This window comes from Gadus macrocephalus, chromosome 13, assembly GCF_031168955.1.
Source record: "Gadus macrocephalus chromosome 13, ASM3116895v1".
NCBI classification, from domain to species: Eukaryota; Metazoa; Chordata; class Actinopteri; order Gadiformes; family Gadidae; genus Gadus; species Gadus macrocephalus.
The window spans coordinates 10,805,325-10,947,515 of NC_082394.1; the positions used below are offsets into that span (position 1 = coordinate 10,805,325).

The 142,191-nt window shown below is 42.8% G+C and overlaps 12 protein-coding genes across 19 annotated transcripts in view; 5 read left to right on the forward strand and 7 right to left on the reverse strand.

The window, feature by feature from the left end:
- The window catches only part of slc2a9l2 (solute carrier family 2 member 9, like 2), a 71,657-nt gene extending 63,081 nt beyond the window's left edge, over window positions 1-8,576 (forward strand). For 2 of the 3 annotated variants that reach the window (XM_060070481.1, XM_060070482.1), the window contains one exon: window positions 7,573-8,576. In XM_060070481.1, the coding sequence (XP_059926464.1) occupies window positions 7,573-7,833 (261 nt within the window). In that variant the 3' untranslated portion in view covers window positions 7,834-8,576. The remainder of the gene's footprint in view (window positions 1-7,572) is intronic. The other variant, XR_009528825.1, reaches the window with a different exon arrangement.
- A 30,518-nt stretch (window positions 8,577-39,094) lies between these two features.
- On the reverse strand, window positions 39,095-42,046 carry drd5a (dopamine receptor D5a). Its single transcript, XM_060068179.1, has one exon. It carries the CDS (start codon window positions 41,448-41,450, stop codon window positions 40,017-40,019), a length of 1,434 nt encoding a protein of 477 aa, XP_059924162.1. The 5' UTR covers window positions 41,451-42,046; the 3' UTR covers window positions 39,095-40,016.
- Window positions 42,047-43,229: 1,183 nt separating this feature from the next.
- otop1 (otopetrin 1) lies at window positions 43,230-50,179 on the reverse strand. The gene is made up of 6 exons (XM_060068178.1): window positions 48,029-50,179; window positions 47,726-47,862; window positions 47,435-47,493; window positions 47,154-47,284; window positions 45,175-46,073; window positions 43,230-44,979 (listed from the first exon to the last, which is right to left on the reverse strand). The coding sequence occupies exons 1-6, from the start codon at window positions 48,399-48,401 to the stop codon at window positions 44,809-44,811; spliced, it is 1,770 nt and encodes a 589-aa protein (XP_059924161.1). The 5' UTR covers window positions 48,402-50,179; the 3' UTR covers window positions 43,230-44,808.
- Window positions 50,180-50,296: 117 nt separating this feature from the next.
- tmem128 (transmembrane protein 128) lies at window positions 50,297-54,615 on the reverse strand. Its single transcript, XM_060068184.1, has 4 exons — window positions 54,411-54,615; window positions 51,934-52,066; window positions 51,629-51,790; window positions 50,297-51,400 (listed from the first exon to the last, which is right to left on the reverse strand). The coding sequence occupies exons 1-4, from the start codon at window positions 54,508-54,510 to the stop codon at window positions 51,301-51,303; spliced, it is 495 nt and encodes a 164-aa protein (XP_059924167.1). The 5' UTR covers window positions 54,511-54,615; the 3' UTR covers window positions 50,297-51,300.
- A 1,423-nt stretch (window positions 54,616-56,038) lies between these two features.
- lyar (Ly1 antibody reactive homolog (mouse)) lies at window positions 56,039-58,917 on the reverse strand. Its single transcript, XM_060068180.1, has 8 exons — window positions 58,467-58,917; window positions 58,226-58,340; window positions 57,946-58,053; window positions 57,767-57,850; window positions 57,268-57,556; window positions 56,725-56,781; window positions 56,420-56,505; window positions 56,039-56,295 (listed from the first exon to the last, which is right to left on the reverse strand). The coding sequence occupies exons 1-8, from the start codon at window positions 58,586-58,588 to the stop codon at window positions 56,158-56,160; spliced, it is 999 nt and encodes a 332-aa protein (XP_059924163.1). The 5' UTR covers window positions 58,589-58,917; the 3' UTR covers window positions 56,039-56,157.
- Window positions 58,918-59,130: 213 nt separating this feature from the next.
- zbtb49 (zinc finger and BTB domain containing 49) lies at window positions 59,131-64,139 on the forward strand. Of its 2 annotated transcripts, none has more exons than XM_060068177.1 (8): window positions 59,131-59,177; window positions 59,532-59,725; window positions 59,806-60,938; window positions 61,179-61,225; window positions 61,333-61,406; window positions 61,510-61,592; window positions 61,820-61,981; window positions 63,068-64,139. In XM_060068177.1, exons 2-8 carry the CDS (start codon window positions 59,574-59,576, stop codon window positions 63,781-63,783), a joined length of 2,367 nt encoding a protein of 788 aa, XP_059924160.1. In that variant the 5' UTR covers window positions 59,131-59,177; window positions 59,532-59,573; the 3' UTR covers window positions 63,784-64,139. The 2 variants fall into 2 exon arrangements, with proteins under 2 accessions (XP_059924160.1, XP_059924159.1); XM_060068176.1 differs by having other exon boundaries at window positions 59,133-59,177; window positions 59,560-59,725.
- A 3,515-nt stretch (window positions 64,140-67,654) lies between these two features.
- Window positions 67,655-78,317, forward strand: synpra (synaptoporin a). 3 transcript variants are annotated; one of them, XM_060068181.1, is made up of 6 exons: window positions 67,655-67,867; window positions 67,966-68,031; window positions 75,635-75,759; window positions 76,091-76,289; window positions 76,702-76,893; window positions 77,168-78,317. In XM_060068181.1, the coding sequence occupies exons 1-6, from the start codon at window positions 67,850-67,852 to the stop codon at window positions 77,417-77,419; spliced, it is 852 nt and encodes a 283-aa protein (XP_059924164.1). In that variant the 5' UTR covers window positions 67,655-67,849; the 3' UTR covers window positions 77,420-78,317. The 3 variants fall into 3 exon arrangements, with proteins under 3 accessions (XP_059924164.1, XP_059924165.1, XP_059924166.1); XM_060068182.1 differs by lacking the exons at window positions 67,655-67,867; window positions 67,966-68,031 and adding an exon at window positions 73,684-73,835; XM_060068183.1 differs by lacking the exons at window positions 67,655-67,867; window positions 67,966-68,031 and adding an exon at window positions 75,266-75,538.
- A 794-nt stretch (window positions 78,318-79,111) lies between these two features.
- Window positions 79,112-82,673, reverse strand: thoc7 (THO complex 7). Its single transcript, XM_060070357.1, has 8 exons — window positions 82,575-82,673; window positions 82,216-82,336; window positions 81,977-82,104; window positions 81,770-81,856; window positions 80,016-80,073; window positions 79,868-79,934; window positions 79,711-79,780; window positions 79,112-79,255 (listed from the first exon to the last, which is right to left on the reverse strand). Exons 1-8 carry the CDS (start codon window positions 82,603-82,605, stop codon window positions 79,194-79,196), a joined length of 624 nt encoding a protein of 207 aa, XP_059926340.1. The 5' UTR covers window positions 82,606-82,673; the 3' UTR covers window positions 79,112-79,193.
- Window positions 82,674-82,698: 25 nt separating this feature from the next.
- On the forward strand, window positions 82,699-109,013 carry LOC132471226 (ataxin-7). 3 transcript variants are annotated; one of them, XM_060070353.1, is made up of 15 exons: window positions 82,699-83,040; window positions 83,358-83,386; window positions 83,902-83,931; window positions 84,478-84,559; window positions 88,352-88,564; window positions 88,744-88,812; window positions 94,837-94,941; window positions 101,051-101,210; window positions 101,750-102,087; window positions 103,020-103,102; window positions 103,546-103,826; window positions 104,467-104,659; window positions 104,850-104,971; window positions 106,548-107,787; window positions 108,217-109,013. In XM_060070353.1, exons 5-15 carry the CDS (start codon window positions 88,360-88,362, stop codon window positions 108,232-108,234), a joined length of 2,814 nt encoding a protein of 937 aa, XP_059926336.1. In that variant the 5' UTR covers window positions 82,699-83,040; window positions 83,358-83,386; window positions 83,902-83,931; window positions 84,478-84,559; window positions 88,352-88,359; the 3' UTR covers window positions 108,235-109,013. The 3 variants fall into 3 exon arrangements, with proteins under 3 accessions (XP_059926336.1, XP_059926335.1, XP_059926334.1); XM_060070352.1 differs by having other exon boundaries at window positions 82,699-83,386; XM_060070351.1 differs by lacking the exon at window positions 83,358-83,386.
- Window positions 109,014-113,059: 4,046 nt separating this feature from the next.
- Window positions 113,060-115,961, reverse strand: psmd6 (proteasome 26S subunit, non-ATPase 6). Its single transcript, XM_060070356.1, has 8 exons — window positions 115,684-115,961; window positions 115,078-115,283; window positions 114,710-114,855; window positions 114,338-114,557; window positions 114,075-114,183; window positions 113,630-113,798; window positions 113,384-113,461; window positions 113,060-113,285 (listed from the first exon to the last, which is right to left on the reverse strand). Exons 1-8 carry the CDS (start codon window positions 115,826-115,828, stop codon window positions 113,189-113,191), a joined length of 1,170 nt encoding a protein of 389 aa, XP_059926339.1. The 5' UTR covers window positions 115,829-115,961; the 3' UTR covers window positions 113,060-113,188.
- Window positions 115,962-116,118: 157 nt separating this feature from the next.
- slc2a9l1 (solute carrier family 2 member 9, like 1) lies at window positions 116,119-120,578 on the forward strand. The gene is made up of 12 exons (XM_060070354.1): window positions 116,119-116,273; window positions 116,583-116,678; window positions 116,998-117,158; window positions 117,239-117,363; window positions 117,501-117,630; window positions 117,965-118,113; window positions 118,528-118,715; window positions 118,909-119,019; window positions 119,196-119,297; window positions 119,562-119,637; window positions 119,724-119,851; window positions 120,267-120,578. The coding sequence occupies exons 1-12, from the start codon at window positions 116,250-116,252 to the stop codon at window positions 120,450-120,452; spliced, it is 1,476 nt and encodes a 491-aa protein (XP_059926337.1). The 5' UTR covers window positions 116,119-116,249; the 3' UTR covers window positions 120,453-120,578.
- A 16,986-nt stretch (window positions 120,579-137,564) lies between these two features.
- The window catches only part of prickle2b (prickle homolog 2b), a 69,187-nt gene continuing 64,560 nt past the window's right edge, over window positions 137,565-142,191 (reverse strand). Inside the window, exons 7-9 of the mRNA XM_060069270.1 lie at window positions 141,309-141,495; window positions 139,286-140,197; window positions 137,565-139,185 (exon numbers count right to left, since the gene is read on the reverse strand). Of these exons, the coding sequence (XP_059925253.1) occupies window positions 138,221-139,185; window positions 139,286-140,197; window positions 141,309-141,495 (2,064 nt within the window). The 3' untranslated portion in view covers window positions 137,565-138,220. The remainder of the gene's footprint in view (window positions 139,186-139,285; window positions 140,198-141,308; window positions 141,496-142,191) is intronic.

Consider the following 142,191-nt stretch of genomic DNA (forward strand, 5'->3'; position numbering starts at 1 on the left):
CTGGGGCACCAAGCACGCTTGGGTTTGGGAGAGCCATGGAAGATGTGTTTTTGTGTGTCCCGGGGGGGGGGGGGGGGGGTATATAATATAATGAGGCACCTATTTGAGGAGATGCTGGAATTTTAAGTCCATCTCCAAAATAATACCTCCCATTGTTTATTTATACATATATTTCATCCCCCCGGGGATCACCAGAGCATCATGAATTGCAGTTACAAGCGTTGTATAAGCGCCCCCCACCTCAGTAGTAATTACTATAGCACATCAGGTAGTGCGTTTTTTGATGCTCTGTAATGCACTTTCAAGGGCAGAGTGATTGCTTTTTCTTTTGGTGATGTTATTCACATGAAAATCACATGGCGTCACAATATGGTCACACCACCACTCGATCTCAGCAAAGGAAGTTGGACTGGGGAAAAATGAACTTCGGACTTAAACGATTGTCCTTATTGTGCCTGAAGTTCAAGGTCATTGGCTATGGGAGACTAAGGTCAAACAAAAGATAAGGTGTCATCAAACCTTTGTACATTGTTTTCTCCACGTGTGTGTGTATGTGTATGCAACCCAGTCTCACGGAAATACGTGACACTGTCACGTCACGTAATTTAATCTATTCATTCGTGATCTGGGACAAGTAATTTCAATTTTTTTCGTGCCAAAAAGCACAAATTTCTAACTCATTCTAAAAAGAAGAGATGAAGCAGCCACCTTTTTTTCCGTAGCGGATTGCCTACAGAGCAGCGCACCTGCATTAAATATATCCGTCAATTGTCACAATTTCTCAGAATCAAAGGTGAAAGTAGAAACGGGTGGCCAAAAGCTGTCATATTGTTAGAAATTTGTGCTTTTTGACACGAAAAAAATTAAATTACGTGTCCCAGATGAACGAATGAATAGATTAAATGACGTGACAGTGTCACGTATTTCCGTGAGACTGGGTTGGTGTACGTGCGTGTGCGTGAACATGTGCGTGTGTGTGTGTGTGCGCTCACTCGTGTATGCATTTATTTGTGTGGTATCTGAGCATGTGTTTTGTTTGGGTTCCCCTCTGAAATCATTAGCATATTCATGGTGTATTTGAAGACTGCCGGATTCCTGTATTCATACTTCTTAAATTACTAATACTCCCTATGGAGTGAGATGCATTCTTCATGAATATTCGTATAAGCCCTGTCACCATGGTGTCTTCTGTGTGTCCTCCTTCATACTGCAGGAATATTCCCTCTTTAGAAGAGCAGTTCATTTTACCATTGATGTATGAAGCCCGTGTTCAAAACGCTTATATCCCTCCCGTTAGAGCGTCTATTGCATTGCAACGTAAGGAGTTTCCCTCCAATCCACCATTGACTCTGAATCCTCAGAGTCAATGGCCTCAGAGTTCCCAGTCTTTTTTAAATCGTCTGAACAGAAGCGAACAGAGCATGCTCGGATCGGTTGCTGTGTAATGAATGGCTGGCTATAATAATGAGGATTAGAGGCAGTTTGGTGGCATTGGGTTAATACACCATAGGGGAATTATAAACACTGCGAGCAGACTGTGTGTGGGCGGTGAGGGGTATTTATTTGAGCTCTATTGTGAGAAATCGGAAAAAAACACGAGAGATATACAAATATATATATAGTTCCTCCCATGATGTTTTCCTTACATTTTCCTCAACCATTCTTACCTCGATTATCTGCCAACGTCTGTGTGTCTATGTTTGTGTGTCTATGTTTGTGTGTGTGTTTGTGTGTCTATGTATGTGTGTGTGGGCATGGTCTTCAATCTCTTTGCTATTGATGGGGATTTAGTGGAACCTCGATCTTGCTCAGGTCCGGTCTTTCTCAGGTCTGAAAAGCAGGAGGAAGATAGATGTGCGTGTCGTTCAGCGTACACGCGTACAGCCATGGAAAGAGATAACCTTGTCCAAAACTCTACCTGATAAACGCACACAATTGTTATCCTCACCTAGCCTTTTTCACGCTGATGCCGATACATACACAGATATATATAATATATATATATATATATATATATATATATACACACATCAACAATCCACAACAAAGATGCAACGGCTTCAACAGAGGAGGGAAACATGTGTCTTTACTGTCCAGTGTGTCTTTATCGAACTGGGCTGCATTCATCATCATTACCCCTCACTCTCTCCAAAACGTTTCCTTGCCTCGTTTCTCTCTTCTGCGAGATGTGTCAATGCGTCATCCCCCCCCCCCCCCCCCCCCCACCCCTGACCACTCCAGAACGTGTGGCACAAAGTATCTTTCCAAGGACTTTCACTAATTAAATTGCCACGTTCCGTCGTTCCTGCACCTTGAAGCTCCCCTCCAATTCCGCGACTATATCTGAAACTTTGTGTAATTGCACACCCACATACATGCTCAGGTAAAGCTCTCGCTTTCGCTGTCTCTCTCTGGGTTTCTCAGATGTTCCTCTGTCTGCCAAGAATATGTATGAACCACTTATACCATATAAACATGGACGCTCTATAGAATAAGTGAATGAATTGACTGAAATGTCAAGTTAATATTTCATGCACTGAGTAATCTGAATCAAACTCTGAGCCATATCGTTCACCTCTGCGTGGTATTTATAAAGCATCATAAGGTAGTAAGCTTATAGATAATACAATTTGGAAACGCCTTTCAGGACACCCAAGGTCGCTTCAAGATAAAACAAATAGTAGAGAAAATATCAATAAAGGAGAACAATTATTAATTTATTTATCTTTATATTTATATCCATGCTAGTTGACTGAACAATTATCCCTCTTCTTGAATTTATATTGCTATATTTATATTTATTTATATTTATATTTACTGCACTTATTGTACCTCTATGCTGCTCTGATACTGTATAATTCATGTAAAAACTGCACTTTACTGCTCCTTTGCACTTCCGGTTGGTCACAAAACCTCATTTCGTTGTGTCATTTCGTTGCACAATGACAATAAAGTGAATCCAATCCAATCCAATCCAATTATCAATAATATATAAAGTCCTTATAGCCATATCATAGTCCATAGGCAAGTCTGAAGAGATAGGTTTTCATTTCCTTTTTAAACTGGGCAGTGGATTCACACTGCCTGATGTCATGTGAGTTCCACAGCTTTGGGGCTGTGTAGGAGAACGCTCTCTCTCCCATGGTGCTGAGGTTCATCGAGGGCACCTTGAGCACACCAGCTGAAGAGGATCGCAGCGAGCGGGAAGGCGTGTAGCTCTCCAGGAGGTCGCTGATCTAGTTGGGAGCAAGGTTATGCAGGGCCTCATATGTCTTATATTCTTCTAAGGATACCATAAAAAAGATAATGCTAGCCGTGTTACCTTGAATAATGCCCTACCCCCGTCCTGACATGCCTCACATCCAACATAGCGTTCCCAGTTTACATTTGATATCCAGGAAGTTAAAAGAAAACCTTCAATCCATCCAGCGTTCACGTCCGCGATAAACAAAATCATATTTGTCTGCAGTGAATACTTATTAGTAATTGTTTGTCCTCCTTAGAATTGTATGAGTATAGTTTTATAGAAGTCAAGGTCATGGTCCCTGCTATTTTCTATTGTTCTTCTGCCTTGACACTACCCTGTAACGTATGGATGCTTATCAAGTGATCCACAATATGGCTTTTGGAGATTGTATGCTTTCTTCGACACATTGACACATGCTATAGAAACTCTCATGAATGATCGTTGTTAGGCATATAATTATTCTTCCTCCATAACAACTCTGTCACTCAAGCTGTGACCTGACGTGGTAAAACAGAAAGAAGAAAGGAACCAATTGTTGAAGCAATCGGGCGCATCAATGGTGTGTGGTGCTCGGTTGTCATGAGACACGCTAGCTGAAAGCATACTTCCTTAAGCTGTGAGGCCTTATCGGTGTTCAGCTGCTATAATCATGCCAGGACTGTTAGCTGGCTGTCAGAAGGGTCCCTGCGCCACTAGGGTATGCGTAACCCGTATTTAAAAAATGTCAAGAAAACCGCACGAAACTAATGAGATATTTTCTATCACTCTCTCGTTTCCTGAAGACACCCGGTGTAATTGACTACAACCACGTCCCAAACCGGTGACGTTGCAAGGTGTGTGTGTGTGTGTGTGTGTGCGCATGTGTGTGTGTGTGTGCGCATGTGTGTGTGTGCGCATGTGTGTGTGTGTGTGTGTGTGTGTGTGTGTGTGTGTGTGTGTGTGTGTGTGCGTGTGCCAGCGAGCATGTGTGGAGGCGCACACTTTTGCACACACGTGCTCGGAACAAGTGCATACAACGACATAATGATGAGATGGATGGGTCCTTCCATTGGACGGCTGCACGCCGCTGTAGGTGGCACTTGATGTCCCTCTAGGACAAGTGGACAGAGACACGGGGTCTGCAATTCAACCAAATTGGCAATTAGAGGGCACACTTGAATCCATGTAAAAGGAGCAGTGGGAGTGGATTAACCTTAGAATGTGTAACCGCCACTTCCAGAGGCTTCCGTTCAAGGCATACTGTAGAAGGAATTGATTACGTAATTTGAAGATTGGTTAATGGCGTTCACCCACATTGAGTTGTGGGCTTTGAGGCCGACAACGCCACCACTGCTTTTGAGAGGACATCACCATGAAAGTAAGAAGTGGTTTTATTTTTCGCCTTTTCAATTCATCTCCCGAAACACACTAAGCATCCGGAAATAATGAAATACAGGTGAAATTGTTTGCCACCTTGTCACATCAAGAGAACATGGAGTATTGTTAGAATTACAAGCCCCAGTTTTCTTAGAGACAAGCCGTTCGGCTGAACATTGCAGACGTTCTAGTTTCTAGCTGCTTCCCCAGCCTAACCAAACTCATTACTGGAACAAAGGTCGTTCAGTGACAGTGGAAATCAGTCCACTTCAGAACTCAATCACATTTCTAAAATGTCGCTTTGCCTGCTTAATCGGCAGAACACAAATCCTTAGAGGGGTAATTTCCTGAAAGTTAGGGTTTGTCGTTGTAACGTGTGATGCTGCTTCTACTTTGCCAGACTGACTGAGGACCAATTATGGGTTAATTTTATTTGATATGGGGAATGAAAGCGGGTACAGTGTAATAATAAAGAAGGCACTTCCAGGTGTTGTGCCCACTTTCTGAATGCCTGTCTGTTTGTGCATCTCTGAAATTGAGAGATGTATTATGTTTGGAAACCATTATTCACATATGTAAATGTATGTGTTTGAATCCCCATCATGGCTTCCGTGTTTACCCGTCCTCGATTAATCCATCCGCTAAAGCCTGCAAACATATATTCTATATGGCATCCACACTGGAATCAGCCCGGTCCCGCATTGATTATATTACAGTCCTCACTCATCTCCTGTTAAGCAGCCCTCTGGCCACACAGTTTGTGCTCCAAAACACAGACACACACAGACGCACACACACACACACACGCACAAACGCACCCACTCACACACACACACACACACACACACATACACACGCACACCCACACACGCACATGCACATTTACACCCTACAAATCCCCCACATGCACACACACACACACATATATATATATATATATATATATATATATCGATATATATGTATGTATATATATAATCTAAGTACACGCACACACACACACACACACACACACACACACACACACACACACACACACACACACACACACACAGTTGTCCCATTGATGGTGAGTAAGAGTGACCCCAGAGTCCAGTGACCGTGACAAAGTGTTCCCTGGTGATGGCTTGTTCCTATTTGCACTTGGCCATCCTCTCTGTGCTCTTCACGGAGCTGCCAGAGCTGTTCTGCATTACGAACCGTTTCATTATCCCGCTTTTCCTCTGATCCCCTCTCCCTCTGTGTTGTTTCCCTCCTCGCTGTGTGGCTGCCATCAACACATTACCTCACATTTCCTCCATCACCTTTAAAGTGTAATGTGAACTAGTTACATGGGAGAAAAAAAACGAAAGAGGAGGAGAAACACAGTGTGTGTGTGTGTGTGTGTGTGTGTGTGTGTGTGTGTGTGTGTGTGTGTGTGTGTGTGTGTGTGTGTGTGTGTGTGTGCCAACAGATCAAAAGCTTAACCCTGCCTAAAAGCAGTGACTTTCTCATTTTCCTCAATCCAACATGATTGCATAATGTAGTAGATTAGTGGAGAAGGAGGCGTGCTTCCAAAGGCCCTGTCAACCCTGATTCATTATCAAGCAGGATTCCAACTGGCAAAGAAAGGCCAGGGAAGTTTTGTATTTTGTTGTAATTAAAGGCATTCTTCGCTACCTCTATGTACAGTGGAGCGTTGCATAACAAAGACAGCTTGCCACACACACACACACAGAAACACACGCACACACACACAAACACACACACACACACACACACACACACACACACACACACACACACACACTAGTTTCCATTATTGGACTGTGACACAATACATGGGGTCACCCTCCCATCCTCCCTCCCTCTGTGGCACCACCCCGACCATCTCTCTCTCTCTCTCTCTCTCTCTCTCTCTCTCTCTCTCTCTCTCTCTCTCTCTCTCTCTCTCTCTCTCTCTCTCTCTCTCTCTCTCTCTCTCTCTCTCTCTCTCTCTCTCTCTCTCTAAATCTCCATCTGGAGGTCATCTATCTGGGCATTTTTAAACATGGTCACTAATCTCTATGATTGGCATGGCAGGCTCCAATATTTGTCCTCCCACAAAAGAGGAACTCGTACGGGTATTTGTTGTCTTATTTAGGGGGAAAAGCTCATAACATGGATCTATTGCTACACTAGAAATGAGGCCACCTAACTCCTATATCTTTCTTTGATCGTGGTTCAAAGTGATTTCACAGAGAATTTGGAAGTGGCTGGTCCATCTTTTAGACAAATGCGTGTTTTTAAAGTGCACAGATTAGTAATTGACTGTGTTACTATAGTCATTTGAGGCTAACATTTGTTTGCTATTGATCCCCGGTTTAGCAACAAAATAATCATCCAGGCATTAGCTTTATAACAACTCTTTTGGATCTTCCAAAAAGTTGTTGGTTTTTGTTTACAAAAGAGTCCAACAAATCTTAAGGATCTTAAGGATTCAGTTGGAGATGCTTTACTTCTCTGAACTTGCCCCGGGAAGGGGATGAGAAGGAAGGGTTTCTGTGTGTGGAGAGGGAAGACCCAGTTATCATCAAAAGGACTCGGGGATGAAGGAAGGCGACGGATCAACAGAATAGACGCAAGCAGATTCCCCTTCCCTTGATGGCGGCTGCCGTTGTCATCCTGTATTTAAATGTCATCATTGAAGTCCTTACGGGATGTTACCTTAAGGATCACGATCACAATCTCCCTGCATGCTTACAGCAGTTCACCTTTATGGGTTTTGGGCTACGTCTTTATCACAGAGAAAATCTGTGTTTAGTTTAATGATAGCACAGGAATGGATCTATCTTGAGTCTGACTGTACCCCTGTGTGTGTGTGTGTGTGTGTGTGTGTGTGTGTGTGTGTGTGTGTGTGTGTGTGTGTGTGTGTGTGTGTGTGTGTGTGTGTGTGTGTGTGTGTGTGTGTGTGTGTGTGTGTGTGTGTGTTTCTTCTCCTTGTCTTCCAGGCTGCGCTGCAGACGTACGCCTTCCTGGTGTTTGCGGGTGTCTGCATCCTGGGCGCCGCGTACCTTTACACTGTGCTCCCCGAGACCAAGAACAAGACCTTTGTGGAAATCAGCCGAAGCTTCGCCAAGATCAACAAGGTGCCGGTCCAGAGTCCTGGAGACGCGCGGGAGCTGGAGCTGCAAGGGGAGCTGTCCCTCGCCATTCAGCCTGGACAGGGGTCCCCCAAAGGCAAAGTCACGGAGATGGAGAGCTCCTTCTAGCCTCAAGGAGCGATACGGCCTAACAGACTTTGACATGGTTCTAAAACATCTATTGTGGATGTGCAATGCACCGTAGGTCCTAATTTAACATTTTGTGTCAGTATTTTACTGTGGGCCGGCTGAACCTGATTCCTGTAGATGCTGCTTCGTCACGCGGAGACGTGGCTGCGGTACTCGCAGTGGGGTTCAGTCGGAGAGTATGTCGGCCAATCGCTCTATCCTCAGCCATAAGTATCAGATATTAGTTTGGTTCCCTAGATCAACAACCCAGGTGTTCTGTGCCAGAATAACTGCATTTTTGCAATTTTCCTATGCCAAGAAATCAGTATTTTAGTAAGACGACACACCAATTTCTTTGCCGGTCATCAGCCTCATAATTCCAGAATGCCGTGCGGTTTTGCAGGCTGAGGGCGGGACCATGATATGGTCCCGCCAGCTGCCCAGGAAAGGCTGCAGTCTAATAGTCTTATTTGCCTAGGAAGCTTCCTAAGTGGTAGCCATGATAGGAGCTGTTCAAATTCTCTAAACGCTAAGGAAATGTGCCTCCGTGCTTCTTTTCTTATCTCCTTCAGCTTAGGGTTCAATGGACCTACCCTTATGAAGGGAAAGGAGATAATGCTGTCCCACAATTCCTGCTGCAGCAATATTTAAAGCGATGACAAAGACAATTATTTTCATAAATCGTCTTTTATAAATGTACTATTGACAGAAGGTTGCCTCTTGATGGTGTGGGGGGGGGGGGGGGGGGGTTGCAAATTGCATTTCATTAATTAATGACTTTTTAGAAGCGTTGGGATATACAGCATGTTTGTATACAATTGATGTAATACATCATAAAAAAATAGACATAATAAACTAGTGCTTATATGATCCACCTTTGTAGAAATACTTTCATACCAAGTGCAAATTCAATGAAGTCAATGAAGTTACTGTTTCTATTTTCTAGGAACAGTGCTGACTCCAGTTGTGAGTTTGAGTGTTCTTTCCATCACAGTACAGGAATCCCCCTGATGAACTCTATCACTGTACAACCGCTTCTCTTCCCCCTGAAAAGGAAATGTCTTTCCATTCACACTGACCCGGCAGTGCGTACAAAAAAACGAACAAAACCTCGGCGGATAACCACTACTCACCCTGGCTCAGGAAGAGAGTCATTTTCTGGGGGATTATGATGCTAATACCTCTCTGTGTCGTCCCGGGGGGAGCGCAGCGGAACAAGCGACGCGGCGGCCTGAGGACAGCCAGTGCTGACGGCTGATGAGCTTTTCTGGAGATCCTCCAGAACGACAGGGGCGGCCAGACCCACCGGCCACCCAGATGGAAGGAGCCAGGGGAGGTTGGCTCAGAACAGAGGCTGACAAGAGTGGCATTGGATAGGGGTCACACAAACACAACCGCACACACCCACACACCCTACTGGAGGACAAGGGGGGGTCAATGTATTTAGGGATGAAAACACAAACAAACCAACGTCACAGCCGGGCGGACTGTACCGTTCTGTCGCCGCACAGCCACGGGTCGCTGCGGACAGTTCTGCCAGGCGGTCGTATGAAGTCAAAGTTACAAGTCGTGTAACCGTATCTGACTCGTCTGCTCCGTCGCTGCGGAGGCGATGGTAAGAGGATACGGGGATACGGCTGGAGGCCGTCGTGCGAGACAATAGTGATAATCCATACTCCCTAAGTGTTGTACCTGCAATGTGCTTTGAGAAGATAGACACCGTTTCCTTTGGTGCGAAACGTTTGATGTTTTATTCCACACACAGACCTAAAGTGTACCCCTGGGGTCTGTGAACGAGTTCTGGCGTTTACGGGTGCTGCACGTGTACCGCGCCGTGTGCAGGGTTCAACCTCAAAGCCTTTGAAAATCACGTCTCTTAATAATTCATATCGAATAGTGAGGAAAGGCTATTGCTTTTTTTACTTCGTTACAAAGCCTCTGTTGTTTAATTGGACCAAAAAGCAGCGAGGCAGAACAGCACATTCAATAATGATGCAAAGAAAAAGGCCTAATTGATTTTTTTCTTAAGACGCTAATCGAGTAAATGAATGAATAGTTGTTTGCAGGGCTTTACTCTCCCTCTGGGCTGCGTCTACAACATGTGTGCTCACCCGTGTGCCTCGGCCCTGCAGTAGCGGCTGCAGTGCCTGCTAAGAGGATGCAATATTGAAGAGCTTCCTTTTGGATATGTGCCTGAAGGGCATTTCTTTGTTGCTGTTATTCTTTCATTCCAAAAAATATACTCATACTGCGTCTGATCCGTCCTAGACTCTAAGTCCCTCCTCTAGATGACCTGTCCTCACTCTGTCTCTCTCTGTGCCAACAGAGAGAGACAGAGGAGGCTGAGCCAGTTGCCGGGACGTCCGTCCGTCCGTCCGTCCCTCCCTCCCTCCCTCCCTCCCTCCCTCCCTCCCTCCCTCCCTCCGTCCGTCCGTCCGTCCGTCCCTCCCTCCCTCCCTCCCTCCCTCCCTCCCTCCCTCCCTCCCTCCCTCCCTCTCCATGGGATAAGCATAGAGGTACAAGATATTTGTTTTTTTTCACACTTCTATGAGTGTGTGTGTGTGTGTGTGTGTGTGTGTGTGTGCTGGAGTAGACTAAAGTAATTTCACTCCCTTTTAAAAGTGAGTCACAAATAGGACACCATAATCCATGATGACTTCATCAGTGACACTGAAGAAGACTAACTGAATATTGCGAAGGGATATTTTTAATCCAAATTGAAATACCTCATTGGATTGACAGCATACTTTATTTTTTGCTTAAGTAAGACCTGAAGCACATTCATATTTTCCAATCCCATTTGAGTGATAAATAAAAGATGATGATTTAGCCTAAAGCGGAGAAGCAGAGGAGAACATTGTGGGCAGACAGGGACCACTAAATGATTAGTGGAACAATTAATCTGATAATAAGACAGCCGATTCGAGACACACTTCTTACGTGCACGGACTGAATGAGCACGGACTGAATGAGCGACCAATCACACATATATTGTTCAGAAACAAACAAAAAGAGATGATATAACGACTGCTTACGTGAATGGATCATCTTATGTTCCAACTGAGCTGAGAGCTCCTTGGGTTTACCTTGTTATGGGTAATTATTTGCCAGATATTCACACAACATCCCCCAGTCCTGGATTCTAAACCGGAGGGGGATAGGGGGGCTTGTCTCTGGTTTGCAGAGAAAAAAACACTCTATCACTCGGGGCATTGGGGCACATAAGGAAAGTATTTCTATATTTCTATAGTTGCATTATTTACATAATCTTGGGATAAATTCTACAATTGTATGACCATCACACGCCTCAGTCAAATGCACCTTTTCAGGTGGCGGTTAATCCAAGCACGTATATATGCTAAAGATATGGCCGACCTCAGTTTAAAAGACTGATGTGGAAACCAAGAGACTTTCAACGTCTCTGAATAGCTCTCAAGATAGTATGTGCTGTCATCCTACTTGGAAGTAGATTTTGAAGTACGATAGAAAAAAAAAAGGAAATGCTAGGCTTGGGCGATACCAAAATATTGCCTGCAATTAACTACTTTGCTTCTATAAGGGAAGAACATACGATTCATCAAGTTTCATTCTCTTCCATTCTGGCTTGTGCCTTTGGCCAAAGACATCCCTAGTCGTGTCTGATTGAACTAAATAATTAATTTAGCTCCCATTAACATTAGCACATCAGGGAAACCTTTTTCGTTAAGGAAGGAATTCGGATAGCCGAAAGATTTGATAGTTTCACTGAGAGCTTTTGCCAGTCACAAATGGCATAGTTAAACTTGTTTCATTAAATTGGTTGCATGCGCTAAGATAAAAGGAGCGTGCAAGTTGCTATAATAATTTAGTAGACGTGAGAACTCATTAGCGCGGCATAGCAGAATTCAGAAGCAATCGTTAGCTTCAGTGTTCTTGAGTGTGGAGCAAGAGAGACAGTGAGGTCGGGGGATGGATGAAGGAATAAATAAATGAGTCATGAACGTGGAGGGGAAGGGATCTGACCTTTCCACTCCGATTCCCCCTCCTGCTCTGCCAGTCGCATCTTCCCGACACCCACTAAGCTTCCATCAAAACAATCTTCATGAAACTTTCACCGTCTCAGGCATGGCTCACTCCGATGTCAGGGTCAAAAGCCTTCAAATGCTTAAACTGCAGTATTATACCATCTAACCATTAAACAATCTTTCAACCATCCCGCCTTTTATAACGATTATGAGTGCTGAGGCTGAGTTGGGGTTTAAATGTAAAGGCAGTGACAACATTTTCTTCAGATGAAAAAGTGCATTTCTGTGTTGCACTTTAGAGAAAGTTCTGTAGTTCCTGGATGGTTGTGTAGTTGTGGGAAGGGAATCATGTTAGCGCTGTGTTAAGAGCTGTCTGGAGGGATTTGTGTGCAGCTATTTTTGCTTAGTGAGTGGGGTTTGGATCTGTCTATGATACAGAACACCACAAATGTACTAGAATATCAATCCTGGTGCAAAGAAAATACATTCTACATTTCATTAGATTGCTAACAAACCAACTTCAGTGTCTAACACCTTGCATGCCGAAGATATTATTAAAAAAAATTATACACCGATCGCCTCAGGCCAAAACACATTTACAATCCTTGCTAAAAATACTGTGTAATTAATATTTTTAGTTTATTGTTTTTTACGAACAGGATTGACCGTTTGAAACAAAAGTTTTACACTCATAACAAACTACGTAGAAAGCTGTAATCGCTGTGTGCCAAACTCTTGGCTTTCTTCTGTTAAAACAGTTGTCTCTGAGATCCATCTCAATAAAATACAATAAGTTCCAATAAGTAAAAAATGACATCGTTCTCACTCACCGCCAGCTCCCTGTCAAACCGTATTTTCTGTGTGTGGGAGCAAGAAGTAAGTCTGATTGCAATGGAGGGACTGTCTCAATCAATCATTGTGGACTCAGAGCAAGAGAATCGACCAAACCAGTTGCCAGTTGGGTGTACTAAGAAAAGACTGGATGTTGATTAACTGGGTGAGAACTGATGGTATGATGAAACTCGCTGTTTGCGTGAGTGTGAGTGTGCGTGCGTGTTCTTATGAGTGACTATCTGTGCAATACACCACCCACCCCCCACCCATGACCTAACTGTCAACCCTCACAACAAATGGTCCCACATGTTCCTGCTGTAGAGGACAGAAACATGGCTGGACTTGACCTTCCCCTTCAGGGCCAGGGATGAACATGAACACCTGTACACAGCCACTCAGAACTGGGCTTTGAGCGGGGACCTCGGTCCCACGGGGGGGATGGGTCTCGTTTCTCAGCAGACTTTTAATGAACAACTTGTTTCATAGAGGTACCAGTTGCTGGACAACTCTACAATTACCCTCTTCAACCTCGGCGTTACAGGAAGACAGGTCTGTATGTATGAGTCACACGTACAAAAGTAGAGGTAAAGTGTTGTTAGTGTTGTATGAGTCACAGGGTTGTTATTTAAAATGAGTTCAAGCACGGACCAATTGGCAGATGATGGTGCCGATTGAGTGCACAACCCTTTCATCAAGTCTTCCTCGGTCCAGATGAGGTTAATTATGAAATTTGAAGTGGCACACGATTAACATATATTTTTGGGGATTCTCTTAAAATGACTAAGAGCGGATAATTCAGCTCCTTAGATCAAAGGCGTCCCCCACTGGTTGACATTGTGGTAATGTGTGTAAAGCAACGTATTTTGTTTAAGTGGGAAAGCGTAAATGTCCTGCCTATCAGATAGCTTTATCATTCGGAATCAGTCGGCATACTAATCTCTTTAGTGCGGCCTGAGTTAATGACTAGTATTTTCAGTATGGTATGTTTACAGTAACCTTCTGTCCTGTATTTGGGGACGTGACCCAAATGACCTTACTGGGCTCAATACAATACTATCTAACCGATGGAGGAAATATCCCCCCGAGCAGAAATTGTCACACTTCCTGCAATCAAATGTAACTGCCAAGCATATAAATGTTTTTGCGATTTAGTGGATGATTTTTTCCTTAATCCGACCATGAAATGAGAATCAGCTGCAGTGTTGGTGCGGCAATTCTAGTCAAGTACTAATTCCGTTTTGGACAGATGTTATAGGGATATCAAATAAATGCCAAGAGCTCGAACCATAATTTTCAGAACCAAGCCAAGAACGCTTCTAATTAATTTGGTAATCACACCTTTGAGCTGGAATCCTCATTAAAGCGTATCACAGATTGCATTCATTAAATGATATAGGGCATTTATCAATTCATTCTCTAATGAACTCTGTAACATTTAACTTTGCCAGCTGGCAGAACGTACGTTGGGGAGAAGCTCTGAACATTTCAGGTCCAGAATTTCCAACGAGTTCCTATAAAAGATTGATGTGGCATATTTATAATTTACTTGAAGTTTCTAATTTTATTGGGCTATTATTATATCTTGCAAATCCATAATAAGTAAATGTGAGTGATTGCTCTAAATGAGTTAAAGGGAGTGGGTGGGCGTCTTTGGCGGCTGGGGGGGTATAACCCAGCTAAATGTCCCCCAGGCAGAGGACAGATGCTACTCCTGTTGTACAACCCAGTGCCTCGTGGAGCCACTGCACCAGGAAAGGACCAATGTTTTGTGGTAGAATTTGTGTGCAATGGCAGTTGGCATATTATCCTATAAGACCAACAGCGATTGGTATTCTCAAGGTCAGCTTGCCTTTAGAGACCTAGGTCAACAAGGTGGAACACAACATCCAAGCTATGACTTGAAAAATGAATTGCCACTTCCATATAAAAAATGTAGGGAGAAACAGGAACGATGGTAGAACAGACAAGCATGTGCAAGTTGCACAACACATAATGTGATATTACCCTTGCTCGGACCAATTTACTTATTTTATTGAAGTAGGAGGGATGAGAGAATATCAAAAGCTGGAATATTCCAACAACATTGCAGACCAAGCGCTTCAGCCAGGAATCCAAAACCTGTCCACAACCAGGGGCGTTTCTAGGTTTCCGAACTATCTGGGGCTTAGCCCAGAGGGAAATAAAAAGTGTGTGCGTAGAGCGCGGCAAATGTTTTTGTATGCTTTATTGCACATGCACATTTTTTCATAATGCTTTACCTAAATAAACAAAATTCGCAGTTTATTGTAGCTTTAAATAGCTACCTGACTGCTGTGCTGCTTATCCCCAGACATCTAAAGTTCCATTCAAGTTATTTCAGAGTAAAATTAATACAAGTTAGACTGACCATACCTATATATGTTTACATTACATATATATGACTGGGGATAGGATAGGTTAATTCACTTGAGGTGTTAAACAGTCTGGTTATGTTTTTAAACCATTTATTCTCTTGCCAGAAGGACTATAGAAGGACTAGGCTACTTTATTTCGAGATTCCCCTGGAATCCCCATGTTTGTTTCTAGTGTAAAGCAAGCAAAAAAATAAAAAAGCAAGTTCATTTTTATTTTTTTTCAACAAAAATAAGATTCAGGGCTAATTAAATTATGTCCGGGGCTTTAGCCCCGAACAGAACAGCCTAGTGACGCCACTGTCCACGACCGAAACAAACGGTGCAGCCTATGATACAACCGTATGGGCAGAGGCATCAAAGTAGGTGAGCTTTCATTCAGGCCCCTGCACAGGGGCCCGAGTCCTCCACCTCCGCTGTGATCCTGGGTGAGGCCAGGGTCTTCGATCGGATGACATAAGGGGTCAATTAGGTAGTAGATTGCTTGAAGTCCCTGGGATGGAGGAAGCCTCATCAGAGTTCACACCAGTTCTCTGCTCATCGCAGCCTTAAAGTTCTACCAAACCTCTGTGGTTGTCATTTTATTTGACAATAATCTGTTTTGAATATCCGTATTGTTATTGTCTGTGTAATTTAAGCTTTGTTGGGTACGTATCCACACATTTTATCCACTTTCTGGAAGTTATCTTCTGAACTTTTTCAATAATGCCAGTAATAAAATACATGGCATTAGGTGCTTTTATGCTTTAATCAAAATCGCTTTCAAACTGAGTGCATATTCTTAGCATTCTTCCCTCGGGGCCGGGTAGGAAAAGAGGTGAAGAGGAGACAGTGGGTAGATATTGTTTTTCTCACATGCTCTCTTTGACACATAGGATCATATCAGTTGTAGATAGGTAGTCTGATTAATACGGTCCCTGGTATCCATAGGACTCAAGACATCATAGCATACAGTTTAACCACACTGAAATCATCCCACCTGGACCGACATAGCAGTCCTCTAGAGGCAGAGAAGAAGACACTTTAACAATGTCAAGATTACGTATTCTGCATTCTGAAGGTTGAATACAACCAATTCATTATTTATTCATTATAAATGCTACATGCAAATCCATTCTATAACGTGCCATTTCACAGAGAGCGCCGGCCATGAGACGGGCAGGGTCACCTTGCTCTACTGTGGTTTTGTGTGTGTGTGCGTGTTCCTTCTTGCCTTTCCTGCCACGTCCGAGAGTGTGTGATCCCTTCATCTTTGCTGTGACATTTCCTGAGTCTCTCCCGCCCATCCCCAACTGTCCTCTCATATGCACACATTTAATATGCCTTTCAGAGAAATCCTTTCACCCCTCTCTTGACCTCTCAGTGTCTCACAACCAATCCCTCGCTGTCTCACATCCTCTCTCTCTCTCTCTGTGTGTGTCTCACACCCCATCTCTCACTCTCTGTCTCACAACCTCTCTCCCTCGCTCTCTCTTTTTATATATATATATCTGTGTCTCTCACCCTCTCACTGCACCTCTTTTAACAGGGACCTAATCCCAGAGTTGTATTCTGCTGCCCGATATGGAGAGCTCGTGCTGGCCTGTTTAGTAGGTGTAAAACACTGAGTGACTAGAATAACAACGGGTCAAACACATAAAGCACTGCATTATGTATTGCAGTGCACGGAATCGGATGGTTCAATCTCCATCTTGCTCGATGCAATATAAGAAAATGGTTTTCACCCCTGCATTTTCTGCATTGTCTGTATTCTCTATAGGTTTTGAGATTTTCCCAAACAATTTGGCCAGAGGCTTGTCTTGCCAAGCTCTTTATCTCCTCAATACAACAGCTGTGGAGACTGTTTTCCCGAAAGAATGGCCAACAGCTTGCCAATATTGTGTGCTGTAGAAACAGCTGTTCAGCTTGCCCCATGAATGAATGATTTTGTGCACGGACACACAGAGTGGGTTTTATCGCATTAAAGACACGTTGTGCGATTGGTTGAAAGCATCTCTGGAGTGCAGGAATCCCTACTTTCATTCAGATGAAGTATAAAAAAAAAGTGGAGGTCGTGGAATTTGGCGACTCTGTCCAATTAAGAGAATATGAAACAGGACATTTTTCATTTGTTTGCAACCGGTTCACTTGATCTTCTTGCATAAACTGTTCTCATTGTCATCTTTACTTTCTAAGGCCCAATCACATTTCTACCCCTTACCCCTCCCCCTTGTTTTGAAGGGGTAAGGGGAAGGGGTAAGGGGAAGGGGCATAGGCGTTGATTACGGGGGCATGTCCCCCCAACTATTTGAAATACGAATTTTGTCCCCACCACTTTTAAAAATGTGCAAACCAATTGCGACTGAAAAAATCCCCACATACTCAACCGAAATCGTCGAGTCGAAAATCATGCGATAGGCGCGCATCAAGACATCATTTATTAGATAGGCCTACCTAACCGTTGGAACACACAAGACCGGAACCCATAGCAACGCCGGTAAACAAACCCTGACTCCCGAGAAGCCCAATCCCTATGAGCTCCCCGCGCTACGGCCATCCGGAGGCGCACAGAGCATTTGGCCGTGATATTATATATACAATTATATTATATTATATACTATATATAGAGCTCCGAGAGTCGCAAACGGCAACAATCACTTTCTCCTCCATGCTGCAGTTCACCCCGGACTGCACTGCACTGAGTTTGACCGTTGAACGCTGATTGGCTGTTACGTTACACATGTCACTCAGTGGCCACGCTGTTGAACGCTGATTGGCTGTCATCACGCGAAATTCGTGTCAAAGTTGAAATATTTCAACTCGAGCGAATTTGTCACCCCACAAATCCTCGTGAATGCACTCGCCTGTGCACGGCGAAAGTGTGGCGCGACAAATCAAAAAAATTCGCCCGACACGCGTCTATACGTTCACTTTGTAAGGGATCTTGTCGCCCGTTGTGTTTGGTGTGAACGCACTGGAGAAGTTTCAAGACAGACAGCCAAAATTGACATTTTTATTCAGACAATAGCCGGTCCTTTTGCTTCCTATAAAAAGCATGTTTGTGACACTGGATAACGATATGGATACATAATCTAGCCTGCATGTGGAGGGCCACATAAGGTAAGAAATTTGTTTACGTAAACTTTGCTGCTGGTTCTGTTTGCTCGTGATGACCTGGCCAAAGGTTACCCACGGTCCTAAGCGATTGTGATCTGATTCTGGTTGATGCTCCAGCTAATATGCATTGTATAGATTGCAGGTAGTAGCAGCTACACACGGTGCGATTGCTATGCCAATGTGGTTATAGTTGTTTTGTCTGATTGAGATATGTGACGACTTGGAGTCTGGTAGGCCTATCCTGACATAAATATGTTCTCGCATAACCTGTGTGATTATCCTAAACTGTAGGGGATTTTATTTGCGGGCAATTTGCTTATGATGTTGTAACGAGCGAAGTCTACATTGGTCCTTCACAAGTGTTTACTGGTGGTCATGATTTGGCAGATGCAATTCTCCTCTGGGCGCTTGTTTTTTTCTTCTTTTTTTAATGCAGCATAACATATGCTACCAGCAGCCCTTACTCGTCTTCAAAAGGCTGATGCTCAGTACCTCGTTTCATTTCGTACCCCCTTTACAGTCAGGCATTGTTTGTCAAGATAAGTGTTAAATTGCCAACACTGTTCTTTGTCCTGTGTGTATTAGTATTACATATCCCGAGCCAATACCCTGGTTTTTCCAACGCCGTTTTGCAAAACAAGCCAAAACACAAACTGTGGTTTTCAACTTTTATTGTTCGAATAGGATTTTCAACACCTGACAATACACTGTAGAGCATATTGTAATGCAGCGTTGAATGGATGAATAGCTTACATAAGGGTACCCAGCACTTTTCAAACCACACTCAAGCTTATGGTTATTGTCCCCACCACTTCTAAAAACAAACTGACGCCCTTGGGAAGGGGTAAGGGGAAGGGGTAAGGGGTAGAAATGGGATTGGGCCTAATTATCCTGTGAGTCCCACCTCTGGTGAAAGTTTTGCCTTTGCAGAGTCTCTACTTTCAGGAACAGTAAAGCATCTTCAAGCACCCCTGCGGTGCAACCCGGTCTCTTTGCCCAGCGCCAACTTTCGGGATGTAAATCCTCTGAACCAGCTCAGGAAAAACCTCTGGGTTATCGACTCTCACACTCTTTGTTGTTCTGGCTCTTCTGGTTATGCTGGGTTCCAGTGGTTCTTCGTCTTTATATTGCTGTTTGTGCATATTCAAAAACACCAGAAAACCTCCCAAGGAAAAAGGGAATCTGGAAGTGCCCAGTTAAAAGGCCATCTCAGAGTTTCTCAGAGAAACTTTAGGAACGAGCCCTCAATATGGGCTGATCCTAATTGAATTCCATTGAGCCCTGAAGGAACTAATGACCTCACAGCTATGTCTAATAGCTTGTGGGCAAAGTGGACGTTTGCGATTAAGACTCTACTTCGATGCATCATTTAGTCGACTCGCCCGATTCTGAAGAGGGCCGTTGATGATGTTGGACCTGGTGTAATAGCCTTCTTTTTGTTGTAGACAAACAACCTATTAGACGACATCATAGTTTTCCATCGCCCAAACCCTGAGTCTGCACTCCAGTCCTCTGCCCCGCTACATTGGGAATTATTTACTGCTCCTAAGTGGAGAAATGCTGACGGTCACACAGGCCCCGTTTGCAATTACTCGGAAAACAGTATTCCTCCTAGACCTGGCACCATTTCCTTGACATTACAAACTCCACCGCTACCTGTTACGATTTTATTGACCACAAAATTCATAGATAAATAAATATCCTGTGGTCGCTTCCTGAAACCCATTGCCAAATCCAATTACTTCCACATCAACCGCAATAAAATGGAAGCGTGTGATTGGTCAAAGCATGGTCCTCTGCATGAAGTGGCTCATGAACCGCTAGAGGAGCACCTATTGAAGCCTTAAAATTCACACTTTGAATAAATACAGAGGCATTTATAAAAAAAAGCAGCAAGACAAGCTGGATGAGACAGTGGGCCGCCCCAGTGGGATGTCTTTCAGTTTTTTCTCAATACTCACAGGCAGGTTGGCAGGAATCCCTGCCTTTTTTCTCAGACAAAGGGAAGAAAAACTGTGCACGATGGTGAATGTGGAGTCTGTAACTAGCAAAGAAAATATGAAGCTAGCCGTTTTGTCATTTGTAAACAACTGGTTGACTTCATGTTTGAACCGGGACAGGAAAACGCTAGAAGACGACATGGATGCTTAACCTAGCGGCGACTGCACTCGCCTTGGTTCAAATCCTTCTGTCAAACACAATTCTTGTCTGTTGAGGAAACCTGAAGCGAGCTTTTGTGGCTGCCAGCGACCAGGGGTTGCACTGTGGATCCTTGGCATGCTATCTGACCTTTGAGTGAATGGGAAATGTCCTCCAGAGATCAATGGAGGAAGCACGTGAAAAGGAATGCCTTCATCTACCCACTTCAGTTTCGGCCAATCCCCCCGTAAAATCGACCACCTGTTCACCATCCTGAACAGATTGAGGCCGAGATTTATTGAGTAACAATTCATTTTTGGGACAGGTACATTCCTCATGTTTCATCGAGAATGCAGGTCACATACTTACAATGGTTTAGCACTGTTTACTCTGGTTCTCTCATTGATGGAGTTGGAGACATAAGGAAAAGCCTTCAAAAGAGAAGAAAAACTCACACATCCTCTCCACTCCACTTTTCGAAGAAATATTCTGGCTAAATTCTCTTTCAATTTAGCCAGAGGTCTAAATAATCAGCTTTTGGAAAGGGTGATATAGTGCCTGTTTATAGCTTAATGTTGGAGACGGTTATACATTTAAAGATGTAGGGGAGATTAAAGGCTTTTAATCTGTCTGGAATCAATAGCAGCAGATATATTAATGGGGGTCAGTTATACATTTTAAGATGTGGGGGAGATTTAAGGACTTTTAACTGCCTGGAATCAATGGCAGAAGATATATTAACTTGGGCCATGTGAGGCGGAGGATACGTCTAACTTTATGTATAACGTGTATTAGTTTCACAAGTGTGCAGTGTTGTTTCCCTTCCTGCTGTAGGATTCTGTGAGAATAAGTAGATATACAATTGAAAGCAGCGCAGCAATTCACCTGAGCACACTGCCAAAATCATTATTCACAGTGAACCAGTGAACCAATGGGCCGCTTCTGAATTAATTTGAGGAGTGCGCTAACCCAAATTAATCTCTGGAAATGGCATTCAATAAGCAGTTAACTAGTTGGATAATAAGCCACTGGCAATTCTATTTTCATCTAATAAAATGTTGATGTTTGCCATTACATTTCTTAATATTAACAAATAAAGAGTACTTTATTTCATACACAATACAAGCAACACATAATTGTGATTCACGAGCTATACCGGAGAGCACTACAGAGCAACACTTCTCTAATCATGTGAGCGCAGTGCCTTCGGTATATCCTAATGCATTTAATACCAGCAGACTTAAGTATACCCCCTCCCCACCCCCCACCATTTCTCTGTCTGTCCTCATCTCCACATCTCTGTCTCCCTCTCGCTCTCCCACGCACCCTCTCTCTCTGCATTTTCTACTCTCTCTCTCCATATCCTTTTCAACCTATTCAAGATAAGCATACGTATATGCGACTTGCTTGGGGCCACAAGTGGGGCTTGAAAATCTAATCTATTTGATGTTATACATTGAAAAGTACATTTGATGTTGTACATTCACCTTTATTCCGTTTCAGATCCGACATCTTTCCCCCATCGAGTTCAACTGATGAGTTGAAAGACCCAACACTCACTTGTTGAATCACAAAAATTGAACTCGATTTTGTTTCACTCTTTGGAATATTTGAAAAGTGGAAAGTGCTGACATTAGAGCCACCAGTAGCTTTCTGTGATAGGCCAGTAAGTGTGTTGAGGAGCCATGGAGAGCCATGTGGGGATGTTTGACGCAGTGTTGAGGGAGGTGCTTCATTATAGAGCTGGTTCCATTGTGTCTCTCTCTGTTAAGCATGTGTACCTTATTACAGGATGGCCGTCTGGGTCGCACTATTACTACTACCATGCTGCAGTGCACTTAGATGCAAAGAAATAGACATACAATTTATTTGGTTATTTATTGTGAGCTGTCATGTCGGACACCAGATTTATTCTACAACTAGGTTGCATAATCGCAGTTTACAAACCTGACTGTTGCAAGGTTAACAGCTGTGAAGACGAGACCATTGGCTAAAAGTTAAGCTCTGTATAAGTATTTATTGCACAATAGACCAACACAAAAACCCTCAGACATTGCCTGTTTTCATGTCCGGGACACAGTGACGGTGTCTCAGAAAAAAGTCCCTACCAATTAAGACACTTAAGACACGTTTCCACTGCAGGAACTTTCCCAGGAACTATGAACCATTGGAGGCACTCAGTGTGTGTCCACTGCAGGAACCAGGGTCTAAATTAAGTACAGGGGACATTATTTTTCCCAGCCAAAAGCTCTCTCCATGGGGGGGGGTAGTACTTTCCAAAAGCACAGGAACTTTGGGGGCCTTGCCATGCTGATCATCTTATTGGCCGAACGAATACTCAAAGCATATTATTTCAGCATCTCCAGCCACAAACCGACTGTTCTCTGTTCACTCCGACATCCAGTGAATCACACAAAGTCGCCTTATTGCTTCCATAGTGGTGAACTACATTCATATCATCAGCGCTTTCTGTTATGTGTTGATCATTCATCTCGATAGCAGTTGGCGCTACGAGCCAATGTTTACTTGCGCTGTGGGACGTGAATATAGGTTGCTTATGGTAACATGACCGTTTGCAGTAGTATCGCAACAGTTTTGTTTGGGAGATCGACTTCTTCTGAAGTTGGTCAAAAATAACTAATGGTGATGGCCTACTTTTAGTTATTTTGTTGCTGACATTTTTCTCGTAGGATTTATCAGTTTTTCATGTCCTTTATTCGTTATGTGGCCGACGTAAAATGACCTTCATTTGTGTAACCTTCATGGGTCTTTAGGCCGCGGTGGAAACCAAGACCATAAGGGGCTGAAGAAACCTTTTAGTCCCTTTTAATGTCATTCCTGGGACTAAAAGTTCTGGGGGATTTCGGTTGGAAACCCAGCTTTAAATATCAACTCTGTTAATCATACTCATCAGTGGCAGCTGTGTCTGCTCCTTCAACGAGCCACACCTGGCTCCCCAGGCACACCAAACGATGGCCACGCCCCCTCTTGCCTAAATTACTAAGCATGATTCAAGTCAATATTTGTGGGGTGTTTACTGTGATGAATTGCAATCTGCTGGCTTATTCTTATTCTGATTTCATACAGCGGCGCCGTCATCGTGCTACAATATCAACGATTGCTGTTTGAATTGTTCCCAATCCCAATGTGCTACTCAGACATGCTTGTTTGAATGGACATGGGTTTTCTGAATAGAATCTCAGCCGTTACAGATTAAAAACTCAAACAAAGTAGAAAGAGGGTGCAAACTAGCCTCAGGCAGCACAGAAGTTCTGTCCCACTGATGGACTGTGCATACAAAATGTTAAAAAAAAAATATCCCTGGCTTCTCCAGTTTCCTGGCATTGAACCGCTAAATGAAAATGGTGCTTTTTTAGAAGCGACCGTTCGGCAGGGACTTTTATATTTCTTTCTATGTTGAAGCTTACACCGAAGCATCCGTTTCCAGCCTTTATAGTCCAGCTTTATTCCTGGGGTATGGGCATGCACATGTGTATCTGTGTGTGTGTGTGCCCCACTTTCTGGGTTATAGCCGGCAGAAGCCTCTCAACGGTTGACAGCCCCACCATATCAGAAACAAGGATGGCTGCGGCTGTCCCTTTAGAATTACACAACGCTAAGAAAACATTATATATTTAGCCCTTTTGGTTCTACTATGCTACACTTAGAGGACATAACGTTTTTTTTATTGTGAGCTATCCTTTCAGACACCTGATTTATACCACAACTCGGTTGTATATTTACATGTGCTGCTACGTCATTCCTGAAATAATGCAGTATTGATCTTGACAGTTGTAGCTCTGACCCCTCAGTATTAAACACTTCTTAGATGACCGGGCAACCCAAAGGAACAACGCTCTCTGGACTTAATGGGTTTTATGAAGAAATGCTTGTTTAACCCTTGGGTTTAACAGTGGGGGTGTAGTGTATGTCAATGCTCTGCAAACAATGCATATAGACAGATATCGTCATGTTTGCATCATAAACTGCTCAAGACCAGATTTATATTATTCTGAAACTTGATCGAAGCAAAGATTGTACTTACAAATAAATGGCCTTGCAACAACATTCAACATACTTAAAAAACACCCTTTCCATGACAAATCAATTCTCGAACCACATCAGTCAATATTAGGTTAGATAATGTAAAGGATCTCCCCACCAAACGATAGGATGTCATCACCCAACCTAGATAACAAGTTTGCATTGATTAAACCTGAAAAGCATTACATCATTATCGACCACTCAAACAGCAAGACTCTTAGTAATGCATGAAATGAATTACCCCATATTGATCATATTGCCCTCGAGGAAAGATTTGACCAATGCTGTGAGAGAACAAACACCAATGTCCGTGTGTAGAATTGTTGAAATTGCTTATTTATAAATTCTTGGCGCATTTGAATTATAATTATTTCAACATTTAATCAAATAATTTTTATATTAATTTATAACTTTTGCCCACTGCAACAGAAAACCATGATGGGATAGTGTGCTTTTCTTTCATCAGAACTAATTGGTCTGGACGACTAGCAGGGGAAAAAAAACGCAGTCTGTTCAAGTTAATCAAGCGCAGAACACAGATGCCCCTTTCACACCGCCGCAAAATCGGGGCCGGTTCCGGGCCAGTTCGGAGCTAGGGCCAGGGCTTTGGTTTCACACCGCCAAAGAACCGGCTCCGGCCCCTAAAAACCAGTTTCAACTCTGGCCCCACTTTAGAGCTGGGCTAGAACGAGAACCGCTTTTACGCAGGGGGCAGGGGGCGGGGTTATCCCAGGAAGACCAACGAAGGGCGGCATTTTTAAATCACCGAAGTGAACGATGGACGCTAAGACAAAATCACAGTGGACCGTGGAGGAGACAACCTGTCTCCTTGGATTTTGGTCTTCTGCCGAGGTCCAGAAAAAGTTCCACCATTGTTCTTGTTGTTTGAAACTGCGAGGGTTGCTGGTAAAGCGGAGACGTAAGCAAACGTTTGTAGTGACGTCATGACGTTGCTCTCGCCGGCTCCGTGGCTGGCTCTCGCCGGTGTGAAACCAACCGGTTCTTAACTGGGGTAAGGCTGGAACCAGTTTGGAACTGGCCCTAGCACCAGCCCGGAACTGGCTCTCGGTTCTTTTTGGTGTGAAAGCGGCATGTGACCCCGATCACACATACTTCACCATTTCCAAAACAACCCTGAATGTACAAGGTTTTGAAACCTTTATGCTGCTTGATGCACAACCTTGTTTAATCACATTCATGACCTTGCACACAATTCACTGACGAAGACAAGAGTGGAAACGACCATCCTAGAAAACATTCTTACAAACAGAGCCAATTTTGCGGTTTAGTGTTAAATGGCGACTAGCTCAAACCGGCGTGAACAAGAGGGCTTGCATCTGCTGGGGGGGCTTGTAGACACAGACACCAATGATCAATTCAGTGTGTGACTGCTGCATGCTCCCGTTTCAGCACATCTAATTACACTGGCTAATTGAGGAGCCCCGATTGGCCGTATGTGCAAGCATATTTTAATAATTCACCCAGGGTCCCTGTCTGCAGGATGGATGGATTAATTACGCTGTGAGATCTTTATTATTGGTGCAGTATTAGGTTGTGAATCAATCACAATTGATTTGGACTCTCTTAATTGAATAATTGTTGCTTCAATATTAGATTAGCCTTTGTGATAGTTCAACGTTCTTCCACATTTAGTTTCTTAGATCTACAATGGTTTAGTTTTGCAAATGGCAGACTTTCTATCACTAAAACAAGAAGGGATATTGACTTAGGAAGCAGCGAACATACTGACTTTCTGCGTTGCATTTGCTCTCCCTGTGTGTGATACTTATACGGACCGAATACTTCTTGACTAATGTCAGTCAGCAACAACTTCCCACAAACAATTCCAATACATCCTTCTAATTTGCTGTAACCGCAGTTCAAATTAATTCAACAAAATCTGAGTTTGTGCAGCGGAGCCCCTACAAACATAAAAAAATCGAATATAAAACAAATAATTTCTCTTCACCATTACAATTGCCTACAGACTCTCCTGAGGACCATCGCTATGAATCTACTCGTACGTGCTTTAAGTTGCTCTGCATGTTTCCACATGAAGTGGTCGGGTTCGAACTCGGTGAATAGATAGTCAGAAACAGTTAAAGGCATGGTTTGTTTGCTGTTGCCCTACACCAACCCTACATGTGCTATTACTGGATGGACCATTTTCTCTCAAAGGATGTGTTGCCAGTCCTGCCAGGGGTGCCATCATCAAAGGGCCCTAGTGTATTCCCTTATGAAATGGAAGACAGAGGAACATGAAATGCAATGCACTATCTTGTTCTTTCAGCTCAACTTCTTTATATTTGTTATATTTTGTCTCATCTTAGTGCTTTTTCAGCCATAACTTTGATTTCCTGCAGGCAGTGACAGCCACACTGAAATAAATCCCTTTGTTGACATTATTTTTACTAACACAGATGCATGCCTATGAGCGAGAATAGTTTTCCACAAGCCTTGCACTTTAAGCCTCTTTTCTCAGCTAAAACTACATCTCTTGTAGACAGAAAAATGGTTTATTTTAAATATTATAATTAGGAGTATATTTTACCTGAACCCTGGATGACCTTCCTCTCTCTTTTTTGTCATTTAATTTCATATGAAAGATTTGTGTTGAATGCTGAATTATATGCTTTGAATGAATTACACAAAATAACTATTAACATTTGAACCGACTCGGGGGATGCAGTTTTGGTTCCATGTCTGTTTGTGCAGCTACTGTTCAAAATATTTGAATCTGCACAGTGTGCATGCATCATCTCTCTCTCTACCACACACACACACACACACACACACACACACACACACACACACACACACACACACACACACACACACACACACACACACACACACCGCTCACACCTCCTGAAATATTTATGAGTTTTCTGACTTAATCCCAGCTGTTTCCTCTTGGTGACTTGAACATCTTTATAGACTCCAGTAGTTACTCCTGACGCGTGATGAATGGCAGAGGGAGCAGGGTGGATTTTAATCACTAGACCCTTCCTCTCTTCCCACTTCTGCACAGACTTTTAACTTTTTTGACTGTTTCTGTCTTCGCAACAACAACAACAACAACAACAACAGCATAGACATGCCATCACATCCATGGACATAAAGGTGTCCGTTCACCACTTCCTGGGTAACAACATCCTATCCCATCCTGTCCCTGGTCCTCCTCTGACCTCTGGAATAGACTTGGATCGGACTACAATGAGGCTCTATCCTTCAGCCCTGATTCCTCAGTTCCCCTTAGAAAAACCTGGATTGTTTCCAACCACTCGGCTCTTCCCACGACCTGTCATCGACGGCTTGAGATGCCCTTCAAAACAACACCTTGCTTTGCATCAACGGTTGCACTCCAACGAACGCTCTCTGCAGCACATGCTGTTATCTAGAGAGTCTCCACAGCCCACTTCATATTATGACAGCCTCTCCAACCTCCAACACAACCCTCAGAATGCATCACCACCCCGAAGCTGCTGCTGCGCCCCAGGGTGCATCCACACTCCCTGGTTCCCTGTGAACTTCAGTCCTCATTTTCTTGACGTCCTTTAGGTCTAAATAATAATCTATCTATGGGAAACTTCAAGTCTCGCAGAGGAGGCTAGGTATTATCGGATAGCATCAGATCAGCTCTGGTCCCTCCTACTCTGCCGAAAAGCAATTTTCCATCTCTTACTTTCTGTGAGCTGCTTACGTCGGTTCACCAGGGAGATATCCCTGCCTGGGAAGTCATTCCAAGAGTTCTCCCTCACAAGATTTGTACGCCTGGGAATGAGGTTAGTCAGTGTCAGGCTACTAGCACCCCCTCCTCGAATCAGACCCTGTCTAGATGTCAACACAATGTTTGTCTGCCCGACCTCTGTGTCAGACCAAAGCAGAGAGAGACTGCCCTCATCACAGACACAAATAACCTCATCACAGCTCATTAATATCACATTAATAGCCTCAGTCCTTCTTGACCTCTCTGCTGCACTTCCTAGACCGCATGTTTAGTTACCTATTTGTTGTTGGAAGAGCTCTCCCCTGGGGCCTATAGGCTCAACCTGATAGATCCAGCCCCTGAGTCCACCACAGCATAACCTCTATGTTTGGGCCCCACTTCCATAATCAACTCACTCTTGGTGAGATGATCCACTAGCACTAGCTGTCCTATCAACTGTCATATTATGCAGATGATACCCAGCTTTACTTCAGAGATGATGTTGGTTGCTCACAAACAATACACTGTTCTGCTGGGTTGGGGATCTTCCATGACCATCAATAGATGCTACATTGGCCCCTACTGATGTAGGGAACCTGGGTTTCCTTCTGTATTCCAGTCCATTGATTTATTGGGACTGGATTTGCAGAGTTTGATGGTTTGGTGCTAAAATAAGGTGTCTTCAGAATAAGGGTTAGATGTCTTGCTCAGGGAAACCTCAACACTCACTCGCCCTCCATACCTTCTGAGCTAAGCCTACCCTGCACCACTCTTGCCCCTATCACTGACTTCCCAGGACAGTGGAGCCATGTCACTGCTACATCCTCCTTCTCCTCCTCCATGCACATGTTTTCCATAGCTACATCCTACCTCCTGGATGTAGGTGTGGATGAGTCTCCTTACCTACTGCCCACCCAGCACACCAGGCAACAGACTTTGTGGGACAAAGCCTCTGGACCACACACCCAGTGGAGATCTGGTAATATAGGCTTATAAAAGCAAGAATTATTTTTAAAGCGCTGGGCCTGTTATAGCTGCTTGTTTATTTGTATTTTCCTCACTGTGAAGTGCCTTAAGGGAAGGCTTTACAGCCCCAGTAGTAAAGAAAATCAATACCTTTGTTGTGAACAGGATTACGGTTGAAACTAAGGTTGTAAATTGCATTACAATGAAATTCATTTATATTACACACACGTAGATGATGTGTCATATCCCGACTCACGCTCTATGTTAAGCACTTGGGTCTTTAAAAGTGGTATATAAATGCAATCGATTATAATTGTGTATATATATATATATATATATATATATATATATATACACATTATCCCTGTTAGTTCTAGAATGAATGTGGTTCTCTATCTCTGCCATTGTATTGATTGTCTGCCTCAGGGTCGTTCTTTTTAACTTGGAGCATCGATCCTTCCGTGGAGCCTAGAGGCTGTTGCCACTCATCAATCCCCCCAGTATTGTAGCGCTTATGTGGGCGAGGGCACTTAATTGGCTGTGGTTCCCTGGATGGAATGACGTGCTTGATTTGTACAGCGACGATCAGGGGAAATAATAGGCCTCTGCTGGTGAAATCTGAGCATTGTGTTTCCCAGTATCTTGCTACATTCAACCCTGTAAGGCTTCAGGAAGCACAGATTAAGTAACTTCCCAAAGAGTCTTCAGCTTCTCCCCTCTGGTCTGTCAATGGACGATTGATATTCAGGAATCCTTCGGCACCAAGCGATTTGAAATGGAAATGCATCAACAAAGTTTGAAGCTAAGGCCCTAATCAAATCTGTTGCTTGACACATGAGCAGAGCCGAGGTAGACCTACGATCCCACGGGGTGGATATTCAACAAGTACAAGTCAGTGGAAGTAAATCAGTGGTGGACAGTAACGAAGTACAAGCAATATGTTACCCTAACTTTTTAGCATATTTGTACTTTAATTCAGTATCATTATTTTGTGAAACTTTGTACTTTTACTCAACAACATATTGGTGGGGAAAATCCTACTTTTTACTCCACTCCATTTGAAAAACCTGTCGTTCCTTTCAACGTTCCTTTCCGAGACATGCATGCTGTGTGTTTGTGTGTCTGTCTGCGCTTGGCCCCTGCGTGCGAGTGTGTGTGCGTGTGCGTGTGCGTGTGTGCGTAAGTCTCTGTCTGTGAGCAGCATGCGTGACCATAGACAATTAGGCAAGTGTACCAATCAGAACACATCGTGATTCGTGCAGTTTTGGCGGTTTTCTCCCAACTTTGCTTCCGTCCTCGTATCGTAAAATAACGGAAGAAGCGCCAGATATTGAAACTGAGCCCCCATGGCCATATTTAAGCAAACTATTTGAAGTAGTGGAAAGGAAGAACGACTCGTTCATTTTTAGGTGCCTTCTCTGTCTGCTTAAGAAACAAACAATTTCCTCTTTCAAGAATTCGCCATCCAAACTAAAGTAACACATAGAGGTAATAATTATGATCATTTCAAATTATATCAGTACCAGATATCACAAAAAGAATTGTATTTAGAGTGGTGTTTCTTTAACCATAAATAAGTATATAAATGACTTTGGAATTACATTACACCAAATTACTTTTACTTTTGATACTTAAGTACATTTAAAGCCAAGTACTTTTATACTTTTGCTCAAGTCAACGTTTAAATGGAGTACTTCCACTTTTACTGGAGTATTATTTTACACTAGGTATCTCAACTTTTACACAAGTACGTGGTCTGTACTTCGTCCACCACTTTAAGTCACATAGCTTGGTTTAATTTATATTTTCCTGACAATGTTCACATAATGTCTTGATGTGAAATCTTAACTTTAGACTAATTCAACCTTTATCTTAAGCCGTTCAATCTCTTGTCTCCAATGAGCCTAACTTTAAGAGGTGGAGGAAAAGCAGATCCGGGGAACCTAGATAGACAGAGACTGAGAACCTCAAAAATCCAGCTGAGGAAATATAGACCTAGTGTGCCACGGCAACAGCACTTACCAACAAAAGATTCATTATGATTGTTATGATGATTCCGAGGATGATAATAATAGTTTTATTTTAAGCTATTTTTGCAGTAGATATAATGACAAGATGCATAAACGTTACTCCCTGAAGTTTGGCTACCGCATATTATTCAGCTTGAGTAAGAATCATCAAAGGGAGATTATTATTTTCTCTTCAAAGAGTCAGTCAATCAAAATGTAAGGCTAATTGGGGCCTGTGGACTTGAGAGAGATTATACTGTGTACCAAGAATTGGTTGGTATTCGGGTGCTTGAATTAAAATGTTGGAAAATTAAAAGCAAACAGAAGTCCAACCGGGTGAAATAACTGTTGTTGGAATAGGGAATATGTTGATTTGTATCCTTGCAATTTATTTAACTGCATAAGTATACATTTCAATCCAGGGTATAGGCTTCCAATAATTCAAGGTCAAACAACACTTCCTGGTTGAGCATAACACATCCCCCTGCCTTGCCTCTTAATGAACACAAAATAGGCTATTACATCATCATGAGGCAAGAAGTAACGACAATCATATTTACGCATATTGAACTGAGAACAATCATCCCCATTCAGTGAATGAGCAATAGAAAGTAACACAGCAGAAGCACTATTGCAAGGACCTTGACATGATGTCGGTAAACATTCAGCTGATGAACTAAATGTGTTGCGTCACAGACCTACGATTAACACCGCGTGGATCAATCGTTCATGTTGCTCCCCGATTCTCCCTCCCCGTGTGCCATCAGTCACTGGAGTGCGGCGCAGTAATATAATTACTGGTTGGCGGGAAAAGGATCTGCTTGGTTTATACAAGCACTTGCTGGCATGCATCCCCGCACACGTGCTGCTTGGGAGTTTGACCGTGCGAACACACAGACGGCAGGAGCGTGGTGTCATGTGGGGTTATCTAACCCAATCCAATGTTGGCTCAGTGTCACTTCAGAGAGCTTCAGTTAACCGAATGGGACGACTCAGCAAGAAACAACAACAACAGCGGGAGGCAGCGTAAAGAGTGTTTAGATGTGTAGTTGTTCAATTGTTTTTTTTCTCTTATGCTTACGTTTAATCAGTTGAAATGTCACCCGGGGCTTTCACATGTGTTCTCTCTCAGGAAAAATCCTAGGAGAATCACAAATATGGCAAGCGAAAAGACAATCAGAAGGATCACAAAGAATTCAAACTGCCAGAGGCTCAGATGTAATTTAGGAATCTGATGACACTCCCCACTGAAAGACAGTAAGCCAAAACAGCCATGAGGGAAACATGTCTTTCTTTGAGAGAAATGTTCAAAACGTCAATACAGCAGCGTTTCATTAAAAATGAAGGGTGTTGGGCTACAGCTCAGAGGATTCTGGCAACTTGCTGGGATTGCTTGGCCAGTATCCTTTCATCTCAGTCAATAAAACATGTGCCCCGTGGCAAGAATTGGCTTGTATTTGCTAACTAAACATACAACAAACACAGAGAGGAGAGGGGCCAGTGAGGTGGTGGTGGTGGGGGGGGGGGTGAGGGGGCTCGAATCCTCTGGATGACAGATTACTTATTACTCACCCTGGGCCCCTGCCCGGCTCCCCCCTAAACTCAGGGGGGCTCTCATCAGAGCATGACGCGTGATGATGATGTCACAGAGTTTACGTTGCTGTCCAGAGATGGCTTGAGTAAGGTTGAGTACTGTCGAGTAAGAGTGAGCTGGACGTTATCGGGAAGTACCCGACAGGTTGATGAAAGAAACCTGACACGATAGGGAGGGGTCTTGAATCATCCTGGAGGGGGTTATTTTTGCAATAAAGACAAGCTTGCGTCACATTATCCCACTTGTTACACAGCTACTTTCTAAATAAATCATTTGACGCAAAAAATAACGAAATAAGTTTTAACGATTTAAAAAAGATTTCGTCACTTCTGCTACAAAAGAATAGTCTGTTCGATTCTATGGTTGGAAATAGCGTCCAGAGCAACAGTCTGTTATATATTATTCACGGCCTAGGATACAGAAATAACAGATGTGCCATAACTGACCAATCAGAATCTAGAATTCAAGCAGTGTTATAATCTTACATATAAATTACAATGCCCCATAGTTTATCAATGGAACTTTGGAAAAAGTCTAATGGTGGCAGTTGCATAAGGGAAAAAAATATTTTACATTTCCATATCAGTTGGTTGACATGTTGTCAGGATGTGGTGAATAGTCTGCATAAAAAAGTCTGCAAACCCCCCTGAAAAAATGTCAAATGGCAAAATAAAGGAATGCACCCCCAAAAAATGAGGAAAAAAAACGTTGAGGTTTCATAACAACCAGCCATGGCATGGTACTGAGTTTTCCAATCAAAGCATGTTCCTTCTAAGTGTTGGCCAATTAGAGGGGACGTTCTGACACTCGCATCTATCAGGGCTGCTCACAAAAAGTCGCAGCCTTGCTGGTTTGGACATCCAAACTGTCGAAAGTGCCGGTGCCTCAGAGGGGGATAAACTGTCCCCATCAAATATTTAGCCTTTCTTCTTTTGTATTTTTCTGTGTGTGAAATTTTCTTTATCACACCACACCATGGCTGACCTACCTTTTGATAAACCTTCGACAAAGGCCCACAAATGTAATTTATACATTTCAGTTTAACAGTATTACATGATTAGATTGTTTACCTGAATTTATAGCATATTCCTTTCAATAAAATTGCAAACCAAATCAATACTCTTAAACCGTTTCAGGAACATCCAATGGGCATTTTACCTTTGACCTCAGTAGTTGTTCATCTGTTCAGCCACACACACACCATTGTGGAAATGGCCTCTTGATTGGTTGTATACCCTAACAAATACTTTGACTTAAATCAATGAAGCCGATAACTTGTAGCAGATAAGCTGGAGCTGCTGAATCAGTGGGACAAGCATTCACCCACTGTCACCCACTTGCATTGACTTTGATGATATCTAGAGCGCTGCAGTTTGAACAGCACCTTTAGGGAATTATCGATCATGTACAATGTCAACCTCATATCTACTCAGAGATAATCAACAATGACTTTCAGGGGAAATTTCACATTCAATTATGTATGACTAAATAGCTTTTCCCATGATGTGTAAGGTCCTCTTTTGTTAAAATTGCATAATGACAAGGTCCCACCTTTAGCTGACTCTGTGTTCCTGTGTGTGTGTGTGTGTGTGTGTGTTCGCTTGCGTGCGTGTGTGTGTGCATATGTGCATGCATAGGTGTGTGAGTGTATGGACCCGTCTGCCTCAGTTCTTCGTCTAGTGTCCGACCTTGATCATTTCCCAATTACAATCATTCTCTTTCAAACAAAGCTTAATCAGACCTATATTCTTTTTCTCTCAGTCGTCTCTGTCTGTCTCACCCCCACACAGACATGCACCTTTCACAACCATGCACGCACGCACGCACGCACGCACGCACGCACGCACGCACGCACGCACGCACGCACGCACGCACGCACGCACGCACGCACGCACGCACGCACGCACGCACGCACGCACACAAACAGATAAAAACCCACTGCCGTGCGTTGACGTGTCTTGTAACCAGATCCCTGATCTTATGACACCACAAACCCCCGCTCCACACCACCCCCCATTGTGTTTCCCCGCCCTGTCCTCGGGCTGATGCAGAGAGAGAGAGAGAGAGAGAGAGAGAGAGAGAGAGAGAGAGAGAGAGAGAGAGAGAGAGAGAGAGAGAGAGAGAGAGAGAGAGAGAGAGAGAGAGAGAGAGAGAGAGAGAGAGAGAGAGAGAGAGAGAGAGAGAGAGAGAGAGAGAGAGAGAGAGAGAGAGAGAGAGAGAGAGAGAGAGAGAGAGAGAGATGGAAGTGGGCACAGATATACGTATATATATATATATGTATATATATATATATATATATATATATATATATATATAGAGAGAGGGGGGGGGGAAACAACCTTTCCGTTGTGCTCAACCACCTCCCCCCCACATATACAGAATTTAATACATTATTCAACACTAGGGATTGAACATTTGATTCTTCAAGGAATTTTGCAGCAATATGTGCCAATAATTGAATGCCATCATCAACATTTATTTTCTTCTTTTTATCCAGCTCGTTGAGAAGGGTAAACACAGAGCTGGGTTCTCCATGTACTACATCTATTGTGAAATCATTCACAGCAACTATAATGTTTTATTTTTTATTTTCTGTGCTTGGTTATCTCAAGGTTAGAAGCTGCATAATGTCCACGTCATACTTAAGGGGTTTGTTACAAATTACTACTTTAGTTTCCGGAAATGCAAATGTCCTTTCCCCATGGAACCTATTGCGCCTCTGATGATATAACTTATACATACCAATGACTTGATTGCCGGTAATCACATTGTAATTTACTTTGATATGTGTTCATAATGGGCATGGCCCAAACTAGAAAGTGGCTCCCTATAATGACTAGTTCTCAGATTTGCATAAAGATACATAAAAGGGCATAGGTTGCATGCATTGGTGCCGATTACTCATAATTAAGGGAGCTGGAAGTGTCCCTTGGAGTGCATAACAATGGAGGTGTGTGTCGGAAATCAGCAATCAGCCATCATCTCTATCCACCATAAATACACACAGGCAGACGAGAGGTAGGTAAAGCAGCTGGCGGATCTGGGAGGGTATGGAAAATGGCAGCAGGACCCAGGCAGGCAATCCACAGTGCATTACTCCACCGCTGAAAGTTTAGAGTCCCTCTCACTTTCACATTCTATAGAGCAATCTCATCATCGACAGACAAAAACCTTTCCAGTCCATCGCAGTGTTTTAGGAGAGGGCCTTCGAAATCAACAGAAAGGCTAACAAAACACACGGTCCTTGATCCAGATGTGTTTATTAATGATGTCCTTGTCCAAGGTTTGTTCCTCTGAACAGGCTAATGCAGAGATTACTCTGATCGACCAATCAGCCACTCCCTTTGGGATAAAAAAAAAACATCCAAAATGAATGTCTCTACCGCAAGAAATATGAACAGGAGGATTGGGCCGACATGGGATGATAGAGGGCCATTACAAGACTATTTTTATAGAGCTTAGTGTAACGATTCAACTCTCCAACCACGTGTTTTCCACAGCTACAATGAACCATTGGGAGCTGCATTGGACAACAAGCCAGGAACATGCAATAGTGATTAGTACAACTTTGTTTTATGCGTAAATGTATTAAACGAAGCGTGAACTTTCAGTTCACTTATCTTGCATGCACTTAAATTGAGTGTGAAATTAGTTTATTCATTTCTTTATTTCTCATTTATATAATGCCGATATTTCTTTGGTGAATTGGATGTTTGGAGGAGTTTATGCCTCATTAGACATAGAACATTTATTAATTAGATATGGGCACACTAATCTCTCTAACTTTCTCGATAAGTATATAAATAGGGTTGAGGCGTTTTTTACGCATATTCAACTGGAATCAAATCATACAGATAAGATGAAATGAGACAGAATCAGGACAACCCATTCACAACAGGCATAACCCTAATATCACAATAGAAAAGATACATGAAAAATTGTGTTGAACACGTGCTTTACCGGTAAAGATTATTGGTCAGAATGAACCACTACAGTGTGTCATTATACCTCTTTCCAAGGAAAACTATTTCCAAGGATCTAGTTATCAATTCTAAGTGAGAATCACGAAAGAGCAATATATATTCTGCTGCGGGTGTGTTGCGCTTAACACATTCCTCATGACTAGGATTATGACCTGCATCGGCGTTAATAATGGCAAGAAATAAGGCTATTTGATTGCTGCACAATCAGTCGTGTGATTTAACACAGCTTAGGGAACCGACAGGACAAAGCATCCGGGGGTCCATGTCCCACTGCAGCATTCAGGCCCCTGATTGCCTTCTTGTGATGATGGCCATGGTTCACGGTGGCTTGGTCACCTAGCCACTCTGAAACCAATGCTTCCAACCGGCAGCCCAACCATCTCCGACCCTCCCCCCGCCCCCTACCTCCCCACCCCTCCCCCCGCCCCCTACCTCCCCACCCCTCCCCCCGCCCCCTACCTCCCCCCCCCCCCCCCGCCCCCTACCTCCCCCCCCCCCCCCCGCCCCCTACCTCCCCACCCCTCCCCCCGCCCCCTACCCCCCCCCCCCCCCTACCTCCCCACCCCCCCCCCCGCCCCCTACCTCCCCACCCCTCCCCCCGCCCCCTACCTCCCCACCCCTCCCCCCGCCCCCTACCTCCCCACCCCTCCCCCCGCCCCCTACCTCCCCACCCCTCCCCCCGCCCCCTACCTCCCCACCCCCCCCCCCGCCCCCTACCTCCCCACCCCTCCCCCCGCCCCCTACCTCCCCACCCCTCCCCCCGCCCCCTACCTCCCCACCCCTCCCCCCGCCCCCTACCTCCCCACCCCTCCCCCCGCCCCCTACCTCCCCACCCCCCCCCGCGCCCCCTACCTCCCCACCGCTCCCCCCGCCCCCTACCTCCCCACCCCTCCACCCGCCATTTCCTCTTCCAAGTTGGTGGCTGATCTCACACCAATATTTTAGGCAAGGGGGTGCAGTAAGGGGGGGGGGGGGGGGGGGGGGGGGGAGGAGGACAGAACTAAACAAACAAAGGCGTCCAATGGCGGTAGACTTTGAATTCTTCAGGGATATCTAACTGACAAAGCACAAACTCAACAACAACTGACACGGAAATGATTGTGTGTTTGTTAGTGCGGCTAGTTGGGGGGGGGCTAAATCTATGTGAGCTGCACAGTTACTCTGTGTCTGTGTGTGCGTGGGAGTGACAAAGGGATAGAGAGAGAGAGGCAGAGCAAGACAAACAGAGATAAAGAGAGAACATTTATGGATGCTATATGCACCTAAAGCGCTCAATAAGAGTTAAAAAAAGTATGATGCCATTAGTGCAGGAGATATTGAATATTTGATCTGTATAGGTTTGGGATGTTTGTGTGTTTGTGTGTGTGTGTTTGTGTGGGTGTGATTTGGTGTGTTTTCAGGAAGGGTGCAGCAAGCACGAAATAGAAAGGTGAGACACACCAGAGATGAGAGAGCGAGAGAAAGAGAGATTTATTCTCTTTCCTGTTGTGTTTTGATGGATGTGTCCTGACAGATGGCATAACCCCCTGAAGCTTGCCTCCACCAGGGTCCAACTACCTTTCATGTCTGTTCAGTGCTGAGAGGACACAAGGAAGTGGAGTTGCAAGTAATAGGAGAAGGAGAACAGGAAAGACAATAGCATCAACAAAGTCCCTGCGTTGGGGTTTCACCTAACAAGCTCCTAGCCCACTTCTATTTGATCAGATTCCCGGGCCGTCCTGCTTCTATGACAACACAAATGAAGGGCCTGACACAATTGCCTGCCTAGTTTTAGAGGAGGGAAACAAACTGACCATTCAAGGACATGCCAAACTGCAATTCTGAAGGGATTCCCTCGTTGTCATATTTTAGCCAAACAACCTGTTGTCTTTGTCGGTGGAAATGCTCAGTTGAGAACTGAGCGATTGCATGAGTATAGCTGCCTAGGTATCATGTTCAACATTTGCTGACTGGAAATACTGAGCAAAGAGGAGGATTTCTTTCGGATCATATGATAGCCCATTAATATAAACTAGTTTTTCCTCTGAATTTGATCCTTGAATGACTTTGCACCAAAAACCGAAAACAACAATGAGATTTGGCTTTGGCAACCTTGTGGATGGACCTATTTGGAATAGCAATTTAAATAGTAATAGCACCTTGCAGAAAGGCACACTTACTGAGCCCGTAATGTGTGCTGTTTGTTGGCAAACTCTAGGCATCGCTCCAAACAGACAGGACTTCCACAACAAAATGTGGCCAGGTGTTCTTTGAACTTGAATTGCAAGTAGCAGGCGCTGTCATTTGAATGTAATTTAATCTTGACCTCCTATCAGACGTGGGTAGGCGTGACCATTTGGTTCTCTGTCGCTTATAGAGCTGCCCGTGGGAGCAGTCTGGGTGCAAGCTCTACAACGCCATGCATCACAGACCAAATCATTATTTCATGTGGGTGCTAAATTGGCTAACGGGCTAATCGAATTCCCAGCAGTGAAATAATCCAAGAATGAAGTCTTTCTCATCATGAAAGATTTTATTAGACAACGATGACACACTTGACTGTTTTTAAGACAGTATACATTCAGGTTAGGTTATCTGTACAATAAAAGTTGCAGGAAAGTCTAAAGATAACATCCATTTTCTTGGAATTGCTTTCCGTGTATGCCTTTCTGCAGCAATAGTTGATTCCACTTTTTTAGTAATTCCCAGAATATGGTTAGATATTGATTGAAACATGCCAGTGAATTTCAACATTTCAACATTGTTATAAAGTAATACCAGAACTAATCGACTAGGCTTTGGCATTTGTTGTATTATTTATAGAAATATCCACCATTATTTGTAACGATTAATAAAGATACTGTATTTTGGTGTACGTATGTTCAGCATCAACAGATCATCAAAGCCTGTCTTGGTCTGCACCAACACATGTGGTTCACTGCATTAAACCTGGGGCACACATGTTTGCACCCACAACAGCATACAGAGAGGTTGAACACAACACAAATGTATACTAATACTGCATTTTGGCATTGTGTCGTTTCAACAAGACACATTCCACAGTGTCCTCACCCAAGCAAGGCCATTTATAAGGCTTTGGAACGACTGCATTTTAATTTTAAGGTTGTGTTACTCATGGAAAGGGCAGGTAGGTCATTGAGCAGCAAAACTTTACAAACATTTCCATTCGATGTGGCAAGTAGAATGAAACCAAATAACTGGAAAAACACCATCGCAGCTCAAGCATTTGTTTCCCCCATTTTGAAGTGCTCGAAATATGTGGCAGCCACAACCATTTGACAATTGAACACAGAACTCCACGTGTAATGTTATTGAATACCTATTGCATCACTTTTTTTTGTATGGGATAACATCAATACATCTTAAACACGAAGCGATACATCCTTTTACGCACGGGATGATGGTGCAGTTGGAATCAGTGTATCCCATTAGGTGTAAACGATGACATTCTGTCAAGACTGATATCTGCCTCACAGTCGTCCAGGTCGCAAACCGAGTCAGTGGCGATTTCATTATTATGGGAAAGCTGTGATATTCGGTCGAACGTCTCCTCGTGGTCAATGCATTCCACAACGTTTGGAATCATATTCACGTACGCGTTCACTATTTCCTTGTGGGTCAGGGTGTCCTGATTGTATGAGACCAGCTCGTTGCTAATATTAACCGTTTCTACTGGCGTGTTGGAGCAGAAGTTGCGACAGCCCAGGAGACTCGCGAAAGCCTTCCTGAACTCAGCGTTGAACGCGTAAATGATGGGGTTGAGCGAGGAGTTGGTCCACCCGAACCACACGAACACATCGAAGGTGGTCTCGCTGACGCACGGCAGCCCCGGGGCCGGGTGCTCTGCGGTTGGCTTCTCGCAGAAGGGGACCATGCAGTTGAGGATAAAGAAGGGCAGCCAGCAGCACACGAAGACACCCATGATCACGGACAGGGTTTTTAGAACTTTGGTTTCCCTTTTAATGGATGTTTTCAAGGTGTTGTGGTGTTGGCACTCTAACCTATTGCTCCTGCAGCTCTGTGCGTGCTCGGCCGCCCGCTCCAGGGACGCGATCCTCCGGATCTGGATCTGGGCGATCCGGTAAATTCGGGTGTAAGTCACAATCATGATCGCCACGGGGATGTAGAAACTGATCAAGGACGACGATATCGCGTATTCTCTGTTAAGACTCGAGTCGCAGTTCTCCTCTTTTGGCTCAACAGCGGAAGAGTTGCTGTGCGTCCCGGTCATTTCGTCATCGCTGGCTTTGTGCCAGTTAAGTTGGACGGGTATGAATGAGATGATGACAGACAACGTCCACGTGACGCTGATCATCACGAAGGCCACTCGCTGGGTCATTTTCCTCTCGTATCGGAAGGGACTCGAGATGGCCCAGTATCTATCCACGCTGATGATGCAGAGGTTAAGGATCGACGCCGTGGAGCACATAATGTCAAAAGCCACCCACACGTTACAGAAAGTACCAAAAGGCCAATACCCCGCCACCTCGGCAACGGCCTTCCACGGCATCACCAGCACCGCCACAAATAAATCCGATAACGCCAAGGACACGATGAAAATATTGGTGACTTTGGTCCGAAGGTGGCGAAAACGCAGCACCGCGGAGCAAACCATAATGTTACCCAACAGGGTCCACAGGATCAGCAGTGCAAGCAAGCAACCCGTCACTGTCCTGGAGAGTAACTCCTTTCGGCCGTGGGATGTTACCTTCGTTTCGGTGACGTTCCACATCGTCTCTCCGAGAGGTGCTGCCCCGGGTTCACCCTCGTGCACCGAAGGAAGGTACTTCCCGGTGTTATCCATATCATCCATTTGTCGTTCAAGTGTAACTGCAGTCCAGTGCTCCATGCGCGCCGTGGATGAGCGCAGTGCAAGGCGTCTCACTGCAATCTCTACCTTGTTGTAGAGCTACCATCCTCACCGGACGCGGTCCTGAACTGGACGGGAACATAGAGTGAAGGAACGAGTCGTCGGCGAACGTTGCGTCTGAGCTGAACGATGCGCTCGGTGCGCGGAGGGGCTTGTGGTGCGCGATGGGCATCATGGTGCAGCCTCGCCAGTGGAGTGGTCTCTGATCCACCCCGCGCAGGATATGTAAATCCGAGCTGTGGAGTTGGTGATCTTTCTGCGAGTGAGGGAGGCGGAGGGGAGTCCCTCCCTAGAGCCAAGAGCACACAGCTCCATCAGCGCACGAAAGACACACATGCACATGCCTTCCAGGAATGTACGTACGCAGACATTTCATTTCACGACACGACGTACTGTCACACATGCCAAAGCACTTCCACAATGCATTAGGGCGCGAATCCTTGTCGATCCATCGTTATTGCTGTAGCCGGAGTATCTAAAGCAGAGTTTTAGAAATAAATGAATAAAGGGCAAGCACTCCCATCTGAGTTATAGGAGGGTGCTCTCCAAGGTGCTGAAACCGAGGGCACGCTTGGATATATTCTCCGGGAAACTTAATACACCCATATCCGTGTGTGTGTGTGTGTGTGTGTGTGTGTGTGTGTGTGTGTGTGTGTGTGTGTGTGTGTGTGTGTGTGTGTGTGTGTGTGTGTGTGTGTGTGTGTGTGTGTGTGTGTGTGTGTGTGTGTGTGTGTGTGTGTGTGTGTGGGGGGGGGGGGGGGGTGTGACCTCACAAAACTGTTTAGAACAGTGATAGAAAACTCTTGCTATGCATCTTCAGGTACTTTCTCTTAACTCCTTTTTTATTGAAGGCTGGTTCCGACCGACTTCATCGGCCTACGGCACGCAGCAGAAGAGATTGCTGCGGGACATCGCGGCAATATCTTCTGCTGTCAGGGTATTCATCTTACAACTCAGTTGTAGCGCGCGTACTTTACGCACGCCGCAACATCTGCATGGTTCCGCTTTTTTTGACGTCATAGATATTTTTAGAATTGTCCAAAACGCCTGTCAAATCGGTTTGACATTCCGTCACAGTAATCCGAAAGCACCTTGTGCCAGATCCTCTCGGGTGTGTTCATTTCAGGGTTTAGGAAGGAGTTGTATCAGACGGATATTAATCTTGAAAAGTTAAGAGTGTAGCCTATTGCTTAATGCTATTAATGTGTGTTCATCAAACAAGAATTACATAGCAGAGGTACAGAACTAGAATAGAAAAAGTAAATAATAAAGGAGGAATATGCATGCCATTAAATAAAGATAATACTCCAATGAAAAATGTCTTTCACTGTCATATTTGCATATATATTGAATACATATATATTTAGTTACTCAACTAAAATATGTTTATTTATTCGCTCTTCTAATTAATGAAGCCATCTAAAGGTAGACTAATTGAATTGAATTCAATTGAATTGACTATCTCATTTACTATCTATCTACTATCTATTATGTAATTACTTTATATGGCTAATCCTTGCAGGCATTGATTCGATACCCACCATTTATTATCTTATCTGACCATGTGCGATGCTTACCAGTATGGTTCTCTTAAGAACAATTCTCATGGGTTACAGGAGGAAGAGCGGCTCGGACCAATCTTTCTAAATAAAACGCTAGCGCCATCATGTGGTTTCTGCAACACCAGAAACACCAAACAGCTAACTTTATAGTAAATAAAATCCTATGCTTTGGACAGTCTCCTATGCAATATTTCCCTGTGTATTTTCTAAATCTAAAATCCACCTTTGATCCAAAAGGAAACTAGTTTTTGCTTTATTTTGTTGCAATATGTATATTTAAATTCATTTGTGAGTACTTAAGAAAATTAATGAACTCGTTTTTAGCACCTTCATTAGAATTTCAGAGCGATCTTGTCACAGTGTTTTAATTATAATTTTTGATCTGTATTGCAGTATATACATAAATGTTATACTATCGCATTGAGTAACTAACAAAAGCATTCACCACAAGTTGGCAAATACTGGGAAGATAAAAAAAAGTAAATAGCACCTGGTTGAGAAATGTAATAATATCAAATTAACTTATAAAAACACATTGATTCAAAATACAATTGTATAGTACAACTATGCAACTATTGTTACAAAATTTATTTTATGTTCACAGAATAGGACCCATTTATCGAATTGTATGTTTGAGAAGTAAACTGACAAAGTGCCATTTGTCTGAGGACTGGGAGTCATCAACAATCTTTTCAGTAATGTGCGCACACAAAGCCATTGCTTTGATGAACAGTCTATTAACCCTCCTAATCTGCCATTCAATTAGTTCTCATAATTAATTAAGGGTAATGAAGCAAATTGATTAGTCTTACAGTCTATTAGACACCGTATGTCATACACTTATTAAATGATTAATTCCCCATTGACAAAATTAGTATTATCAGTATGCCATATGGAGAAGGGAACCTTTAGGGCAGTTAGACCGGGGTCTTTCTGAGCAAAGGGAAAAAAATTGATTAGGCGCAATAGGAGATAAAAAATAGAAAATAAAAGACTGTGGCAATTTTGGCAACATGTAATCACTTGAGAAGTCCATACTCCATAAGTACAGGTCTGAGAACGATTATCCAACTCATTATGAATATAACAAAGAGTGCATAGCAAGATCTATAGTGTAGTAGTAGCATTCGATTACTTGAGAGTACCTTGGTTAATATGCTGGCAACAGATGAGAACATTATCCATTTAGAATATGCACATTTTTTAACAAATTAAAAATGCAAAGAAAATAAGTGAAAGAAATTAACATATGTTTGGCTGCATGATTTACTTCACAAAGTACAGCACACGTCTCTATTCAGAGAAGTGGAACTCAGAGGTGTCTCAGTGGACTGTTTGGTGGACTAGTTCCAGCATAGCCATGCTGCCGCCCATAGAGAAACAATGGCTGACATGTCATGTGTGCATCATTCATGTGGCACCTGTTTGCTGGACAAAAGCCATTGAGTGCAAATGTTTGGAAGGGTTTTCTTTGACTAGGACACACCAAAGGGTTGTTTTGTCAATCCAGTTCCTCATATTGTTTCGTCGTGAACCCAAGGTAATTCTTTAGAAAACACATTGCTAATAACGATTGATTGGCCTATCAAACCCCTCCACGGAGGGATGTGTATGCTGTGACTCCCCATGGCTTTCTGTCACATCCGTTCAGTAATGCCCTCGGAGCGCCTCCACAGCCGTGGACCAGTGCTGTGAGGAGCTTCTTTCTGCTTTCCCGCAGTCGGCGGGATGTTCGGTGCATGCGGTCCATCATTGTCAGTGCCCTATGGGATCCATCAAGCCCTGCGGAACACCTCAAAGAGGGAAGCCACTGAGTGCATGCGGTAGAAAAGGTTCATGGGTACGGCGAAATTGAGAACTGTGGTCCATATACTGAAGCCGAAGGCCTCCTGCTCCAGTCCGTTGTCGTACTGTGGCCGGCAGCCAAAGGCGGGAAGGATCCACAGCTTAGGGAAAGAATGATCAGAGGGTTAAAAACGTTGGTGAACCTTGTACAAAACAGGTCCTTATGTAGGTTTTCTTCTTTTGATACGTGAACATGTATCCATTCATGACCATGCAATTAGACTGAACTCAGGCATACCCTACACTGGATTGTATACTTCAATTGCTGCAACACTGAGCATGCTAGAAAACCTTACCGAGATATTGCACATCAGAAGGAATATAGCAATGTTCTTCAGGATCTGCCTCTTGGCGCACGGCGGTTCCACCACTGTCCCCTCGGTCAGGGGCACCTTGGAAGGCTTCCTAGGACTTCTGTACACCTGTCCACTTTCCACCTGCTCACTGTCCATGGTCACACAGTCCCTTTCTGGCGTCTCGTAGGCTCTGTTGAGGATGCCGTTGTACGGAGGGGCGAGGGATGATGTCACAGAGAAGATCTTGGGCGTGGCTGGCAGATCGGGATCCTCCCTGTCATCTCGATGGCGGTAAAGGGACTCGATGATGAACAGGTTCTGGACGCACTTCTCCAGGATGATGAAGAGGGAGTAGATGAGGTTAGTCCAGCGGTACGGCGGGCTGCTGGTAGAGCCCAGCACCGCCACCACACTGCACCAGGACATCAGCCAGGAGCCCACAGAGGAGCCAAACAGGAGCTCCGTGTCAAGCTGCCTGGATGGGTTCTCAGAGGTGTCGGTCGGCATGTGGTCAGTGCGGTAGATGAGCAGACCAGAGGCTCCGGCTGAGCACATGAAAACCAGCATGATTATACCGTAACAGTAGAACATGGAGATGGCTGACTGGCGCATCTGCAGGGATTCCTCCACGTGGATCACGTAGACCACCAGCACTCCGATGGTGCTGGCCAAGGCCACCAGACCCAAGATGGGGCCGAGGATCAGACCCTGGTTCTTGGTAGCCGACCGCTTGCGGTTGGAGGTGAGGTCGATCACCCTTCCGATGTTCTTCCACATGACATAGAGCATGGCGGAGACAAAGATGTGATACTCGATGTTGAAGGGATACAGATAGTAGAGGCTGTTGGAGAACATGGAGCAAGCGCTGGTGGTGCAGTTACAGTCAGGCTCTGAGTGAACTGCAACACAAATGGGGAAACAAATACAGTTAGATGGCAGTGAAACAGCTCCAGCAAAAGTCTGCAAATTCCAAAAATGTCTTGCCTTACAAAACTCCAACTTTAGCTGGCACAACTGAAGGTTTTGCCAACTAAATCCAAACCCTCCTTTTATATAATCATACTTATCATACAAAATTGTGCCAATTTTTTTATTATTGTTCTTTATACAACCAGGCAGTAAGTTTGTAATACCATGGGATATCGTACATAACTGTCAAGACAACCGACAAAGAGTTATGAGCATCAAACAATGACCTGAGTGGTTGAATCACTTCCTAATAATATATATATATATATATGTGCATAAACATTTGTGTTTGTCTTGTTAGCAAGAAAAGGAAATAACAGGGCTTACAGGACCCATTACACCTTTTTCTCTTTCTTCATAAGTTAATAATACCCAGACTAATTCCCTGATGTTTTGGCGGCTGGCCATGTTGGAGGCCAGCCATTACGAAACGGTATACCCAGGAACGGCTTTTTGTGACCACGGCAGCAAATGCACTAGAGTGAAACTGCTGTATTCTACTGCATCTTCTATATCCAAAACAACCACCCCCAACCCTCCTGACCCCGAAGGGAAGAAAAGCCACCACCATGCTCCTGCACTCTTTAATTAAAAAAGAGTGCAGCCAGCCTCACAGTCAGCCGGATATGAGGAGCAGCAGTCGGATCCCCCAACCCTTGGCTTAGATGTATCAGTTACTGTAATTGCAGCACCCTTGGGAGTAGCTTTCCTGAGACAAAGCCGTCTGAGGTCAAGCGGGAGGGGGGGGGGGGGGGAGGGGGGGGGGGGGGGGGGGGGGGGAGGGTAGCGGAGGTTGGGGTGTGGGGAAAGGGTTGCTGTGTCCCTCTTGAAACCTAATAGAGAGGTGCTCAACACAAACAAGACCTGTTGGGGATGTCTGACCCGCCTCCCCTCCCCTGCCCTAACCCTCCCCTACCTCCCCGTTCGTGTATCCATTGAGGTGAGTTCTCAAGTGGACTATTGTATTTTCCTTGGAGGTACAAGCCAGCAATCGACCCCTTGGCCCTTACCTATGGTGAGGTTTCCATAGCCTTGTGCATACAGTCTTCTCTTGTGGTTGTCCAGGAAGTGTTCCGCTTCTGACATCACTCCGTTGCACCACAGGAGCAGGTTGGTGAATACGGCGTGGATTACACCGAATCTAAAGAGAAGGGGGAACATGTATAGTGGAGGAATAGATGACTGTAGTGAATGCAAAGGTCCAACTGAGGTTATAACATTATGTTAAACAGGGTAAACATGGGACTTTGATTTTACATTTCTGTCAAGTTTCTAAACACTTTGTGCTTACCTCTCAAATGTTTCCAAGTTCTTGATGACATCCTTGATGTGAAACCATAGAAAATGCACCTTAAGCAATAAAACCCAAAAGACATGAACAAAACAATTATTGAGATGAATGAGGACTGTGAATAAGTCCAACATGAAATGCTGAATATATTTAACATAGATAGAAATTAAGAAATAATTTATGAGAAAAAAACATCTAAAAAAATCACAAGAACTTTTCCCGCCGTGAAATGTCAGAAATTCTTTAAATCAAGAATAGTTTTAAAGGAGTCATCATTAAACGTTTGCCTACCTGTGCTATTGTGTGGGTTGCATGGACAACAGGGTAGACTCCAAGCACATGCGACACACAGGAATTGAAGCCCACGTAATGACCAATACGGAACGCGTCCATGATCAATGATAGCAGTGCAAGAAGAGTTAAACCACCTGTCAGCAAAGAACCATCATAGTTAGAAGTGGTTTCCCTTCAACGCAGTAAGTAGAGTTTACTCAAGTAATCACAAGGAAATATTTTGAAAATATGCAGGCCTATACGTATATGAATAGCATTTTTCTGTTTATAAGTGTACTCACCTTAAACATTTAGACTTACCTCTTATCCAGCAGGTCGTGGCGTGCACATCTTTCTCCGTCTGGAGCTCACTCTTCCTGTCCCTAATCCAGATGTACCACATCATCCACATCAACTGGATGATCATAAGGCAGGTGATGAACGACAACAGGTTCTCCTCCGTAACAGAGGGTCCATGGTGGGCAATGGCCAGCATCAGCGCCAACCCGATCAGTAGCACGTTGGTGCCATATTGGCCACTGAGGATCTCCGAGCTCTTCCTCGGATAGTCCGCCGACAAGTTGAGCTTGATCTTGGTGAATGTCTTCTTCTCGTGCTCGGAGCAGGACGACGAGGACGAGCTGTTGCAATACTTGTTCAAACACATGATATCCAGGCCACTGTGTTCCACCATGGTGGGCAAAATAGTAGGCTACGACACCGTCAGTCTCGAGAGAAGAGCAGAGTCGATCCTGTGCGCTATAAGTGCGTCCAGGGGAGGCCGAGTGCGTAACGCGCTGTTACAATGTGAGGATTCAGAGCCACAGCCGCCGTGCCAAACATGCTCATTCAATCTTCATGGGCCGGTTCAGTGGTCACACATAGATTCAATGTCCAGCCATAGAATGGATGCACTTGTTGTTTTCATATTTGAATCACTTTACCTCTTCAAATGAGGACTATCCGATTCGAAGAAAATACAAAATGTGAGATGTAATCAAAGATCCTCTCTTTAACCCCCCATCTGTTTTCCTTGCCAACGGTTGATAAAAAAAAATGACATGCATAGAACCGCGGATTATTCCGAATAAAAACGAGTTAATTCTGTTCAGAAATTTGCCATTCAGTCTAATGGAAACGCGACCACCGTCCTTTTAAATCTCTGTTAAAGTCCGTTCAGTGTGGATATCGGGTGTCAGGCCCACCACAAGGAGAAATAACTTAGAGAAAGGTGAGACTCCTTACAGGTGTGAGTTGGTGGCCGGTCGGAAGGTGCGCATCAATGCAATGCAATGGAACATGTCTTATTTGTTTGAACCTGATAAAGACGAACACTTCTTACTAACCAGTTAACCACAAATCAAATTGGGGTTCGTAATCAAATATCGTAAGAAGGAAAGATCCGTCCACCCGATTACAGATCCTTGAGATCCCAGATTCCTGACTTTCCGATAGGCCTATGCTTTGGGCCTTCTTTGGATTATGGAGCTACAACACATTTTGGGGTTGGTAAAAAAAAGAATAATCAATCAATTTGTACTTTGTATTTGACCCCTTATTTCATAGGTCGCCCTCCTTGGATGTGTCTTAATGAAGACATATGCCGCTTGCTACCGTTGAAGAAATACATTTACTTGGTTGTTCTTGCTTGTCATGATTAATGTGTGCGAGGAAAAGGACAATGGATTCACGAATATCCAAGGTGATTAAGCTAGGCTTTCTTGTCTTTGTGGCTCGGAGGTCTTCCCTTGATTACCAGACAATCTGCATAGTATCGATTTGTCAATCAATTCGTGTTTGCATTAAAATACTTATAGACCTATCCTCCCGCCATCAAAGTATCCTAATAAGGGTTTGATCATCCAATAAACACGTTGATTGGATTGGAGGTTTTTTATAGCACATTGACGTCAGCATTAGCCATTGATGTGCCTGTAATTCGTCTTTCTGCAAGTAAGAAACGCCTCCTGGATGTATGGGCCAACCAAAGTGAGGCTCAACCCTAGATAAACCGTAAGAAGGTTCAACATGTAGTCTAATGGCGCTACCATACGGTCTATGAGCAACACCTAGGAGTGTCAGTATGTTTATTTTGCTGTAAGGACATTAGTCAGAACCATAATTGTTATGCTACAAGGTATCTAGCTATAGGACCTAGCAGTCCAGCTTCAACAAGGGATGTGGCGATGTGCTCTTTTAATTATTATGTATTTATTTTTCTAAATGGGGTGACCCTGGTCACTGGCCTGTTCATTTATAATTGAGAAAACTAACAGTGGCTTTATAAATTTCCCTCGATCTCAGGTCATCTCCTTATGCAGGCCTACAAGTTGAATCTGTTTTAGATTGAAAGACATTTCTACCATTTCCCACTTAAATCACTGTATGATCCACCAAGTCAGATACTCTAAATTTGTTTTACCTGACAAGCATTTTACGATCCGGGATCTTAAAATCCACGTCAAAAAATACTAAGCAAGAGTATGTGTCATATTCACCCATTGTATAATGATATAAATGATAGTTGAATGTAGAAATTCACGATACATTGTGAAGAAATACCATTATCAAGTTAGACAAATTCAGTGGTTAGAATTAAATACATTTTAATCAAATAATATAGCAAAAACGAACACTTTAAAAAGTTACACAAATATTGTATACGGTCATTATTCCAACTTTGTAAAAACACCCACAAAATAAAATTAATATATACACAAGTCAAACAAATTATTAGATTAAAAAAAAATCAACGTTAATCAGTCCACTCAATGACGTTGCCCACACTAATGGAAAATCAGAACGTATCAAATTGTGATTATTAATCAATGTAATGTTTCAACAAAAAATATGACACATGTAGTCGAATGGAGTGTTTGTACACAACAAAGAAACATCATAATCTAATGGTAAAGTCCCTCTTCAATATCAAATGGTTCAATAGTTAAGGTAGAAGTTAATTTAGTCAGACTGTAAAACATAAGTGTGCAATTTAGTTGTAGCAAGAACATTTCTATCCATTCAAACAATGTTTGCTTTTGTGGAAGATTTATATGCTACATAAATAAATTATTTGCTTTTTAAATAAAACAAACTGCCTATTTCATGTTTTGTTACTTAAAATCAATGTATTTAAAATATTTTCATTGCGTTATCTTGCAGCATAGAGCAGGTGGTGAACACTTTTACAAATGTGATGCATTAGTGCATTTTAAAAATCAATCAATTATATGCATATCTATATTTCTTCTTCTCAGTCTCTGCTCTCTTCTCGAGTGATATTCACAGATCTTTCAAAGAAAGAAAAGTCTCAAAATATTCCAGACCCCTTCTTTGGCATATCAATTTGCTCGTTTGGTTTTAGCTTTGGATTTATAACCCATCTGCACAGCTCTGGTACAAATATACATTTGTGAAATCACTTAAAAATAATATGAATGTGAAAGAACAAACAAAACTTTGGACTGACTTTAAAAAGGCTAACGTACTAAAACAAAGGGAGCGGATTTTAAATCATTGAGTACATTTTACAGCACTCTATTCAGAACTTGTTGATTTTGTACAGTTTCCTTTCACAGATCTCACCGGTTATCTTAGCCAAGTAGCGAGATGAGCATCACTATGCCCATGAACTGAGTGAACAGGATGAGCGGTGTGAAGAACGACCAAACTGGCCACAGTGCTATGTTCAAACTGTAAAGAAAAACAGAAAAATACATTGCTTCACAATATTTGCACTTTGTTGCTGCAACCGTTTCCAATAAAGAAAGATCAGTCAAAGGCACGTCACCCGTAATCATTTCATTGTAATCCATTCATGAAAGACTCAAAAATAAGTTTATGGTCCAACTGTTTATGGACATGAGACCTTTTTAACAGTTTAACAGATTCATTTATGATTCCTTTAATTGGTGATTTTACCTGCAAGACGCTGCAATGAAGGCTGCTGTGGTAAGGGGGGGGATGGCAGGGTATTCCTGGTCATAGTGCGTGATGCCTTTATACCACTCCAGGTACACAATGCAAAACCCGGCCAGGGTAAGGCAGATACCAAGGAGTGTCAAACCCACATTAAACCACCAACTATGAAAGAGAGGGAGAGGGGAAAAAAAACACTGACAACAGGTTTCTTAAATTTTTTATGAATGCACATAAGTTATACAATTATTGTTGAAAGAAATGTTTGATGGGAATTAATGTGAATGACCTCAAACTGCAATCCTCACCTTTTGATGTCTTCGCTCTGCATGAGAACGCTCAGGAAGTCGACATAATATGTGACAGCCACGGACGCCATTATCCAGAAGACAGAATGTCTGTTAAAGCGTGGGAGAGATTTTGCCTCTTCTTCCTTTTTACCTTAAAAGATAAAGAAACAAGACTGTTTAATAGTCTGCCAATGCGTCCTTTTTCACTTCTTTGGGGCACAAGATTTTTATTTTTTATTTGGTAGCCTCAATTGCGTTATATAACTTGTATCAAGCCTTTAGTCTATTTTAGCATGAATGTACTCACTTAAGCCTATTTCATCGCGTTTTATTCCCATACCCTAAACTGAGGAAGAACACAAGCTTTTTCATCGTCATACTTGACTTCACTCCCTTGCCTAGTTCCTCAGATATTCATCCTTTGGTCTCTTAACAAGCTTGTCCCTATCCTGCATGTGTGGAGAGGTAGGAGTCCCCAGAGGAACATACGTGAATACAGGGAGAACATGTGAACTTTACACAGTGAAAGGGCCCTGTGTGTGAACCAAGGACCAGTGGGAACCTGCGTGGCAACACAAGGTTCCAGTAAAAAACCCTCCTCTCCAATGACACTTTTTACGCTTTTCAGCCACTTCCGAGTGAGTTAGGGACCGAGGCCTTTAAATGGACAATACCGCCCTTTTAAGAAACCATCATAACCTTCTTCCTTAAAACTTCGGTCACCGATATAATTTCTAAATATAACTTTTTTGTGCTGATTGTGATGCAGAGCCGTCACCAGAACGAACCGGCCACAAAGATGGCAAAACAAAAGCAGTAGCAATTTGTTTTTTTTGATAACATTATGTACCTGGGTGGTGATACCGTGTTGTTTTTGGATGCAACACACATTGAAAAGCTATTGCTTTAATGTGTGGCAGGCATGCAGACACTAAATGCTCTTTTGCAGAATCAGTACCATGAAATCCTTTTTACTAAATATATTGGAAACTGATGTTTTAGTAAAGAACGTAGTGACGATTAGATCGCAGACCAGCATTGTTTAAAAATAAGAGATAAATCAATTACTTTAAGTTAGTAAGTGTGGTTTTCAAATCCTTCATATAAGCCTGTATTAAACCACCATAAGCATAGGACTATAAGAGCTGCTGTGTAGGCCATGAACCATTATGCCCCTTCTATGATTCAAAGACAGAGGGGTTACAAAGACCTCTAGGGTCCTCCGCTCATTCAAAGCCATACTCCCCTCGTACCAAAGGACCCTCAGCAACCCTAGTGCACTTTTATACTAATTTTGTATTGTAGACCTAGACCTACATGTTGTCTTTTTCATGATAGTGAAATATAATATACTAGTGTATTTACGAAATCTTGCGTCATGTAGGCAGACATCTTTTGGTGTAGACATTATACTTTTCTCCACAAAAGAAGAAATTACAAATCAAATGAACAAACTCATCTCACTTAATTAAAAGCCATGTTTAAAAAAAAAGATATATATTCCTGCTATGGTACATTTTAACTACGACCGTGACATCCAAAGAACTTTCTCGAAAGTCGTACCACGTTACAGTAAAGTATTGGATTTCCTCCAGATTATGAGAATCATCTCAGTCTAGGTCGAACTTTTTTTTCTGGCGAAACAGATAGGCATCTTTTAGATAAGGAGGGCATTTAAAGGAAGGCCATACTTTAGTGGTTGATTAAATGTATCAAAATCAGCTGTAGAAGTATCAAGGCAAGTGTGCCCTGAAATGTCCAGTACGAAATCCATGCCCTGAACAGATACTAGTAGAGTCAGCCTTACGCATTCCTATGTGCAGAAGAAAAAACTGCTGGGCATGCAAGAACCAAGACCTCAGACCCTGGTGAAGAACCACACATAATACCTGACTCCATTTGGCAAAATCATTGCAAAATGAATCATCCAGGAGTCAAACGAGGGTGAGCGGTTTTGCTCTTTCTTTTATCTATATTAATTAACCGTTAAGGCGGGACATGGTAGATGTCTTATCATGTTGCATCCCAGTGCTGACAGTCTGCCTCCAATGAAAACAATTAAGAATTGCTGGAGCCCTTCCACAGGGCATTGAGTTTAGACCACTGCCCATCCTACCCGCTCACCAAGAGTCCTCTGTTTGAAACCTTAAAAGCTTAACAATGTAGATATGTACGCTTATCTTAATTTTCAGATAGAAAAAACAATCGAAAACTTCCGAATGAAACGGTGTGCATTCAAATGCCAGCTAAGCGTCGTGCTGTGTTATCAACAGATATAACGTTACACGTTTATTCCGGCTGAAATTGTGACTTCTACGAACATTAACTGCTAGAAGTTTAAGATATGAATTATACATAGGCCTACCAATCGATAATTTATATATGTGGTATCTGCTGCGTATTAGTGTTGAATCTGAAGTACAATATAATGCTGATATTCAACACTTGATCACCCACACAAAAGTTACAGCTAACACTTATGACGCTTGCCTTACCCTTTTCCTCATTTTCATCCAATGTAGATCCTTGCAGAAGAAGTTCGGCATCTCTCCTGAATCTGTTTCGTAAAGTTGCAAATTCACTGTTGTCGAGCATGTCTTTTTTTTACTGAATTGCTAGATACAGAGACCTTTTTAAAGACAGTTCTGTCTTAGCACCTAGGTTCTCCACTACTTCCTGGTTGGTGACGTAGCTTTAAACGTAACGTTTAGATTTTTGGAAACCACTTCATCCACTCTCCACTTCATCCATTGTGTGCATTCATGCAGAATTTGAATGTATCACTATTCATTACATTTAGACGAAATTGTTAGTTCGCTTTAATCGCTCTTTGATGAAGAGCACGTTTTGGGTCAATAAAAGCGACCTGATTTAAAATATACAAACCAACAAACCTCAAAGAATTGGCTATAAGAAAAGAAGGCCTTAATATCGAATTCCTACCTAAAAAATATTTCCACAACAATAGGCGCAAGGATGCCACTGCAAATTGATCAAACGCATTCAAATTATTTTTACAACTCATATCAAATAAATTATTAATGCTTTTTGGTTCTGGTCCGTAGTTCAGCATATAGTTAACCATGTTGCAATTTGAGTAATTAAACAAACCTTTTAAACACTAGTCTGAGTAAATAAAACAATCACATGCATCGCATGTATTATCATACGAAGGAGTAAGATGTATAACTTCCAATGCAATCAAAACAATGTTGTATTGTCTGCAAGTTTCAACTGAGCAAGTTTTTTTTTTCCTTTTTTTTTTTTTTTTAAATAGTCGAGTCCCCCCAAAAAATAACTAAACATCTACTTTGGGCCAGCAAACCCCGTTTTAATACTAGCCAACTTGAGTAACACTTTCACTAATACCCAAGTATGCAATATACTATTACAAGTAAGCAGAGTGATGAATGAGTATCAGTGTTAAACTTGCAAGGATTAGCAGAGCTTCATAAAGCCGGGCAGAAGTGTGTGTGTGTGTGTGTGTGTGTGTGTGTATACATGGTAGAGAGGCTGCTCATTCTAGTAGTGGGAAATCAGACAGCATTAAAACCTCACCTGAGGCTGACGCCAGGCATCCACCTTCTATGGAGCTTCTGTGTGCCTGGCCAAGTGAACCCCGTTCGGGGTGCCGAGGAATGTGCATTAGCTCTGTTCCGTGTGAGAGTCAAATTCACCTCAGGTGCACCTATCCCCCTTTCCTTTCCCCAATCCAACATCCAATCCCACAGATAAGGTGGCTTTTCCCAGCCTTACCTCGGGCCTCGGAATGCGCAACAGAGCGTCTAAAACATTATCTTTATATATATCGGTGTATAAGCAATCTGGGCAAACTCACTTATAGATTAAAAAAAAACATGGACTTCATCCACACAAGTTAAATAAATTAGGCTGATTGATATGAAATTACCATCTTTAATAAAAACATGAATGGCATTAATTGACGACAAATAGGTAAAATAAATGAGGCCATACGATATCAATTAAAAGTTTTTTTTAAATCATTACATTTCAAAACATCTTCAAAACCACCAAATCCACTGGTGGATAATTACGAATTGTCCATATCTATTAAAATGGTTGGTAATATTTGTCCTAGATAACAATAATCACATACAACAACTTCATAATAAAAGTATTTAATCTTTGAGACGCTTAACAAAAGGCATCAGGATCATGGAGACCAGGAGAAACCAGGATGTAGAAATGGATGGTTTTGGAATAGCATAAGTGTTGTGGATATTAATTTACAAGTTTAACTTTGTCTTTCAAAACCTTGAATTTTGGATTTCCCTTGATCTTCTTGTTGAAAAGGGCCATCAACTGCTCCTCTGATTTGAAATTGCTCTCACCGCTGAAAGTGTAGTATGCTGCCAAAACCTGTATAAACAAAACATCAGATTAAGCCTACTACCAAATATATATTTTCCATGTTATGTTACGAGGCTGTTGGGTTTGAGGTCGTTGACGGACTGTATGGCATCTCTGAAATAAAATGTCTCACCTTCTTTTTGAGTTTTTTCACCGAAATCTCTTGGTCAGTTGATTGTCTGATGACAGCCTTAATTGTTCCCTTCCAGTTGAATTTGCCTGGAGTCCAAGAACATGCATTCAACTATCAATCAATACAAGGTTCTAAAGTCACTAGGCATCCAGCTACCACCAATTTGATCACATTAAACAACTAATAGATTAATTTACAAATAAAATGACTTGAAATCCAAACACTGACCCCTAGTGACTCTTTCCTCCAATACATATACCAAATCATAAAAAAGGGATATAAAATGCCGTCATGAAATCTGTTACCTTTGGAAGCTTCTCGCTCCTCAACCTCATCTGCCGATTGGCTTTCATCTTGGTCATCTAGGAAAAATCCAAACATAAGGAAAGAATTATATTAAAGCTAGGAAAGGCAATTTGGAGGAACCAGCCAAAAAAAGTAAGCTAGTTTTGAAAATATCAAGTCGGAAAAACTCCACCCCTCGCTTCAGGACTCCCTCAAAAGCAAATCCTGCAGAAACACATGACTAGCTTGCCAACTGTAGCAATAGGTCTGCCAAGCCTTGTCATTGAGCCTTGAGACACCGGTCATGCGTAATTAGTGCACAGGCAGAGTGCGTGCACAAAGCTCGGTAAGTAAGTAGACAGACAGGCCACCCAATCCTTAAAACATTTAATAACAAGAAAGATTACTCCAAGTAGAACATGTTATTAAACTATCTCATCTGCATCCAGTCTTAATGCTCCCGAGCTGCACAAAATAAAAAAATGTTATAGAAGTTTGAGTCTCCATTCAGATTAGATATACGCAGAAATCATTTACAAAAACAATCATGTGCACAGTCTTACCTTCAGAGCAGTCCTTGCTTTTCTTCCTTTTCTTTGTGGACGTCTCGTCTCCATTTGCTTCTTCTGAGGCATGTTTTCTTTTCTTCACCTTTTCTCCATGTTCGACGGCAGGGGCATTTTCAGCACCCTTCTTCGTCTTCCCGTTCTTCTGCTGCCTGGCCTCTTTACGCTCCCTCTTGTTCAGCTTCTTCTTCTCCTCTTTAGGAGCCAGCTCCTCTGATTCATTCTGCACCTTCACCTCAGCTGGAGTATCTTCAGCTGTGGTATTCAGCTTGGAGGCTTCGGCTCCCTTTCAAATCATAAATGGACACAGGGCAGATTGACGTGAACACATACACATAGTATTCGTCACAGGGAAAAATATGCAAAACTGCCAATGTTATGCAATTCAATCAACAATGTCTGTTCAATATAAGAATAACGCTTTACCATTGATAAAGATTGTTAAGAGTAGACTAAAATCCAGTAGCATGTTTGTTGAATGGAAGCAATGTCTTACATTGGTCGTAGCTGCAGAAAAAATTTCCCAGACTTCATCCTGTAGATTCGGATTGGTCATTCTCAAACTGTTTTTCATCCAGTTCTGATGGGCAGCCATATGGGAAAAAGACAACAAACTGAGTTACCTCCTACAAGCCTTCAGCATACAATATCAATACAAATATACTTTTCACCAACCTGAAACTTGGCTTTCTTTCTTGGGACGTTATCATATGAACTGACTTGACTGAGGATGTCCTTCATCTTTTGACTTACTCCTGGTTTGTTCATGGCATCATGAATCCTCTGTTGAGATAAAAAAAATCAAAATTAAAATGTATTATTATTTGCATGCTTTTATCTACCTTTGATGATCAGAACTAATGATTATTGTCCAACAGCATGCCATAAAAAATTTTTATGTAGATAAATATAAAATGTGGGTGTCGTTAAGACATCCATCTGCGTTGTCGTTTACCTGGATCCACTGCTGCTGTTTAACTTCGCCTTTGTTAGACTTCGCCTCAAAGCCCTTCCCTCCATACTTCTGGTCTTCAGTGATGCATTTTAAGTGATTTCTGTAGTCATTGCCCCTGTTGTCAACCGATTGTAACAAAACATAAGCAGACGATCATAGTGCACGACGATGTTAATATCAGTGAAGCTAGTGACGTTAAAATAGTGCATAGTGTCGATAGATAAATTGATATTTAACTTACCAAAAGTCTTTCCCACAGTCTATACAAGAGAGAACTTCGCATCCTCTACACATATTCACGTGTTTCTCAACTTGTACTTTCTTCAGCGATTCGCCACACGCATTACAGGTGAAAAATACCATGTTGATAACTAACTCCCTTTAATAAAATGAACTCATTAAGGAAAAATTTACCTTAGGGAATGTATAACAGCAGAGAAAATCACAACGACCACGTCTCTACAAAGAAAGCTTAAGTTGGCAAGCCGACGCTGACATGACGCTAACCCTTAGCAGTAACACAAACAACTGCTGAATGGAAATATATTAAACCGGAATAAAGCCCCTGTTCGTAATACATTTGTTATCTGCAGTTAGGGAGACGTGCAGCGATACTCCAGTTTGGAAAAACTTTCCATAACACACGTGACCACAGTGAGGCCGGAGCAGTTGCTACACATTACATTGCTCTGTAAGACAAAATAGCCTAATCAAACGTTCCGAGGTTGATGGTTCCTGCTTGTGGAAAATATGAATTTAATCGTTTAACTTTGGCAATTATGTCGATCCGTGTTTTTAAATAATAAAGAACTGATTTTAATTTTTGGGCTGCTTAGATTACTTGTCAATAATATTGGAGATATAAACAGTTATATGTAAATAGTGCGAATTACATGACGGACCAGGAAGTGAGGTACGTAAAAAGAAAAGTGACCACTCAAGCAAATGAAAGGTGAGTGGCGGACAACACATTGGTTTATGTATCCATTTTGCAAGTATGAGGCTTTGTAGTAGCTTCATTCAATTGGGGTGAAGTACAGTTCCGCTAACCTATCCAAATAAACGGTGTGGTTTAAAATCACTTTAATTAAACCATGCACAATCTTAAAGCATTCAAATGAAATCCTAGTAGCTTTGGAGGTATTTTACAATTTCTTCATGATTGGTCTCTGAGCAATCGGAAACGGGTTTCCGACCGGATCTTATATTTTATTTCATGTATACGCCGATGTATTCAACAAAGTATTTATCGTCATCATTATTTTTTCTTATTATCTTTTACATGTTGTTGGCACTCATCCATTAGTTGTTTTGATGGCTCCGTCGTTCAACAGTTGAGCGACCGACCATGGATACGCTGTCCAGTCACAGTTCTCACCTTCTTCAGCAACTCCAAGAGCAGAGGATCCAGGGTCTGCTCTGTGACTGCATGCTTGTGGTCAAAGGTGTCTGCTTCAAAGCTCACAAAAATGTCTTGGCTGCCTTCAGTTCTTATTTCAGGTGCCTTATTTGCATTATTTATATTATACATTGATGACATGTTTCAAACCTAAATGATAATGATAACTTAATACTTCTAGGTCCTTGTTCCAAAACTCCCCCAGTCAGAAGAATGATGTGTTTCACCTGGTTATTCAAGATGTCAGTGGCATCGGACAAGTTCTGGACTATATGTACACCTCCCATCTGGACATCAACCAGGATAATGTCCAGGCTCTTCTGGACATCGCCCAGTGTTTGCAGGTCCCAAACCTCCTGACCATGTGCAATGCTTTCCTCAAGCCATGTCCGCCACCAGCAGATACCACATCATTCTCTATTCTGAACTCTGAACATGACTGCCTCTTGGGAGGGGGGCTTCCCCATCACATCGACCTCCACTGCCCTACATCTGAAGCTCAAAGATCAGGCTGCAACAACAACTCGGACCCTAAAGGTCTGCACCTTCCAGCGCGCCATGGCAGCTCAAATTGTGATGGCACACAGGCTCCTGTGGAGAAGCAGTTGGTCCATGGCTACAAACTTCGCAACTTCTATAGCAAGCAGTACTTTAAAGAGAGCGCAGCACAGAACAACCAAGAATCAAATCAAGGCCCCAGCCCTTTGCTGGACGTGGGAGATCAGCAACAGCAGAGTCAATCACTTGTGATCAGCCAAGGCACCCATAGTCTCACCCCTGTGTGCTCCGCGAGCACGGCCCATCAAATACCTACATGCGGGGCCACGATGGTGGAAAAGAATACCACTGACGCATCGTCACCATCCACGGCACCGTCGGCTGCAGCAGCCCCCAATTCAGCCCCTGAATCGGAAGACAAAAACAAGTTGGTGCGCCCCAAGAAGACGCTGTACCTGAAGAAGTACAACTACCTGCGGTCTCAGAAGGCCTTGGAAGAGATGTATGCCGAGTCGGTCAGCGAGCCGGTACTTTGCGTTCCCAGTCGAGAGATCCACCGGGAGGAGCCTCCCACTCAGAGCCAAGGACCGGAGGTTCTCCCCACAGAGGGCCCATCACGGGACACAGAGGGGGTTCAGGAGGCAGCGCCCGAGATCCAGCTACCCAGTCCCCCCCCTGCGGACCTTGAGGAAGACGACCCAAAGAAGACCTCGGACACCCTGAAGCAGACGGGACACAAGCAGTACTGCTGCACCGTGTGTGGAAAGATCTTCAAACACCCCAGCAACCTGGAGCTTCACAAACGCTCCCATACCGGTATTTATTCTCCTTACACAATGCATTGATTTTCACATAATATTTTGAAATCAATGTATTTAATTTTTTTTATACTCCATACACAATGCAATGATTTTTACACTATGTTGAAATCAATGTATTGTGTATGTAGACCAAATACATTGAGGTCTACTTAATGTTACCACAGATGGAAAAACACAAATGGCAGAAGTGTTAAAGAGTTGTACCTTTTATCAACTACACATTTTTCCTCTCCAGGTGAAAAGCCCTTCCAGTGCAACGTTTGCGGAAAGAACTTTTCACAGGTAACGTGACACTGCATTCTTCAATGTATTGTTAAGTATTTGTTTACTTTCCATGTGGAACCCTTGCAAAACACAGACTACTGCTCTCCTTTCCCCTTTAAATCCAGGCTGGAAACTTACAGACACACTTGCGCCGACACACTGGAGAGAAGCCGTACATCTGTGAGCTATGCGGGAAGAGGTAGGCTAACTGACGTGTGGGTTGATAAGAGGTTGCATTGGTGCATTGTGAAGGATCGTCAATGACATGCATTGTACTTGAACCGCTGTCTTCTGCATCACAGCTTTGCTGCAGCAGGAGATGTCCAGCGACATATTGTGGTCCACACCGGCCAGAAGCCACACCTGTGCGATATATGTGGGAGAGGTAGGTAATGTTTTTCATTTTAATTCAAGCATTTTAATTCAAACACAAATCACAACATCACAATTTTAACCATAGACACAGAGGCCAAAAACTATAACACTCTTATAGTGACTTTACTTGGCACTATATGTTGAGATCATAACCAAACCAGATTGAAATCGACAAAGGCAACACAACCCCTGACTGTAGTTTTACCTCGGTGAGATTTCCTTTACTTTATTTACCAGGTTTCAGCAACTTCAGCAATCTCAAAGACCACAAAAAGACCCACACCACAGACAAGACATTCACCTGTGACCAGTGTGGAAAGTCTTTCAACATGCAGAGGAAGCTGCTGAAGCACAAGGTCCGCCACGCTGGGGACAAAACGCACCACTGTGACACCTGCGGTAAGGAGCTTCCTGTCTTCAAGTTTGGAAAGGTCATAGAGTCTGTGATAAATCCGGAGGAAACCTGTGGTTCTGGGAACGTAGGTCAGCAGAACCGCCATCCAACCAAGCTTTGCCGGATAGAAAGAATGCTGTTCGTATTTATATTAACAATATATTAAAGTGCCAATCTCGAAGATCGCTAAAGATGTCATTTAGATAGATGTCAGATAATCTATCCCCCACTAAGGTAACACCATGGAGATTTAGCCTATGGCCCATTGATGAATTCCCTTGCATTGGCAGTATTATGAATGTAACAAACGAGATTTGAACAAATGATACATATAAATTATATATTTTCCTAATACTAAATACATTACCATGTCTTAAGAGGAATCGCAATGCAAAGTAGTGCTAAAGTTCTCCACAGCTTACTATTCGTTCATTCCTACAATAATATGATTAAAGTAATTAATTATAGGTTAATGTCATTGTCCCTAACTCTTATCTCCTAAAATAGCCTAACTAAATGTAGTCTTACCTTTATTAACCCCTCAAACATTAAACACAATACAGCCATTCTCTCGCTAGATTATGTGATTTATGGTTCTGATCCTAACGGATGTGTCCTGATATAATGCTTAGAAACTTCCAAATGCAAAACGCAGCTTGAGATTAAGTTTATTGTTAGTCCAATGTCCAAGACAGTCAAGGAAAGAGAAAATAGAATAAGAGAAACTATAAAAAAAATAAATGAACATTTTCAGCACATCTCTGTAAAATAAACGATAACGATGAAAATGAGGAGACCCTGGTTGGGGGGGGGGGGGTCCTCAAGGGGTTGGCCCTCCCATGCATGCACTGTTGAACACTGGTAGTTGCACTCTCGCATATTCAGTCCTCTCACGGATGAGTGACAACGGAGAAGTCCATACGTCAATACGCCCACTCCACTTATGTCCTACTCTACCCCTGGGATTTGGGTCTGTTGTAAATGGTATACAAATGGATCAATCTTGCCTTTGCTGGATGTTTACAAACAACGTTTTCATGCACTACTCACAATGTTACTTAAAATGTGACCGAGGATACATGTCTGTGTAGGGAAGTCCTTCATCGGCTCAGGGGACCTGCGCCGCCACATGCGGTCCCACACGGGGGAGAGACCCTACGTCTGCGACGGCTGCGGCAAAAGTTTCACCCGCTCCGCCCTGATGAGAAGACACAGCCGCATGCACTGCAAGGGAGCCCGAGAGACCAGCCCCGGAACCCCGGAGCGGCCCTGCACCTCCGGAGGATCCGGCAGTGCGTCGGCCAAACCCCCAGCGCCTCCGTCCTCCGTGGGTCCGCCCTTCTCCGGCCTGATGCCCCACACGGGGGGAAGCAAGTCTTCATCCCCGCACCAACCCAGAGCTGTAGGGACTCCGTCTCCGAGCGGTCACCGCCACGCTGCTACCACCTCCACCTGCCTCCCCGAGCTGCGCTTGCTCGTCCCGCACCACCTCCTCGCCTCCAACCACACGGGGAAGTGTCCGCCGCCGCCTCCTGGCGCCGACCACCTTAAGCTGGCCAAACATGCCCTGCCGCAGGAGGCCCTCTATGGCCCCTATGTGGAGGGCGGCGTGGTGGCCATGGAGGCGGGTGGCAGTATCGTAGGGAGGGCCTACCTCCATCCAACAGACGGTCACAGTCCGCTCACAGCGTCCACTAAGGCCGCTAGTGGCACCTACAGGGCAGGGGAGGGTCAGTTAATCTCCAGCGTTACCTTATGGGGCCTGGCTATGAAGACTCTGCAGAATGACAATGACATGGAGCCGTGAGGGACTGGAGCATGTTCTAAAGAGCACCGAACACAATGCATACACAGAATACACCGTACAAGACATCTGCTGATCCCCTCACAACACTATGTATGCACCCGAGACACGAGGGCTGTGGTAAGACTTTGATTTTACACGTGGAACAGTTTAGTGATGAAAGTAGATTGATCTATTCTAATAAATGTAATCCTAAATTAAACGTTAACATAAAAAGTGACTCCCTGCATTTATCAACTACCACTATTAGTTTATTTACCACGGTTTGATTTAAACTGCACATCAATTTCGTATATTGCTCAGGTATTTTGTATACAAAATTAACTATGCTTGGTTATCAATAAATTATCTCAAATAGATTTCAGTGCTTTATTTGAAATAGACTATTCGCTAAAATATACTATAGACAAGAGGGTACTGTTGGTGGCCTCTGCACTTAGTGGTTTTAAACCCCAGCAGGAAATCTTATTTAAGAACATTTATTTATGCTGTCAATTATCCTCCAGAGGGGGCTACAATGTAGAATTTTAAAATGTTAAGACATGTCTTATAGAGTATTGTGTGATGTGCATTAATACTGTAATGGAAGCTCCCAGCTAACATGAGTGCTTATGTTATATTTACAGGTCAATGAGAACAAATGGACTCTTGGCCAGATAACTGGCTAATTATTGCCATTTGTGGTGTCAACATCCAAGCTGGTATTTTGTGTCAATGGATTAGTTGCCTAGCAACTGTTTTTGTAGTATTCCTTTCTTCTCTTCTCTTTCTTCTGTTTAATCCTAGTTGTGATGTGAGGGAGAAGGATTGTGGTTAGAAGAGCTTATGCATTTATTTTGACAACAGACATGATCAATATGGAGTGTGTTTTCATATATGACCTTTTATAGTGGTCCAATGCTGATTCAAAAATGTTCTTATACGAAGCTAAAGGAAGCCAAAAGAGGAGCGGCAGTTCGCCGAGAGGACCCCCAGTCATCCAGAGACGTGTGAGTGCACTAAGTAAGTGAAGCAGCACATATTCCTCTTGAACTGTGACGAGCTCAGATGCACCCCCCAGGGCGGACCCCGGTACGCTCTGAAGTGATTCCTAGCATGCTGGAGGGCTATGGGGGTGTTTAGAGGAAGCTGGAACAAGTTGCTTAAAGTATAAAGGCTTCTGGTTTGTGATCCATACTGGCACTGCCTCCAGACAAAAATGATTGACCTCATAATGGAAGAGCATGCGCGTGATCTATGTGCCATTCAATTAGTTCCTTAAATGAGTCAATAACCTGCCTATAATTCAACAGCATATCAGCCATTAGTGCATCCTTGACAAGCCAATCGGTGCATGACGTGATGTGCATTCTGAGAGCTTTTTCACATTTCTTGCTTAGAAGAGACAGAGAAAAACAATAAGAATATAGCATTGTCAACTGAAGCACCAACATACCTCACACTAAACCTTTCAGAATGAATGCTCTACGCTTTAAAGTTGTCTCTTCTTTTTCCCTGGACCCTCAATCCCTCTGATCCCTTTGTCTCCACCTCCCCCCTCTCTTTTGCCACTCTCTCCATCATACTGAAGTTAATCCAAATTATATATGCTGCCCAACTGCTGCAAAATGGGCAGGACTAGGATTCATGCTTTCTTAACCCAGAACCATTTCCTAATGGATTATTTTAGTTTCAATGTCTAATCACGTTGCATTGCTTCTTTGTGCCGTCAGAGGCTTGTGCAAAAGGTCTCATTGACGGAGTGTAATATATGATTTAATCCTAAACGCCTCCTGTGACTCGCCAATGCTGCTGAGGAGGAAAGAAACGGGATTAAGCACGTTACAAAACGTGACGTGACAAAGCACTTGCAATTGAACCTTGTGTTTTTCTTTTACTTGGAAGAAAAGGTAGAGGCTTTGGTTATCTTTTTAGTTTACTCCACTGCTACATGTTTAACAAACACATTCACAGCGGAGTGTTATGACTTGCATTCATCTTTCAAGATAAACCTGCATCTATTACTGTACTCCAAAATGCCCAAGAGCACTCTGTGGACCTCGCCACTATACAGATGTACTCCCCATTACAATCTCAAAGTGAGCAGTAATTGCTGTGAGAATTGTGGCATGTCTCACTGTTGGATGAAACAGATAAGCGAGTGACCTAGTCTGTTCTGTAATTCCTGACTGTGCAGCAATACAGAAGCTTAGACCAGGGGAGGAGTACAGTTTGTTGGCGTTGTGCTGCTGCCCATTTCCTCAATTCCTCTTCTCTCTTCTCTCTTCCTCACCAGTTGACCTATATTTATTGTCATTAAGGGCATGTCACTCCATTGCGCAAACACACTGCTATAGATGATGCATGATGCATGATGCATGATGCCTGTTGAGGAGGACTCTGAATGAACACACACACACACACACACACACACACACACACACACACACACACACACACACACACACACACACACACACACACACACACACACACACACACACACACACACACACACACACACACACACACACTCTCTCTCTCTCCCCTGTTGCAGCCATCGCTACAGATCAACATAAAAACCCTTCTGCACCCAATCATTACACCTATACTAGCAACAGTACATACTGACTTATGGACCATAAGTCAGGACCCTTATGGACCCACCTGGTGAACCTGCAGGTCCATTACATTCTAACTCTGGATTATTTCTTAGTTACAGAGAGCTGGGACAGTTTAACGTTGTTGATGTAGTTTAAACAGCACTGTTCATAGGCTATATCTTTGTAGCCTACGATAGTTGTTCCTAATGAATATGTCTGAATACACCTGTGGATACTAAAGACTGCTCCCCTAATTTCACTGCGTTCTTTGAGCGCACTATTCAAGAGAATACAACTAATTTTTGTGCAGATTAAAATGTTTCAACAAATCCCATCCTAATTAAGTGGAGGCAAGATATCGCCCTGGGTTTGGTGTGGTGACAAAATCAGCCAATCACATCAATAAGTTCCTAATCGCACGGACAGAGCCCTTCAGGCTGGGTGTTGGGAGGAGAGAACGAAAGTGAGAGAGACAGATAGAGGAGGGGGTGGGCAAAAGCAACCGAACGATGGAGGAGGATGTTGTGAAATTAGCCACGCTGTCAGATTGGTTAGCCTCTCTTTCCCTCTTGCATGAGCCGATAAATAAATAAAGAATTGCCTAATAATAACAGCAGCTACTCGAGCTTTCCAAACCCATTGTGCCTTCAGCGTATTGGTTACCTTTTCCGCAGAAAGGAATGACTATAAGATGGGACAACAGGCATTAACAGGCGGTGTTCCCATTTTATGTTTTGATTCAATTAGAAAGAATAACATTGTTAAATATGAAAAATAATATAACAAAGGCCTATAACATTAACAATTATTAGTCTTTTAATTTTAACATTTAGGTTTCAATTTAATTTTTGTCTGTTCGGCAACGCACAAGTTTATTTTCGTTTATTGTCATTTGGAAAGCAAACTGATATTCAATCTCAAAAAATAAAATAAGAAATGGGAACAGATCGTCGCTCTTCGTAGAGCCAATCACTGAACATCCCGCTGGCATGTTTCCATTTGGAACGTAGTCCGAGAGGGTCCATGATGTTTGCGTTTTGCTGGTCTACCGCAATGTAAATTCCGGTTGATGCATTCCTATGAACTATGTACACCAGTTATCAGTCTTGGCCCGTGAGAATAATAATAAGATGACAAGAATTAAAGCAACGAGACATAAATATGGGGTTTTGACGAATATATTGAAAAAGCAATATCCGAAACATGCAACCGAGTTCCCTCCCTTTTCTCGACTCTTGGCGTAACTGAAAGACCCGCCCTTTCTTTATTTGTCAATAACGCACATTTTGAGCATCCCGTTCTAGGCTTTCCGTTGTTAGAAGAGCACGCCTGGGACCGATCCGAGATGATGTGAACGGGGCTCGGTGTTCTCCGTATGCACAAGTAATTAGGAGAGACTGTCCAAAAGGGAAAAGGACGGACCCGCTGTGCATCAATTGACATTGGGTTGCTTTAATTTTCGATTTTTATTTAAAATTGGACGTGATATGGACACCGCTAACAAGGTTAGTCAAAATCAAGAAACACAATTTCAATAATTTTTCCTATTTAGCAAGAAAAATCCATGAGATGAATAGGCTACTTATCCGTTTGTTTTCTGCAGCTTGCATCGGTGGCAACATTTCAGATCCTAAAATTACCTCTGGGGTTCATTCGTGTGTTGGAATGGGTGAGTAGAAAGTTTGTTTTGAAAAAAATAAATAAAGCTTTTATTTTTGCATCTTTGGTGATGGACTCTAGATTGTGTTAAACATCATAACTAAATGGCTATTGTATTTTTGTCACTAGATGGTTTTTCATTTGAAAATGATCCTATAAATGTATCCGTTACTCCTGCATCCTTACATTTAAAATGTTGCTGTTTTATTTTTTACTATCATTCATATTACAGTTCAAAATAGCCTAAGGGGAAGAGATAAGTGGTATGCTTTGATGTGAGTTTAAAGAAATTGCTCTAACCATAGGGCATTCAGGCTTATTTACAGATGTTGTGAAGTGTGTGTGTATGTGTTTAGATCACGTGTTTGTATTTCCTAATTAAGTTCAAGTCTAGAGATATTAGCCTAAATCAAAGCATTTCTAAAGGAGTGAATCTTTCTTCAGCTCTCAAAGAACACAATGGTGATAAAGCTGATGTCTGTCATGTTATTTAGACACTCACGGAAATTTGGTGGGTCAGACCTCAAACGGCTGATTAACCAAACCACCAGCTGCATGGTATAGATAAAACCCCTGCATTTATGTGTGCAACGTCATAGTGTCTTTTTGTTTGTGTGTGTGCGTGTGCGTGTGTGTGTCAAATGCATTCAACATATTGGTTGAGTCTGTATGCGTCATTTTGTAATTCTCTGCATTAATGATTTATATGGTATATTTATATTTATATGGTATATCTCCTAGGTCCTGTCTGTAATGGCAAAGTCTTGACCGAGGCAGGAACAAGGATTTGAGATTGCCAGAGAGTTCATTCCTGATTTACTAAGCTTTTCTTCCAAAAAAACCAAACACATAATATCAAAAGAATAACTAATATATATTTTTAAAAGCTAGGTGTGGCAACTCAAATGGACTTGTTTGATGACTAACACATATCAACATCAAGTGACAATGAGAATAGAAAAAAAAAACTTTTGGAGAAAAGGACGACATCAGGGACAGTAGGTAGCAGGAACTGTTCAACTCTCCGTCCATCTTTGAGTGCGGTCGGCTTCGTTTCAGCTTGAGGAGACTGAGGGTGGAGGATGGAGGATGTAATGGTCAACATGAGATTGGAGAATAATAATTATATTCTGTCTAGTCCGTCTATTTTTCTGTCAAACTGCCCTTTATTTCAACCAATGAAATAATATTTCAGTCAATCCATATTTGATCATGATTTAATGATCGCATGATATGACGCACGCACGCACACACACACACACACACACACACACACACACACACACACACACACACAGAGCTGTAAGGTCTGCCAATCTCTTTTAGACAAGTGAGGCGGAAGCTATCCTTCGAGATACGCCTAAACTTGTTACTGTGTGTATGTGCTTTCATATGTTTCTATGTATGTGTGTCTGGGAGAGAGGGCAAGAGAGAGAGTGAGAGAGGGCTAGAAATTGCATGGTAGATTGAGCATATGATTCAATTTATGTACATGTACTGTATGTGTGTCAACTGTTTGTCGTCACACACAGCAGAACTGCTCCATGAAGCTCAAGAGTACAAACTCAATGAATCAGCCCTGCTTGTGTCTGGGGCTTCCACACACAGGAGGAGCCTGTTGTGTAGCCAACACTGCTCAGGAGTCTTGATCGACATCACTAGATGGCAGGCATTTTTTTGACTCATCCAGCTAACTAAAGGAGGTTTGGGGCTACCCTCTCCGGCAGCTTTAATATCGAAAGTCAAGTCTTAGAACCTTCCTTTTGCCACGCAGGTCGTGTTTCAGAGCTTGTCAAAAACAATCTAATAACCATCTGTGAATCAGAGGAAAGGCCACCTGTCCCAAAACACAGGGCTTCGATGCTAGTTAACTATACTCACATGACCATGTAGCCATATAATCTATCTATGGCAGAGAAGGGGGACGACCAAGAACATCATTTCCTATTTCACCCCCTTGCATCGCTTGCAAAATATATTCAGGGAGTGACAGATGTATTTCTCTATAACGGATTATCATTATCATTGTTGTCAATGCTTAACCACTATTATATTATATTATTCAGGTATGTAAACGTTGAATATAACACTGTTTTACTGGCTGATCTGCCTGGGCTTCTAGTATTGTTGGCCCCTGCTGCTCCTCTCAAATGGTCCCTTTGCATTTGGTTTTGTGCTATCATAACTAGCTGGCGGGAGAATTGCAGTGGCAGAAAGTGACATGCTGTTTGTGTGTTGATACTGGCAAACACTTCTGCTTGAGTGGAGAGAGAGAGAGAGAGAGAGAGAGAGAGAGAGAGAGAGAGAGAGAGAGAGAGAGAGAGAGAGAGAGAGAGAGAGAGAGAGAGAGAGAGAGAGAGAGAGAGAGAGAGAGAGAGAGAGAGAGAGAGAGAGAGAGAGAGAGAGAGAGAGAGAGAGAGAGAGAGAGAGAGGAATATTTTCACCCTTCAAACACACACATATACAAACACTCGTATAGCTATATAAACTGAAATGAGACATGCATATGTATACAGTCATACTTATTAAAATAGAACATACACAGTAACCAATTCATATACAAGAATACACTAAAAAGCACATGGATAAACCTTGTGTTCTGTTTCTTATGGTTGTTTTTGCTGTGCAGTGCATCCATAACATTAATGAATCATTTCTGCTCACTTGCGAGTGGCACCAGACTTTTCAGCGGTTCTTCCACCGTTGGAAACTAACAGAACAGTGTGTGAGGGATGTGTCTGAGACGCCTTCACCCTGCTCTTCACCCATGCTGTCAAATCACAGCACACTGAATGGTTGTACCAATGGTTGTATGGAAGTACTGCCACCTTGACACTTCACTGATCTCTAGAAGGGCAGGAAGGTGTGCAGGAGATGAATTCTGAAAAAGAAAACTCAAGTGTAGCTCTTCAGAGGAGGGGGCCCTTTATTCTGTGTCCCGCTGCTCTCTGACACAACCTTCCCCTCAGCTGTAATCATTTTCAACAGCTTGTGGTTGGAACGGTTCTCAACTCCAGCTTCATCATCAAATGATCTCTGATCCCTGCGTATTCCTGCATGATATTAATCAACGTCCCATTCTGCTCTGGTCTGGAATGGCAGTACAGTTTAGAGGTTTGGTCCGTGCCTACTGTCCTAACCTAGAGAGCAGAACCTAGCCAGCCATGAACCACAATGTTCTTCATCTCTTTACGCCCCTGAAGAGGCGAGGGGACATGATGGCGTAGTGGTTAGTGTGCTCGACTCCCGGCCAAAAAACCAAATCCCCCCACTTCCCTTATGCCCTTCCACCACCACGGCCACAAACACCACTTAACCCGAGACGGAAATCAAAGGGGAAAAGGGCAGCTGCAGGGTGGAGTGTGTGTGTGTGCTTGTGTGTGTGTGTGGGGGGGGGGGGGGGAGAGGTAGCAAGAGAGAAAGAGAGATAGAGAAAGAGATAGTGAGTGAGAGGGAGGGCATAGGATGGAAAATGTAGAGAATGTTTACGTGTGTTTGTGGTTCTCTGTGGGTGCAATATTGTGTTTTTTATTGTGTCATTGTATCATTGTGTATTCATTGGTATATGAATACATATTTCTGCATTTTATTGAATTGATGAGTGAGCGTATGGTGTGCCATGCGTGATAGAACTTGCTATAGTTGCTTTTATCCACTAGGTGGCAGACAAAATCTGATCATGTATTTTACTTGGTATTGTTTTAGGGCTTAGCAGGTTCCTAAACTCCAATGGATGTCATTTTTATATTCCAACGCTTTTGTTTGTTTCGTTTTGATGATCAGAGTCCACAAATTGTAGCCTAGAATGATTATCTAATGGCTGCCTTAATCCTATTTCACAGCTTTTTTCTGTAATTTAACTGAGAAGTTGCGACAATTCATAGAAGTTTAGTGTGTTCTGGACTATTTGGTTTAAGAGCATCCTTTTAATATCGTTATCGATCTTCTTGATGTCCTGTTCAGTGACGTCAATAAAGAATAAAAGCTGCCTTTGATGCTTTGTGAGATGGGAAATACAGAAGAGTTGTAGGCCTAATGCCCTCTTTAATTAAACTTTTCGGAAAGAAATAATGAATCTGTAGTTACAGATAGACAAGCGGCAAAATCTACAATTAAGACTTTACCAAAGCATAGTCCCCGCTATAATAACCCTTTGCTTACTTTTTGTATTTAATAGTGAGACTATGGAAAATATTGATTATCAACACACAGACATAAAACTGTACTTTATGGATTCATTGTACACATGCACACCTTGGGCATCTGTTCCACTTCCTTTCCCAGTCACATCTGAGCAGGATAAGTGGTTGGTGTGAGGCGGACTGATGGCAGATAATGATGGATAACTACAGTGAATTAGGCTCCGAGCGGCCTGGAGGACCACTGAAAGCACAGCCGTGTACTCTCCTTCTGTTAGCCAATCACATACTCCGCTGCTGGGAATACAGAGAGTGGGAGGCGTTTTCTTTCTAAGCAGAGGTCAGTTCTAGTTAGAGTATTGATGGGGTACCTGACTGGGTTACCTCTGGAGGGTGAGGCGGCTTTATATGGTAACATTAAGGCCCAATCCAATTTCTACCCCTTACCCCTCCCCCCTACCCCTCCCCCTTACCCCTTCAAAACAAGGGGGAGGGGTAAGGGGTAGAAATGGGATTGGGCCTAAACTTGAAGAGATTAGACGAGGATAGAGTGACGTGTGTGTGAACCTGTCTCAATTGCTTCACCTCAGATTTCCTTCTCATGCCATAATAAACGCCCCCATTTCAGCCGACACTGGGTCTGTAATGATATTGGGTCTGAGAGCAGCTGCTCTTTGCGTTGATGAATGCCGGCAAAAAAGTGAGCTCATTTCTTTTAGCTAATACATGATAAAAGTTTTGCAAACCTGACCAAGGATGTTACAAGAAAATTACATTTTGGGGGTGTTATTTCAGCCCCGGTCCCACATTGTTATGCAGCACTTTCAAACGGAAAATCGATCACATTTGTACATTTAGCTCGACTTTGTGATGAAACATTTGAAATACTTTTTTAGATATTTTATCCCTTGAAGAACATTATTTTTGTAATACAAAACCCTTTTAAAAAATATTATTTTGATTCTAATGAAATTATAAAATATATATTTTTATATGTATATATTTATGCATCTGTAAGCCTTACAAACTAGGGTATAACAATACATTTATATTTCCTGGTTTTCTGAGTCACTAGAATAATTAGACAATATTAAACATTAATAACAAGCTTTACATTTCAGGTCGAGTGACATTTCAGTTATTCCATTCAATATTTACTCTGGTTTAATAGTGGTATGTGAATGACATATTGATAAGAAGTCAACACCTTTAGGTTAAAAATGCTAACTCCGTAGTTGTCATCCTAATGTCAATTGAGACTTTTATGTGCACCACAAAGATACTGATCGCAATTTAAATTGGGTATTTGAGTATGCCTCCTGCTTTCTCAAATCCCCATGGCTATTTTTCTAGCTCACCCCCTGTGTAACTGTTTCTCCCAATCAATCTCTCTCATGCGTCTCTCCTGTTCTACCCATTTCATGCAGACTAAGGTAGCAGGAGAACATGTGGGAAAAGAGGGCTGGACAGAACGAGCAACACACAGACAGACATACGGACACACAAACAAAACCCCCGCACCCACTTACACACACACCGCATGGTTTTCCTTGGTCAGTCCCCTTTAGATTGTAGGAGCTGTGTGAGAATGGGAGTTAAGGTTTCTGGCAGCACTGATGCATAGAGGCCAGATCGGATATTATTTTCTTCAATGTGTATGGTTATATTTGCTCCGGTAAGTTCCCCGATTGCTGATGTTTAGATACAGATACTTTGTGAAGAGATGGCAGCTGAGGGTCATGTTATAAAGTTGCAGAATTTGGATTTTAGTATTATCACAAGGGTTCACATTTAATTTTAAAACATACTTATAATTATCCCATTATATTTCTATAATGTGTTACTTTATCCAAATCTTCCTTCATAAAGCATAATCAGTAGTTATTTAATTGTACGGTTTATTGCAGATTACAGTTGTATTATTTATTGTGAAAGTAGAATTCCAAAGACGAATGAATAAATATTTGGTCAAATGGATCCTGTGTTTATTGAATGCTGGAAAACCTACATCTAGCTGAATAATGGTTTGTAACACAGCTCAGCTGCCTAGACAAGGCGATAGCTCTGCCCTGATATAATATGATGAAACCATATTGATATCATGCATTACATGTTGTTTTAGGACCTCACCACTAATATGATTCTACTAGCGGTTTGAGTACACAGGATCAATGAGGAGATTTTTGTAAATGTGGTGGAGAAGTCAGAATCAACTACTGGCAAAAGGATGGCTCTCATGAATGTTTGTGGTCTGGCTAATATGAACACCATTTCAGACCATGAATCTGTCATTGTTCCATTGTCAAGATGGGACTCGTGGTCGGAACGATGTCAACGGATATGTATTGGGAAACACGGCTGAAACCTCATTCATTTGATTAGTTCGAATGAGAGACAATTTGTCCAAGTGTTATGGTATCCTGGGCAATGGACATCCCAAACAAAAACAATATGAACTTGGTGTGAACAAAAACAATGACTAACCTCATAACTATTTTTAACTAACCTGACAATCAAAGAGCTACCAAACACAATGCAGTCAGTTGTATTGGAGCTTGACTTGTCATTAAATATGTTGTCATTATGTTGTACTATTGCATGCAATGTCCCTTTAACCTATCCCAAAGTTAACTTATAGTGACCCTCGGATTCCTGTGAATTACAGAGGAATTAGTTGAATTGGTTCTCAATGCAAGATTAACTGATGTTCCATCGATACCATAACTGGACAGACCAGGTTAACTGAGCTTGATGAGCAGATGGGCTCAGAGCTGATGTGGTGATCCTATCTTAACACTTAACACAGATCTGTGATTGGAGCCATAATCCTGGAGGGGGAAATGTGTTTACATGTGGATGCATTGTAGACATTCAGAAACTATTTGGTTGGCTTAATGGCTCTCTAATCTTATTGATGCAGGGTCTAATGGACTATTTTATTAAGCCATCAAAGTCCTCAAATATAATTATTGTTTTATTTTGGAATCATCAAACACCATCAAGTACCTCAGATATGTATTCCCCAATTAAAAAAAACAAAACAATGTGGACTAAAACAATGCTACAGGTATCCTGCCATGTTTTGTGTTTTGCATTGCTTACTCTGTATGGAATGGTACCGATGCTGCAGATTATGGCTTGATAATGGAGCATTGAGTCAGACTCATGATGCGGATGGTAATCAGATTGAGGGAGAGAAATAGAGAGAGACTCAATATGCTTACTTCACCTCCGTGCAACCGTCAGTTCTGCTCTGAAGGCTACACTAATGCAATTCATTAAAGTGGATGCTCTCGCATGAGTCCCCTGTCAACAATATCTGTAGCTTTTCACAGGCAGAGAGAATGGTAGAGGGAGTTCTTATAGCAACTATCACCTGTAAAGTATCTTGTCATTGTCGCTTTGAGAAAAAGAGAGTGAACTGCCTGTGTTTTGACAGTAACCAAAGTAATGCTTGCTTCTGTGTCCATACAGCTCTTTGCCATTTTTGCGTTTGCCACATGCGGTGGCTACACCGGGCAGCTGAGGGTTAGTGTTGACTGCATGGAGAAGGCCAGCAGCAACCTCAGCATCGCCATAGACTTCTCCTATCCTTTCAGGTAAGCGTTCGTGTTGAACTTTAGACAAGTTTTAACGATGATATCTTACTTGAAAAAAGCACAACATGAATTGGACACTTAACAGCGCCTTTCGCCCAAGTGTTACTCCTTTTAAAGCCAATCCAATCTTCTTTCTTTACTATTCCATATTCCATATGGATTTTGAGCCTTGATATTTTTAAAATAGACAATATCCATGCTACTTATTGTACCTTCAACCGATACAAATAGTCCATATCGAGATATCCGGATAGCGTTTGAATTCCGATGACATACGGTGGCGTGGAAACTGCTTGACCTCGACCCCCTGGACCTCCTCTGTGTGTGTCAGGCTGCACCAGGTGTCCTTTGAAGCCCCGCTGTGCGAAGAAATGAGGAGCGAGCGCCTTTTCCTCTCTGGGGACTACTCCTCCTCTGCCGAGTTCTTCGTCACCATATCGGTCTTCGCCTTCCTCTACTCCCTCATGGCCACCGTCGTGTACATCTTCTACCACAACAAGTACTGCGAGAACAACCGAGGGCCCCTTATCGTGAGTCCGCCACAGTCCTCTGTGACCTATGACCTGTTGAGAGCATTCCATTCAGATTCAGGGGACTTTAATCCCCCAAAGGGGGATTATTATTTCTTCTCAAAATAATAAAAATGGAAGTAAAAGATATAATCAGAGAAATACTATATTAAAAATGGAAAATAGGAAAATGATGCATATCTATAAAGGGAAAGTCTATCCAAATATATGATATTTGTTTGGTCCTGTCAGACTCAACCGGTAGGGGATAGCGTCACTACCAGGGTAAGGCGTTGGATTCCCAGTGGGGCATTAGAGTGTATGGATGTAAGAATGTATATTGGTATGGTTGACACTTTGGATCCACCACATGGCATGTATTATATGTGTGCGTTGGAATGTTTTAAAATGATCCCTTCTGCTTTACCACCAGGACTTCATTGTGACGGTAGTGTTCTCCTTCCTGTGGTTGGTGAGTTCGTCCGCCTGGGCCAAGGCTCTGTCTGACGTCAAGATGGCCACAGACCCCGACGAGGTGCAGCTGCTCGTCTCCGCCTGTAAAGATCAAAGAAACAAGTGTGGCTCTGTGCAGGGCCCGCGCTGGTCTGGCCTCAACACCTCTGTGGTAGGTTGCTGTGCTGTTTTAGATGTTTATTGCTCGTCAGGTGTGGTGCAATGCTGAGATCGGTGGACGTCCCGCCGGAAGGTGGTTCAATACCCAATGCTTGCACATGTAAACTGTAGCAAGATGCCTTTATTCTCCTTGATTGATGTATCTGAATTCACTGTAAGTTACTTTGCATGAAAGCCACTAAATAGTACACCTTTTTTTGTACTTTTTTAGTTTCATTTTCCATTTCCATGTACCAATCTGGTTCTGTCTCTCTTTGACGTTATAGGTGTTTGGATTCCTCAACTTTGTGCTCTGGGCTGGCAACATCTGGTTTGTGTTCAAGGAGACAGGGTGGCACAAAGGAGCTGTGAAGCAGCAAGGAGGGCCACCAGAGAAACAGTCTTGCTCTTTCGGTCAGCAGGCCTACAACCCGAGCAGCTTTGACCAATCCGGGGGCTATGGTGCCCAGGGAGACCAATCCCCACCCTCTGAATATAGCCAGGTTGGGGGCTCCACCTTATACCCCAATCCAATGTAGGTGCATCTCTATACTTCAGTTAGCAGAAACGCTGTACTATAGTCTAAAGGTTATTCAGGATAAGAGTTAAAAAAATAAAAAAGAAGAGTACTTATCCGAATAATGCAGACCCCTCAATTTGGTTCATCCTTTTCTGATGGGACTGTGTTTAATAAGTGAAAAGCGATATGCGGAATACTAATGTGAAGTTATAGGTGTACCTATTGTGACAGTAAAGGTATTGATAGCTATATTGAACCAAACATGGTCACAAACAGTATTTTATTTTTGAGTTGTTAATTGTTGTAGTGTTTTGTATTCTGTAAAAATGTGTTTCTATCTATTTTTCAGTGCTTGGTGCGTTTCCCCTTCATTGTTAGATAATGGTTAATAGGATGCATTGACCACATGCATGACTTGTTGGCGATAGTGTGCTCTCTAATTGCACGTTTAAAAAAAGACAGCAATGTATCACTGAACTCAAGTCTTTTTCAAACAGATATTCTAAAGTGGATATTATGTCATTTTGTCTGTTATTTTTTTTAAAGTTAATAACTGTTTATTTCCTATTCATACATAACACAAACTTTATGAAATGCTACCACATATCCAGAGAGCAAACTTAAAACCTTAAGTGTAGCCAATAAGACATTTACATTTTAATAGAATAAAGGCTAAATTTACGTATCATAATACGATCTCCATGCATAACAATTACGTGTATATATTGTGGCTTAGGGTACTTTATTTATTTGGGTTTGACAAACTTTGGTTTTTGTTTAAACAAAACCTTGTAACCTTGTTTTTTGACTTCCTTTAACTTTATGATGTAAAAGGATTTCATAGATTTAGATTTACGCCTTTCCTAAGCGTATAACAGGAATATGTGGACATGTCGATTAAATGGCACTTCTAACAACTAGCCTACTGTGTCAATAATATTGTGCAGTGTTTGACTAATGCATTTAAAGAAAACAAACCCTTTTTCTTTGGTCTTCAACAGACGAGCTTACTACATATTTTCACAAAAAGTGAACTTTATATTACTCAAATTAATTTAATAATCCATTATATACAAAATAGTTGCCAACTTCCTTGGTTCCCTTAATGTTATTCATAGTCTTATTAAGGACGTAGACATCGCATAAAATAAAAATTGCCTATAATATCTTTTTTCAGTTAGTATTAACATTACTTTTCATAACTGGTGTGATGAGGCCCTCTTGTGGATTAAATGTAGGACTACTGTTTGAACCACAAATGCAATGGGATTTGAACCTTAAAGACCTTTGGTATATTCGCTACATTCCAAGTTACTTTTCACATAAAGGTCAACAACGAGGTCATGCCGAATCAAATAGCCTAAAGATATGTAAAGTATAATTTCTGAGCTTACCTGACTTCCGCCTTGACGTCACTAACAACATCATACCTGGCGGACGTAGTCATTAACGGTAATAACTTTAAAGTGTTTGTTCACGTTTGAACATTTCATTTGATGTGTAATTATGCAATATAAATAAATGATATTCCACTTTCAGATTACATCTTGTACCTTGTACCTCACTACTTTGCAAAGATATCAGTCATGACATCTTTTATTTGTAACTTATTCTTTGTTTGGTACCTTTTGTACTATTCGTAGGTAAAAGTTGTAAAAATGTAAAAATGTATGCTGTAGATGAGGTTACAAAAATATGAATGACTATAACCTTGTCAATTGGTAGCTTTAATCAAATATACAAAAAGATTCACGTAATAACAAAACAAGTTATACAAATTCAGAGAAACTAACTCATTCTCCGTTCTCCATGGGGCTCTCCTGGTTGTTTCCATCAGTCTCCAATTTATCGTCATCTAAGGGAAAATGACAGGGCAATTCTTGTAATAATCAATGCAGCTTGCATTGATTACGTTGATTGACGTTGGTGTCATAACACCTTTCTATGTCATTAATGGAAAAGCTGCTCTTGAATTAGAAGGAGTTCTTGTGTCTGGCTGTGAGTTTGCGCGCATGCTATGCGTAGGCTGAATTGCAATCGTGTCAAGACAAATCAGATTGGCCAATACACACTGAAGATAAATTCAATAATTTTAAAATTACAAAAATTATCGCTCTCTGGCGAACAGAATGTTGCAGCAGGCAAAAAAAATAAAATATATATGTATATATATATATTTTTTTATTCCGGTTATTAATTTATCTGCATCGAGACAGAATCGTTCTAGCGAGAATTGCGATGCATCGAAGAATCGATTATTTTTCCCACCCCTAGTAGCCCGTATAGTAACCTCTTTGTTGTTCCACTTACTATCAAGTGTCTGCTGTAGTTCCTGGATGGTGCTGAGAAGAACATGAAACTGCTTCTTCCTCAGTTCGAGCTATTTGGGGATACATCACACCTCAATATATGTACAATTAGATTTCTGTTCATAAATGAAATATAGGAAATTGAATCCACACTTTACCTTTGCATCCACATTTTCCTTTATGTCAGACAGCTGTTGAAGTTCTTTGTCGAGCGCCTCCAACTGCCTGAAGAGCAGAAAGATATGTAGTGTCACTTTCATTGCCATTGCGCGCACACACCCCCCCCCACACACACAATCAACTCACTTTAGTGTCTCATGTCGATCTGGGTGTTGCTGGATAACTTTGGCCAGAGCATCATACTCTGCAAAAAAATAAACATAGAATGAGTTCGACAGCATACAATGCAGTATTGATATAACAACGGCTCAGTAATTAAGTAAGTATTTACTTAAGCAGCGCAGAATCCACAGTGTGCACTCATATTGTACATAATGTCCTCCCCTGCTGGGGAGCTGCTGTCCAGCATGGCATTGTTAGAAAACATACTTACTTGAACTAATGTCTGTTTATGATAGACAAGAATTATTTCAATCAAGTCACACTATTTAAGGAACAAAGATAATAATGTAATAATAACCATTTACTATTCCTTGGATGCATAGGCGTCAATTCCGCTGGGGACACGTCCCCACCAGTTTCTCAAGATTAATATTGTACCCAAAAAAGAACTTTGAGTTGAATTACTATGGATTATTACACAGCCCTTCTCAATGCTGTAGATTGATCCATTTACTTGCATGGGCCTTCCCAACGTTCAGCTGTCAATTATTTTTGTTTATTACACGGCTCTTCTCAATGCCGTGGAATGCTCACGTCCAGTATATTTGACCGCTGTCAAGGAAAGTGGATTTTCTTGCCTCTGATTCACGTCATCTGTAGCACTCCGTAAGAGGTCCGGTAACTTATCAACCCCAGCGTATTCGGTTGCTAAGCGACATCAACGACTTTGGTGAACTATTTCTCTGCTGATCAACGCTACAAATGATAACAAATACATTGTAAAAAGACAAACTGTGAAGTTATTTTTTCGTTTTGGCAAGTAGCCAATACTAATAATACCAATACTCTTTGGCTGGGATGCAATGATGAGGCATCAGACAATCAAGTCATTTTAGCCTGAATACATAAATAAAAAGCACCAGAGCAGGTCGCTAGTACAATGGACAGTATCAGAACGATAACCTGTTGAACTAAATGGATGTAGTAGGCTACACCACGGGATGCATCTGCAGACCACTGCCACATAAATAAATTAAAAGGTAAGATGCGATATATATTGCTTAAGATTTGCTGGTGCTGTGGCGAGGTCTTTTGTGTTTTTTGCACTCAAGTGGTCGGCTGTTTTAACTTGCAATTGACAGTCGGTGGAGTCAGTCTCTTGCTGACACAAGGTGACTTTTGGTCATTCTTGCTTTGCTTGAATTCTGGAACAATTGTGGTGGGGAGTGCATGAGTTTTGGTCAGAATGTCTGATGTAGGCTAGATTGGATGGAATACGTGTTGTGAATTGAGAACAGCCAGCTCATGATGTGATACATCATTCAGCTGCGCAACAAACATTTTTTTCTTTTTCAATCTTTGACAACTTTTGTAGTGCTGTGCGTAGCCACATGTTTGCCCCTTCTGAACTAAACACGCAGATAATTTCCTTTCCTAGCTCCTCTTGTTTATATTGGTAGCTTAGCCATGTTATTTCACGTTGTCAACATTGGATACGAGCAGAACATAGTGGGTCATATGTCTGATGCTTTTTTGGAAACGTTTTCTTCATTAAACGTGCCACAGATTGTGTATAAATGTTATTCCTTAGTAATTAGCTACATGGGTATGCCGTCTTTCAGAACCTTTCATTACCTGCACTAAAGAAAAAAAAAAAAGTGTCAGCACTTCTGAAAATGCACTACCGAATGCGTCTCTGTCCCAAGCATATTTCAAACCAAACTGACGCCCATGCTTGAATGGATACTGAAGTGGAAAAGGGACAGAATATAACATACCTTGTCGATTTTTACGTATTCTCTTTGCCCGCTGAATCTCCTTTTTGCATTCGGATATCTTCTCGTGGGCAGATGTTATGTTTTCTTCTACATTGTGAAAGTGAAGATGGGAAAAACATTTATTACGAAATGTACGAATTTTTTTATTTACGAAAACATTGCATTGTCACAATTTTCAAGTCAAAAGGGGTTGGTTAATCTGCATACCTATGTTGGAGTATATCTTCTCATAATTCTCCATCTCCCGAATGTTCATGTCATAAACCATCAATGTTTTTAGCATTGAGAATTCACACTGTGCCAATGTTCCATGCATCCTCTGGTGCTGTGTAAACCTGCAAGGGGGAAGACAACGATTCGTAAGTCCGAGTGAATCTTAGGTTCATAATCATAACGTCTATCATTGTTGTGAACAACTCCATTGAAACATCCAATCACTTGCTTACCCCTCCTCCGGTGTAGCAGGGGAGTTGCACCATTTAGTAAAACTCTTCAGGAGTACATTGATACGCCGATCATCCCCGGCCCCGTCCCCATCAATAAGAAGACGTTTCCGAATCACTTCATCTAAGGTTAAGGAAAAAAAAGGGTTCAGCACGATGCAAAGCCCTTGTGATGTTGCAAGCTAGCCTTTTAGCCCCCCAACCAACGCTTATTTATGAATGGTATATCTATATGTTTTTGCACTATCGTTACTGCCCTGTACTATAACTTAATTTTCGAACAACATACTGTCGGGTGAGCAAAACATTTATTTGGAATGTGTGGTTAGAAAATAAATAAGTAAAAAACAGCGGAGGCTTACCGTCTGTTACAGCACCCATGTCTACTCGCATCAAATCAAACTTTATTAAACCGGAAACGAACAATTCGCTCCACCTCTAAAAGGGACAGTAGCGATTGGCCGGTGGGAAACGTGTTTCTTTTTAACCTGACAACATAGAGGGTTCTTCTGATTATCTGCTTTTCGGATATTAATGTACAGTTATTGGGATTAATTAAATTATTTTACTTTTACTTTTATAATTAGAGGTCAGGTTGTGTATGTGTCAGCAGTTATTGATAACATGCGTTGTAGTCGAACGGTGACGTTCGTCCCCCAGAATGCAGTCTGGTAAACAGACATGGAAGCACCTGGTGAAGACCTCCACAGCCAGCAGTGAACACTGCATTCGCTCTTTTTCACGATCTTCCTTCTTCTTTACTTCATACATCCAGCTGATTTGCGTCAGTCCGAAGCAACGCTTGCATATACAGTGTGTATAGCCTCGGTAAGACTAAAGTGGTTGTTAGTCGAAGACGCTTAGCAATGACTTCTGCTGTGTTGCCAAGCTTTTGCCAGCTTTATTGCTAAGGCTAGTCATGGCTGGCCACAAGCTTGAGCTAGCGAGCTAATTTAGCCACTCCTCTCAAGGAGTACTTGTAGGAGACCTGATAATGTTTTGGCCAGACTAGAAGGAGCCTTGATTCATGTCGCTGTGTTTATGTAAATGTGGGCTATCAGTGATTTCTAATTGCATCAATCGATCTACATTTCGACTCGGTCTACTGTTTTCCTCACAACGTCGTGGTGTATGGGTGGCGACAGTTATGGCAATGAAACTTTTACTGTGGATGGTAGGTTAACAACTGCTGAATAGTTCATGTTTGTTGTTTCTGTCAAGCTGTGTATATGGTTTCAAAGTGCTTGTGGTGAAGTTGACTTACTCTTCATTAGTGGTAGTTGGCTTACTAACAGATTATAGATATTGTAAATTACAACAATGTATGACAGCAACATTGACTAGCGAAATTGGATGATTATGCTACATGTATTGGTGACACTAAAATATATTTTGGAGTGATTGTGTACTCAGAGTTTGAAGTGAACTTTAAACTCTATGCACCAGTCTTAATTAATAGAACATTCGTTTGAGTATGCTTATTCCTGTGTCTAATCGAAGGAATCGCTTGAATTACATTTATTTGTCTAGCAGCGGTGAGAAAATCTGTATGTATGTATGTATGTATGTATGTATGTATGTATGTATGTATGTATGTGTGTATGTGTAGAGTTTTAGTCAAGTTTCAATCTACTTAATATTAACATGTATGCATTTCTTTTTTATGGGTATTCGGCCTATCTGGCAAAGGCATTGACTCAGGACTAAGCCCAGAGTTTTGTAAGTATTCCGTTTGTTGTTATTGTTGATTGTTTGAAATATTTTAAAGCTGTGATTGAGATTAAGATTTTCACATAAATGTTGATAAGTGTTAAGTAAATCGAGATTTGCAAGTGAGCTTGGATATCTAAATGAACATTGATTTGGTAAATTACATTCATAGTGGACATTCCTGTGTTTTCCATTTTACTGCGAAGAAAGTTTGTCTATACCAGGCATATAAAAGATAGTATTACAGAATATATTAGTCATTGGGAACCTTCACTCACTGGGAACCTGTACCCTAAAAAACCAAACGAGAACTTGTGTATTGAATAACGCATAGGCCTACATGTAATGCTGGTTAAATTTCTAATCTCATCAACTGCTTAGTTTGAGGCAAAGAAATGGTCAAATCAAGGGGAAAATGTATTGCATTATTAGTAGTGAGCAGAGAAGCAGCTCATCAAGATACAGAAGTTATACATTATCTTCCTGCCAGACACTTTTTTTTAATTCCCTAACCAATAATTCAATCAATTCAAATATTCACTATTTCCTTTTCAGTCCTTGTGGAAGGCAACCATCACCAAAACTGATGACGATCCACTAGTTCAATTAAGACAGAAACTTTTTCACGTTTGACACGGTAAGCATTTATTTTCAACCAAAGCCAACTATATGAAACTGTGAACCTTATATGAAATGTTGTAATCCTACAATTAGCTAAATATATAGGTAAATTGAGTAATATTGTAATATATTATACTTTTGTTACTATATAATATTTCTTTGTATGTTTTGACCTCAGTGGATAGTGTCAGCTTAATAGAAAAATAGATCGGGTCTGAAAGATATGGATACTATGAAAAACACAATGCTGAAAAAAAGATTTTAGAAGTCTTATCATGAAAATAATTCAAAATCAAGCTAAAGTCCTAAAGAGTCAGTGGAGCTGGCAGTCTACTTCTCTAATTGTATCTATTTATACTGATGTTGGCACACTCATTGGCTCATATTAACAAGCAATGTATAATGTGTAGCATACCATTGAGCTTTTTCTCAAATATGCAATTAATTTTCCCCCACTTTTGACACATCAACCAGACACATGGATGTTTTAACATTGTGGCCTGAAGATGCACAGATTTAAAATCAATGATGGAATCTGAGTATCAACACATGCTAGGTTATTCACGCCTTCAACTATAATATAGTGCAGTTCCATCCATTACAGAGGCTACAATATTCCCTTTAAATGTCTTGAATATACTTACTGGTGTTTATGTGGTGATGGGGAAGTGAGTAAAAGTGTTCATACTTTTACTTTCTCTCAAAATTTCTGTTGAATTGATCAGAGCATTGTTTTCATGTTGTGGAGCACGTGCATGTGTTAACCTGGACCCGCTTCCTTGGAATGTGTTTTGAAAACCACCTCTGGCATGCTATAATCCCAGTGTAGTGAAATGTGATGGATGACAAATGATGTATTTTTTTACCCTTTTCTCGAGGGGGCTCTGTACCCTAGTGTTGTGTCTTTGCTCTCCATATAAGTGTTTTCAATGTTCTTAGGCCACAGTCAAGGACAATAGGTGTCAGCCTGAGATGGCAAGGAAGGTCAACTCATGCACACGACACAGCCCAAAAGTGACAGGCAGAGGTGATGCATGGTGAGGTACAACAAGGTGTATCATAGTGGGTGCAATCTAGCCATTTATCAGTTAGCTGCAGTAAACAAGCTGCCACTAAGTTGACTGTTCAACTGAACGGAGACAATTAGCATCACTCCCAAACAATGAAGAGCTGAAAAGCAATGCTGTGGTTTTAAGTATAGTTTTGATGCTATTGCAAGCTTAAAGAAATGAGAGGCCTTCTCTGGAAGCAAAGTGCGGCCACTAAGTGATGGTTGGGTAACACAAGGTCTTCTAGGTACGATGTCTCACCTCTCAGAGGTTATCACATTAAACCACAGAGGGATTGAGGAAGGCTAAACATGTGAGAGTCTGCATCTGACATCTGTGTGAAGACCTTTGAAATCATAAATATTACAGTTCATTACAGGACACAGCAAATTATAGAAGAGAAGACCAAGCAAACTGTTCCAGGTCACACACAATAACTATTTTATCCTACATGGTGATTTAATTGATTATTTAATAATTTATAGTGAATTTATATGGCGATATTGCATTTGGGCTGTGGGTCCAGCACTATAATCAATATCGTAATTGTAGCGCCGTTTGTTAAATGGTTCAGACAGAGCGCAGGGGGCACATACGGGGCTAATCCTCCCCATATGGAGAACTACCCGTCAACACAGAAAAATAATTAATGATTGACCACTTTTGTCATTGAAGATTTAGAACCAACACAAGGGGGCTGATTAATTCTCTTCTCAATAGAGAATTGGCCAGTTCCCTAGCCGATCCAAGATGCAATGTATATGTTCCCATGACGACAGTCCCCGATGCTACAACAGGACAATTATACATATACTGGTGATAATATAATTATTTGGATTATTATTATATTCTAATAGACAATAATAATTTGTATTCATCTTTAAAAAATTACAACTAATGTTTGTATCCACAATTAATGATTTAAGGGTAGTTTCTGTGTAATGTCAGCCTGAAGCCTGATCGTCATTAGTTTTGCCTAATTCTGACAATATCTCCCACATGCAGTGCTTTGGCAAGGTACCAGAGGGCACTGTCTCTTTAATTGTTTTAATTTATGTAATTATTTCCCGGAAGAGAAACCTACACAGAATTCCGCTCATCTAGAAACTGAAAGTGGTGCCTATAGTCTAGTAATCGGAGGAGATCCCACGACTGAACGCAGCTACTCATAGCTATCTTACTTTGTTTGAATGATGCAGGACCAGACGTCGATATTGGATCTTCAACGTCACATTTTCACTTGCAATGTGATGACTGATAATTTCTTCAAATACCATTTGAGGGTCATACAAGTTTCAAACTACTAAATGAAGACGCTTTAAACATGATTCTCTATTATATCAGAGTATTGCCATAGGTATGTTTGGCCGTAGGTGATATCTTGATGCCCCCCCCCTTACTGAAAAAAATTGTACTTCATCACTACCCAGCTAAATCGCCAAACATATAGCACTCCCTCTAGTGGTGGAAATTGGGACTACAGGAGGCCTATTATTACTTAACATACTAAACCACTTGGAGCTGGGACAACAAGGTTTTAACTGTGTTGCAAAAGCTGTATTAAGTGTGTCAATAAATGGACCTCAGCTTGGAAGAAATATTTAATGAAAATAAACAAGGATAAGGGGAGCAAAACTATGTATAAAAGTGTAAATGCACTCTGTAAAAGTGCATTGTGTAGGATTTAGTGGTGAGGTTGCAGAGCCGTCAATTCTTGGCTACTGTAGAAACATGGCCGTGCAACATGGCGGGCATCGTAAGAGGAGACGTTAATATCAATATGTAAAGGGCCCTTTCCAGGATAACGATTCTTATTTTCATGGGATTATACACTTCTTATTATATTATTATTGAAAAATGCAGGATAAATATTATGCTACCATTCTGCTAAACCTGTTCTGAAAGATTTCACTTAATTCTACACACTTCACCTTTTAAGCAAGAATACAATTAAATTAGATAATCTATATAATTGCATAATACTTTTGAATTATTAGCAATAACTTCCATTCAGCCATTTCATGCAGTCTCTAGAATGCAGGTAGTGCGTTTTCAGGTATTAAATAAATTAAAGGGCTTAAACGTAAATGTATGCCCCCCCTTCGTACCTCTCCTGTTCTACTGACCCAGCACCATCATGTTAAACAGTAAATTCATGTCCATGTCACATTGCAAAAAATGGGAGGCTTAAGAGAAATGCTGATAAAAGAGAAATGTATATAGATACTTTTGTATTTCTGAGCGAGGTTGGAATTTTAACGTTATTATAATTATTTTTATTTCGTGTATTTTCTGTGCATGTTAGGGGGTCCACCGGGTTGAGGGCCCCCATAATCAGGTTGTCCCCTAGGCGTCCTGCCATAATATACGGGCCATCAACCGAGTAACGAATAATATCTCGGGCAATGTGCTGTTCATTGATAGACCGTACTAGCAGCCTATTCATTTGAACATGTTTTTCAGAGCTTTCCCAATCTAAACTTTGAGAAGTGAGAACTTGAATTGCTCGCCGGCCAACTTTTACGTCAATACATGTCTGCCTCAAGATGTATAGATGTACACGGAAACAACCGAGTTCGAACCACAGGGGCTCAGCGAGCATAAGTACTACGCGAAAGGGACCAAAACAAAACGCTGCCTAACCGGGAATATAAGATGTATGCACAAAGCCACGCTCGCTGGTGTCCATCAGGGGCTATAGGAATTCTCTCACGAGCGACCATGTACGTTAAGATGACTCCTGTTTTGTTACATTGTAGCGGAAAGAATGTCGGAAAGGGCCGATGATGACGTCAGGGGCGAACAGCGCAGAGTGGCCAGGCAGCTGAAGCAGCAGCAGCATATCCAGCGGGGAGAAAGCTCCACAGCAATGGCGACTGTTGCGGAGCGGAGATCCCTGCCTAGTCCAGAAATAATGTTCGGACAGCCTTGGAGCAACTGGGTCGATGCTTCCAAACTTCACGGCAACGACGGTAAGTCGCGGGCCGTTCAGAATGGGCGTATCGGCGAAATATTAACATGACGGCTGCCAGTGTTTTTGGCCGATTGCATGCAGTTTGGGGAATATGAAGAAACGCTACTGGTAGCAACAGCATGAGCAAGCAAGCAAGTGCAACTATTTATTTGTGTGCATCGGATTGACTTGATTCAGGTGCAGATTCGGAGGAAAGTTTAAAAGACTTCGGGAGGAACCGAGAAGCCATGCGCTTGTGCAGAGAAGGTAAGCGTTTGTTTTTGGCCATAGGTGTGTTTTGATTCTGAGGCTTTGCACATCACTAAAAAGATTGTTACATTTCACATGCGCGTATATCATTTAAGATCCGCTTACATCGACCGTACCACAGAACAAAAAGTAACGAATAGGACTATGCAAGCCTGTCTTTTGTAGACGTTAGGATTTATAGGTTCAAATAACTTCATATGTGGGTCATCCACAACTTGATCCATCTAGTGTTGGTCATATAGTAGTATAGCCCAGGTGTACTTAAGACTGACATTCTGTCATATTGCTATTTCATTGTTTAGTATTTAGAAACCTTGTGATTAATAGGCCAATTGGGATTCTTGGAGTTCTGCTGTGTTGTAGAACTCTAAAAGAAAATAATTATGCGGTGCAGAAATGCACGTTATTAGCATTAGCCAAGTTTGACTGAAAAAGCCTTAAATGCTTTTGGTGATAAAGGAAACTGCACAAGGGTACACTTTATTTTAATCAATGACGCAATAATATTATCTTATACAATGGCAAAATTTAAGCAATTTTCTCATGTCTCAAGCTACAATATTAGACTTTTATAGTATGAAATGGTTAATCACACTGCTAGGCTACTTACAAATAGGTTGTCTATTCTTGTCCTCTTATGCTTTCTACACATATATTTAGTAACGTGTATCTTAAAAATAGAGTTCCATTAAACTGTTGGTGTGGCAGAGCCCCCTTCTAGCATGAAGACAAATCGCTGGCAAACTTAAACAAGCACCGCTCAACTGCAAAGCACATGTGCCAACAGGTCATACACTATTTCTACAAGAAATTAAAGTGTCTGAATATTATTGATACCTCAGGTCCAGGATTATGAATACGGACACTGTTTCACACTGTTTAAGGGCTTCATTTTTATTTTATATGTTCTAACAAAGGCAGTGTTAAAACCCTACCCCATAATATTTTAAACATTGATCCATCAAATTCTGTTGTACGGTGTCACCAGACTGGCTACCCCCAGCCCGTTTTGCCGGCGATTTGAATTCGCACTGCAGCAGGGTATGGAGGGGAGCGATACATTTCTTTCTGCTTCCGATACGCTTCTGCGGGAGCCAATCACCAAAGCTGGCTTTTCTCCCTGCCGCGCCATTGGCTGGTTTAACACAATGACGATAGGGAAGCGACGGCAAGCAGCCAATTGCGTACAGAGTCAGTTGAACTAGGCCCGTTGATCACGCCTCTTGTGCTGAAGAAAACGACAGCAGCCTCCCCATACCATGGTGTAATCTACGATTGAGCTTGGTTTGGCAATAGCCAGGCTAGGGTAGCACATGTTCATGGGACGCATCGGGGTTCACGGGATGCATAGGGGGGTTCACGGGACACCCGGGGGTTCTCACTCCAGTAGCACATATCTTGCTCAAATACATCCCTCTAAGGTTCTCTCCTTATTGTCCCGGGTTTGGATAGCTAGGTGGATTGTCGCGATGTCTTCTTGCCCTTGTCCTTTTATTGCATGTTGATCTGGGCTTTATCCCTTGCACATTGTTCTTCAACTTATTATACATCCATCGGCACATATTTGCGCATCACTACCATACTCATACTGAAATTACTCTCGTAATCTCAACCACTGGAATAACCAAGAGGATGGCAGGGTTAAGAGCCCTGGCATGCATGTTGATACCTTGCAAAATAAATCAACATTGTATACCAGAGGCTTGATGCCATATCTACCTTTCAACATACACATCGTTTTAATTCATCGTGCACATTAAAGCATTAGGGGTAACATATAAAGTCATGTTTAAAGCATCTTAACACGACATAATTTAATGGTCGCAGACTAGAAACAGCAAAAGCATTCACAGGCTAGAACACACTTATGTCATGTTTATTTATTAGATGTTTGTCACCAGAAGTCTAGTGTATAGCATTATGTGTTTCTGGCGATTCTGTCAAGTTGTGTTTAGATAAAATCGTATTCAGTTAGTTACAAAATTTTGTTTGGGCCAATAAATAATGTTCTGGTCAACAACTGAACATACAAGGCTTTAAAAACGCAGTTCATCATAAAAGTTGCAGTCATGAGTCAACGGTCAGTTCGTTGTTTACAGTCTCTGTTGTGTACCTTTTGTAGGTATGCATCATGATGCACATGGCCAGACCTGCAGCAACTTAAGGCTCTCAAAATGACATGAGTCAGGATGCAACATCTCTTCTATTCATTTATTATTTATTTTTTTACTCAACATCCTAGTCGTATCCACTTGACGGCCTCTCTACAACAGACACAAATGATAACCCAATTATATGGAAGTGGATAAGTCTGTGTGGGTTAGTTTGTGGCAAATGGAATGGGGTGAGCTTGAAGTTCTGTTAACTGTATGCAAATGCATGCCATTCACATCACACAGCTTCAGTTAGGCCCATTAGGACAACAAACCTGTAAGCAGACTCCGGTGGTCCTGTTTAAGGCTGTTGAAACTCAAAATTCATAAAATAATTGTTATAATAAATGTTTGCAGCTATGTAATTTGCAGCTTCTATCAGATGAGAAGTTGAGGTGGAAATTCGCCACTCTTGGCCCTGCAGGCTATTTATCCTGATGTTAAGTATAAATTGGCCCATCTGCAAAACAATCGTTGATGGTCGTTCTGTCTGATGGGAATTGTTTCTGTTCAATTTGAGAACTTGAGCTGAACATACTATTTGCACTAGAGCTTTGCAGTAATACAGCATACGTCAATTGTATACCATTAGAGAAACACAATAAGGCTTTTGTCTGTCCAAGAATGTTTTCCCTGTATGGTTTTCCGTTAGGTTCCTACACTTGAGTACTTGGCAGCCGTATACTCAACCCATCCAGGATGGAAGGAGTTAATTAGTGGTGTATTTGTAAGGGCCTTGGTCCAACATGTAAAATAGTCAATTAACATTGTCTCACTATGTGGTCTGTACCTTCTGAGGCAATTGCACAATTAAGTTAGAAATTCATTGGCCTTGGCAGGGGACAACATTATTTTACATCATACATTATTGACTAGTGTAATGACTTATTATCCATATAATTTGCGATCGTTTTGGAGAAGACGATAACATTTATAAAGCGCCTTATTGTATATAATGGCCGCAAATTAATTCATAAAGATGAATGAATTACAGTCTAAAGCAATTTGGATGCTTTACGGGGGAGGCTGACCTAAATAGATATTGTCTGTGTGCTTAGGTTATGCTGTTTAGAAATAGACAGGATCATGGGCCTGCGAGGTCGGGGAGAGTGCTTGGGGAGCAGGGCACGGACAGCATTGGTTACTTGCATTCTAATTGAAGGGAAACCAGTCTGGTAGAAATTATTGAACAATTCAGAAAAGGCCATGCCCTTCTCCCTGCTCAGTATGACCGTTGTCATCCAGTTTCGTCATGTTACCAACCCCATGGCTTTCCTCATGAGATGCATATTAGGCCTCCATTCTGTGTGTGTTTATCTGTGTGAATGAGAGGGGGGGGGGGGGGGGGTTACAAGTGAATGACTACACCTCTCTCCTGTGACTCACCACCATGTTTCTCCCATGGTGTGATGGCGTTTTAACACACAAGCATGACACACACGCACGCACGCACGCACGCGCGTCACGCCCTGGAGATTATCATATTGACGTGCATGGTGAACGTTACCCCAGAGATCCCATTTCAGTTTCTTTTTATGTAGGAGGGAGTGAAAGTCGGGATAACTGGGAAATGTAGCATTGAATGTCAGCTGCAGGTCAGGCTCTGCATTGCTGTGTGTCTGTCTGTGCATGTGTGTGTGTTTGTGTGTGTGTGTCGATGGCTCGGCGGTGCTTAAAGCCAGCCTGAGACTGCTCCTCCACCTAGATCATTCATCACTGCCATGGAGGAGGGCGCTGAAATTAACTGGACTCTCATTCCCTCATTTGGTGTAGTGCTCACACACGCCTGTCGCCCTCCCCGCTCCTTCCGTTTCATGGCTCCTCTGTTCTCTTTGTCTCACTCAAGCCTGGGCGTATGTCTGGACACAGCTTTTTTCTTTTTCCACCTTCACCTCTTTTTAAGCATTCCTCTATCTTGTTCGCCTCTCGTTCGCGCCGGTCTCTCCCTGCGATCATGTTCACCGCGTTTCTCGCCTCAGTTGCTGACTTTCTCTTTCACCCATTTTTTTATCTCCTTCTTGTCCTTGCGTACGGGAACTGAAAAAAAGGAGAGGCAGAATGAGGCTGACACAATGGCGCTCTACCACTTTTCAAGTCGGGCCATTTCGGCAGTACAGTCGGTGCCAGTGAACTGCATGCAGAGTAGCACAGCAACCCAGCCAGGCAGCTTCTCTTTTTTTCAGACGAGCAAGTGGAACACTTCATGGAGAACACCGTCTGATTCAGATTGGGTTCTGTTTGATCCTGCCAGCAGAAAAAGGCATTTGCTTGTTCGGACTCTAATGTATTCCTGCTGGGAGCAGCTTATTGAAACTGAGAATACAAATAACGAATATTGCACAAACTGTCCGGAAATAAGACAGGAGTGACTAGACTGTACTGGGCGCTGCATTGTTGATACAGATAAAACACGTACGCAGGTTCTTCCAAACTCGAGTTTGGCATCTGCGCTGTTTAAATTGGCACTGTTTATGAGCAATGATAGCTATCTTTGCATACTTGGTCTCTTTTGCAGCAAAGCAAAGCCCTCAGCGATGCATGTTGGCAAAGCAATTTCCCGCCTAAATTCTATATTGTTCACAAGCCTCTCCATAACAAGACTGCTGTTGCCGTTCCCCATGGCAATCCCCAAAAGCTGTGAAAATAAGGCTTTTTACTGCATGACAGTTGAAGTAGACACTTGACAACTGATGTGCAATCTTAGATAAGCAGTGGCTTGTTGATTCATCCACATCAGACGGCAAATGGCCTCCAGGCTGAGGAAACCGGCCAGGTAGGCCCTTCTTCAAGTGGCTTCATAATGGCCCTCATCACTTTTAGACTCCACCAGTAGCGAGGCTGAGACTGGAGGACCCTTGACGGTCTCGATGGAGTGTGCACTGGAGATCGACTCCAATTCTGCCCTCCACGCGTCTCTTCGCCATGCCCCAGGCGATATCTCAATTAGCCTCCCTAATTTGGCGGTATCCAGTTCTCTGGACTGCGATGAGATTTATGCTGTTCAGAAAGGAATTTCAGACGGATGATCTATCTGCACCCTGTTTGGACTGATTTAATTTGCCGTAGTGGGGCCTGCTGAGTTCATTATTCATATATAGTTTCGATTGGGTCAGGAATGGGCCATTTATGCAGTGTGTAACTATCTTTTTTCCATAACAACTAATCTAAAACGGTTCTTTCTCAGAATAGCATCCAAGTGTGGATTTTGCACTTCTAGAAAATTCTGTCTAAGTTGGCATTAAATACACCTACATTCTTGATGACTGTGCTGCATTTAGAACTGCATCCTGTCTATGTGTATGTCTGGACGTTTCTGTAGACTAGTTCAATTACTTTTGTGCAAAGGTACATGAACATTTCGCTTTTCTTTATTCTCTTTTTTGGTACCCATAGCTCATAGGGCTTGAAGATGTTAATTGTTCAAACCAGGAATCAAACTGCATCTAAGAGTTCTAAGCAGAACATAATTTATATATATATTTTAATATGTAATTGCAAAGCAGTTTTTTTTCATAAACAGGCATTGAAAATTATCCAAAATGCATCTTAACTTATTGCATAAAAGTAAGATAATATCTTGGTTCTTCTGGTTGCTGTATCTAGATCGATTATTTGCAATTGTTTATTGTCAATGCTTCTCTGACTGTCACCACTGCAGGGAAAGAAATTCAACTGAAGAGTTAAACTAAAACTTCAGTCTGGGATCATTTATTTTGAAAATCCCTGTAACTATACGGTTGCATTTTAAAATACATTGCAAGTACCTCTTTACAGGGATGAAGTTTTGCTCCCTGCTAGGGCACTGAATAAATGCTGCCCTAGTTTATTTACCTCATCCTGACTTCTGCCATCTTTGCTACTTCTACAGACATGCCCATATTTGGCCAGTGTCCCGCGCAGGACGACTTCTACCTGGTCATGTGCAGCCACTGCAGTCAGGTAGTCAAGCCGCAGGCCTTCCAAGCACATTACGGTAAGTCTCCGGCTCTCCCTCTCTTACTCTAAAGGCGTTTCATGGTGGAGGACATAGTGAATGGCCCATTTAACAGCCCGTAACAACAATCTCTTTTCATCAATCTGCTGGCTCCCATGGAAAACGATTGAAAGGATATCTGTATACACACGCAGTATGAATTACCTTCTAGGGATGTCCCCAAGAATCACTATTGCCATACCATCGGCTTCAAGGAAACCAAAATAAAAAGTTAATTTGAAAGGCCAGTCATTCTAAAATAGAAAGTGCATGAAGATATCATGCTAGGAAGCAAGGCATTATGGGTATAACTACACATTCGGAACCCCATGGAACTTAAATGAAGTGATCCTTTATTTCAGCTCTCTACAATGAATTAAATCCTTAACCGGGAGGCTCACTATAATAGAAGGCTCTTCGCATTGAATCTGTGAATAGTCATCTATTTGGTGGTCACAGATGCCTCTTCAACCTTTCTACCCTTAACGCAAACACCATCCCTCCCTGCGATTTGATGCTGAGAGTGGTTTGAATGGTGACGGGTTTTAAAGCAAGTTCTGGGTTAAGCCATTCTGCGCTAGGCCAGGGCTGATGTATGGGAACGTAAGACGGATGATCAGCAGAGGGGAAGATACAGCATGGTTCCTGGATCCCTGCAAGAAACCTGCTCTGGGCTTCAGGGCACCAGCGGAGGTAGTTTGCACATACTCCCGGATATCAACTCTACGTTCTTCAAGCATGCCGCGGCGCTAACCCAGTCGGCCTATTCTTCTCAAGGCAACCTGAGATGATAAAATTGTTGTAACATGCTTACAATTCTTAAGCAAAGGGTTGGAGTCATGTGTTCTCAAAGATGTGTGTATATGGCCTCTGTTGCGTGCGTGTCTTCTGCTCATGCATTATCCAATTCCAAAGTCAAGATTAGGAAGGCAGGTTGTGTTTGTGTATAGGCATGTGGCTGTTTTAACTTCCCATCCTACGGGGCCAGTTAAACTGTTTTTTTTTTCACCAGTATGCCACGGAAAAGCACTTAAATAAGCCTCTAGAACAAATAGAAAAGTGCTTAAAAAACAAATCCTAATATTCACCTTAGCAATATCCTGGCTTTTTACTATTGGGGAAGTCACGTACAGCGTAAAAGCAATGGTCAACATAATTTTAAGGGGAAACCTGGCAAATATTTTTGCTAGTGACAGACATTTCAAAGCACACAATGTGTCCCATTTGTTGAGTTTTGATGCCGTGAACATCGATTGTCGTCCAAAAGCACATTTAAACCAGGGTCTCAGCGCAGAGGACCATCGCCGTATCCATCCATGTGTCTAATTTAGCCAATCACATTTGTTTCTTCAACAGTTTTTTTTTAAGTGACGAAAATGCCACCTTTTTAAAGAAGCTGCTGTGTGTGCAGGTTTCTTTTTCTTTTTCGTCCCCCGTCTCTTCAACAGGGTCTTTTCAACAGTTAATAATCGTTTCATTGGGCAGGGCAGTGATAAGAAGTTATATAATTACGCCGGCCTTGTACTTGAATATTAATTGAATGTTTCATGTGGTGGATTGGGATGATTTAGCTGCCTGTTCCACCTCATTAAGACGTTATATCATTCAGCTTGCACTACCACCTGTTTTAAGGAGGAACTATTTCCAATATCGGGGAGGTTTGTACACATGGGGATGGAAGATGGTTCTTGCAGCAATGGTTCTTTGAGTCTAGCATGGTTGACTCGGCTCTCCTAGGGTTATCTCTAGAACCATCATTTGGTTTTTAGCCGTAGAGGAAGAATTCAGTTAAGTGAACAGCTTCCTGTGGTATTGGATGTTGAGAATCGTGAACAGGCTGGAGGCTGATCTTGTATATGTGATGGTCTTTTCTTGCCCTGTGAGTAATTATGCGGTGTCTGATTTATCTTCACTTGCAGTGAAGTTGTTTTATAATGAAAAATGACCAAACGGACAGTTCTCAAGGTCAACCATGAGGGGGGGCTATACCATCACATGCCTCCCCGTGAGCCTGTCACCCAGCAGTCAAGATAAATGATACGATGGAGGCATACCTGGACCATACCCAGGGCCCTTCTGTTATCATACATGTGATTTAGCCTGTGCACAGTGAGCCAAAAATAAGTCATCAAATAATTTCTCATGCAATTTGCCACCTTAGCACGCCCCTCTTTTGTATGGTATGATGCTGACATATGGCAGGGATGTGATTATAATAATTAGTATGCTCATTAGCGAGAAAGAAAATGTCCTCTAAATATTTTAGTTGGGATGAATCTCGCAAGTGCTAAAAAAATATTTACCGGCCTACATTTCGCTAGCTGCACTATACTAGGTAGCTTTGCAACACACACACACACACACACACACACACACACACACACACACACACACACACACACACACACACACACACACACACACACACACACACACACACACACACACACACACACACACACACACACACACACACACGTACGTACGTTTGAAAGCCCCCCCTTACTTCTCTCTCTGTCACTTCGGGAGGACCCCCCACTGGGCTAACGCGTTGTGCAGCCACTGATGCGGTTGCCGTGGAGGTGGTCCTCATATGATTGCAGCGTGTTCATCCATGCCCATCTGTCTACTCTTGGGTGTTTCTATTTTTTTGCTCACCTCCCATGGATGCACCCAGCAGGGGCGGGCAGTCTGCAAGCTCTGCTGCTTCCTCTCTCTGCGATCTACATGAGCATCTAACGATGGCAGCAGTCGCTCCTTACACTACAGTGTTGATGAATACTTTATTCTGATTGGTCATTTATTTTCAATAGCGGAACACCTGTCTTTTAACAGTTGGACATCTTTACCCTACAATTCTGACATTAATATTGGTTATTTTCCCCTTCAAGACCTAAAAAAACAATGCTCAAAGCACTGTAGAATAATATCTTTATTTCCGCTAATAAAGTCGATAATAAACCAATAACTTTTAACTACCTGTAATATCTCATCATCATTGGTCACTGTGGTATAAGCGGAATAAATCACTCTTGGCAGTCCCGTTATTGAAAGCAATGTACTTGGGGGGTGGTGATACGGTAGAGGTGATGCCGAGGTGGCTTAACACCACCGCACATTATTTGCCAGTATCGGGACACACGGTGGTTATTCCTTGAAAAGCCCCCCTTCCTACACGCATGTACCCCACACATTCCACATGCTGAGTGCCACGAGGGAATTTAAAGTGGGGTCTAAACACAAAAACGTTTTGTTTTGAATTGGGAATATGCCTTATTACGTCAACGTTTTTGTCTCCGTTCATAAAATAAGACCTTAATTAAGAGGAAACAGGAGTACCATCCTATTTGGAGCAGAACGTTCTGCTCTAATCAAAATGAAGGTAGCGTTCTTCTCGCTACGTCCAAGTGCCTTTCAGTGTCCTCCTCGGGACACTGGCGGCGAGGTGCATGTGTGGAGCGTTGTCTGTGCAGCGGTTGATGTCGATGGCTGCGTCCGAGAAAGGGTTAAGCTTCTCTTGACACATGACGTATAACGCTGTTGTGTGTTGCACAGTTCATATACAACATTGCTCATTATAACACTTGTATACAATGACCGCAGGCTACAAAGTATCACAATGGTATCACAGAGTTGACGTGGGGATAACTATGGGGATACCCCGCCCCCCACACCTTCATAGAACTCTCCGCACAAAACTTTTTTTTTTATAGTTTGAATATAAGCTGAAACCGGGGGTTCCCTTACACTCTGTGCTGCCTGTATGAGCCTGTATGTATAAGTGGTGTTTCCTAAAATAGGAGCCACATACGCCACAATGAGGTTTCAGACTGGTTTATATTTAACCAGCCAGACTGGTAGAATGTATGTATCCTTGTATGTATCCTTTACCAGGGAGCCGCCTTTTCTGTTCACTTTCCATCTCGCTCGCCCTCCGCCGCTTGAAGCTAGGAATTCCCCTTTAGCACCGAACAAACTGCATCTGGAAATTGGATGAAGAGGCTCCTTTTTTTTTAATGCCCTTTTTCTTTTCCTCACTATTTGTATTCTTTTTCTATGGAGGGCACAAGGCACCAGTGCACTGTGGCCCCTGTCCTGGTGTGACCACCTGGTGTGAGGTTGTGTGCGGGTTCGAGGGCTGCATATGTCAAATGAGGAGGTTGAAACTAAAAGACTAGGGTAGGATTAATGGTCTGATATCGCCCTTGTGAACGGAGTGTGTGTGTGGATGTGTGTGCTTGTGTGGCCCCTTCGTTATTCCGGTAGCATCACAGTTGCCTGCTTGTCTGCAGCTCACCTGCTGAGACGGTGCTGTAGCCTGACAGCCCAACGAGTGCTGTAACTAGGCCCGTGTCACCGTGCTACTCTTCACGCAACCAAACGTGTTCTCTCTGTGGAGGGCTTCGATTCTGATCATCTTCATATACATGCCGGGACAAAAGGCTCTTTTATGGCTCTTCTGGTATCATTTGATTGGTGTCTGTGTGTGTTCTTCAGCTGAGGGGTCATGTTGACCTTCTTGTTGGCTATTCCCTTTGTCATCCTCGCTCCGTCTGTCTTGCGATCTCTCTCTCTTTCTCTGCCTTCTCCTTCACTCACTCACTCCACTCATGTTCCGACCTTGGACATATAGTGGTGTCTGAATTCAAAGGGAGATGTGTAGCTACTATATAGAAAGGGCAGAGATAGAATGGTCTGTGGCTGATATTTGATATTATGCTGCTAGACCCGATTTGGTTTTAACGTTGCTGTCTTCAAAAAAATGTGAGACTTGCGTATGACAATGACAAATGTAATTGAATCAGTGTGAGCGACTCGTCCTCGCCTCTACCCCTGTCCCCGTCATAATTGAGCTTATCACTTGCAGTGTATGGGAGTAGCTCATTTGTGCAGCACACTATGGTCATCAGCTGACGGCTAGCGCGCACGTACACTGATAGGTCAATTTAAGACCTTCCATCTCAAACACGCACTCTGGGAAGTTTAGTGTGCTGAGCAGAATGTCGCCCACCTTTACCCCAGCCTCAACCCGCTTTGGTTCTGCTCTGTATTGTAAGTAACCTACACAATGGTTTAAGATATCTGATGTACTCCCGGGGGATTGTATAGTGCTCCCTGTGTCATATGTTTGTATAATGCTGGTATTCTGTATCTGACATCTGAATGTCATGCTTTAAATCCTACAGCAGGGAGCATCGGAAAAGAGTGGAACCATACCGCAAAACTTAATTGTATTACCCATTCATACAATAAATGGTTATATCTATGACATGAGTGATTCATGACGTAAATGAACCTTACGCAGTAAGTTATATTTGCAGAAGTTTGAATTTCAAAGTTGGCATCCTGATGCGTTTTATTTAAATTATTAAAAAAGTTATTAAAAAAAGTGATTAACTACAAAAAATTCCCTTATTTGTTATGTTGATGGTCATTTCTGCCGCTAGAGGTCCCTTAATCTAAATACAACAAAAAACGAATTTTGATGACGTCATGAAGTAGCGTGGGAACATGGGAGTGGTTTTCTACACCACCTTTGCCGATCAAAATTGATGTGAAATCAATTATGGTCATGCCAAAGTGACCTGCACAATGTGTGGGAAACACTGCATTTGCTTTGTGGCTGCCATGAGCCATCATATCAAATCATGATGACAAGGACCATAATCGTATAAAACAAGTATTGATTTTTGCGGGGTTGAACATTGTTGAAAAGAATTTGGTTAATGTGAGTACACAACTCAGCAAATCAACGACATCGGTCTATTCATTTTTAGATAATTTGTGACAGCGTGGTGAACTGTGTACATTATAATGATGTTCTGAGGAAGCATGGCTCCACCACAAGCCTTGGAGCCCCTGAGGCCATTAGGTCTTTTGTCCAAATTTTGTTTTGAGCGGATGTAAACAAGTGAATCCATTCAAATTGATCTCCTTGTTGACTTGTCGGTTCACTTGTTCATTGCTGTGAATTGATTATTCAAATCTTGCTATGGTGTGCGGGGTCAACATGCTGAATGCCGGCTTGTCGCCCCAGAGTAGGTCACCCCGTTCCTGTCAAACGGCCTTGTCCACACCGCTTCAACTCTTGTCGTGCCCTCTCTTGCAGAGAGAAGACACAGCTTGGCCAGCAAGCCCACTCCCATCCTGGTACGACCCTCTGCGGTGGGCCCCAGCGACTCCTCCTCCAACTTCAAACTCCTTAAAGCAGCCAAAGAAAAGAGAAAACCCCCCTTCATACCATTCAGGGAGCTGCAGCCAGACAAGATGTAAGTCTGACTTCAGGATTATGTGTTCACATACGCCCACAAAAGATTATTGAAAGTTGGGACTGGAGTGTGATCCCCAATGTCCGCAGCCTACATGTAGGCAAACTAGGCATCCTTGAGTAAGATCCAAATCCCTAGCTTATCCTTGTGTTGTATTGTAGTGAACTGGAAGTCACTTTAGCACAAAGCATCTGCTAAATGGTCAATTAACCGTGAGGCCTGTCAATTAATACCATAAGATAACGTGGTCTTAAAAGTGCATGTGACATTTACTCATTTACTAACTCATTGGCATTATTCATTCTGGATAATACTTCACTTCTTTAGTTCCTCTAATACCGACTGATTACGTACAAGATAATCCATCAATAGGAGCCAAGTGTCGGTTGAAAACGATGGTTGATATTTAAAAGACCTTACCAATTATTCAGACCATTGATTCTGCTCATGCCCCATATGTATCCGCCTTTTGCTGGTTAATGCATCCCTCTGACATTTCTCTGGCTCTTTTCTGGTTTTCTTCCCTCCTTCTGATCTAGACTTACTGCAGCCGTCAAGGTTGAGAAGATCCACCTGAAGGTCGACCCATCGGCCAAGCTAACCCAGGCCCCCTCTGCCATGGCCACCGCCTCCACCCCCACCTCCTCCTCCTCCTCCGCTGGCACCACTGTGAGCTCCAATACCGCAACGGTCACCTCCTCATCCTCCTCGTCATCGGCCCTCAAGCCAGGCCTTAACTCGCCCTCCATACCAAAGCCCCCCTTGCTGGCCCCCGGGCAGATCCCGAATGGCAAGGGCCACACGTCTGTCCTGTCGGAGAAGAGGCAGGAGAGCAGCAATGCCAGTAGCAGACGACACCTTTACAAGAGATTGTCAGGTCGGTGTCTTCTGCTCGCACACGCATCAGCATCATGTCTGAATGTTTTTTTTGTTTTTTAAAGACCCAATGTAGAGGTGCTTGTACTTTAGGTCCAGTGTGTTTGTCTTTTAATCTGCAAATAACTGATAGCGCTTCCATTCCCATTGTCTGATCAAACATTAAATACGTTTAAAGACCAAAGGAACACGGTATAGACACAGTAGACTAAGCAATGAGAATAAATGGATAAAATGCACATTGTCAGAAATGGTCGAACTCAATTTAGTAATCTGTGTCTGGCGGACTAGAACAATTTCATGAACGCCCTCATTCATTTATGTATGGAATATCTTGGGTTTTAATGTCTGTAAAATGTTATGATACGTTTTCTATCATGCAGAATAGATGAGTGTGAGTAAGCAGAATATTATCAGTGTGCATTAGACAAGACTCAATGCCCCATATGTCGCTAGTTGCACAGATAACTTTATAGACAACTCTTGCCTTCGTAGAGCTGTAGATTTATGCATTTTATTTACATGCATAAATGTGATGCGGGGAGATGGATGGAGAACAGGAGGGAATGGGGACAGTTCGGATAGCGTTAATTTCTCTAGAGATTTTTTTTCCATTTGTGCTTTTGAAATGATTTTCTCAGGACAAAGCTTGAAGGACCTTTTGATTTTGAGATACCTAACCAATGAGAATCTACAGATGCCTTCATTTTAGGAGCCTTGAAGCACAGATTATAAACCTTTTAGGTTAATTAAATGATTGTCAATGAGTTAATAGTTTTACAGAAATGTATGAACACAATTTAGTGCCTGAATAATATGCTTTAATTCAATTAACACAATACAATTTTCGATGATTTTCTTTTTACTAATTTCTAATAGAATTGTTGACATAGAATGATGTTTTTTTTGTTTCTCTTCTCATCAACCTTTCAGACCGAGAATTCAATCCAGATATTCATTGTGGTGTTATGGACATGACCGCCCGGAAACCATGCACAAGGTCACTTACATGCAAGGTACTGGGATGCTTCTTTTGTTCAAATGGGAAACTCATAATTTTTTCCCCTGATCCTCACATTTTCATTGAAGGAACTGTTAACATTGACGTCCTTCGGCCTGTTTTAAAGTCTTAGTATTTTTATACGTCTTGAAAGTTTGGGAATTCCTGCATGCATACGGTTGAGTGATAATTTTGTCTGGAATTTACGCCCTCCTTTAAAGTTTTAAATGAACCTAAAAAACGGAGGTTCTACAAAGTACTTCAGGGTCAATACATACACAACGTTTGGGTTTGTTCTTATGATATCCACCCTTCAATCACAGACTAAGATTTTGCTCCAAAGTAGTTACAAACTCAATAGAATGAAATCTATTGGAGTGGAAGCGATGGGGGTGGGGGGGCATGATATCAGCGACCTCAGGTGTGACCTCCCCCCCCCCCCCCCCCCAACCCATCCAGACACATTCCTTAAGCCAGCGGAGAGCTGTGACCGGGCGCAGGAAACGCTTCGACACGCTGCTGGCGGAGCACAAGAACAGGGCCAGGGACCGGGAGAGGGAGCTCCAGCACCCCCACTCCCAGCAGACTCCCCCTCTCAGGGAACCCCACCTGCCCTCGCGCCTCCCCGCCGCCACCACCCACGAACCCCACCAGGCGGTCCACGGAAACGGCCCCGCCGTCGCCGAGGTCGTCGTCAAGTCTCCTGCCAAGCCCCGACCCTACAACTCCGGTGTCCCCCGGTACGTGGCTCGGGCCGCCTCCGGGTGCATGGTGAACACGGGGCTCCAGATTCAATGCTTTACTGGGCAGCACTGGGGCTTCCCACTGGAAGAGTTAGGAGCACCAGCAAAACGTTAGAGGCACCCGCCAAGTTTCAAGGAGCTCCAGTGATGTATCAAAGTCATATCTATAAACGTACGGGATTGATGGGGAAAAAAAATCAGTTGCAACAATATTTAGATTTTTGATTGTTAATTACAAGTAAGAGGTAGAGAAAATAAGGAGTATGCTAAATAATTGAAAAACGGCAATCAAAATGAATACTCCACATTTGCTTTTTTATTTGGCAAACAAGCCTACTGACTTAAAATACAATTACAGAAATCCTTAAATACTTCATTATACCTGCCCCCCAATAAAATGGTACATTTCCCCAGGAACACAGTTTGTATTTGATTTCAAAGTATCTCATTTAATGCACTGATTAATGTACAAAGCAAGAAACACAAATAAAAGTAAATCAATAGTACACAAACTGAGTATAATAACCATCTGGTGTACATTGAAAGGGATGGGTAAAGGTGCATTAAAAAAAATAAAGTTGATGCTCTTGTACTCATTTCAGGCGCTCATTCTAATCCTTCTAACAACCCTTTTCAGACTGAACAGTAGCCATGGAGCTGGGGTTCCCCCCGGGGAGCCCGCGGTGGTCCACGACGCCCCCCACCACCCGCCCAGTGCCCCGGACGGCGTGTCCCGCCCCTCAAGCGACGAAGGCGAGAACGAGGTCGGCGAGGAGAACGCCGACCGACTGGACTGTCACTATTCAGGTTCCCACCCTCGACCGGCGGCTGTAAGTCCACACACCCGGCCCCCCCGCTCCACAATGCGCCTGCTCCATTCGGCTCGCAGCGCTTTCCGTTCGTTCTTTCTCCGCTGAGGGGAAACGTGTTCTGTGTTGTTCTGACAGTTTCCTAATGAAGTTGTCTGAAGAATGAAATGTTACAGAGGTCTCTGACATCCCATCTTATCTCCGTTCCCAGTATTGTACTTTTGGAAGTCGGCTGTTTGGCAGAGGCTCCCACACGTTTGACCGGCGCTGGGACCGCATGCGTTGTGCGCTGACTGCCATGATGGACAGGCACGTCAACTCGCAGATGTGGAAGTGAGTATGTTGGACCGGTGCGTGAGCTATGTAACATTTCCACTGCAGCCAAATCTCTTATAGTTCAATGTGATCTCCCACACCTGAGGTGAGTACACTGTCTTTAGTTCCACACGTGGGTTCAGGGGTGGATTCATCCCTGTCTGCCAATTCAGAAAGTGTCGCCTACTGGGCATGTACACCAGTCTGGGAACCAGACGAATCTGCAAGCTCATGTTTTATCGGCTCTGGCAGATGGTCTGGCCCCCTTCCCGTTCAAACAGGTTTACAGCCACTCTGGCCCGGGTCGTGTCAATCACAGCCGTTAATCTCAGATGGGGCAGGTTTGATACGTGGTTGGGAGGAGCACCTTTCAACATTAAGCAACAAAGATGTTCGCCCCGGTTTGGGATGGTCGGTTGGATCTGCTATCGCGACAGTAATAAACAAAGTGGACGTATATCTTCTCTGAAAGAATAACATTCTACAGCAGTGGCTTTTGTTGATAAGAAAGATGCATCTGCCGTACTTCTGAAAGGATCAAGGTCAAAATACTCACTCAGCATTAAGCGTTGCATTGCTGTGCATATCGTCACAGCAATGCTGTGGTCTGCAGCCATTGAATACCCCTCTTGCGAATCTAAATAAACTGAGAGGTTTTAGACTAATTTAAAATGTAGTCAAATTTGTCCAACAATGTCAGGTTATGTGTCTGCAACTCAGACCCCGACATTTTCTTCAATATGGATATGTCATCTGTGTAAGTATTCCCGCAATTCAGACTTCCCAAATCAGATGGCCAACTAGCTGAAATCTTGGTAAATGGGATGGGGTGTTTCAACCAATCATGTTGCTTAATTGGCTATTAACGGCAAACACATAATCAGCCAGGAGTACTTTACTGTTAAGTGTCTGTGAAGGTAGACATACACTTATCAGAATCCCCTGCGGAATGCTTCATTCACTTGCCCAAATCAGTTTCTCTTCAGTAGAATATCTCGGTGACAAAACTGGAAACAAGATTGTAACGTCTCCCATTGCAGCTTTTGGTTTCTGGCCAGACTCTGTGCTGGTCCCCCAGAGGTTCTGCTGTAACAAAGCAGGACCGCTGGATGGGAGAGAAGTGTGCCAGTGACAGTCCTGGTACTTGACTAGGGTTGAGCACCGAAACTCTGTTCCAGTAGGGCACCGGTTCTGACGTAAACGTTAGTAACGAGATCGAATAAGAACACACATTTCGGTGCCTCATAACTGTGCCTGACTATTTTTAACGCCCCCTGCCCCGCCCCCATGGTGTTGCGGCGTCAACTTGCGTTAGTGCTGGGCGGTATACCGGTTCACACCAAATAACGGTGTGTATTTTCGTTAGTATAGGATTTTTTGATTTATCGGTGTATTTGATCACACAACGTTCGGAACGCTGCACCGTGCGATACTATTTCCGACGGGACCCTTTTCAATGTTGCGCTTCTAAACACGCATGGTACGACTACGACTTTCTTTATAGGTCCATGACTGCGAGGCGTGGTATTTCAGCCCAACTACTTAAAGAGTATACCCAACCCTATATTTGACGTGGCTTCCTGATTTGTTCCAGGAAAATCCCAATGGCCTTGGAGAACTCCTCTTCCTCGTCCTCCGTCACCCCCGCCCACAGGACAAGCACAAACTCCCACGGTAGCACCTCCTCCCCGGGCTTCCTTAGCCCCGCCGGCACGCAGCCGCCCTACGGCCAGTCGTACGAGGGCCGCTCGGCGCTCTCCTACGGCACGGCGCCCAACGCCCGCGCCTCGCCGCAGGGCGGGGCCGACCACCCGGCCTACGGCGCCACGCAGGCCCGGCAAGTGTCTTCGTCGCCGCAGATGCCTTCAGCCCACTCCTCCTCCCCCCTGGCGCCTCCCCCCGTCTCAGTCCGGGCGTTCAAGTCCCGCTCCTCCTCTTCCTCCGGCGGCGGCGGCGCAGGCAAGGCGGCGTCCTTCAGGCCCCGGGAGAGCTTGTCAGGCTCCTCCTCCACGCCGGTCACGCCCAGCTCCTTGGGCGGGGGCGCGGGCGGGGGCGGGGGGATCAACAGCACCAGTAGCAACGCTAGCTTCAGCTCGGGGAAGAAGAGGAAGAACAGCTCCTTCCTCGCCTCGTCCCACGGCCCCGCCTCCGACTCCCCCTCGTCGAACGCCAACTCCTCCTCCTCCTCCGCCGCCTCCGCCACCTCCGCCTCCTTCAAGAAGAACTGTGGCAGCGCCCCGGGCAGCTCAGGTAGCACCCACCACCACGGCTCGCCGGCGCTCTCCTCCGCCGCCACGCACAGCGGCGTCCACAGCATGGGGCTGAACTGTGGCCCCACGGTGCGCACCAACTCCCTCAGCCTGAAGGCGGAGCCCAGCGGGGGGCCCGCCGGAGGCTCCTCCTCGGGGCCCTCGCCGCGGGGTCCCCCGTCGGGCAGCCCCGCCGAGTCCATCAAGCGCATGAGCGTGGTGATGAACAGCAGCGACTCGACGCTGTCACTGGGGCCCTTCGTCCACCACCACCACCACCACAACCACCACCACCACCACCAGTCCTCCTCGGAGCACCACGCCGGCTTCGGCCACCACGCGTCCGACGGCCGCCTGGACGGCAAGAAGCGCAAGAGCTCCCCGGCCGGCGGTGGGGGTGGGGGTGGGGGTGGGGGTGGAGGCGGGGTCGGCGGGCTGGGCGTTCCCGGAGGTGGTGGCGGCCCGGGGGGGGGCCCGGGTAGACCCAAGGTGGCCAAGTCGCCCTCCATTAACAACATCCACGGGAAGCACGGCCGCAGCGTGGCGGGCGGCCCGGGGCTGCCCAACAACTCTCACCTCCACCAGGTGAGTTCCTCTGCTGCACCGGCACCAGACTGCTGGGGCTCCAACGCTCGTAGTGCTATCGGTGAATAGATTAATGTTTTGGTCCTCGGGCACACTGGGGCTTAAATATAACCCTTTATTGGCCCAAGGAGTGCGTTCAGTTTTTCAATATTGCAATTATGTCAAACGGCATGTATTTCTGTATTGCTTTATGGCCCAATTCGATTTGGAGACAATCTTGAGATTATGGGACTAGGGATTAACTCTTCAGTGGCCAGAACTTTATCTTCATCAAGCGCTCCTTTTTTCAGTTTGCAGAAAACAGTCGGAGCACGCAACACGCCAATCCCAGTCAGGATTTCTGGCTTTCCAATATCTGAGGGTCAAAATAAGGAAAGAATGTCTTAACTTTGTCTTAACTTTTCCCTTCTCCCTCCTCCTCTTCCTCAGCCGAAGGCTCGCCCCTGACAGCGGTGCCCGGGTTCTATGTATGGAACCGGCAGGCGGAGGGGGCGGAGTCCAGAGCCGTCGGCGCTCAGACTGCACGAGGCCTTCTAGAAGACAAGTCAACGAGCGGAACCCAGACGACTCCCCCCTCCTCCCCCCGCGGGTCTCATACTTCTACCTTCAGCTTCCCACAATCCTCAGGGTGGAGATGACGGAGAGACCGGTGACGTTAACGCAAACCTCAACATTGGCACGGCCATTTAGTGAACACACCAGTTCTCCCAAAGCCATGTGCGTTGGGGTTTGGGGAGGGGGGGGGGGGGGGGGAAGGAGCGGGGGAGGAGGAGGGCGGGGTCACCTCCTGCCAGCCATTTCAGTGTTGTCTCAGTGCCCTGAGAAGGTCTTCCGCTCCGGGCCCGCGGGAGCAGGGGCCTCCTCTGGGCCTCTGTTCAGCGTCGCCCCCCACCCCCCCCCGGTTGGACTTCAGGTTAGGGGGGCCGCTGGCGGACGGGAGTGGTGTGAGGCGCGGGGCGGGGCCGCAAGGGAGCCGGCGGGGCCGAATTGCTTCCGTATTTAAAGTGTGAACGCGTGCGCCTGACTGTGTGAATGTGTGGGGGTGTGCGCACACTCTGGACTGTTTAGTTTTACTCTGGTCAGATATTTTACCGGACTACTGGAAATATCCAACTATTAACACCCACATCGCCTGATCTCAGAAGCCTTGGAAGGAGAGGGAGCAGTGGCCCCGCAGCGGGGACCGCTGTGGCCCCGCGGCGGGGACCGCTGTGGCCCCGCGGCGGGGACCGCTGTGGCCCCGCGGCGGGGACCGCTGTGGCCCCGCGGCGGGGACCGCTGTGGCGCCGACGGCGCTCCGGAACACCGGCCCAGGATCCCCTGGACGTTTTCTGTTTCTGTTCTGAGGGACACCTCGAGTCACGTTTGACGTTACGTAGAGTTCAGCCACTGGCGAGATGGTAGGGCCGGGGGTTTGAGTCGACCCTTTTTTGTTATTCAAAAAAAAACAATTATGCAAGTGTGACATGGTTTCATGTTTTCTTACTTTTTTTCTTTTACACAGATCTACAAAGAGTCTTTGTAGGTGTGTGACAAAGACATAGTTTTGCATGCAAATGTCAAAGAGGACACCTGATGTGCCCGTTCAAATGTATTCTCTATCAGGGGAAAAGCTTGGATTCAAGGACTCTGTTATTTGGTCTGTTAATGGCTGGAGTGGGAGCAGAATGGCGACACCCTTTCTTGAACTCTGAATAGCACTAAATGTGGCTGCTACACAGGCAGCGCATCTTCCCAACAATATCAGTTTGCATTGGTACCCCCTTCTCCCTTTTTCTTTTGTTTTGTTTCTCAAAAGGTGGACAACCTTGTGCCGGTGGTGGTGGTCTGTGTGGGAATCCCAACTACAAAATCAGTGGCTTCCTCAAACGTGAACACGTCGTTCACAGTAGATGGTCGATTTATATATGTATGTATATAGCTTGGGGGTTTGGACATTGTCGCCCAACTAGTTTTTTTTTATTAAACACTGAGTGTTGTGGTGATTTGGTAGAAGCACCTGTAGCAACAGAAATGTGTACAAAGGAATGGCCGTGTCGGCTTGTCTTCCTATTACGGTCGCACTCGGCTGAGCAGTGTCGATTCACTTCTTCACTGATCATCAATAACACTACCACTTCTCCTTGGTGCCGGCGTGCCAAGTCTGTAGCCTGGTCTATTCGATTGATCAACAAACATGAGTATGGTTCAAAAGGTAAAATGGGGGAAAAGTCTGCCTGAAGGGAATTCATAGTTGATACAATTTATTAGGGGTGGGAATCTCTTGGCACTTCACGATTAGATTCTGATTATGAGGTCAACGATTTGATTCTGAAGCGATTATCGATGCATCTCGATCCAGCAATTTTTTTTATGTACATTTCCATGCGTGATTTTCAAAAAAAATATATATATATACATCTGGGTTTGCTACTCAGAGTTTGATAATCACTTCCTACTTTTGTGATGATCATTAAAGACATCAACAGATGAATTAACTTATCTAATATTTCATAAGAGAGAAAGCTTTTGTCACAAATATGACTTTCTATGAACAATGCAATAATCAATGCAGCTTGCATTGATTGACGTTGGTGTCATAACACAATATGGAAGCATGCAAAAAATAGGTTTCAGTTTTATTTTATTTCTAATCTTTCTTTTCTATGTCATTAATGGAAAAGCTGCTCTTGAATTAGAAGGAGTTCTTGTGTCTGGCTGTGAGTTTGCGCGCATGCTATGCGTAGGCTGAATCACAATCGTGTCAAGACAAATCAGATTGGCCAATACACAGATTGATAAATTCAATAATTTTTAAATTACAAAAATCATCCCTCTGGTGAACAGAATGTTGCAGCAGGCAAAAAAATAATAATTATTCAGATTATTAATTTATCTGCATCGAGACAGAATCGTTCTAGCGAGAATCGCGATGCATCGAAGAATCGATTATTTTTCCGACCCCTACAATTTATATCTTGTAATAAAGACCTCTGGCTGCAGGATTACAAAGTCAAACCCGGTCTGCTCTCGTTGACTAAAATACACCATGAGTCGCTCATTAGTTGTTGGCTTTGCTGAAAAGGAAAACTAAACTGGGAATCATTTGATGTCTCAAAATGGAGCCATCAATGGTCTGGGGCCTTTATCATAACCCTGATATAGAGTTAAATCAATGTATGCGTTAGGCCTGGTTTAAAGAGCAATGGCTGCCCACTTTAGATCTGCCAGCAGGTCTGTAAACATTAGACTGTAGACTCCTCACCTTCAAACTTCCAAAACATGTAGAACATTATTTCTAGATCCAAAAAAAGCATTTCTTTGAGGAAACAATTGTATCGAGGCTCCTAAAAATTACGCAATTCTAAAAGCCATAGGGTGTTTACCACCCAGCCACACACCGTTGCAAGATTGTCCACCTTTGTAACCACTAATCGTTTGGCTACTGATCTGTTCTTCTTTATGATGCTGTTGGAAACTAGACCGTTCTCCAGCCAGGCTTTAAATAGGCTTGTCGAAACGGAGCCTAAATATGTCGATATTCCCCGTTCGTGACAGGATGAAACGTGTTGGCAGTGTTGGAACAAGGCAGTGGAGGAAGGGGGATTCATTGAGATGGCTTCACAGGGGGGTTGTTGAAACGGCCGGGTAAAGCTGGTTTCATCCGTCGTCCACTGATGTCAGATAGCATTGTGAGCAGATGAAACAATTTTCTTTTTCAATCTTTACCTAACTTTTTTTTCGTAGCCAATGTATCAAAACAAGTATTGAAGTATCCCTATTTGAGAATACATATTTTGTTAACAAATTGTACATATTGAAATATGTATTTTTGCACAATATTTGTCATTTTTCGTACACATGGACGATTTTTTGGTACAATGGAAAGCCCTTATTTATTTAGTAAGCAAGAATAAAGTTGATGAGGACTTGCTCATTCGAAGTGGTTCACTGCCAAAATGCAATACGCCTACCAAGCCGAAGCATCTCATGAATCATGTACTGGGATCCTCTCAAGGGACAACGGGTGAAGTGTGGCCACTGTAGCATGTGTCTGTATGACCAGGAAACCTTTATTATTGTTCAAGGTCTCATTCACATGTGCTTTTAGCTGTAGGGGTTGTTTCTTTTTAGATGTTGCCTATGAATCAACATAACAAACGGAAGAAAGAGACTTGTGGCACAATAAGCCTGTGATTCTTAAACGCCCTGCAGGCCTGAGACAGACCAATTTTGCTAACACTATAAATAAAAATCAGTTTTAAGACTGAAGACCTAAAACCTCATTTCATGATTTGAAACCCTGATAATTTGACTGGCTTGGTATCATTCGAATGTGAGTAGTGTATTCAAATTAACAATGGTTAACTTTCCATGCTGCCTATTTGCCAGCAAAGATCTGGGTGCAGGCAACATGGAGGAAATAAACCATTGTTCAGCTGCATTGTCCCCATATTCTAACGATAGAGAGCCGGTTGATCAATCTGCGTAGTAGTCGTTCAAGCAATCATAACTTCAAGGCAGGACAACACTATGGAAAAAACATTGCTTGAGTCGTTGCCAAACAAGTCATTTGAATCACAGCTTTTAAAGGACATTGTTTGCAGCTTTTTAAAAGATAATATTGACATGAGAAAGTGCCTGAATGTCTCACCCTGACTGTTTAAAAGGACAGTATTTATTTGGGGTTAAATGTAACTTACTTGAATGTTCAGTGTTTAGGAGCTCGCTTATAAAAAGATCTGCCTAGTGAACCCTAAACATGATCAAACCAGAGTTTGTCAGCCCTGTATGAAAACACTCAACATCAAAATTTTTTGAATTATCAAACTTTTCCAGAGAACTCAAATGACTTCCTTTGAGCCTGATCCTGCAGTTTAAGCCACTCTAGTTTGTAAGGATTCATATGTGGAGCGTTAAAGTACGTATTGTTTCCAGTATATGGAAACGGCAATGAGGTTTTAGTTTTTTTTATAACATTCAACACCATAGACTTGGAATGTGAAAGTGAGGATACGGCTTACTTTTGGAAGGAAAATGTCTCCATCATTCATTTGTAAAAGTGTGGGTTTTTTGTATACTTTATCAATTTGATCAGCTGGACTTTTATGTATTGGCTGCTATGTAATTCATGAACAAAATGATAGGCTAGAATTACTTAATATTTAAATAAGATTGTATAGTCTATTTGTTTTGTAACAAGTTTCTGTAAATAAAATAATTTATACTGCTATTTATATGAAAATCCTGTCTCCGGCTGATTTCTCCAGTGAATGCCAACAGATTCATTAAACGGGGTTGAGAAAACATTTTATTATATACATAAGGATCACCTTTTTCCAAAGTTTGGGTCGAAAACAAGTTACACAAAATGGACATGGGTGTCATTTGCGATGCAGACAATAAGGCACGTGCGCCGCCATTACATGTTGATGACTCGGGACAGCTTCTGGACTCTGTTGAGCAGCAGGTCCCCCTTCTTGATGGTCTCCTGGTACTGCCAGTTCTTACTGTCAGGCCTGTGGATGAGTAGAGATGGTTCATAAGACTCGGGCATAACTTTATTTTTTAAAGGATTCGTTCTTTGGGTTGGATGTGTACGAAAGTGAATTTGTACCTGTTGGTTTCCACTATCTCGTTTACTTTGTCAATTTTGCAGTGAAGACGGCCGGCGGCAATGAACCTAGAGAGTTCCCTGTTAGGAAGAGGAGAGTTAAGTCTAGGTGAACTGGAGGGGCAATGCTATGGGGATTGCCTTGGGTTCAGTGAATAATGTGATGGTATGAGACAGGTTGCCTTTGATACAAGTCATAAACTTGCTCTTGAAGCTTCGGCTAAATGTCAAGTGTAATGTGGGACTCACTGGTCTATGAACTCATTGCTGACGCCGAAGGCCTCTGCCATGTATCCCAGGGTTAGGGAGCGGTAGGACTCCAGCAGCTGGCTGTAGGCCTGGATCCTCATCTCCCTCACATAGTAGCGGTAATGGGGGGCAAACAGCCAGTCCTTCTTCATCTCCTGTTCCACCGTAGCTGTGGGGAGGGTCACGCGATTAGCAATATTCCGTTATGGCCATCTTTAGTTAACATGGTCAGTTTGAGTTATCTTTAAATGCAAAACCCAGGAAAACAATGTTATGTTAATGTTATGTTCGAAGTATTTTTCTGCAAGCAACTTGAAACCAGTATACCATACAGTAAGGCCAGATCGGAGTATTTGGCCGACAAAGCTTAGCTGGCAGGTGATCTTGGATAAATCTAAAGTATTTTTATGATCACCGTGACTAGGGATAAAAAGCAGCGGTTTACCCAGAGACTGGAAGAAGACCGAGTAGCGGCACTCGTAGAGGGAGAACAGGTACTGGCGAATGGGTGGAAGGCCGTGGAGGACCTCCAGGATCTCTGCTCCCTTTATCACCTAGGGAAGCATGAGAAGGACAAACCCCATTAAAAGAGGCCCGCTTAATATGAGAGTGAAGGGATAAGTCTGTGTTCATGATGTCTATTTTCACATGTACATAAAATAGACTGCCACCTTCATGCATGTGTCGGGGGGGGGTACTGCTTCCTACCTTTTCCCGCAGGTCGGGCCTCTTCAGGGCGATCATGCAAACGTAGACCGTGTATGTGACGAAGGTCTTGTAGTCCATGAGCTCGTAGGAGGTGAAGGTGGACACCGTGTCCAGGAAGAGCTCGGCAGCCTGCTTGAAGTCTCGGATGGCCACGCAGTACAAGCCCTGGTACACTTTGAGACGATTCCTGCGATCCCAGTCCCCACCTTCCTCGATCAGACTGAACAATCACACGGTGAGTGAAGGAACATGATAAGTACACCTTGGCCTCCATGAGCAGGCTTCGACACATAAGAAAATACTAAACATAAATGTTGGCCATTACAATTAGTGTCTTGTTGAAGTGGATTCTGTCCCCAATGTGTTCACTACCTTTTGGCTTTCTCTGAGTTGCGTGTAATGAGGTCACTGTCCATGTAAAACAGGCCGATCCTCAGGAGGTAGAAGACGATGTCTAGTCTGTGACCGAGTGCCACTGTCTTATCATAGGTCTTCCTGAAGGCAGTCAGGGCTCCCTCCTGTGGAAGCACAGGGCAGGCAAGTTCGTAGATGAGGTACATTAATGGTGTTGATGCAACAATGTAATATATCGACTGTTGATATATGAACTTTATGACTATAAAAGGATGAGAGAAATATGGATAACCGAGTAGTCAATCTCAAATGATGCATACATTTCAGTTGACTCCGGGACTAGTTATTTCTGTACACTTCTTTAAAGAGAGACACATTGATCATACCTTGTCCCCAATTCTGATGAGATATTCGGCTCTGGCCATCATTGCATCACGGATCTCACTTTCTCCCAAGTTATTCTCTGCATCTTCGAGGACGTCATCCAGGCGTTTGAGCTCGTCCTCGTTGGCTTTCTTCATTTTACTCAGAAGGTCGGCGTCTTGCTGCCACTTGAGTTCCTTACAGAGGCCCTCGTAGTATGGAGCCATGTCTACAACACAATACATGGATTGCTCTCAGTTACATGTTGTAAAATCAAAATTCCAGCTCAATCTAGAATGACATCTTGCTGTGCACTCTAAATGTGTTAAATAAAATAAAAAATCACGCAGGACATTCCCTGAAATTAAAACGTGAGTTGTAGCACAGATGACCAGTTTATTGATTCTGCCATGATGTACCCTGAAGTCCCCCAGCTGAAGTGAGCTCCGTGGTTGACACATTACACACCAAGTTTGACCAACTAACGCTAGCTCTACGTTACAGTGGGAATGTATTTTTAACACAACATGAATGTCCACTGAGCAAAGGGTAGAACTGGTCATTAATGCAGTACTTATAACAATATTGTGGATGGATTTAATTATTCATACAAATAAATGACAACTCACTGTTAGCCTTAATCGCGTCCATGAGCTCCGTCTTCACTTTAGCGTCCTGTCGGTGCCCCTCCATTGTGAGCAGAAACTTCAGCTGGGCAATCCTCAGATCGGGGTTCTTGGGCAGACCCTCTTCTTCCAGATTCTCCAAAGGCATTTTGAGATTCGTACAAGAAATCCAACAACGTGTTAATGTTGTTCAGGTTGTCTTTATGTGTCAGACACAGTAAAATGTGCAAGCTAACCAACAATGACTACGGAAAACATTGACTGGCCGCTTCCGGTGGATGTTGTGTCAACGAGTAGGGTGAAGAAGGATTTAGGGAACAGACTTAATGACTGCCACCTTCTGGTGGGAGTGGGTGATGACACGTCTGTCTTTTTGTACAACCTGAAAGTTTGACGAAATCATGGTCTATAGTCCATTTCCCTTAAAAGGCGAGAGATATCAGCATGACTGAGAATTTCTAACGCAAGTTACTGGTTGACTTGTTTTTGGGTTTGTCAAAGAATATAGCCAGGCTTTTCTTTGACAGCAGTTCAGTTCCAGCACACTCAATCACCTCCCATAAAGGAAAATGGACAGCATATTTAGGGAACTGGTAGGTTAAGCTATACAAATGATGATATAATGTTTATTAAAATTTCCAAATTCCAGCATGATTATTATAATCAACAAGTAGTAGATCCATTTTCAATTTAATATAATGTAAAAATACTTACATTTTGCTGATAACGATGTATAATGGAGAGTGGAAATGTGTAGTTTATATATTTATTGACATTTATAATTGTTCCAGTAGGAAGACAACGAACAATCAGTGATTCAGCGAAATTAGTATAGAATTAGTACACTGATACACTGATCACAGAAGTTAGAAGCTACCCTTGGTGTTTTTTCCCAACCTTAGACCCGTGGGAAAGCGCTGATGTTCATTTTGATTTTGGGCATCGGGGGAAGCTTTCAAACTGGCTTCCATAATACTGGAATGAGTTCTCCCTCGCCGGTAAGAAAGATATATTTCTCATAGATTTAACCCTACCTACTCTGTGTGTGTGTGTGTGTGTGTGTGTGTGTGTGTGTGTGTGTGTGTGTGTGTGTGTGTGTGTGTGTGTGTGTGTGTGTGTGTGTGTGTGTGTGTGTGTGTGTGTGTGTGTGTGAATGAGAGATAGTGGAATCCTCTGCCTGGCTTTTTAACCTTCTGCCTGGCTTTATAGTACATCCAGAGTTAAACCCTCTGCCTGTCTTTATAGCTCATCGAGAGTTAAACCCTCTGCCTGGCTTTAAAGTACATCCAGAGTTAAACCCTCTGCCTGTCTTTACAGTACATCAAGAATTTTATCAACAGCAGTTGGTATGAGAGATATGACGAGTACCCACCTTCAGCAACAGTCAACCTCATCTTCGGCGTCATTATCTCTACATATGCTGTGGGTGGGTTGTTTGGCGCGGCCAGCGTCAAGTTCGTCACTGGAAAGTTTGGAAGGTAAAAATGCCATATTGTATTATCAATAATCCAGATGAGCTAAAAAAAAGTTTGATTCACCGCTGTACCTTTCCCTACAGGAAAAAGATTCTGATTGGGACCTGCCTCTTCTCAGTCGTTGGAGGAGTAATCATGCTGACGAGTAAAAAAGCAAACTCCTTTGAAATGATCGTGGCTGCACGGTTGATGAATGGTTTTGGAGCAGGTAAGGCAGATGAATGGATTCAGTTGGAAGTCGTTGTGTAAAATGCAATCAGCCCGCTGCTAGGTCAGTGAGAGGCAATGCAATGTGGGCTGGGGATGAATAATAATCAGTCATCTATGCATGTGCTTACTTTGAAGGCCTTGGTGGAAGCGTTCAGCAGATTTACCTGATGGAGTCCTCCCCCAAACAGCTTAGAAGCACATTGATGCTCAGCAATGTATTTTTCCTCTCTCTGGGAAAACTCTCCGGACAAGTCCTCGGACTAAGGCATATAAAAAAGTCTTTGAAAATCATTAAATAATGTTTTTGTATTATTACATTATTATATATTATTATAATGGTCATGGAACAAATGACATTCGTTAGACCAGGTTGTGCTGTTCTTACAATGCCTTCTATCTCTCTCTCTTTCTCTCTCTCTGTCTCTGTCTCTGTCTCTGTCTCTGTCTCTGTCTCTGTCTCTCTCTCTCTCTCTCTCTCTCTCTCTCTCTCTCTCTGTCTCTGTCTCTGTCTCTCTGTCTCTCTCTCTTTCTGTCTCTGTCTCTGTCTCTCTGTCTCTCTCCCTCCCCCTCTTTCCCCTTTCGCTGATGCGGTGCTGTAGTGTGCTGTTGGGTCGTGAACACCTGTGGAACATCCTGCTCTTTGCTCCCGCGTGTCTCGTCGTCGTCCAGCTGCTCGCCCTGCCTTTCTTCCCCGAGGCGCCCCGATACCTGCTGATGGATGGAGGGGACATCGTCGCCTGCCGGAAAGGTCGGCCATAACTTTACAGATATGGAACATCCAAATAAATAGGACTTTGCCAATCATACACACATCCAAAATCAAAGAAAAAGGCCACCATAACTAGCCAATGCACCACCATGACACCTGCTGGTATATATGTGTTATTCAATATTGAGTAATACTCATTTAGCAGGCAATTTGACCCAAAGCAACTTGCATTGAATTGAGATACACTTAATTAAGGAGCAGATAGAGGTCATGCACCTGCATGACCTCTATCTGCTCCTTAATTAAAAGCCTGTGGTCTGATTGGAATCAAACACAGTATATGTTGGCTGGGAGTGGAACATCTGAGCTTCTTCACCCTGACTCTTAACTGTGCGTGGTCTCTGTTAATTGCAGAATGCATTGTGCCTTACAGTGAACTGTCTTTATACCAAGCACTGCAGAGACTATGGGGCCCTGGCGAGTACCAAGTGGAGATAGACGAGATGTTGGCGGAAAGAGCGGCCTCTAAAGGGGTCCAAGTTAAAAGCCTGCTGGAGTTTCTTCAAGACAGTGGCATCAGAAGTCAAATCATCGCCATTGCGATCATCTCAGCCTGCATCCAGTTGTCAGGGATGTCTGCAGTGAGAAGAGAACCCCTTACCTATCTGTCCTATAGGGTCCTTCATTGGACCAGATATGCACTTCAAACAATCTGCAACTGAGCTACTTATTCAATGGAAAAATAAAGAGCATTCTATCATCAAAGTAAGTGTGTAAATGTCCAAAGACACTGTTCCAAGCATTGTATCTTCTCACTCCCTCTCACCCACCCAGATCAGTATCTTCTCATTTGACATTTTAAATAAGGCAGCAGTCCCGGTTGACCAAATCCGTTACATCACGCTGGGTTTTGGAGTATCAGAAGTTCTTGCCACCATCACCTCTGTAAGATATATTCTAAAACTGTAATCGTCAATCTTTGCATGTTAAAGAGATTTTCAAGAGAAAAGGTCAGTGGCTATACAATGTGCACTAGTTTTCCTTCTTTCTTTCTTCCTTCTTTTTCTTTCTTTCTTCTTTCTCTTTCTCTTTCTCTTTCTCTCTCTTTCCCTCTTTCTCAGACCCTGATTGTAGAGCGCAGCGGACGCAAGCCCCTCCTGCTGGGAGGTTTCAGTATCATGTTCACTATGCTGCTGTTGATAACCATCATGCTCAACCTTAAGGTGAGACTCGAGTTCACCTCCCCCCAGCTGAGACACAGAATGAGACCATAGCCTTGCAGCACATATTCTTATATTTTTATTTTATTTTATAAGGTTAGGGTTGTTCCTTAATTATTATTTTGTACACAGTATGTACAGTGCCCTGCTATTGCTGGGGTTCTACAAAATACAATAGTTTGGGTTGAATGTTTTATGTTGAATGTCTGCGTTGCATGTGAAAATAATATAGATTTGAGGATGTCATATATGGTAGCACTCTTTCAGAATCCTGCCCCATGGGTTGCATACTGCACCGCTGCTTTGTTCATGATCTTCATCATGTGTGTCAGTGGAGGACCTAGTATGTAATAACACACACACTCACACAAAATAAAAATTGTAAGCATAGTTTATAGAGGATGTGAAAGCTTTTCTGGGGTTATTCAGGTGGAGTGAACATGGCCCTCATCAACGACAGCTTTGAACAGTCGCATCATCCTGCTGCCATGACCCTCAATGGCTTACAGCGTTGGGGCCAGTTCGCTGTCCTAGGCCTTGTCTTCCCCTTCATCAATGTATGTACACGCCCACAAACACAAACTAACTTCATAGCTCACATAGATGATCTTGTTCACTAGTAAATCATTTGTTGGGTGCTTTGGCCACCGAGACATTATTCTTTGTCCAACAATGAACAACAAACAATCCAAGAGACCCACCGTTGAGGTAGGGTAAAGGAATCACAACTTGTGATTTCTAAGTTAGTTTAAACTGCATCATGAAGGTTGGCTGTCAATGTTTATTCTTGCGTGATCCACAATATTTAGAGATATATAAAATATTCTCTCTAATATTTAGAGAGTATATATATATCTATATCTATATATATATATATATATATATTGAACAAATAACATACACATAATTTTAGTGAAACACTTGTGGTTCCTCTTCTCAAGTTCTTCCCTCGTCTTCCCCCGTGTGTCACAGGAAGGCCTGGGCTCTTACTGCTTCTTGCTGTTTGCCTGCTTCTGCCTGCTGGGGGCGCTGTACAGCTTCTTCCTGGTGCCCGAGACCAAGGGCAAGTCCCCAAAGGAGGTCTCCCAGCAGTTCAAAAGACTCGCTGTGGGTGGGAAGTTCTTTGGACGGAATCAATTCATGGAGACCAGGTTGTGAACTGGGCCGATTGTTTGGAAGCAATTTTATGAAATTTTGATTGTACATTTGTATTTACTAGACTGTTGATCGGATATAAGAATTTGACAGTCCACTTTTGTTTAATTAAAAGAAAAGCAAAATGTGTATGTTGCTTTTGTTGTCTTCACTGTACTCCAATCTCCTCAAATTGAAATGCTGCTAATGCTGTTAACTATAAGGAGACTACAATGGACTAATGCGGTAGGCCTATAACAACAATGGATTAATTAGGTAGGCCTATAACCAACTACAATGGATCAATTATGTAGGCATATAACAAGAGTACAATGGTGTAAGTATATAAGAAGTCTACATTGGATGACTGCAGGGCTGTACCAAGAGGAGCTCCTCTATTCAGCTCCTATAGAACAGGATGATGATTAACCAAGGGTGTTTAGGAACATTTGACCTCACACATTCTCTCTCTCTCTCCCGCACCCATATTTTTGATTTCCTTCTTTGCTATCATAGGTAGGCCTACTAGTTAAGAGTTGCAGGGGATGAGTCTATTCTTTAGTTTTTAGTGGCAAGTGTGTTTGACTCTCAGCAGGATAGGTTAAAATGTCTAATAAGTTAAAATGTCTTATTAGTCTGTTAATCATTTAGCTGTATATATATATATATATAACACACATGCACTATACAATAAGTTGAACATTACAGTAAACAAATCTTTAACTTGCGTGTGGCTAGTGTGTTTGACTCCCAGCCCCGCTTTAATTATATAGTATCGTTAAAACAATGTTTAAATTTGCTTTGATATGCACAATAAGTGCAAATCACTTTAAGATACTCAGAATATAGATATGTGACAAGAGGAGCAGGGAATACTCACAGGCTAACAGGGACAGAGGTGAGGGAGAGCAGCAATCAACAAATACAACAATTATATTTGGCATAATGATGAGGTAGTAGTAAATAAAAAATAAATCAAAGGATCTACTAAAACAATCCTCGTCCTGGGAATGTGGGTCCTATTCTGGGTCCGTTCCCCTAATTAACCAAACCCTAAAACCTGAACCCTACCCTAAAACCAACCACTGAAACCTAACCCTAACCCTTATAGCGACTCTCAAAAACCATCCCTCATGCGTAACCCTAACCCAAAAACACACCATACCTACAGTAAACCCTATTACAAACCATATTTGTAAAACGAACACTTCTTTCTAACTAGTTCCTGGAGATAAGTTTTGCTTTAGTTTTTACAGGCGTGTGTTTCCCCCTGGCGCCAAAAGATGGCGCCAGGGTTCCTTGAGCCCTAACCTAACCCTAGTCCAGAAACTAAAACTAAACCCTGAAACCAATAGGAAGCCCAATAGGAAAAGCTTAACCTCAAAGCCTTATCTTTATTAACCCTTAAGTGACGCCTAAAACCAAAACCCTCAAACCCTATTCCTGAAGACCGAATGCCTAGTACCTACACAACCCACATGTGTCTAACACCCTATATTCTGCATTTTGATATCAATAAAAAAAAGTATTCATATTTATGCTGTGGACTGTGGAGATAATTCTGCCCAAATCATTAAAATCGAAATGACTTTGCTGCCTTAAATTGTGAGTAAAATATGACAAATGGCTTGTGCATACGGACCTGGCCACTTTATTGTCTTATTGTGCGTTTCTATGAATAATCGACTTTGTGTGAGTGGAATGAGCCCGAGATGCCAGGGGGAATTATCTAGTTAGGTGGACACCAGTAGTACCATCGAAGGCCATTGCTAACTAGAAATGCTTGTATGGACAGAACCAGAATAGGCCTACAGAAAAATACACAAATCAGACCCCAATACACCAATAAGATTTGAGCGATCTGATTAGCAATTATAATTTTTTTGAGCGATCTGATTGGCTATTTTCTTTTACATTTTTTCGAGCGATCAATTTGGCTTACAAAATTGAAGAAAATCGAGCGATGTGCTAATTATTTTTTTGCGATCTTATCTCTGATGGCAAAAAAAACACGTTTTTTAGAGCGATTTGATTGGCTAAAATTTTTTAGCGATCTGGACTAAAAAATTGTTGTAGGGAATGATGATATACCATTCGTAATTCAGATTTCTGGTTGTCATTTCTTTTTCAGAATTTTCCCCATTTCGAATTCCCCTTACTGTGTTAAAGGCTTTCTGTCACAAAATACATATCGAGGAATTAAGCATTTAAACATATAGCAAGTACGTGTTATGTAATGACTTAATTTTATAATAACTGTCCAGAATGACCGTCTGATAAGATGTCCTGATTCAGTGATGGTAACATTACTGGCCATCTCTACTTCACACTGCTAGCTTTTATTAGGGCCATTCATCTTGCTAAGGAAACCATGGTGGAGAAGGTGAGCCAGCCACAGCACGCTTTGTCCGCCACTGATTATGTGTGTGTAATTGTGTGTGTGTGTGTGTGTGTGTGTGTGTGTGTGTGTGTGTGTGTGTGTGTGTGTGTGTGTGTGTGTGTGTGTGTGTGTGTGTGTGTGTGTGTGTGTGTGTGTGTGTGTGTGTGTGTGTGTGTGCGTGCGTGTGCGTGCGTGCGTGTGTGCGTGTGTGTGTGTGTGTGTGTACATAAGAAAGAAATGATAAAGTAACACAAAAGTGAGACAAGAGTTGTGATGGTGGGTTGGCAGGCAGGAGGTGACATGTATGTGTGTGTGTGTGTGTGTGTGTGTGTGTGTGTGTGTGTGTGTGTGTGTGTGTGTGTGTGTGTGTGTGTGTGTGAACGCGTGGGAGAGGAAGATAGTGCACGTGCATACTGAACAGGGCTAGTGCTGTGGTGAAGTACTACAGGTGGTACACAGATGGGGACCCACTCCAGGGCTCTGGAGCCCATTAATGACTCACTGGGGGGAGGGGGGGAGTAGACATCACAGCGTGGCATCGAGGTACCCAGCATGCCACTCTATCAATTATGGGATGGTTCCCACCCCAGCCGGTTGATCTGCGGATTAGCCCAAAACCTTGGCCAAGTTTTTGCACACCACTCATCTCATTAAATCAATGCTGGAAATGAATCAATTGTGGCATTGTGGTTCCGCTGGAGTGTAACAGAGAAGGCTCTTTATTAGACTATTTTTAATGGATGTGGTGGTACGTTGTGTATGTAATTGTGTGTTTTCTGTGTGTGTGTGTGTGTGTGTGTGTGTGTGTGTGTGTGTGTGTGTGTGTGTGTGTGTGTGTGAGTGTGTAATGCCTCCGCCCCTCAGCACATAATAGCTAGTAATCCCTGTCGCTTTTCCTCATAACATGGCTGCTACTTAAAGCCCCTTAAACATGGGTTAAGACATGGGTTGGCAAGCAAGATTAGGTGGAGGGGTGGAGGAGGAGTCTACCGGGGCGATGACAGGTCGCACTCAGGCTCAGTCGGAGGGTGAAAGGCCAGTGAAAAGGGTTTTAGAGCAAAGATGGAGAACGTTATTTAAAATCCCTTTTTGTAAGGTATAGAGGTACATGACATGTTACATATCAACTGTTTAACGTAAAGGATCGGGGGAAAAATGATGCCAACATAGTTTATGAAAGTTATGATTGACTCGATGAACAGTTGACAGGAGGGTGTGGGGAGTGAAGGGGGAGAGAAAAAGGGCATGAAAGAAAAGGAAAAGGGCGGAGCAGATGGGTCTGGGTCGGGGGGGCCGTCTGTGTGAGTAACTGTCAAATGGTATTATCAGATGCACTTGAGGAGCAGAGAGAGCTTAAGGACACCCACAGTATCTCAGGGAGGGAAGGAGAAACGACTTAGCAGCTCCTGCCAGCCCCACAGCCAGTGAGCGGCTCAGCTCAGAGGGGGGAAGGCCCGGGCCGGCTCCTCTGCTCTGACTGCAGCTTTACAAATGGGGGGATAGATTATCATGCGGGCCGCTGCGGACAAATGACACCAAGAGGAGGTCGTCTACGGCGAAAAACAAGCCCAAAAAATGTACATGCCCAGTGGAGAACATTTTGAACATAACCAAGAACCCGGTTCACCTGGAAGCATAGATTCCTGATTCACAAGCCCCCCTCAGCAGTCCCCGGCGTGTCAGCAGCGGTGACGCTTCGACGTGTTGGCAGGATAATCATGTGCTGTTTTATTGTTGTGCTTACATTGTTGAACTTGTGCATTGTTTGGATGGATAACGAAACTCACATGAGGAGGAGGAGGAGGAGGGAGGGAAGGGAGAGAGATGCAGACCTACGGTTCAACCCGTCCGGTCATGCGTCTTCCATTAACAAGCCTGGCGTATACGATTACGTGTAGAGTGTATGCGTATGTCTGAGATGTTGATATGCGAGTGTGTGTAGGGCGAGTAAACAATAAAGCTCCCTGAATTGTTTTTGTAGTTTATTAACAGTGCAGTTTTCTCGCCGATTCTATCCCTGGTCTGCAGAACATCATTCTATCTATGCTAATTGAATCAGGCTATTTTAGTTTGCTTTGAGCACAGTTGTAATTTGCAGCTGTTCTGCTTTTGAGGGGCCAGTAATTATGGCTTTTAAGAGTATTCCAAGATAGCTCCAAAAGCCTCAACCCTTGACAGCCATGCATGCGATGCAGGCAGACCATAGTCCAGTTGATTAATCCATCACATTTAGCGCTAATACTTCACTAATACTTTACGTGTCATGTAGGGAGCAACAATGCATGTACAATGCAAGTATGCATGACTAACAGGCATACCAAGTACAACGAATGAATAACAAATCTCCAAACTAAACTATTGTTCTCCTGCAAAGCCTTCTAAAACATTTGGAAACAGAGCGAGTTGTCGGTTACTGTTTGTTACTGTAACGCGTAGTTGTTTATTAAAGATAGAAAAACGTCCCCACACACAACCTTTAAAGTCAGTCATTTCAGAATTATTTGACGATAATATGTAAGAACTACTAACAACAGATAAAAACATTGTCGTTGTCCTCACTCAACCAGTTGGTGCAATATATAATGAAGGCCATGCAAGTACAGCACGGTCATGCCAAAAATGTGTATTTTTTTTAACCTATTTCAGCTATTGAGTTTATTGTCTGGATCATACACCAAAAGACATTTCTTTAGCTGTAAAACATAGAATTAAATGTTATCTAATAAAAACCTTCCTCAGGCATAGCTGTACACATGTAGGCTTTGGTTCCATTTTAGATATTTCTAATATTCTAAATAGAAATTTGCACAAATCAGCATACAAATACATCAAGTAACATTTTTTATAGTTTTGGATAGTTTCATGTGTAAAATACTGAAGTCTTCCAATACAGACGGATGGAAAGTTGGATATCCTTGCACAGTCCTTATCTACAGATTTAAAGATATGGCCAAGTAAAACATAGTTATGCTTCATTAAGTTTGAATTTCACTCTCCAAACATACAAATACAGAGGCCCAGACGGCTGAATAATGCACTTCAATCTGTTGACATCTTGTTTTGGAATAACACGATTTGCATGAATCCGGAATGTCAATAATTGCTTCAATTCCTCACGGTCGTCAGGGAGGGGAAGCAGCAAAACCTTGCACACTCTTGGCAGACTATTGGTCCTTTTGTGCGTCAAAAGGATCCTTGTCTGTCAGACCCGTGGCTCTGATTAACTTGGGAGTAGGAAACATGGCCGGCAGCACGACTGACCCTTCAATGGAGAAGGGTCCAGCTGCAGGCTTGGGCGTTTCCGTCATGACACAAGAACGCCCATTAGGCGTTCCTGGTAGCTTTTCATCGACCAATCACGAGGTGTTTCGAAAGGCATACTGGGTTTCGCAAGGCATACTGCGAAGCACAGTCGCAAAGCATACTATGCTTTCCTTCCTTAATGGCAATTTTACCTCTCTCATTAGATTTAGCAATCATGGAGCCCCCACTTGGCTAACGTTAGTTCTATGCTACCTGTACCTTGAAACTGCTGTTTGAGAAAATCGAACTAGCGAAAGTTCCGGAAGTTGACAGCGGTGCGAAGAAGAAGGGCTTTCGGTGTTGACGGTGAAAGTTAGGCCGGTTTATAGCAGAGTTTCCGTTGTCGGTTATTACCGGTCATTGACCGGAAAAAAATGAGGAGGACCGACAATTCTAAATGTCCCCGGTCAGAATGACCAGTGGCGACTGGTCATTAGGGGCAAGTCGCTACTCTCACAAGAAAAAAGAAAAGAAAAAGAAAATGAAAAAATATATATAAAAAAAAGAATATATATATTTTTATATATATATATATATATATATATATATATATATATATATATATATATATATATATATTAAATAATCTCCCCAGAAAGTACTATAAAATAACAAGTTCGGCGCTTTTATTTAATTTTTAGTCGACCCTGGCTTGCTTCTTCCGGCTGAGTTCGTCTGGAGGTGCAAGAGGGGCTCTAGCCTAGCCCCACCAGCCCAATGCAATGTGTATTGGACTGGAAACATTGAAATGCGCATGCTCAGAGTGTTTCTCTGTTGAATTCATGGACATAATAAGGTTGAACTGAACAGAGATTATTTTTCTTCCTGGTGGGGCTAGCCGCTAGCCCAATATGTCCATGGTGTGGACTTGGGACCGTTAAATATCCCAGGATGCATTTCGCATTTCTGTTTCAAAATATCAGTGTGTAAACTATAAAATAGGCTATCTAGGAACATTTTAAAAGTATAACAAAGATGGAGGCCTATTCAACATATTTGCATACTATTATTTAAAAAATGAAAGAGGGGTTATGTTTTACATAATTTGTTTATTGTATAAGTCGCTGATGGTGGAAACCCATCGCAACGGAAATCCTGGTCGGATCCATCTGATTGGTGTGTGTGTGTGTGTGTGTGTGTGTGTGTGTGTGTGTGTGTGTGTGTGTGTGTGTGTGTGTGTGTGTGTGTGTGTGTGTGCGTGTTTCTATTCTATACAGTGTTACCCTTTACGTTTCATTTGATATAAACGACAGTGTTACCCCTTATGTTTTTTTTCCATGATGACTGATGAAAAACAACAGTGTTACCCCTTATATTTTATTTGACAAAGACAACAGTGTGACCCCTTATTTTTTTTTCATGACGACCAATAAAAAACAACAGTGTTGCCCCTTATGTTTTTTTTCATGACGACCGATAAAAAACGACAGTGTTACCCCTTATGTTTTTTTTCATGACGAACGATATAAAACAACAGTGTTACCCCTTATGTTTTTTTTCATGACGACCAATAAAAAACAACAGCGTTACCCCTTATGTTTTTTTTCATGACGACCGATAAAAAACGACAGTGTTACCCCTTATGGTTTTTTTCATGACGACCGATAAAAAACCACAGTGTTACTAGTCTCGCAAAGCCAGACCAAACTACAGCAAGTAGAATGGTCTGGAGCCACGCTACCTCGAGCCGTCTATCCGTGGGGAAACTGGGCGGGCCGGTTTTTATTTCTTTAAACCAATCACAATCGTCTAGGGCGGGGCTAAGCCCGGGAAGCAGCAGTTGTGTCCATGCAAAATAGTGCCGGGGGGGGGAAAATTATTTTGACGGAACTTCTTGACGTTCAGAGGCTGTCAGAAATGGCTCAATCCCAAACGCCACAAAAAACCATTAACGATGTATGTCGCCTATGTGGAGATAATTTTATAGATAAAAATAACAAACATCGTTTGATTCTTTGTGACGATGATTTCAAGCCACCATACACTTTGGCCCTTGAGGAGCTCACGGGACCTATAAAAACGAACAACGTTTTAACATTTATATGTGGTTCTTGTAGAACACTACTAAAGAAATACCGTAGGAGCTATTGTGAAGTGGAACGGATCGGTTCATTGGTTAAATCCATGTCAAACGCTCATGCCGCTGTCAGAGTGAAACGATGCGCCAAATCCACACCAACCGGCGATAGTCGTGACCGCAAACGCATCGTCCCCGGGGAGAATCCTGCCAGACGGAGTCTCCAAGGTAATGTCAAAATAGGCTATGTTGTGGTCCTACCATTGTAATGAAATCAGATAGTCAGTAATCAGTAATTACATTATATTAAAATTAAACAAGATTGGATGTCTAGTTCCACAAACAATTTCGAAAACATGTCTGTAGGCCTATAGCCATTTACCACCAACTGCTATTCATGTGTCTCTTTGGAAAACAATGTTATACTGTCCAGAGATGTGTCCACGGAAAGAGCCAAACATGCCAACTTTACAGCGCCGTCAAAGTCCTCGCACAATACGGTAACGCCAGCAACCGGAAAGGGAGGAGTCGCGGCCAAGTCGGCCGCTAAGCAATAGACGCTGTCCACTTCCGTTCAGCCAGACTACAGTGTTACCCCTTGTTTTTTTTTCATGACCACCGATAAAAAACGACAGTGTTACCCCTTATATATTTTTTCATGACGACCGATAAAAAACCACAGTGTTACCCCCTGTGTTTTTTTTCATGACGACCAATAAAAAACAACAGCGTTACCCCTTATGTTTTTTTTCATGACGACCGATAAAAAACGACAGTGTTACCCCTTATGTTTTTTTCATGACGACCGATAAAAAACGACAGTGTTACCCTTTACGTTTCATTTGATAAAAACAACAGTGTTACCCCCTGTGTTTTTTTTCATGACGACCGATAAAAAACGACAGTGTTACCCCTTATGTTTTTTTCATGACGACCGATAAAAAACGACAGTGTTACCCCTTATGGTTTTTTTCATGACGACCAAAGAAAAACGACAGTGTCACCCTTTATGTTTCATTTGATAAAAGCAACAGTGTTACCCCTTGTGTTTTTTTCCCATGATGACTGATGAAAAACAACAGTGTTACCCCTTATATTTTATTTAACAAGAACAATTTATTAATTTTTTTGATATATGTTTTTTTTCATGACGACCGATAAAAAACGACAGTGTTACCCTTTATGTTTCATTTGATAAAAACAACAGTGTTACCCCCTGTGTTTTTTTTCATGACGACCGATAAAAAACGACAGTGTTACCCATTATGTTTTTTGCATGACGACCGATAAAAAACGACAGTGTCACCCTTTATGTTTCATTTGATAAAAGCAACAGTGTTACCCCTTGTGTTTTTTTCCCATGATGACTGATGAAAAACAACAGTGTTACCCCTTATATTTTATTTGACAAGAACAATTTATTAATTTTTTTGATATATGTTTTTTTCATGACGACCGATAAAAAACGACAGTGTTACCCCTTTTGGTTTTTTTCATGACGACCAAAGAAAAACGACAGTGTCACCCCTCATGTTTCATTTGATAAAAACGACAGTGTTACCCCCTATGTTTTATTCGATACATTTCGACAGTGTTACCCCTTATGGATTTTTCATGACGACAGATAAAAAACGACAGTGTTACCCTTTACGTTTCATTTGATAAGAGCAACAGTGTTACCCCTTGTGTTTTTTTCCCATGATGACTGATGAAAAACAACAGTGTTTTACCCCTTTTATTTTATTTGACAAGAACAATTTATTAATTTTTTTGATATATGTTTTTTTTTTCATGACGACCAATAAAAAACGACAGTGTTACCCCTTACGTTTTTTTTCATGACGACCAATAAAAAACAACAGTGTTACCCCTTATGTTTTCTTTCATGACGACAAATAAAAAACAACAGTGTTACCCCTTATGTTTTTTTTCATGACGACCAATAAAAAACAAAAGTTTTTTTTCATGACGACCAATAAACAAGACAGTGTTACCCCTTGAGTTTTTTTTTTTTTTTTTCATGTTGACCAAATTATATCAACAGTGGTACCCCTGTCAACGTTTTAGCGGGGATCCGAACCTGAGCTGTTTGGAGTGTTAACCTCCGAACTAACCAATGCGCCATCAAGACACTGAATAAATTCTACACGATGGTTATACTTGACTTTATAATTCGCATGAAATAGAGAAGAGAGTCTTCCAACAGAAGACATCAACCGGACATGAACCCCGGTCTCCAGGGGGTTAGCTCACAGCTCTCTCCACTTCCTACTGAGATATGTAAATTACGTTGGTCTGAGGTTATATATGACAGTGCAATAGACATGATAGCATGACGTTTAAAATGAAAGATATTGTTTTTTCCACAGAAAAAAACGACAGTGTTACCCCTTATGTTTTTTTTCATGACGACCAATAAAAAACAACAGTGTTACCCCTTATGTTTTTTTTCATGAAGACCAATAAAAAACAACAGTGTTACCCCTTATGTTTTTTTTCATGACGACCAATGAAACACAACAGTGTTACCCCTTATGTTTTTTTTCATGAAGACCTATAAAAAACAACAGTGTTACCCCTTATGTTTTTTTTCATGACGACCAATAAAAAACAACAGTGTTACCCCTTATGTTTTTTTTCATGACGACCAATAAAAAACAACAGTGTTACCCCTTATGTTTTTTTTCATGACGACCAATAAAAAACAACAGTGTTACCCTTTATGTTTTTTTTCATGACGACCAATAAAAAACAACAGTGTTACCCCTTATGTTTTTTTTCATGAAGACCAATAAAAAACAACAGTGTTACCCCTTATGTTTTTTTTCATGAAGACCTATAAAAAACAACAGTGTTACCCCTTATGTTTTTTTTCATGACGACCAATAAAAAACAACAGTGTTACCCCTTATGTTTTTTTTCATGACGACCAATAAAAAACAACAGTGTTACCCCTTATGTTTTTTTTCATGACGACCAATAAAAAACAACAGTGTTACCCTTTATGTTTTTTTTCATGACGACCAATAAAAAACAACAGTGTTACCCCTTATGTTTTTTTTCATGAAGACCAATAAAAAACAACAGTGTTACCCCTTATGTTTTTTTTATGAAGACCAATAAAAAACGACAGTGTTACCCCTTATGTTTTTTTTCATGACGACCAATAAAAAACAACAGTGTTACCCCTTATGTTTTTTTTCATGAAGACCAATAAAAAACAACAGTGTTACCCCTTATGTTTTTTTTCATGACGACCAATAAAACACAACAGTGTTACCCCTTATGTTTTTTTTCATGAAGACCAATAAGAAAACAACAGTGTTACCCCTTATGTTTTTTTTCATGACGACCAATAAAAAACAACAGTGTTACCCCTTATGTTTTTTTTCATGACGACCAATAAAAAACAACAGTGTTACCCCTTATGTTTTTTTTCATGACGACCAATAAAAAACAACAGTGTTACCCTTTATGTTTTTTTTCATGACGACCAATAAAAAACAACAGTGTTACCCCTTGTGGTTTTTTTCATGAAGACCAATAAAAAACAACAGTGTTACCCCTTATGTTTTTTTTCATGACGACCAATAAAACACAACAGTGTTACCCCTTATGTTTTTTTTCATGACGACCAATAAAAAACAACAGTGTTACCCCTTATGTTTTTTTTCATGACGACCAATAAAAAACAACAGTGTTACCCCTTATGTTTTCTTTCATGACGACAAATAAAAAACAACAGTGTTACCCCTTATGTTTTTTTTCATGACGACCAAAAAAAAACAAAAGTTTTTTTTCATGACGACCAATAAAAAAGACAGTGTTACCCCTTAAGTTTTTTTTTGTTTTTTTCATGTTGACCAAATAATATCAACAGTGGTACCCCTGTCAACGTTTTAGCGGGGATCCGAACCTGAGCTGTTTGGAGTGTTAACCTCCGAACTAACCAATTCGCCATCAAGACACCGAATAAATTCTTCACGATGGTTACACTTGACTTTATAATTCGCATGAAATAGAGAAGAGAGTCTTCCAACAGAAGACATCAACCGGACATGAACCCCGGTCTCCAGGGGGTTAGCTCACAGCTCTCTCCACTTCCTACTGAGAAATGTAAATTACTTAGGTCTGAGGTTATATATGACAGTGCAATAGACTTGATAGCATTACGTTTAAAATGAAAGATATTGTTTTTTCCACAGAAAAAAACGACAGTGTTACCCCTTATGTTTTTTTTCATGACGACCAATAAAACACAACAGTGTTACCCCTTATGTTTTTTTTCATGAAGACCAATAAAAAACATCAGTGTTACCCCTTATGTTTTTTTTCATGACGACCAATGAAACACAACAGTGTTACCCCTTATGTTTTTTTTCATGAAGACCTATAAAAAACAACAGTGTTACCCCTTATGTTTTTTTTCATGACGACCAATAAAAAACAACAGTGTTACCCCTTATGTTTTTTTTCATGACGACCAATAAAAAACAACAGCGTTACCCCTTATGTTTTTTTTCATGACGACCAATAAAAAACAACAGTGTTACCCTTTATGTTTTTTTTCATGACGACCAATAAAAAACAACAGTGTTACCCCTTATGTTTTTTTTCATGAAGACCAATAAAAAACAACAGTGTTACCCCTTATGTTTTTTTTATGAAGACCAATAAAAAACGACAGTGTTACCCCTTATGTTTTTTTTCATGACGACCAATAAAAAACAACAGTGTTACCCCTTATGTATTTTTTCATGAAGACCAATAAAAAACAACAGTGTTACCCCTTATGTTTTTTTTCATGACGACCAATAAAAAACAACAGTGTTACCCCTTATGTTTTTTTTCATGACGACCAATAAAAAACAACAGTGTTACCCCTTATGTTTTTTTTCATGACGACCAATAAAAAACAACAGTGTTACCCCTTATGTTTTTTTTCATGACGACCAATAAAAAACAACAGTGTTACCCCTTGTGGTTTTTTTCATGAAGACCAATAAAAAACAACAGTGTTACCCCTTATGTTTTTTTTCATGACGACCAATAAAACACAACAGTGTTACCCCTTATGTTTTTTTTCATGAAGACCAATAAAAAACAACAGTGTTACCCCTTATGTTTTTTTTCATGACGACCAATAAAAAACAACAGTGTTACCCTTTATGTTTTTTTTCATGACGACCAATAAAAAACAACAGTGTTACCCCTTATGTTTTTTTTCATGAAGACCAATAAAAAACAACAGTGTTACCCCTTGTGGTTTTTTTCATGACGACCAAAGAAAAACAACAGTGTTACCCCCTATGTTTTATTTCGAAGTAAGTCAACACAATGGTTATACTTGACTTTATAATTCGCATGAAATAGAGATAAGAGTCTTCCAACTGAGGACATCAACCCGACTTGAACCCCGGTCTCGAAGGGGTTAGCTCACAGCTCTCTCCACTTCCCACTGAGATTTATGATTTAATTATGTCTGTGGTTACATATGACAGAAATTGAGCCGCGGTTGCCAGTGGGTTAGGCAGAGAACACTCCACTGCACCACTGAGGCGATGAAAATTCACAATGATCAATCATCAATAAAGAGGATATACATGACATTAAAATGTATGTGTGTTTTTCTATTATTTCCCTTATGTTTTTTTCATGACGACCAATAAAATACGACAGTGTTACCCCTTATGGTTTTTCCATGACGACTGATAAAAAACGACAGTGTTACCCCTTATATCTTTTTTCATGACGACCGATAAAAAACAACAGTGTTACCCCTTGTGTTTTTTTTCATGACGACCAATAAAAAACAACAGCGTTACCCCTTATGTTTTCATGACGACCGATAAAAAAAGACAGTGTTACCCCTTATGTTTTTTTTCATGACGGCCGATAAAAAACGACAGTGATACCCCTTATGTTTTTTTTCATGACGACCAATAAAAAACAACAGTGTTACCCCTTGTGTTTTTTTTCATGACGACCAAAGAAAAACGACAGTGTTACCCCTCATGTTTCATTTAATAAAAACGACAGTGTTACCCCCTATGTTTAATTCTATACATTTCGACAGTGTTACCCCTTATAGATTTTTCATGACGACAGATAAAAAACGACAGTGTTACCCTTTACGTTTCATTTGATAAAAACAACAGTGTTACCCCTTGTGTTTTTTTTCCCATGATGACTGATGAAAAACAACAGTGTTACCCCTTATATTTTATTTGACAAGGACAATCATTTTTTTTTTTTTCTGTTTTTTTTTCATGACGACCAATAAAAAACAACAGCGTTACCCCTTATGTTTTTTTTCATGACGACCGATAAAAAACGACAGTGATACCCCTTATGTTTTTTTCATGACGACCGATAAAAAACAACAGTGTTACCCCTTATGTTTTTTTCATGACGACCGATAAAAAACGACAGTGGTACCCCTTACGTTTTTTTTTTTATGACGACCGATAAAAAACGACAGTGATACCCCTTATGTTTCTTTTCATGACGACCAATAAAAAATAACAGTGTTACCCCTTATGGTTTTTTTCATGACGACCAAAGACAAACGACAGTGTCACCCCTCATGTTTCATTTGATAAAAACAACAGTGTTACCCCCTATGTTTTATTCGATACATTTCGACAGTGTTACCCCTTATGGATTTTTCATGACGACAGATAAAAAACGACAGTGTTACCCTTTACGTTTCATTTGATAAAAGCAACAGTGTTACCCCTTGTGTTTTTTTCCCATGATGACTGATGAAAAACAACAGTGTTACCCCTTATATTTTATTTGACAAGGACAATTATTTTTTTTTTGATATATGTTGTTTTTTCATGACGACCAATAAAAAACAACAGCGTTACCCCTTATGTTTTTTTTCATGACGACCGATAAAAAACGACAGTGATACCCCTTATGTTTTTTTTCATGACGACCGATAAAAAACGACAGTGATACCCCTTATGTTTTTTTCATGACGACCGATAAAAAACGACAGTGGTACCCCTTACGTTTTTTTTTTTATGACGACCGATAAAAAACGACAGTGATACCCCTTATGTTTCTTTTCATGACGACCAATAAAAAATAACAGTGTTACCCCTTATGGTTTTTTTCATGACGACCAAAGACAAACGACAGTGTCACCCCTCATGTTTCATTTGATAAAAACAACAGTGTTACCCCCTATGTTTTATTCGATACATTTCGACAGTGTTACCCCTTATGGATTTTTCATGACGACAGATAAAAAACGACAGTGTTACCCTTTACGTTTCATTTGATAAAAGCAACAGTGTTACCCCTTGTGTTTTTTTTCATGACGAACGATAAAAAACTACAGTGTTACCCCTTATGTTTTTTTTCATGACGACCGATAAAAAGCGACAGTGATACCCCTTATGTTTTTTTACATGACCACCGATAAAAAACGACAGTGTTACCCCTTATGTTTTTTTCATGACGACCGATAAAAAACCACAGTGTTACCCCTTGTGTTTTTTTTCATGACGACCAATAAAAAACAACAGCGTTACCCCTTATGTTTTTTTTCATGACGAACGATAAAAAACGACAGTGTTACCCCTTATGTTTTTTTTCATGACGAACGATAAAAAACGACAGTGTTACCCCTTATGTCTTTTTTCATGACGAACGATAAAAAACGACAGTGTTACCCCTTATGTTTTTTTTCATGACGGCCGATAAAAAACGACAGTGATACCCCTTATGTTTTCATGACGAACGATAAAAAACTACAGTGTTATCCCTTATGTTTTTTTTTCATGACGAACGATAAAAAACAAGTGTTACCCCTTATGTTTTTTTTCATGACGACCGAAAAAAAACGACAGTGATACCCCTTATGTTTTTTTTCATGACGACCAAAGAAAAACAACAGTGTTACTCCCTATGTTTTATTTGATGAATATCAAAATAAAACATATTTTTTTGTTTTGAGAAGAATTCTCAGCAGACAAGTTCACTGCTGAACAACACTACGAATGCTGGTAACGAATAAATTGTAAAAAGACACACCATGTGAAGTTATTTGCCAAATAAGATTTGAAAAGCTTTGGTAGTTTATTTACAACACTATTTACATGGTTTCGGAGTAGTACACTTTGAAATTTTAATACATTTCAGCGAGAAAGGCGACGAAGAATAAGAAGGGGGCGTTTCAGTCTGCGTAAACGGGAACTCCCACCACACGAGAACGCCCATTTGTGTCTGCAGTGGGATGATATTGCTTCAATGTGGATTCAAACCTTTACTTTGAATCGGGCTGGACTAGAAAGCATATGGCTGCAATATGTGACACTTTCCATACCAGTTTGAATGGAACTATTGGAGAAGGCAAGCCACACACATTCAACAGTAAATATAGACTCGGAGCTGTGGTAAAAGTTCCAGAAAAAAAGTAAGACACAAAATAGTGAGGATGCCTTGGATGAATACTCTCCACATCAGGGAGAACAGGGACTGTGTTGGTGTGTTGGTCTGTATGTGTGATTACATGCGTTTGTATGTTTACAGGTTTGTTTTAAAGCCATGATTGCAGATATACAAACAAATCCAGCTGATGTGTATGACTAAATGTCTGCAGCCCTGGTGTGAAGCATCGAGGGGATTAGTGCAGTAAATGTGGTTGAAACACCAAAGCCACGGGGGACCCACTGACATAATATCTCCCACGTGTTTCCCAGCTGTTGTTTTCCCATAACAGGGCCACCTAAATGAGCTCTCATGTCTGGCAGCGATCAGAGCATCCCAGAGGAAACACCCAGAGGGAACGCCTAAGGATCCCCTGGCCAGGGAGTTGAAGCTAAGTGAAGATAGTGGGTTCACTAGTGAGCTAATCGTGCCCACAGCTAGCAGCCATGCATCCATCTGCAATCAAGAGACTTGAGGCTCACATACCTGCTGGGGTACAAGTGTCTTTGTTCTGTCTGTTTTCTTTGTATGCGTGTATGTGTGTGTGTGTGCATGCTTGTTCTGTGCTTTGTTTCTGTGGGTGTGCGTGGATTATGTGTGTGGGGGGGGGGGAGAACTAAATCGTCTCAACACGTCGACGTCAGAGTCAATCCTGTTTACAGTAGGGTCAATTTGCTAAACCTTTAACACAAAAAGACAACCCGACATGTCTTCCCTTCACTGAGCTAATCAGAAGGTAGGGATGGTTACTGCGGTCTGTGTCTGATGGGGAGGTAAAAGGGGTTCAAGGTGGGATAGTTGCCTCTCAACCAGAGGAGGGTGACTTTGAACCCTGTTACCTTGTAGGCCGCCATTCATGTCTTCTTTTAACATATGGAGTCGGGAATTACAGACTTCCAAGCTACCATAACTCTCTTAGTCACCTTCACGCACGCACACGCACGCACGCAACATGTTGTTGACGGGGGAAAAAAACACTGCTGTCATTCACTGCTCTGTCTGAAATACTCCTTTATTCCAAATGCAGGACCAGGTGAACCGACGATAACATGCATGCTTTGTTTTTAATCAATCTCTATCTCTACATTATAGATTAACAATACGTAAATGTTTTTTTCTATCCATACAAAATATAAAAATATGTGTCAGCTCATTTACAACCATATTTACATTGAAGTCCTTAACTTAGGGTCAATTCATTAATTCATTTAGCTATGTACATAGTATCAACTGAATACAATAGCACGATATATCATATCTAAAATCACAGAACACCAAAAAGCTGCACTTTACTAGACGGTACCTTACTCACTGCCGGCTGCATGGATTAGTGTTATGATAATAATTGCACATCAGCTTCGATAAAAACAGACTTGAATTGATTATATTGTTTCTCACGGTTAGACCTGACGCCAGAGAACCGTGGTAAGATTTGAAAATGAATACACATGCAGATATTGGTATTTTTGCAGATCCTTTTTTTCCAGGGGTAACCCGAACATAGTTTACCACGTTACTGTCAACCACATGTTACTCGACAACACTGAAGGGGACTTTTGTGAAAAGTATCCAAGAGTACATAAGCTAGAAGGTAGGTGTCGCCCCCCCCCCCCAGCCCCCCTTCCCACCCCTAAACCAGAGTCCTGGGTGTTAGGAGATGATGCAGTTCTTGCTCTTCCTGCGTTTGCGGTTGTGCATCTGCCCGCTCGTCGCCCGACTGTTGGGTGCCGGGACCCCCCCGCCGCTGCCGTTGAACTTGTGGACGAACTCCTGGTTGCTGAGGTAGCGCATCTGGACCGGCCTGGGGATGGGCTCCCCCAGGAAGTAGCCCTCGTCCTCCGACTCTGACGAGGAGGAGCAGGTGGAGCACCAGTCGTCGTCCTCGTACTGGTCCCAGGAGTACTGGTTCAGCCCCCCCACGCGGCGGAAGGCCCCCCCGGGGTTCTGCAGCGTCAGGTCCGAGGTGGTCCGGGGACACTGCCTGAAGGGCTGGGGCTGGTACCTCCGGTCCGCCCCCCCTCCCCCGAAGGCGTCCTGGGCGCCCCCCCTCGGCGGGGGGAACCGGTCGTAGTCCTCGCGGCCACGCAGCGGCGGCCTCTCCCGCCGCTCGGCCGCCAAGTGCAGGGCGTTCTCCGAGCGGGAGCGCCGGGACCTGCGGGAGTGGTGGTGGTGGTGGTGGTGGTGCCGGCGGCGCTGGGGGGTGTTGTCGTCCGCCGGCGCCTCGATCCGAACGCCGGCTCCCCGGCTGTTCCCGCCGCCGCCGCGGCGCTCGCTGATGGGCGGCAGGCGGGCTGCGTTGGCGCTGCTCACCAGGCTGACCCGGTCCTCCTCCTGGTAGGTGAAGCCCGGGGGGACGCGGCTCCCGCCCCCCAGGCCGGGGGGCTCGCTGCACTGCCTCTGGTACTGGGAGGCCGCGGGGGGGTCGATCTCCATGTAGGCCTGGCCCGCCGCCCTGAGGCTGTGGATGGACTCGGAGCTGCGGAACTGCGCCGAGGAGTTGAAGGTGCCCATGTTGCTCTTCTCCGATATGTTCATCCCAGAGTCTTTGCTCAGGTCGGGCATGGAGAACCGAGAGAGGTGCTCCTGTCGCTTCCCGCCTCCATCTGCAGAGTGACCTGAAGGTCAAAGAGAGCAGAAGTTTGATTAGAGTTCATATTGATTCGTAACCGTCTTAATCGAGGCGACTCAGTATTTGCAAGCAACAACGCTACCAACCTGTAGTGTGGGAGAGGGCCAGGGACTCAATGGATCCTCTCGGGGTTTGCTCCAGGGGTGTGAGTTGCTCGTTGAAGTTAAGTGCGTTGATGGGGTTCCTGCTTCTCCCCAGCTGGGCGTGGGTCTGCGGCGCCCCCTCCCGGTCCCTCTGGAACCCGTGCAGGCTGACCGAACGCTTGTCGTTGGAGAAGTGGTACTGTGAGTTGTGGGACATCTCAATGCAGCTCTGTTGGGTCCTCAGTTTGGGGGGACAATAGTCTTCTGGAGCGGGCGGCTGGCCCCAGCTCTGGTTCAGCGAGTGGCCCTTTAAGGCGGAGGTGGGTGGCCTCTTACCCTCCCCGCTCTCCTGCTTGATCCTGTGGTCCTGCAGTTGCATGTTCTGTCCACCGGAGGCGGGGTTATATGAAGTCCTGATGTTACATTTGCTGACGAGCTGAAGAGGGGTGGGGTTTGACATGAAATCCACCTGGTGCTCGTAGATACAGTCCTCCGCCCTCCCCGGGTCCTGGCTCTGCCAGGCAGGGGGGTCGCGGTTCAAGCTTGGGGTTTGGCTGGAGAGGCTCAGGAGGTCCATTTGTAAGGACAATGGGTCTACCTCCCCAGAACACCTCTCGGCCTGACGACCTCCTCCACCTCCTCCTCCTCCTCCTCCCCCTGCCCTTCCACTACTATTTCCCGCCTTGGCGCTGTGTCGGGACTCTCTGGTGGAGCGGGCGCTCTGGAAGGCGGAGTCGGAGGAGTCCGACCCGTTTGGCTCCCCCCCCAGGCTGCAGGCCCGCGAGCAGAAGATCTGGCCCTGCTTGGGCAGGAAGGGGCGTCCCAGCAGGGAGTCCTTGCAGCGGGCGCAGCAGAAGCAGCCCTCGGTGGCGTGCCAGTGTTGCCCGTCGTACGTCATCTGCCCTTGGTCGATGCCTGCGGAGAACGGGCGGAAACGGAAAAGACAGAACCTTAGAGGAGAGAGTCCTAATTGGCCATTAGATACGGAAAGCAAACTGTGGTAAATAAAACAGGCTTTTAGTGAAGGGATAACACAGTGGGCTAATGGAAGTTGTATGTTGCCTGAGAAGAGGGTGCCAGATCTTATTACACTGTTCTAAGTTTAGGGTTAAACTCATTATTGAGGTCACCTAGAACTGTACAAACACATCTTAACTGTGGGACCGAAGGGGAAGCCAGATATTTGCTAATAGTCACCATCTGGTTTGAGTTTGTTCCTTCATGGTTTTAATTTATAATTACTTTTTTCTACAAGCAAATACTTTAGTATATCCTGTCGGCTAATAATTACAGAGCAAATTTGTGGGCAGGGAAGAGCCAAATTAAGGCATCCTGTACACACAGACACATACAGTCATGTGCACGCAGTACACACACCATCTATTGGTAATAGGAGGTGGCATGGGGCCCAGAGGTGCTAATATGATGTAGTTTACAGTGTTGTTCTCCCTTCTCATAGCATGCTGGGGGGGCTGTTATAAGCAAAATCATCTTCAGCATTACATTATGAGAACTAAATATTAGTTAAAACACAATCAAAGTAGCAATCTTTGGCAGCTGAAAAATACTATCCGTACTGAACAAGTTAATACAGAATTCATACAAAATTCCTCAAGAACCATCCGCACACGAAAATGTATCCTTTGTTATAATAACCACAATTCCTAGTCATCCCACTGAAGGAACACCACGCCCAAATGAATAGCAGCTGATGCTATTCATTTTTTTTTATTTACTGTAATTATTACTTATATTATTTTCCCAAATTTGATCCTTTTCTCCTTATTGCACCGTGGGCCAGAGACAAACGCAATTTCTATTCCTCTATTTGTCTGGCACATATTCTGGAATTGACAATAAAACTGACTTTGAATTTTTGACGCTAGGGCTAGCTGAAGCTAACGCTCACTGATGCTAATGCTAGCTGATGCAAACGCTCGCTGATGCTAACGCCAACCCTAGCTTATTGTAACAGAGGGTGACGATGATGGGCAGATATGGGTGGTGGTCGGGGCGGGCAGCCTACCGATGTGCTCCCCGCAGGAGTCGCAGTACTCGGCGTAGAGGGACTCGAAGCAGGAGCAGCAGTAGGGCCGGCCCTCCTTCATGATGTAGCGCTGGCCCCCCAGCACCGTCTCACACTCGAAGCAGCAGAAGTGCTTCATGTGCCAGTGACGGCCCTCCGCCTCGGTGCACTCGTCCGCAAAGATGATCTGGTTGGGGCAGGGTGGGGAGGGGGGATGGGAGAGTGGGTTGAGAGGGATTGGTGGGGTGTTGGGGGTGGAGAGGGGGTGAGGGTTAATCATTTATCATTGGCCCCCAGAGGTAGGCTCCCCTCGGCTTATTTCAATGAATGACGGGACAAAGGGTTGCCACACACACACACACACACACACACACACACACACACACACACACACACACACACACACACACACACACACACACACACACACACACACACACACACACACACACACACACACACACCATCCCCCACAAGAACGCTCCACTTTCTTTTCTGCAGGCTCGTTCTATTAGATCATCCTCTTTGTCTTTGACTTGTGCTTGAAGGTAACATTGTGTGGATGTGTGTGTCTTCGGGGGGCTGGGTGTATTCTAGATATGTGTATTTACTTTTCACTAGATAGCAACAGCCCTGCAGGTGTCTTGTGTAGTGGCCAGAACCCAGTGGATGGAAACATGGCGTCCTTAGTTCCTCTTTAGCAGGTGAATTGCACATTGAGTGAGTTGAATTATGGAAAGCTGTAGAGTCCCGGGAGTTGACCCCATTACAATTGGGTTCCAGTGTGTAACTTTAGCCTAGCCGCTGTCATTATGAATACATAGCATAGAGTACACTGCCTACACACACACTCTATATAATTATAGCACAGCATTGTTCAATA

Coding starts and splice junctions, on each gene's coding strand:
- drd5a (XM_060068179.1), bottom strand. CDS start 41,450: ATGGAGCACTGGACTGCAGTTACACTTGAACGACAAATGGATGATATG.
- zbtb49 (XM_060068176.1), top strand. Junction 61,407..61,509: donor TGTGAGCTATGCGGGAAGAG/GTAGGCTAACTG, acceptor TCTGCATCACAG/CTTTGCTGCAGCAGGAGATG. Junction 61,982..63,067: donor GCACCACTGTGACACCTGCG/GTAAGGAGCTTC, acceptor ATGTCTGTGTAG/GGAAGTCCTTCATCGGCTCA.
- lyar (XM_060068180.1), bottom strand. CDS start 58,588: ATGGTATTTTTCACCTGTAATGCGTGTGGCGAATCGCTGAAGAAAGTA. Junction 58,054..58,225: donor AACAGCAGCAGTGGATCCAG/GTAAACGACAAC, acceptor TTATCTCAACAG/AGGATTCATGATGCCATGAA. Junction 56,506..56,724: donor GGAGCGAGAAGCTTCCAAAG/GTAACAGATTTC, acceptor CTTGGACTCCAG/GCAAATTCAACTGGAAGGGA.
- slc2a9l1 (XM_060070354.1), top strand. CDS start 116,250: ATGGACAGCATATTTAGGGAACTG. Junction 116,274..116,582: donor ACAGCATATTTAGGGAACTG/GTAGGTTAAGCT, acceptor TCCCAACCTTAG/ACCCGTGGGAAAGCGCTGAT. Junction 119,852..120,266: donor TTGTCTTCCCCTTCATCAAT/GTATGTACACGC, acceptor CGTGTGTCACAG/GAAGGCCTGGGCTCTTACTG.
- psmd6 (XM_060070356.1), bottom strand. CDS start 115,828: ATGCCTTTGGAGAATCTGGAAGAAGAGGGTCTGCCCAAGAACCCCGAT. Junction 115,284..115,683: donor GGACGCGATTAAGGCTAACA/GTGAGTTGTCAT, acceptor ATTGTGTTGTAG/ACATGGCTCCATACTACGAG. Junction 113,286..113,383: donor GAGATAGTGGAAACCAACAG/GTACAAATTCAC, acceptor ACTCATCCACAG/GCCTGACAGTAAGAACTGGC.
- thoc7 (XM_060070357.1), bottom strand. CDS start 82,605: ATGCGAGTAGACATGGGTGCTGTAACAGACG. Junction 79,781..79,867: donor AGGAAAATGTGGATGCAAAG/GTAAAGTGTGGA, acceptor ATCCCCAAATAG/CTCGAACTGAGGAAGAAGCA. Junction 79,256..79,710: donor ACTACAGCAGACACTTGATA/GTAAGTGGAACA, acceptor ATTTTCCCTTAG/ATGACGATAAATTGGAGACT.
- synpra (XM_060068181.1), top strand. Junction 75,760..76,090: donor GACTTCTCCTATCCTTTCAG/GTAAGCGTTCGT, acceptor TGTGTGTGTCAG/GCTGCACCAGGTGTCCTTTG. Junction 76,894..77,167: donor CTGGCCTCAACACCTCTGTG/GTAGGTTGCTGT, acceptor TTGACGTTATAG/GTGTTTGGATTCCTCAACTT.
- tmem128 (XM_060068184.1), bottom strand. CDS start 54,510: ATGCTCGACAACAGTGAATTTGCAACTTTACGAAACAGATTCAGGAGA. Junction 52,067..54,410: donor GGATGAAAATGAGGAAAAGG/GTAAGGCAAGCG, acceptor TTATCTTTTAAG/GTAAAAAGGAAGAAGAGGCA. Junction 51,401..51,628: donor TTCATTGCAGCGTCTTGCAG/GTAAAATCACCA, acceptor TTTTCTTTACAG/TTTGAACATAGCACTGTGGC.
- otop1 (XM_060068178.1), bottom strand. CDS start 48,401: ATGGTGGAACACAGTGGCCTGGATATCATGTGTTTGAACAAGTATTGC. Junction 47,494..47,725: donor CAACCCACACAATAGCACAG/GTAGGCAAACGT, acceptor TTATTGCTTAAG/GTGCATTTTCTATGGTTTCA. Junction 47,285..47,434: donor AACTTGGAAACATTTGAGAG/GTAAGCACAAAG, acceptor CCTTCTCTTTAG/ATTCGGTGTAATCCACGCCG.
- LOC132471226 (XM_060070352.1), top strand. CDS start 88,360: ATGTCGGAAAGGGCCGATGATGACGTCAGGGGCGAACAGCGCAGAGTG. Junction 88,565..88,743: donor CAAACTTCACGGCAACGACG/GTAAGTCGCGGG, acceptor GACTTGATTCAG/GTGCAGATTCGGAGGAAAGT. Junction 103,827..104,466: donor TACAACTCCGGTGTCCCCCG/GTACGTGGCTCG, acceptor AACCCTTTTCAG/ACTGAACAGTAGCCATGGAG.